We start from the raw sequence: 144179 nt of genomic DNA, 5'->3' as shown, positions 1-144179 counted from the left end.
GCCCATTGCAACCAATCAGCTCGCTTCTTTCAATTTTAACAAGGCCTCTGCAAAATGAAAAAAGCAATCTGATTGGTTGCTATGGGCAACTGGGCAACTTTTTCTTTGCACAGGTTTTGATAAATCTCCCCCCTTATGATTGTGTTACTCTCGGGCAGCAGTAATTGCCCAGGAGTTTTAAAGAGTAACTCCGGTCGAAAACAAATGTTTTCAAGTCAACTAGTGCCAGAAAGTATTCACAGTCTAACCACAGTGCTCTCTGCTGACACCTCTGTCCATGTCAGGAACTGTCCAGAGCTGGAGAGGTTTGCTATGGGGATTTGCTTCTACTCTGGACAGTTCCTGACACAGACAGAGGTGTCAGCAGAGAGCACAGTGGTCAGACTGGAAGGAACAATACAACTTCCTCTGGAGCATACAGCAGCTGATAAGTACTTGAAGGATTAAGATTATTAATTTACAAATCCGTATTACTTTCTGGCAACAGTTGATTTAAAAACATTTGTTTTCCACCGGAGTTCTTCTTTAAATATCTTGCTGACTGACGAATGTCATGGTAAAGTATGACTTAACTATTTAGGCTCTGCTGCAGAAATCTCCAAACTGTATTATTTGAAATATAAGAAAGATGTGTACCAGGTTTAATCTCCAAATATCTCCAGCTGTTGGAACGTTATGCAGGAACATACATATATATATATATATTTATATATATATACACACAGATACAAACAGTCCTGGTTGAGAACTGGCACTGTGCAAGGGCTAAACCCCATGCCTTATTCAAAACAAGTATCCATGGTAGAGAGTTGACACTCCAAAAGTGTAGTAAGTGACTTTATTCACATTGAACTCAAGAAAGGTCTCATTGAGAGACTGAAACATTGCATTTTGTAAACTGGATAGGAATATAAAGTCGCTTGCTACACTACTGGCGGGCTGCTTTCTACTTTGGATACTTATATACTCAGATATGTTACGTTTAATATATATATATATATATATATACCGTATTTATCGGGGTATACCACGCACCGGCCTATAACACGCACCCTCATTTTACCAAGGATATTTGGGTAAAAAAAGTTTTTTACCCAAATATCCATGATAAATTGAGGGTGCGTGTGTGCGCGTGTATACCCCGATATACCCCCAGGAAAGGCAGGGGGAGAGAGGCCGGCGCTGCCCGCTTCTCTCCCCCTGCCTTTCCTGGGGTCTAGAGCACTGCTGTCGGCCCTTTTCACCCCCTGGTTATCGGCGCCGCTGCCCGTTCTGTCCCCCTGACTATCGGTGCCGGCGCCGATAGCCAGGGGGAGAGAAGCGGCGCCGACAGCCAGGGGGAGAGAAGGGGCAGCGGCACCCATTGCCGGCGCCGCTGCCCCGTTGCCTCCCCCCATCCCCGGTGGCATAATTACCTGAGTCGGGTCTGCGCTGCTCCAGGCCTCCGTCGTGCGTCCCCAGCGCCGTTGCTAGGCCGTTCAGCGCATAGCAATGACGCCGGGGACGCACGACGGACGCACGACCAGGGGGTGAGAAGGGCCGACAGCAGCGCTCTAGACCCCAGGAAAGGCAGGGGGAGAGAAGCGGGCAGCGACGGCGTCTCTCCCCCTGCCTTTCCTGGGGGTGTATCGGCGTATAACACGCACACAGACTTTAGGCTAAAAATTTTAGCCTAAAAAGTGCGTGTTATACGCCGATAAATACGGTATATATATATATATATATATATATGCTAGCTGAGTACCTGACATTGCTTGGTCTTACTACCTAAACCTTGTGGGAAAGGAAGAGCAACAATGTCGCTCTTGTTATCATATCCCATCCTCATATCCCCTCCTTATATACCAACCTCATATGTCATACTCGTATCTCGTTTCCTGTTCTCAGGTGGGGCTGAGCTGGAATGAATAGATTTGTGGTTGAAGGACCTGAGGGGTATTGGGCGAAAATGGTGCTGTCTGCCTTGAGCTGACACAAAAAAGGACCAAAAATATAATAGTCTTGTCTTACAGGAGGGTGTGGCTTTCCAGATTGGTGTGGTTGCAAGCTGGACTGACACCCTTCCCTGGAGATGGAGAGCAGTGCTTGTGGAGTAAGGTACTGAACCGGATAGACTTGCATGGGACTTTAGACAAAAACCTGTAGATTAGGGTCAATTGAACTATCCTATATTTTAGCTGACATATAAGTAATATGTTTACAAAGTTTCTTTGAAATATTTCCAGCTGTTTGGAACTGATGATGGAACATATACACACACACATTCTAAAAACCTTTTTAGAAATAATTTGTATTATTTGTGGTGCCACATTTCAAAACTCATATCAGATTTGTTTCCATTTTATTTCTATTTTTCATTTCAGGGTACACACAATTTTTTTTACTACTTTTGATTCAGTCCTTTTGTTTATTGTACATATTGTGGTCTATATTGTGTGTGTTTAATCCTATGTATTGACCTCAGTCTGATGTCCTAACACTGCATTTGTGTGATCATTGTGTATTGTGCCATGGTTCCTGTACCTGCCCCAATTGCCAGCACCTATGTATGCTACTTTGCTGGCTGCCCATGATCCATGTCTGCCTTTTGGCCTGTCTTTGCTCGCTCCTTTGGTGCCATCCACTGGTGTCTGCTTACCCACACTTGGACTACACCTAAGAAACCACCTAAGTTCAGCTTTCCCATCCTGGCATGGGATAAAAGGTAAAAGCTTAGAGGGTACTTGACTCCACTCCTGAGTGTTGCCCAAAGCCAAGCCAGTTGCGTAGCACAAAGGGTCCACACCCATTGTCTTGCTACATAGATTTTACTGCAGATTTATAGCAGACCCTAAGATATGACAATATGCACCATAATATGCAATGATGGTGCAATATATAAGGATCATATATGCTATTCATATAAAGTTATTTTCTAATTACCAGTATATCGTGTGATAAATGAAGTATTTATTGTTCTATTGTATTTATTGCGTGTGTGTTGTATGTTCTCTAATAATCCAGGATGCAATGGGCAGATGAAGTTCAGTGACACAAATGAGCAGGTGGATTTGTGATTTGTGGTAGACTATATAGCCATGTGTATACCTACCCATAAAGTTCACACTGTGACCCCATATTTGTGGATGTGCACCGTAATGCCCTTTTCCCAAGACAGCTGTTGTAAACTAATAGTTCAATTTCTTCATCCATTTCTAAATTCTTGATAATTCTTCGGTTCTATCCACCAGACATGAAATGTGTAATAAATCTATTTCTATCATTCATATCTACTCCCAGTTATATGCAGCACATGTGTGACAGTAACTGAATAAGCTACCTGATACCCAGTACTGATATTTCGCTTACTGTCTCCCACTATACCTGAATCATTTTTCATATCATTTTCTCCACTTGTCTCTCTGGTATAACAGTATAAAAGTATAATAGCTACCACTGGTAAAGTACATAATCTTCCAATACATTACATGGGACAACAATATAATAAACAAAGACAAATAACATATTAACATATAACAAGTCACATTAAAACATTCGTAAAACAGTACTATGGATAAAAGTGTGCTTCAGGTGGAATAAATAAATAAAAAGTGTAACAACACTACCTCTCTAAGTGTTCAATAATCAAGAGGAGTACAAACAGGCTTTAACCACACAAACACCTACTTTATGTGCTCTTCTTGTGGGGTAAACACTAAGCAGAAACCGCATAGGTTTATGTGTACAAGCTCTTGGAAATTACAATGCAAATAAAAATAAAAGCAGGAAAGCAAAAGATTAAGCCTTGAGTGATACTATAATGGTATGCTATCATAAAGAAATATTATACACTAGGTACCTTCTACATCACCCATATTAATTTCCATGTTCTACGACTGTGGTACCCAAAACTTGACAATATCATTACCTAAGAAAAGCAAACCAAAGTTACCACAACGTTTCAGCACATTTTGTCAGGGGTATCAATAACTTTACATCTTTAAATATGTTGCATCTGAGGGACTCCTCAGTTAATTTTTATTTATGTATATTATGTGTGGCTTTGTACTTTGTATTGTATGTGTATATGTTCTGCTTTGGTGCAGGTGCTGCAGGATGATGGGCGGTAGTAGCCAGCTGATCACAATATGCAAACAAGGATGCAAGCCTCCTGGGCGGCCAACCATAGGGAAAAGAACAGGTATGGGAGTAGATGAAGGGGAAAAAAAATATTGGTAAGGCTAATGCACTGTGCCAAAAACTAAAAGGATGGAGCCTTCAGTAATGTTAAAAGGGCTTTTTATCATGAAGATAAATAGGTCTACAATGATGCAGTCCCAAGAGAGTCCCTGAAATACCCACAGGTGACATGATGCCTATTTCACAGCTACAGCGACACATTCCCCCAGCACTTTACCAGGAGGTCAAAGCCATATCAAAATGAATGTTAGGTGGACATGTGATACAACCAGCCTGTTATTATGTGTGAACTTGCTTGTACAAAGCGAAATGCCCTCTGCCCACCTGCACAAGAATGATTGTCCGAAGAAAAAAAAATTAAGCGCTACTATGGCTTCTGTGTCATGCCAACAGTAAAGCATCCTGAAATTGTTACGCCGAGCGCTCCGGGTCCCCGCTCCTCCCCGGAGCGCTCGCTTCACTCTCCCCGCTGCAGCGCTCCGGTCACGTCCTCTGACCCGGGGCGCTGCGATTCCGCTGCCAGCCGGGATGCGATTCGCGATGCGGGTAGCGCCCGCTCGCGATGCGCACCCCGGCTCCCCTACCTGACTCGCTCTCCGTCTGTTCTGTCCCGGCGCGCGCGGCCCCGCTCCCTAGGGCGCGCGCGCGCCGGGTCTCTGCGATTTAAAGGGCCACTGCGCCGCTGATTGGCGCAGTGGTTCCAATTAGTGTGTTCACCTGTGCACTTCCCTATATCACCTCACTTCCCCTGCACTCCCTTGCCGGATCTTGTTGCCTTAGTGCCAGTGAAAGCGTTCCTTGTGTGTTCCTTGCCTGTGTTTCCAGACCTTCTGCCGTTGCCCCTGACTACGATCCTTGCTGCCTGCCCCGACCTTCTGCTACGTCCGACCTTGCTTCTGCCTACTCCCTTGTACCGCGCCTATCTTCAGCAGCCAGAGAGGTGAGCCGTTGCTAGTGGATACGACCTGGTCACTACCGCCGCAGCAAGACCATCCCGCTTTGCGGCGGGCTCTGGTGAAAACCAGTAGTGGCTTAGAACCGGTCCACTAGCACGGTCCACGCCAATCCCTCTCTGGCACAGAGGATCCACTACCTGCCAGCCGGCATCGTGACAGTAGATCCGGCCATGGATCCCGCTGAAGTTCCTCTGCCAGTTGTCGCTGACCTCACCACGGTGGTCGCCCAGCAGTCACAACAGATAGCGCAACAAGGCCAACAGCTGTCTCAACTGACCGTTATGCTACAACAGTTACTACCACAGCTACAGCAGTCATCTCCTCCGCCAGCTCCTGCACCTCCTCCGCAGCGAGTGGCCGCTCCTGGGCTACGCCTATCCTTGCCGGATAAATTTGATGGGGACTCTAAGTTTTGCCGTGGCTTTCTTTCCCAATGTTCCCTGCATCTGGAGATGATGTCGGACCTGTTTCCCACTGAAAGGTCTAAGGTGGCTTTCGTAGTCAGCCTTCTGTCCGGAAAAGCCCTGTCTTGGGCCACACCGCTCTGGGACCGCAATGACCCCGTCACTGCCTCTGTACACTCCTTCTTCTCGGAAATTCGAAGTGTCTTTGAGGAACCTGCCCGAGCCTCTTCTGCTGAGACTGCCATGTTGAACCTGGTCCAGGGTAATTCTTCCGTTGGCGAGTATGCCGTACAATTCCGTACTCTTGCTTCAGAATTATCCTGGAATAATGAGGCCCTCTGCGCGACCTTTAAAAAAGGCCTATCCAGCAACATTAAAGATGTTCTGGCCGCACGAGAAATTCCTGCTAATCTACATGAACTTATTCACCTTGCCACTCGCATTGACATGCGTTTTTCCGAAAGGCGTCAGGAACTCCGCCAAGATATGGACTCTGTTCGCACGAGGCGTTTCTTCTCCTCGGCTCCTCTCTCCTCTGGTCCCCTGCAATCTGTTCCTGTGCCTTCCGCCGTGGAGGCTATGCAGGTCGACCGGTCTCGCCTGACACCTCAAGAGAGGACACGACGCCGTATGGAGAATCTCTGCCTGTACTGTGCTAGTACCGAACACTTCCTGAGGGATTGTCCTATCCGTCCTCCCCGCCTGGAAAAACGTACGCTGACTCCGCACAAAGGTGAGACTGTCCTTGATGTCTACTCTGCTTCTCCACGTCTTACAGTGCCTGTGCGGATGTCTGCCTCTGCCTTCTCCTTCCCTGCTGTGGCCTTCTTGGACTCTGGATCTGCAGGAAATTTTATTTTGGCCTCTCTAGTCAACAGGTTCAACATCCCAGTGACCAGTCTCGCCAGACCCCTCTACATCAATTGTGTAAATAATGAAAGATTGGACTGTACCATACGTTTCCGCACGGAGCCCCTTCTTATGAGCATCGGATCTCATCATGAGAGGATTGAACTTTTGGTCCTCCCCAATTGCACCTCGGAAATTCTCCTTGGACTTCCCTGGCTTCAACTTCATTCCCCAACCCTGGATTGGTCCACTGGGGAGATCAAGAGTTGGGGGTCCTCTTGTTCCAAGAACTGTCTAAAACCGGTTCCCAGTAACCCTTGCCGTAACTCTGTGGTTCCTCCAGTAACCGGTCTCCCTAAGGCCTATATGGACTTCGCGGATGTTTTCTGCAAAAAACAAGCTGAGACTCTACCTCCTCACAGGCCTTATGATTGCCCTATCGACCTCCTCCCGGGCACTACTCCACCCCGGGGCAGAATTTATCCTCTCTCTGCCCCAGAGACTCTTGCCATGTCCGAATACGTCCAGGAGAATCTAAAAAAGGGCTTTATCCGTAAATCCTCCTCTCCTGCCGGAGCCGGATTTTTCTTTGTGTCCAAAAAAGATGGCTCCCTACGTCCTTGCATTGACTACCGCGGTCTTAATAAAATCACGGTTAAGAACCGCTACCCCTTACCCCTCATCTCTGAACTCTTTGACCGCCTCCAAGGTGCCCACATCTTCACTAAATTGGACTTAAGAGGCGCCTATAACCTCATCCGCATCAGAGAGGGGGACGAGTGGAAAACGGCATTTAACACCAGAGATGGACACTTTGAGTATCTGGTCATGCCCTTTGGACTGTGCAACGCCCCTGCCGTCTTCCAAGACTTTGTCAATGAAATTTTTCGTGATCTGTTATACTCCTGTGTTGTTGTATATCTGGACGATATCCTAATTTTTTCTGCCAATCTAGAAGAACACCGCCAGCATGTCCGTATGGTTCTTCAGAGACTTCGTGACAACCAACTCTATGCCAAAATTGAGAAATGTCTGTTTGAATGCCAATCTCTTCCTTTTCTAGGATATTTGGTCTCTGGCCAGGGACTACAGATGGATCCAGACAAACTCTCTGCCGTCTTAGATTGGCCACGCCCCTCCGGACTCCGTGCTATCCAACGCTTTTTGGGGTTCGCCAATTATTACAGGCAATTTATTCCACATTTTTCTACCATTGTGGCTCCTATCGTGGCTTTAACCAAAAAAAATGCTGATCCCAAGTCCTGGCCTCCTCAAGCAGAAGACGCCTTTAAACGACTCAAGTCTGCCTTTTCTTCGGCTCCCGTCCTCTCCAGACCTGACCCTTCCAAACCCTTCCTATTGGAGGTTGATGCCTCCTCAGTGGGAGCTGGAGCTGTTCTTCTACAAAAAAATTCTTCCGGGCATGCTGTCACTTGTGGTTTTTTCTCTAGGACCTTCTCTCCAGCGGAGAGGAACTACTCCATCGGGGATCGAGAGCTTCTAGCCATTAAATTAGCACTTGAGGAATGGAGGCATCTGCTGGAGGGATCAAGTTCTCCTGTTATTATCTACACCGACCACAAGAACCTCTCCTACCTCCAGTCTGCCCAACGGCTGAATCCTCGCCAGGCCCGGTGGTCTCTGTTCTTTGCCCGATTTAATTTTGAGATTCACTTTCGTCCTGCCGATAAGAACATTAGGGCCGATGCTCTCTCTCGTTCCTCGGATGCCTCAGAAGTTGAACTCTCTCCGCAACACATCATTCCACCTGACTGCCTGATCTCCACTTCTCCTGCCTCCATCAGGCAGACTCCTCCAGGAAAGACCTTTGTTTCTCCTCGCCAACGCCTCGGAATCCTCAAATGGGGTCACTCCTCCCATCTCGCAGGTCATGCGGGTATCAAGAAATCTGTGCAACTCATCTCCCGCTTCTATTGGTGGCCGACTCTGGAGACGGATGTTGTGGACTTTGTGCGAGCCTGCACTATCTGTGCCCGGGATAAGACTCCTCGCCAGAAGCCCGCTGGTTTTCTTCATCCTCTGCCTGTCCCCGAACAGCCTTGGTCTCTGATTGGTATGGATTTTATTACTGATTTACCCCCTTCCCGTGGCAACACTGTTATTTGGGTGGTCGTTGATCGATTCTCCAAAATGGCACATTTCATACCTCTTCCTGGTCTTCCTTCTGCGCCTCAGTTGGCTAAACAATTTTTTGTACACATTTTTCGTCTTCACGGGTTGCCTACGCAGATTGTCTCGGATAGAGGCGTCCAGTTCGTGTCTAAATTCTGGAGGGCTCTCTGTAAACAACTCAAGATTAAATTAAATTTTTCTTCTGCATATCATCCCCAGTCCAATGGACAAGTAGAAAGAATTAACCAGATCTTGGGTGATTATTTGCGACATTTTGTTTCCTCCCGCCAGGATGACTGGGCAGATCTCCTCCCATGGGCCGAATTCTCGTATAACTTCAGGGTCTTTGAGTCTTCCTCCAAATCCCCATTTTTCGTGGTGTACGGCCGTCACCCTCTTCCCCCCCTCCCTACTCCCTTGCCCTCTGGTCTGCCCGCTGTGGATGAAATTTCTCGTGACCTTTCCATCATATGGAGAGAGACCCAAAATTCTCTCTTACAGGCTTCTTCACGCATGAAGAAGTTCGCGGATAAGAAAAGAAGAGCTCCCCCCGTTTTTTCCCCTGGAGACAAGGTATGGCTCTCCGCTAAATATGTCCGCTTCCGTGTCCCTAGCTACAAGTTGGGACCACGCTATCTTGGTCCTTTCAAAATTTTGTGTCAAATTAATCCTGTCTCTTATAAACTTCTTCTTCCTCCTTCTCTTCGTATCCCTAATGCCTTTCACGTCTCTCTTCTCAAACCACTCATCCTCAACCGTTTTTCTCCCAAATCTGTTCCTCCCACTCCTGTTTCCGGCTCCTCGGACATCTTCTCGGTCAAAGAAATTTTAGCTGCCAAAAAGGTCAGAGGGAAAAATTTTTTTTTAGTGGACTGGGAGGGTTGTGGTCCTGAAGAGAGATCCTGGGAACCTGAGGACAACATCCTAGACAAAAGTCTGCTCCTCAGGTTCTCAGGCTCTAAGAAGAGGGGGAGACCCAAGGGGGGGGGGTACTGTTACGCCGAGCGCTCCGGGTCCCCGCTCCTCCCCGGAGCGCTCGCTTCACTCTCCCCGCTGCAGCGCTCCGGTCACGTCCTCTGACCCGGGGCGCTGCGATTCCGCTGCCAGCCGGGATGCGATTCGCGATGCGGGTAGCGCCCGCTCGCGATGCGCACCCCGGCTCCCCTACCTGACTCGCTCTCCGTCTGTTCTGTCCCGGCGCGCGCGGCCCCGCTCCCTAGGGCGCGCGCGCGCCGGGTCTCTGCGATTTAAAGGGCCACTGCGCCGCTGATTGGCGCAGTGGTTCCAATTAGTGTGTTCACCTGTGCACTTCCCTATATCACCTCACTTCCCCTGCACTCCCTTGCCGGATCTTGTTGCCTTAGTGCCAGTGAAAGCGTTCCTTGTGTGTTCCTTGCCTGTGTTTCCAGACCTTCTGCCGTTGCCCCTGACTACGATCCTTGCTGCCTGCCCCGACCTTCTGCTACGTCCGACCTTGCTTCTGCCTACTCCCTTGTACCGCGCCTATCTTCAGCAGCCAGAGAGGTGAGCCGTTGCTAGTGGATACGACCTGGTCACTACCGCCGCAGCAAGACCATCCCGCTTTGCGGCGGGCTCTGGTGAAAACCAGTAGTGGCTTAGAACCGGTCCACTAGCACGGTCCACGCCAATCCCTCTCTGGCACAGAGGATCCACTACCTGCCAGCCGGCATCGTGACAGAAATCATTCATGTGTGGGGTTGAGTTTTATACAAATAAGTGGGCTCACTTATACGTTTTCCTAAGAACATGAATTAAGAATGGTATCTAAACATCCTCCAAGGGCTCCAACTTCTCTCAACAATTCAGGAGCAGTTTGGTAATGAAAGATGCTTTTCCCAGCATCATGGAGCACCATGTCACAGGGCAAAGTGTCTTGGTGAACAAAACTTAAAAATTTTGGATCCATGGCCAGGAGCATTCCTAGATATCACTCCAATTGAGAACCTGTGGTCAATCTTTACAGAGCGAGTGGCCAATAAAAAAAAAAGAAAAACAGAAAAAAAAAAAAAGAAATTGTGATAAACTCCAAGCACTGATCAGACTAAAAAGGGTTGCCATCAGTTAAGATTTGGCCCAGAAGCTGATATCCAGCATGCCAGGGTGAACTGAAGAAGGGTCAATACTGTCAATATTGAGTCTTTGCATATACTTAAACGGGCACTGACAAATTCAAAACCATTTTATATGTTGTACATCCTGGCAAAACATTAGCCTTTCAAATATACTTCATGAGAACATTTTATTTCCTTTTTATAGAAATCCTGGCTTATAAAACCATGGCTTTGTCCAAGCTGAAGCAAAGGCATGGACAAAGTCCAGTAAGTGAGTGTGGGCTACCACTCCTCTGTGCTCTCTCCTGTCTGATAGCATTCCTCTGTGCTCTTTCCTGTCCTATCAGACAGGAGAGAGCACAGAGGAGTGCTATCAGACAGGAAAGAGCACAGAGGAGTACTATCAGACAGGAGGGAACACAGAGGAGTCCTATCAGACAGGAAAGAGCACAGAGGAGTGCTATCAGACAGGAGGGAGCACAGAGGAATGCTATCAGACAGGAGGGGGCACAGAGGAATGCTATCAGACAGGGGAGAACACAGAGGAGTGCCATCAGACATGAGAGAGCACAGAGGAGTCCTATCAGACAGGAGAGAACACAGAGGAGTACTATCAGACAGGAGAGAGCACAGAGGAGTGCTATCAGACAAGAGAGAACACAGAGGAGTACTATCAGACAGGAGAGAGAGCACAGAGGAGTATTATCAGACAGGAGAGAGTACAGAGGAGTACTATGAGACAAGAGAGAGCATAGAGGAATCCTATCAGACAGGGGAGAGCACAGAGGAGTCCTATCAGACAGGAGAGAGCAAAGAGGAGTCCTATCAGACAGGGGAGAGCACAGAGGAGTCCTATCAGACAGGGGAGAGCACAGAGGAGTCCTATCAGACAGGAGAGAGCACAGAGGAGTCCTATCAGACAGGAGAGAGCACAGAGGAATCCTATCAGACAGGAGTGAGCACAGAGGAGAGAGAGCACAGAGGAGTCCTATCAGACAGGAGAGAACACAGAGGAGTATTATCAGACAGGAGAGAGCACAGAGGAATCCTATCAGACAGGAGAGAACACAAAGGAGTACTATCAGACAGGAGAGAGAGCACAGAGGAGTATTATCAGACAGGAGAGAGCACAGAGGAGTCCTATCAGACAGGAGAGAGCACAGAGGAATCCTATCAGACAGGAGAGAGCACAGAGGAGTCCTATCAGACAGGGGAGAGCACAGAGGAATCCTATCAGACAGGAGAGAGCACAGAGGAGTCCTATAAGACAGGAGAGAGCACAGAGGAATCCTATCAGACAGGAGTGAGCACAGAGGAGTGCTATCAGACAGGAGAGAGCACAGAGGAGTACTATCAGACAGGAGAAAGCACAGAGGAGTACTATCAGACCTCCACACAGAGGAGTACTATCAGACAGGAGAGAGAGCACAGAGGAGTCCTATCAGACAGGAGAGAGCACAGAGGAGTGCTATCAGACAGGAGAGAGCACAGAGGAGTCCTATCAGACGGGGGAGAGCACAGAGGAGTACTATCAGACAGGAGAGAGAGCACAGAGGAGTCCTATCAGACAGGAGAGAGCACAGAGGAGTCCTATCAGACAGGAGAGGGCACAGAGGAATCCTATCAGACAGGAGAGAACACAGAGGAGTGCAATCAGACAGGAGAGAGAACAGAGGAGTACTATCAGACAAGAGAGAGAACAGAGGAGTACTATCAGACAGGAGAGAGCACAGGAGTCCTATCAGATAGGAGAGAGCACAGAGGAGTACTATCAGACAGGAGAGAGCACAGAGGAGTCCTATCAGACAGGAGAGAGCACAGAGGAATCCTATCAGACAGCAGAGAACACAGAGGAGTACTATCAGACAGAAGAGAGCACAGAGGAGTCCTATCAGACAGGAGAGAGCACAGAGGAGTCCTATCAGACAGGAGAGAGCACAGAGGAGTACTAGTCCACCCACACTTACTGGACTTTGTCCATGTCTGTGTTTCAGCTTGGAGAAAGCCATGATTTTAAAAGCCATGATTTCTATACAAAGGACATTTTCTTATGAAGTTTATTAGAAAGGTTAATGTTTTTCCAAGATGTACAACATATAAAAAGTTTTTGTATCTGACAGTTTCCATTTAAAAACTTTGGAAATGTTGTTAATTGTACTTCAGTAACCATGGAAACATTCAACCAAGAGATCTAATAACGCTGAGGCAGCAAACTTTGTGAAAACCATAATTTGTCCCGGGCTCAAAACTTTGGCCATGGCTTGTATATGTTGTAACATTTATTGTTATTTATCATATAATGTCAATGGGAAATGTATCCTGTTGTATAGAATGTGTTTTAAATGATCTATATTAAACTTTTCGGGATCCCAGTTGTCCACTGGAGATTTTTAATACTGGGAAGGGGGATTAGATCTTGATTTAGAAGGTCCTAAGCTGGATTGGTCTGTCTCTGAATAAATTCCACTAAAAGTCTTTTTTTTTTTTTTTTTTCCAGCTCTTGAGAAATGATGTTAAATGTTCTGACATGGCATGTTAGGTAGCTGGGGGACAAGACAAAAAGGTGTGCTATTTTTGATTCGGTTAAACAAAATCTGCCAGGCATTATAGATTGAAGAAGGGATGGAATAGTAAGGAATATCACTCTTTGGGCTCCACTTATTTGGCTGGAGTGTCAGTATATATTCATAAAAACATTAATTTTGAGGTAAAGAAGAAGAAAATAGATCAGTATGGGAGGTTTGTTTTTCTCCTGGTCAATATGTATCAGTCCTGCATGGTCCTTGCCTTCCTATATATTCCACCACTATTTTTGGTGGAAGTGCTGAGAGAACTTTTAATCTTTTTGAGGGGAAATGAAAAATGCCCGCTATTTATTAGGAGAGACCTTAATTGTTTTATGGATGTAAAGGTAGATAGGTTAAGGGCCTCTACATTACAGGCATCAGAGAGCAGTAGCAAGGTTCAAACACCACTAGCAAAATTTATAAAAGAAGTTAGATGGGTGGATGTGTGGAGGAAGTTATACCCCAACGAAAATAAATATTCTTGCTTCAGTACATCATTTACTACGGCCTCTAGAATAGACTTGCTTTCATGCAATGGGATATGCAAATAGGGCTCTGTCCGATCATACCCCTGTAACATTTAGTATTAATATCCTGGGTAGATGAGTGCCAAAGCAATTTAAACTCAACCCGCACTGGCTCTCAGTATTCCAAGATATGCCCCAGATTGAAAGGGAATTGGCCTTTTTGTGGAATGAAAACTTAGGTTCCGTAGACCCTGCTATAGTCTGGGACATGGTGAAATCTTGCCTTAGAGGGATTTTCAGTAAAGAAATAGGTAAGAGCAAAAAGAAGTTTGGAAAGAAAGAAAACACACTTTTAATAGAAGTGGAGGAGGCAGAGATTAGATACATGTTAGATCCGTCAGAAAATACTTTGATATAATGAAGGGGAAGCAGGGTAGCCTTCAGGATTTCTAAATTGATAAAGCACAACAGCAAGTTTTCTTTCAGGGGCAGAAATACTTTTTAGAAAGTGGCAAACTTAATAAGTTACTGGCCAAAGTTATCAGAGAGCAGGGGGAGAGGGCTAATATAGCTGCACTAGAGAGGGAAGACAGAACGATTACTAACGACCCGGAGGAAATAAAATAGATAATTGGTACTTTTATGCTGAGCTATATAGATCTGAAGTTATCTCATCTACGGTAGAGAATAAACAGTTATTGGAAAGGTGTAACTTGCCTAGACTGTCGGAGGACCAGAGAAGGACGTTAGACAGACCAATTAGTGAGACAGAAATTAGGCAAGTCTATGCTACTGCCAAGAAGAGAGCGTCCCCAGGAACTGATGGATTGCCCGTAGAGGTTTTTCAAGAATTTCAGGTGACTCTAATCCCTAACTTACTATTTACATTTAATGAATCCTGTAAATCCCAAGTGTTGCCACGTTCAATGAGGGAAGCACTGATCATGCTCATTCCAAAGAAAAATGCCTCTGGCTATCGCCCTATCTGCGGATGTCAAAATATTGGCAAGGGTATTGGCAGCAAGGTTAGAGGAAGTTATAGGGAAAGTTATCCACCCAAATCAAACCGGGTTTATACCTAAAAGATTCATTTCTGAGACTATCGCTAGACTCCAGGCAAACCTTCAGTTGGCCCCTGGGGATCGCTGCTTCATCCTGCTCAAGCGTTCGACAGGGTGGAATAGTGGTTCCTTTGGGACACCATGGAAGTAATGGGCTTAGGGAAGAACTTTGTGAAGTTGACACAGCTTCTCTATGTGGGCTCGATGGCTAGAGGGGTGGTCAACGGGGATACTACAATGGATTTCCCCTTATCGAGTGGGACCAGGCAGGAATGCCCCCTGTCACCACTTCTCTTTGAGTGTATATGTAACCATTTTCACAGTTAATTAGGTTGAATGAAGATATCCTGGGTTTTGGTATGGCAGGGGTAGGGGACAAAATCCAACTTTATGCCGACGACATCTTGATTTTTTTTTTGTAAACACGGAAGAAGGTATGAAGAGAGTAATAAAAATTGTAGAGGTCTATGGGCGGCATTTTTCGCTTTAAATTAATTGGCTAAAATCTTCAATAGCGCAGTTGGAAGAAAGATAAGCGGTGCTCCCTGTTGAAATAAAAAAGATAGAAGGCAATGCAACCTTTTTGGGGATTCATATTGGTAGAGATATTAGGCAGCTTGCTTCGAATAACCTAAATCCGTATCTTGCTAAGCTAAAAAAGAAAATGAAGGTGTGAACTAGGTTACCCCTTAATATGGCAGATAGGATGAGCATCACAAAAAGATATTATACTTATTGTCGGCTTCGCCCATATGGATCCCCAATAAATTCTTTAAGATAGTTGAGGCTCAGTTGAATGAACTAATATGGGGCAGGAAAAAGGTGAGAATAAAATATGAGGCAATGACTGTGTCAGATAGGGAGGGAGGCTTTGGCCTTCCGGACATTAAACTCTATTAACTTGTGACAAAATTAAATAATATAAGGGCTTGGAAGGCAGACAGGATATTGCAATATATTTCGGGCAGGCAGGAATTTCACAGAGAGTTGTATGAATAGTTAGAATCAGCACTCAGGGAGGTGAAATGGTTTTCCTACAGTGATTTATAGGAGAGTGTAGGCTTGTATGAAAGACATCTGTAAAATAGATAAAAGCTTACATTTTACCCCGCTATGGAATAATCGGAATATTAAACAATTTTGTAAAATTGAAGACAATAAAGGGTGGAAAGATAAAGGGGTGAGTGTCACGATTCGGCTTACAGGTTGTGGATCCTCTGTGTCAGCGAGGGATTGGCGTGGACCGTGCTGGTGGACCGGTTCTAAGAGGCTACTGGTGTTCACCAGAGCCCGCCGCAAAGCGGGATGGTCTTGCTGCGGCAGTAGCAACCAGGTCGTATCCACTAGCAACGGCTCAACCTCGCTGACTGCTGAGAAGGCGTGGGACAGAAGGACTAGGCAGAGGCAAGGTCAGACGTAGCAGAAGGTCGGGGCAGGCGGCAAGGTTCGTAGTCAAGATGGATAGCAGGAGTTCAGGTAACACAGGCTTTGGACAACACTAAACGCTTTGACTGGCACAAGGCAACAAGATCCGGCAAGGGAGTGCAGGGGAAGTGATGTGATATAGCCAGGGAGCAGGTGGAAGCCAATTAAGCTAATTGGGCCAGGCACCAATCATTGGTGCACTGGCCCTTTAAGTCTCAGAGAGCTGGCGCGCGCGCCCTAGAGAGCGGAGCCGCGCGCGCCAGCACATGACAGCAGGGGACCGGGACGGGTAAGTGACTTGGGATGCGATTCGCGAGCGGGCGCGTCCCGCTGTGCGAATCGCATCCCCGACGGCCATGTCAGTGCAGCGCTCCCGGTCAGCGGGACTGACCGGGGCGCTGCAGGGAGAGAGACGCCGTGAGCGCTCCGGGGAGGAGCAGGAACCCGGAGCGCTCGGCGTAACAGTACCCCCCCCCCCTTAGGTCTCCCCCTTTTTTTGTCCGACAACTGCTTTACCTGGGACGAGGACACCGGGAGTGACTGGAGGGTTTCCTCAAAGGCAGGCAGTACAGCAGGAGTGGGAATGGGGAGGGAGGGCAGAGGGTGAAGCTTGGCACGGGGCAGTGTGTCACCAGGACGGGGGCCATGAGGAGGCACTGAGGCTTGCCTGACGGGACTGGGAGGGGGAGAGACACTTTTCTTATGGCAAGCAGAGTCCCAGTTCTTGATCTCCCCGGTGGTCCAGTCAAGGGTGGGAGAATGAAGCCGGAGCCATGGCAGACCGAGGAGGACCTCAGAGGTACAGTTGGGAAGGACGAAGAATTCAATCATTTCGTGATGGGGTCCAATACACATTAAGAGGGGTTTTGTGCGGTAACGCACGGTGCAATCCAATCTGACTCCGTTGACCGCGGAAATGTAGAGCGCCTTGACGAGACGGGTCACCGGGATGCAGAATTTATTCACCAAAGACTCCAAAATAAAATTCCCAGAGGCACCAGAGTCCAAGCAGGCCATGGCTGAGAGGGAGGAGTTGGCAGAAGGAGAGATCCGCACGGGCACCGTGAGACGTGGAGAAGCAGATTTTGAACCAAGAGACGCCACACCCACGTGAGCTGGGTGCGTGCGTGCGTTTCCTAGACGTGGAGGACGAATAGGGCAATCCACCAAGAAATGCTTGGTACTGGCACAGTACAGACAAAGATTTTCTTCCCTACGGCGATTCCTCTCTTCCTGGGTCAGGCGAGACCGATCCACTTGCATGGCCTCCTCGGCGGGAGGCCCAGGCGTAGATTGCAAAGGATACTGTGGGAGAGGTGCCCAGAGATCTAAGTCTTTTTCCTGGCGGAGCTCCTGATGTCTCTCAGAAAAACGCATGTCAATGCGTGTGGCCAAATGGATAAGTTCTTGCAGGTTGGCAGGAATCTCTCGTGCGGCCAGCACATCCTTGATGCTACTGGATAGGCCTTTTTTAAAGGTCGCGCAGAGAGCCTCGTTATTCCATGATAATTCGGAAGCAAGAGTACGAAATTGGATGGCGTACTCGCCCACTGAAGAATTACCCTGGACCATGTTCAGCAGGGCAGTCTCGGCAGAAGAAGCTCGGGCTGGTTCCTCGAAGACACTACGGTCTTCAGCGAAGAAGGACTGGACTGTGGCTGTGGCAGGATCATTGCGGTCCCAGAGCGGTGTGGCCCAAGACAAGGCCTTTCCTGAAAGAAGGCTCACTACGAACGCCACCTTAGACCGTTCTGTAGGAAACAAGTCCGACAACATCTCCATATGCAGGGAACATTGAGACAAAAATCCACGGCAGAGTCTAGAGTCCCCATCAAATTTGTCCAGCAGGGACAAGCGGAGGCTAGGAGCGGCCACTCGCTGCGGAGGAGGTGCAGGAGCTGGCGGAGGAGATGGTTGCTGCTGTAGCAGAGGCAGAAATTGCTGTAACATGGTGGTCAACTGCGACAGCTGCTGTCCTTGTTGGGCAATCTGCTGCGATTGCTGAGCGACCACCGTGGGAAGGTCAGCGAGACTTGGCAGCGGCACCTCAGCGGGATCCATGGCCGGATCTACTGTCACGATTCGGCTTACAGGTTGTGGATCCTCTGTGTCAGCGAGGGATTGGCGTGGACCGTGCTGGTGGACCGGTTCTAAGAGGCTACTGGTGTTCACCAGAGCCCGCCGCAAAGCGGGATGGTCTTGCTGCGGCAGTAACAACCAGGTCGTATCCACTAGCAACGGCTCAACCTCGCTGACTGCTGAGAAGGTGTGGGACAGAAGGACTAGGCAGAGGCAAGGTCAGACGTAGCAGAAGGTCGGGGCAGGCGGCAAGGTTCGTAGTCAAGATGGATAGCAGGAGTTCAGGTAACACAGGCTTTGGACAACACTAAACGCTTTGACTGGCACAAGGCAACAAGATCCGGCAAGGGAGTGCAGGGGAAGTGATGTGATATAGCCAGGGAGCAGGTGGAAGCCAATTAAGCTAATTGGGCCAGGCACCAATCATTGGTGCACTGGCCCTTTAAGTCTCAGAGAGCTGGCGCGCGCGCTTTAGAGAGTGGAGCCGCGCGCGCCAGCACATGACAGCAGGGGACCGGGACGGGTAAGTGACTTGGGATGCGATTCGCGAGCGGGCGCGTCCCGCTGTGCGAATCGCATCCCCGACGGCCATGTCAGTGCAGCGCTCCCGGTCAGCGGGACTGACCGGGGCGCTGCAGGGAGAGAGACGCTGTGAGCGCTCCGGGGAGGAGCAGGGACCCGGAGCGCTCGGCGTAACAGTGAGGTTGGTTGATCACTTACTTAAGGATGGCTTATTGAAGAAATAAGAATCTTTGAGACAGGAATTTTCTCTAGGTATAGAGTATTGGTTACAGTATTTGCAACTGATTATTTGAGAGGGCACTATTTGAATAAAAAAGGGTTAGGGAAGATATATGAAAAGATATGAGAAATTAGAAACAGAGACATATTGGAGAAGATTAGGGATAAATGGGAATTGGAGTGTGGGGAATTCACTCGGGAAGCATGGGAAAATTGTTTAAGGAATACTGGTAAAGCTGCACTTAATGTAATGCACAGAACAATTCAGGTGAAACTATTATATAGATTATATTACACTCCCAAGAAAATAAATAAAATGAGTTTAAAGTCAAGATTTGCCTGTCCCAGATGCAAAGATGAAGAGGCGGAGATGGTCCATATGATCTGGGCCTGCCCTGGACTATTACAATTTTGGTCTAAAGTCAGTGAATTAGTGAGCAAGGCAGTAGGGAAGGGTCAATTTAAAATTGACTGGAAGATGATCTTGGGGGATATAGAGGAATCAGTAGTGGGAAAGCAACTGATCACTAGGTTGATCGCCTATGCAAAAGTTGTGATAGTGAGAAATTGGTATGGGGCAAGCTCTCCGTCAGTCCAAGAATGGCAAGTGTTAGTGGAAAAAGTTAAGAGGTACGAGAGGTCAATAGCAGGATCATCGATAAAGGCAACAAAAAGATTTTTGGAAGTTTGAGGTTCATGGGAAGACAAGGTTTTTCTCTTTTTACTCTCTCATTTCCGGAAGGGTGTGGGTTCTATTTTTTTGATAGATGTTTAGATGTTCCTTTTATATAATATGTTATTTATTGTAGATGATGTTTGAGGAAAGGGGGAAAGGAGAGAGAAAAGGGGAGTCTACAAGTGGATGTAATAATGAGGTAATGGAAAAGGAGATGTAATTGGAGGGAATATATGGGGGAAGACCTAGATAGTATAGGGTTTGGCTCATGTTTTTCGGTGGACCCTCTCCCGGCTACTCTTCCCCTTTTCTCTATGGGGGGGGGGGAGTGGGGGGAGTGGGGGGACTGGGGTGGGAGGGAGGTGATAAAAATGTGCTAAATTATTTTTTAATTATGTATCGAGAATTTTATAAGTTGGTTATAAATAAATAAAAGAAAATAAAAAAAAGTCTAAATCAATAACTCTTTGGGCAGAATTGTGTGATGAGATGATTTTTCCTCTACTCTTTTGTGTAGCTCTATCTACTTGACTTGCCTCCCTAGAGTTGGCCTGAAAATGTAGTTACCCACAATGGGTATTCCACTCCACATCTCGAACCAGTGAGCTCTTCTTGCTAAATTAGCACCTTTTACTTACACTCTGGATTCTGCAGAGGAGCCAGTAATAAATCCAATTGCCAGTTTTAAAAAATGAGTAAAAGCCAGAATTTGTTCTCTATACATCTTCCCTCTCAAATGATTTTTTCACTGATCAATTCATATGCACAAAGATCTGGCCACACAGTTGGTAGCAATATTAGTCTCTAGTAGTTAGGAAGATGTCTCCCAAGATCTTTTAAAGTAGTATCACTCATGCACGGCCCTTGACTCATAAGTATACCTTCAGAGATAAAAGAGGCGGGCACTATATCACGATCATTGCATGCAACCCCTTTATGGAAGCTTTTCATCTTTGTGTTCATGGGATCTTTTAGTTATGAGGAATACTTACATGGTAGCATGGTCTTTGCAGCTTTAATTCCCTTAGAACCAATCTTTGCACTGTCTTGCAAATTGAATGTGTCTTTTTCATTAAAGGGGAAAACATCTTCTAAATTCCCCAGGAAATAAGAGCTTTCTTTTGGCCTACTCCCATTCTTCTTCGAGTTTGGATATTCTAGTGACTGGGGGGAAAAAGAAAAGTCTTTTACATTTTAGACCTGCAACATTTCACCCTTGCTACTACTTTGTTCACAGGTTTCCTCAAGAACAGTGTATGTATTATAAGAGAAGTAGTACTTTTTATCTGTCTAAATTAGCCCTGACATAGGATCATCGGAGCTAATTCAGAATCATCTGGTAAAAGATTTGTGCTTCTTGTTATTTTGAGCAGAAGGGGGGGGGGGGGCAAGCAGATAATGCATGAGAAAGTCTTGACATCCTTATGTCTTGCAAAAGAGAGGACTATTCTCCTTAGGAATCGCATCAGGTATGACTGACCACGATTTCTTAAAAATAGTCACTATTATTGTTTTTTTTCCTGCAAGTGACACATTTTAAGCTTTGGATTTGTTCTTTTTGAATGGTACCTTTATCTTCCTGGGACAGAAAAAAAATCTACCGTATTTTTTGCCGCATAAGACACACTTTTTCTTCCCCAAAACTGGGGTGGAAAAGTTGGTGCGTCTTATACGGCGAATACACACCTATCGCGGCGGTCCCTGCGGCCATCAACCAGCGGAACTTGCGGGTAATACAGGACAACACTGATCGCAGTGATGCCCTGTATTAACCCTTCAGACGCGGCGATCAAAGCTGACCCCCGCGTCTGAAGGGAAAGTGACACTAACCCGGCTGCACCGGGAGGGACCTTACCTGCCTCCTCGGTGTCTGCTCCGTGCCGGGATCCTCTGTATGGCCGGCACTCTCCTTCGTCATCATCACATCGTCGCTCATGCTGCTTCGTCATCCAATAGGAGCGGCGTGCGTAGCGGCGTGATGGCGGCGACCGAGAGCGAGGATACCATGCAGCAGAGATGTTCCGGAGCGTCGGAGACACCCCGGGGACGCAGCGACAGCGATGGAGGGCGACATTCAGGGCAGCGGTGACGAGCGGTGACAGGTTCGGAGCGGCGGGGACACGTGAGTATTGCCTCCTATACAAGTGGTCTTCAACCTGCGTACCTCCAGATGTTGCAAAACTACAACTCCTGGCATGCCTGGACAGCCAACGGCTGTCCGGTCATGCAGGGTGTTGTAGTTTTGCAACATCTGGAGGTCCGCTGGTTGAAGATCACTGTGACCTATACTTTACATTGTCTTCTAGATTTTCCTCATTTAAAATTGGGTGCGTCTTATATGCTGGCGCGTCCTATAGGGCAAAAAATACGGTATCATCTATTAGTAATTGAGCATCAAACCAAAATTGCGTCAAATGCCACCAGAAGTGGGACATATGTGGTGACCTGTCAGCACCCTAGCAGATCCTCTTCCTCTAGGCACAATCTAGAGGAAGAGGATCTGCTCACTAGTGATGGTGGCATGGAGAGGGCTTTTAGTCTCTTGTGTACTTTTCCAAGCCAATGGGCTTAGGCTGGGTTCACACTACGGTTTGTAATTACGGTTCCCGTATACGGCTGGGAGGAGGGGTGGGCGGGGCTTAATCGCGGCACCCGCACTCAGCCGTATTCGGGAACCGTAGTTAATGCATGTCTATGAGCCGACTGGAGTGAACCGCAGCCTCCGGTCGGCTGCTTTTTCGGCCGTATGCGGTTTCCCGACCACGTTTTTGCCTGCGGTCGGGAAACCGCATACGGCCGAAAACGCAGCCGACCGGAGGCTGTGGTTCACTCCGGTTGGCTCATAGACATACATTAACTAATGTTCCCGAATACGGCTGAGTGCGGGCGCCGCGATTAAGCCCCGCCCACCCCTCCTCCCAGCCATATACGGGAACCGTAGTTACAAACCGTAGTGTGAACCCAGCCTAAGCCAGGTTCACACTACTGAATCTCAGGACAGATTTTCTGTGGGAGATTAGAAATACATTGCCGTCTATGGGAATGGCAATGCAGTCTGAGCAGTCCTAACGCTGCCTGCGGGATCTCCGGTGGAAATTCAGTCCATGGCTCCCCCCAATGCCATAAAAAAATGATGTCAATCCTATAAATATATTCAAAAATAGATTGTTGAAGGGGGAATTTGTTAAGATAACAATGCCTATGAGAATTAACCCTACCTTGTTCAATGCTTTTTTTTTTAGTTTGGTTGCTAGGAGACTTATACCGTGTTAGGTCATCTCCTTCGATATTCTTAGATCTAGAACTCCAGCTAAATATCTAATAACTTTAACAGTGGATGACACATGTATTCATAAATGCATAAACAAGTGCACTGAAACTCAATAGCCCACACTTATGTAATAGAGAAAGATTATTCTAAAGTGAGTACACTTCCATTTAATAGACAGTGAGATCACTATCCATAGCTGTGAAACTGTGACCTCTCTACAACACCTGTTCCAGTATATAAAGAGAATTGAAAGAACAGGGTGTAATTCTTGTTACCATGCTCACAGAAAGGTCTATAAACAAGCAGGCAAGTGACTACCCCATGAACAACCTGATCCCCCGAAGTCCGGCCATACAATATATCATCTTCAAGGATTAATATGAGCTACTCATTTCCCATGAATGCTTTCAAGATAAATAAAGATCAAGCGAAGAGAGATGCAATTAGTTCACAAACAGTTCAGAATTTGTTAGGCCAAGGAAGGGTGGAAGGACAAAAAAGTCACCGGGAAAAATAATCCGCATAAGATCTATTTTAGGATGCCAATTTTATTAATGAAAATATTATCATTTTTATATCTACTTTGTTGTTTATACAAATAGTTTCCATGTACTATTTGGCCGGCAAGTACATTTATACTAACATCTGTAACTATAAAACAATTCCGTATTACTTGACCTAAAAATTCCAAAGCAGCAAAATAAATAGTTGTTTTCCATTTTCCATTAGCTGTAAACAATAATATAAATATAAAATTGTCCACTGGGGTCCTTACATTAGCTACTATAAGTAGAAACAGTGATTACAGACAATAAACCCTTTAAAGGGGTTGTCCAGGATTAGAAAAACTGTGTTTCCTTTTTGTATAAACAGCACCATGTCTGTCCACAGGTTGTGTGTAGTACTGTGGCTCAGTCCCATTTACTTCAATAGTGCTAAGCTTCAATACCAGAGACACCCTGTGGACAGTAGTGGTGCTGTCTCTGCAACAACAAAAAAGCAAAATATTTCTAATACTGGACAAGGGATACTCCGGTGGAAAACTATATATATATTTTTTTTTTTTCCTGAACTGGTGTCAGAAAGTTAAACAGAATTTTAAAAATCTTAATCCATCCAGTACTTATCAGCTGCTGTATACTCCAGAGGAAGTTATTTTCTTTTTGAATTTCTTTTTCTGTCTGACCTCAGTGCTCTCTGCTGATACCTCTGTCCATATCAGGAACTGTCCAGAGTAGAAGAAAATGCCTATAGCAAACCTCTCCTGCTCCGGAGAGTTCTTGACATAGATACAGGTGTAAGCAGAGAGCACTGTGGTCAGACAGAAAAAAAATTCAAAAAGAAAAGAACTTCCTGTGGAGCATACAGCAGCTGATAAGTACTGGATGAATTAAGATTTTTTCAATATAAGTAATTTACAAATCTGTTTAATTTTCTGGCACCAGCTGATTTAAAAAAAAAATATCACTGCACTTACAGTAAATAATCCCTGTCTGTAGCCATAGTCATGGTTTCAGGCCTAGGTATAAAAATATCCCTAGCAAGATATAAGATCAAAATATATGTCAATTGATATATTTTTACTTTGTAATCACATCTATTTTTCAAGCTAGATAACCCCAAGCTTCATTACCGGTCTTGGTATGCTAAGCCACCTATGCCATTATTACCTTGGTCGCCCTCCTCCTTTTTGGTAGTTTTACCCAGTGTATTATTTAGCACATAATTGTAAAAAAAATGGTTGATTGTTTTATCATTTTATAATTTAGGGTGCGCTGATCACACTTCTCTTACAGTTTCTTCACAGTTCAGGGAATCAGTCAGATAGGCGTGAACTTAATTTTAATAATGGTAGTGAATATCAGGTGATGTGTGGGATTATACAGTAAGGGACTAACTGCTCAAAAAAATAAAGGGAACACTAAAATAACACATCCTAGATCTGAATGAATGAATTAATCGTATGAAATACTTTCATCTGGATATGGAGTCACACTCAAAATCAAAATGGAAAACCACACTACAGGCTGATCCAACTTTGATGTAATGTCCTTAAAACAAGTCAAAATGAGACTCAGTAGTGTGTGTGGCCTCCATGTGCCCGTATGACCTCCCTACAATGTCTGGGCATGCTCCTGATGAGGTGGCGGATGGTCTCCTGAGGGATGTCCTCCCAGATCTGGACTAAAGCATCCGCCAACTCCTGGACAGTCTGGTGCAACGTGGCATTGGTGGATGGAGCGAGACTTGATGTCCCAGATGTGCTCAATCGTATTCAGGTCTGGGGAATGAGCGGGTCAGTTCATAGCATCAATGCCTTCCTCTTACAGAAACTGCTGACACGCTCCAGCCACATGAGGTCTAGCATTGTCTTGCATTAGGAGGAACCCAGGGCCAACCACACCAGCATATGGTCTAACAAAGCGTCTGAGGATCTCATCTCGGTACCTAATGGCAGTCAGGCTACCTCTGGCAAGCACATGGAGGGCTGTGGGTCCCCCAAAGAAATGCCACCCCACACCATTACTGACCCACCACCAAACTGGTCATGCTGGAGGATGTTGCAGGCAGAATGTTCTGCTCGGCGTCTCCAGACTCTGTCACATCTGTAACAAGTGCTCAGTATGAACCTGCTTTCAGGGCCAGTTTTAGGGGGGGGGGGCACCTGGGCAATTGCCCAGGGCCCCCATGTCCAAAAGGGCCCCCTGAACTCTAGAGGCACATTACTGCATTTTGCCACAGTTTGCGAAAAATTGCAGTAAAATTGCGGCAAAAATACAGTGATTTTATGGAAATTGTGGCAGACTACAGTAATGTGAGAGTGACCCTGTGAGAGCCCGGGCTTCAGAGAGCCCACAGAGCAGAATGGACACTCACATTGTATGGTAAAGGACCTTCCTGATGATCTCATCGCAGGTCCTTTACCATACAGTGTACAAAGAGGAGGAGGAGGAGGTAATAGGGAAAAGCATGGGGGGAGGGGGCTGTGAGGAAGCTGGGGAGACCAGTACATGTGATGAGGGGCATATAAACTGTATATAGTGGGTAAAGTTAGCAATATATGGGGGTATAGGTAGCAGTATATGGGGAGCATAGGAAGCAGTGTATAATGGGAGAAGGGGGCCGTAGGGAGCAGTATATGTGATAGGGGGGTCATAGAGAGCAGTATATATGTGATAGGAGGTCATAGGGAGCAGTATATATGATAGGGGGTCATGGGGAGCAGTATATATATTTGATAGGGTGTCATAAGGAGCAGTATATATGTGTTAGAAGGTCATAGAGAGCAGTATATACTGTATATGAAATACAGGGTCATACAGAACAGTATATGTGAGATAGGGGGACATTTAGAGCAGTATATATGTGATAGGAGGTCATAGGGAGCAGTATATATGTGAAATACGGGGTCATACAGAACAGTATATGTGAGATAGGGGACATACAGAGCAGTATATGGGGTCATACAGAAACATATCGGTGTCATACAGAAAAGTATATATGAGAGAGGGCCTTGGGGAGGGGGGAGGGTCTTTTGGTCCAGTCTGGGGTCTGTACATCAAAGGTCATCACCAATACACAGAATATCTGATCGGTGAGACCTGACCCCTGGGGCCACCACCGATCATAAGAAGAAAGATAACTTGTCCCCCAAATGAATGGAGCAGCAGCACATGATCACCTGCAGTTCCATTTGTTCTCTATGGGACTTATAAACATTGCTGATCGCTGCACTCACATGCATGGAGACCCCATAGAGTATGAATTGAGTGACATGGGTTCATGTGCTGTTGCTCCAATCACCCAGGGGTTCCAGTGGTTGGATCCTTCCAATTAGATTTTTACACTGTCCCCTAGGTATGCTGTAGACATGGTAATGGGGCAGCAGCAAGCACAGCATTAGAGAAGCAGGATGGCAGAGTAAAGGATGGGTTTTGTGTTACTATAGAGTTTTGGGTAGACCGCAGAAGGGGCCACAGATGTCTTGGTATAGTCTTCAGTCATCAGGAGACATCATCATATTTGCCTGGGATGGATAGAGAAGAGAACATATAAAATCAGAGAAGACGCCCCCTGTGGTCACTAGATTTAATAGTCCTGTATGCTGTGACTGCTTCTGATCAGGTGAGAGCTGCTCTAACATGGTCACAATACAGGAGTGTTTTAAGGTCTGATTTATTTTAATGGTTAAAGCGCAACTGTCGCATACAAATAAGTCAATAACCATCAGCACAGCCTACGAGCTGATCACTGGTATACTGCAGCCTACTAGCTGATCACTGGTATACTGCGGCCTACGAGCTGATCACTGGTATACTGCGGCCTACGAGCTGATCACTTGTATACTGCGGCCTACGAGCTGATCACTGGTATACTGCGGCCTACGAGCTAATCACTGGTATACTGCGGCCTACGAGCTAATCACTGGTATACTGCGGCCTACGAGCTGATCACTGGTATACTGCGGCCTACGAGCTGATCACTGGTATACTGCGGCCTACGAGCTAATCACTGGTATACTGCGGCCTACGAGCTGATCACTTGTATACTGCGGCCCACGAGCTGATCACTGGTATACTGCGGCCTACGAGCTGATCACTGGTATACTGCAGCCTACGAGCTGATCACTTGTATACTGCGGCCTACAAGCTGATCACTGGTATACTGCGGCCTACGAGCTGATCACTGGTATACTGCAGCCTACGAGCTAATCACTGGTATACTGCAGCCTACGAGATGATCACTGGTATACTGCAGCCTATGAGCTGATCACTTGTATACTGCGGCCTACGAGATGATCACTGTATACTGCTGCCTACGATATGATCACTGGTATACTGCGGCCTATGAGCTGATCACTTGTATACTGCGGCCTACGAGCTGATCACTTGTATACTGCAGCCTACGAGATGATCACTGGTATACTGCGGCCTACGAGCTGATCACTGGTATACTGCGGCCTACGAGCTGATCACTGGTATACTGCGGCCTACGAGATGATCACTGGTATACTGCAGCCTACAAGCTGATCACTGGTATACTGCGGCCTACAAGCTGATCACTGGTATACTGCGGCCTACAAGCTGATCACTGGTATACTGCAGCCTACGAGCTGATCACTGGTATACTGCAGGCATTTCTCTGTTTTGGCACTTTGTGTCTTCTATGCTGTAAAAATTACTTTTACCCACAGTTGTCAAAAGTCAGAGAGGAGTGGCCAGGGATCTACAATGCCCCGGGGCTGCCAAGCCTCTCTTCTCTGGCATCACAGCGCTGCCCCCAGTCTGACTAGAACGCAGCTCTATTTCTTTCTCAGTCAATGAGCGGTGCCGGGGCGGTGCTGTGATGTCGGAAAAAGAGATTGCAGATCCCTGACTACGCCTCTCTGACTTTTGGCAACTGTAGATAAAAGTCATTTTTACAGCATAGAAGACAGGGAGTGCCAAAACAAATGTATGGCTGCAGTATACCAGTGATCGGCTTGTGCTGTGCAGACAGGTTATTAATCTATTTTTATGTGACAGTTGCGCTTTAAACAAAAAGTATTCACTATGGGGGAGATTTATGAAAGCATATGTAGAGTATGCTATTCTCATTTTTAAAAAGGCATCTGATTGGTTGCTATGGGCAACTCCACCACTAATCCTCTGCACAGGTTTTCATAAATTTCACCCTATATAGCTTAGATTTGGACCCTATAGTGCATTTGTGTTATGGCCTTCAGTTGAGATGCAGCACGATTCAACATGGTGATCTTTGGTCATGTGATCCATGAGCCCCATTTTTGCCCAGGGCCACACAGTCTAAAACCGGCCCTGCCTGCTTTCATCTCTGAAGAGCACAGGGCGCCAGTGGCAAATTTGCCAATCTTGGTGTTCTCTGGCAAATGCCAAATATCCTGCATGATGTTGGGCTGTAAGCGCAACCCCCACATGTGGACGTCAGGCCCTCATAGAGTCTGTTTCTGACCGTTTGAGTGGACACATGCACATTCGTGGCCTGCCCGAGGTGATTTTGCAGGGCTCTGGCCTCCTGCTCCTCCTTGCACAAAAGCAGAGGTAGTGGTCCTGCTGCTGGGTTGTTGCCCTCCTATGGCCTCCTCCACGTCTCCTGATGTACTGGCCTGTCTCCTGGTAGCACCTCCATGCTCTTGACACTATGCTGACAGACACCGCAAACCTTCTTGCCACAGCTCGCATTGATGTGCCATCCTGGATGAGCTGCACTACCTGAGCCACTTGTGTGGGTTGTAGACTCACACCATTACTGACCCACCACCAAACTGGTCATGCTGGAGGATGTTGCAGGCAGAATGTTCTGCTCGGCGTCTCCAGACTCTGTCACATCTGTAACAAGTGCTCAGTATGAACCTGCTTTCAGGGCCAGTTTTAGGGGGGGGGGCACCTGGGCAATTGCCCAGGGCCCCCATGTCCAAAAGGGCCCCCTGAACTCTAGAGGCACATTACTGCATTTTGCCACAGTTTGCGAAAAATTGCAGTAAAATTGCGGCAAAAATACAGTGATTTTATGGAAATTGTGGCAGACTACAGTAATGTGAGAGTGACCCTGTGAGAGCCCGGGCTTCAGAGAGCCCACAGAGCAGAATGGACACTCACATTGTATGGTAAAGGACCTTCCTGATGATCTCATCGCAGGTCCTTTACCATACAGTGTACAAAGAGGAGGAGGAGGAGGTAATAGGGAAAAGCATGGGGGGAGGGGGCTGTGAGGAAGCTGGGGAGACCAGTACATGTGATGAGGGGCATATAAACTGTATATAGTGGGTAAAGTTAGCAATATATGGGGGTATAGGTAGCAGTATATGGGGAGCATAGGAAGCAGTGTATAATGGGAGAAGGGGGCCGTAGGGAGCAGTATATGTGATAGGGGGGTCATAGAGAGCAGTATATATGTGATAGGAGGTCATAGGGAGCAGTATATATGATAGGGGGTCATGGGGAGCAGTATATATATTTGATAGGGTGTCATAAGGAGCAGTATATATGTGTTAGAAGGTCATAGAGAGCAGTATATACTGTATATGAAATACAGGGTCATACAGAACAGTATATGTGAGATAGGGGGACATTTAGAGCAGTATATATGTGATAGGAGGTCATAGGGAGCAGTATATATGTGAAATACGGGGTCATACAGAACAGTATATGTGAGATAGGGGACATACAGAGCAGTATATGGGGTCATACAGAAACATATCGGTGTCATACAGAAAAGTATATATGAGAGAGGGCCTTGGGGAGGGGGGAGGGTCTTTTGGTCCAGTCTGGGGTCTGTACATCAAAGGTCATCACCAATACACAGAATATCTGATCGGTGAGACCTGACCCCTGGGGCCACCACCGATCATAAGAAGAAAGATAACTTGTCCCCCAAATGAATGGAGCAGCAGCACATGATCACCTGCAGTTCCATTTGTTCTCTATGGGACTTATAAACATTGCTGATCGCTGCACTCACATGCATGGAGACCCCATAGAGTATGAATTGAGTGACATGGGTTCATGTGCTGTTGCTCCAATCACCCAGGGGTTCCAGTGGTTGGATCCTTCCAATTAGATTTTTACACTGTCCCCTAGGTATGCTGTAGACATGGTAATGGGGCAGCAGCAAGCACAGCATTAGAGAAGCAGGATGGCAGAGTAAAGGATGGGTTTTGTGTTACTATAGAGTTTTGGGTAGACCGCAGAAGGGGCCACAGATGTCTTGGTATAGTCTTCAGTCATCAGGAGACATCATCATATTTGCCTGGGATGGATAGAGAAGAGAACATATAAAATCAGAGAAGACGCCCCCTGTGGTCACTAGATTTAATAGTCCTGTATGCTGTGACTGCTTCTGATCAGGTGAGAGCTGCTCTAACATGGTCACAATACAGGAGTGTTTTAAGGTCTGATTTATTTTAATGGTTAAAGCGCAACTGTCGCATACAAATAAGTCAATAACCATCAGCACAGCCTACGAGCTGATCACTGGTATACTGCAGCCTACTAGCTGATCACTGGTATACTGCGGCCTACGAGCTGATCACTGGTATACTGCGGCCTACGAGCTGATCACTTGTATACTGCGGCCTACGAGCTGATCACTGGTATACTGCGGCCTACGAGCTAATCACTGGTATACTGCGGCCTACGAGCTAATCACTGGTATACTGCGGCCTACGAGCTGATCACTGGTATACTGCGGCCTACGAGCTGATCACTGGTATACTGCGGCCTACGAGCTAATCACTGGTATACTGCGGCCTACGAGCTGATCACTTGTATACTGCGGCCCACGAGCTGATCACTGGTATACTGCGGCCTACGAGCTGATCACTGGTATACTGCAGCCTACGAGCTGATCACTTGTATACTGCGGCCTACAAGCTGATCACTGGTATACTGCGGCCTACGAGCTGATCACTGGTATACTGCAGCCTACGAGCTAATCACTGGTATACTGCAGCCTACGAGATGATCACTGGTATACTGCAGCCTATGAGCTGATCACTTGTATACTGCGGCCTACGAGATGATCACTGTATACTGCTGCCTACGATATGATCACTGGTATACTGCGGCCTATGAGCTGATCACTTGTATACTGCGGCCTACGAGCTGATCACTTGTATACTGCAGCCTACGAGATGATCACTGGTATACTGCGGCCTACGAGCTGATCACTGGTATACTGCGGCCTACGAGCTGATCACTGGTATACTGCGGCCTACGAGATGATCACTGGTATACTGCAGCCTACAAGCTGATCACTGGTATACTGCGGCCTACAAGCTGATCACTGGTATACTGCGGCCTACAAGCTGATCACTGGTATACTGCAGCCTACGAGCTGATCACTGGTATACTGCAGGCATTTCTCTGTTTTGGCACTTTGTGTCTTCTATGCTGTAAAAATTACTTTTACCCACAGTTGTCAAAAGTCAGAGAGGAGTGGCCAGGGATCTACAATGCCCCGGGGCTGCCAAGCCTCTCTTCTCTGGCATCACAGCGCTGCCCCCAGTCTGACTAGAACGCAGCTCTATTTCTTTCTCAGTCAATGAGCGGTGCCGGGGCGGTGCTGTGATGTCGGAAAAAGAGATTGCAGATCCCTGACTACGCCTCTCTGACTTTTGGCAACTGTAGATAAAAGTCATTTTTACAGCATAGAAGACAGGGAGTGCCAAAACAAATGTATGGCTGCAGTATACCAGTGATCGGCTTGTGCTGTGCAGACAGGTTATTAATCTATTTTTATGTGACAGTTGCGCTTTAAACAAAAAGTATTCACTATGGGGGAGATTTATGAAAGCATATGTAGAGTATGCTATTCTCATTTTTAAAAAGGCATCTGATTGGTTGCTATGGGCAACTCCACCACTAATCCTCTGCACAGGTTTTCATAAATTTCACCCTATATAGCTTAGATTTGGACCCTATAGTGCATTTGTGTTATGGCCTTCAGTTGAGATGCAGCACGATTCAACATGGTGATCTTTGGTCATGTGATCCATGAGCCCCATTTTTGCCCAGGGCCACACAGTCTAAAACCGGCCCTGCCTGCTTTCATCTCTGAAGAGCACAGGGCGCCAGTGGCAAATTTGCCAATCTTGGTGTTCTCTGGCAAATGCCAAATATCCTGCATGATGTTGGGCTGTAAGCGCAACCCCCACATGTGGACGTCAGGCCCTCATAGAGTCTGTTTCTGACCGTTTGAGTGGACACATGCACATTCGTGGCCTGCCCGAGGTGATTTTGCAGGGCTCTGGCCTCCTGCTCCTCCTTGCACAAAAGCAGAGGTAGTGGTCCTGCTGCTGGGTTGTTGCCCTCCTATGGCCTCCTCCACGTCTCCTGATGTACTGGCCTGTCTCCTGGTAGCACCTCCATGCTCTTGACACTATGCTGACAGACACCGCAAACCTTCTTGCCACAGCTCGCATTGATGTGCCATCCTGGATGAGCTGCACTACCTGAGCCACTTGTGTGGGTTGTAGACTCCATCTCATGCTACCACTAGAGTGAAAGCACCGCCAGCATTCAAAAGTGACCAATACATCAGCCAGGAAGCATAGGAACTGAGAAGTGGTCTGTGGTCACCACCTGCAGACCCACTCCTTTATTGGGGGTCTCTTGCTAATTGCCTATAATTTCAACCTGTTGTCTGTCCCATTTGCACAACAGCATGTGAAATTGATTGTCAATCAGTGTTGCTTCTTGAGTGGACAGTGTGATTTCACAGAAGTGTGATTGACTTGGAGTTACATTGTGTTGTTTAAGTGTTCCCTTTATTTTTTTGAGCAGTGTACATGTTCCTCAGTGTAAAATATTCACAGCCCCTGATTGTATAATCCTGCCCATCACTCTCATTTTAAAACTAAGTTCACATCCATCTGACCCTATGGGCTTTTCTTAAAATTTGTGAACATATTAATTAAATGGGCACTCTCCTTAAAACATTTTTGCTATTGCACTCCTTATGGTAAATAAAAAAATCTTTCTAATGTACTTTAAAAAAAAAAAAATTGTTTTCTAGGTTTTATTTGTGTTTAAAAAAGCTGCCACTAGGTGTCTCCCTATTTGTCCAGAGTACATTTCTTCCAATCTCTTGCACATACTTTGGACTCCTGCTGGCCTGGCAGAAGTCCAAAATCGGGAAATGCAGTCTGGAGTGTTGAGGGGTTGTGTGCAGCTGTCGCCAATCAGAGCTCATCTCACACACTGAACTGCTCTGGGCTGTGTGTAGCAGAGTAAGGCTGGGTTGACACTACGTTTTGTCCCATACGGGAGCGCATACGGCAGGGGGGAGCTAAAAGCTCGCGCTCCCGTATGTGACCGTATGCGCTCCCGTATGTCATTCATTTCAATGAGCCGACCGGAGTGAAACGTTCGGTCCGGTCGGCTCATTTTTGCGCCGTATGCGCTTTTACAACTGGACCTAAAACCGTGGTTGACCACAGTTTTAGGTCCGGTTGTAAAAGCGCATACGGCGCAAAAATGAGCCGACCGGACCGAACGTTTCACTCCGGTCGGCTCATTGAAATGAATGACATACGGGAGCGCATACGGTCACATACGGGAGCGCAAGCTTTTAGCTCCCCCCTGCCGTATGCGCTCCCGTATGGGACAAAACGTAGTGTGAACCCAGCCTAAGGCTGGAATTCCAATTCTGCTGCCAAAAACCGCTGCGGCCAGATGTTAGCTGTAAATCAATGAGAAATCGCAAAATTATTTTTCCACTTTGCATTTTTCAGTTTCACTTTTTAATCCTTTTGGTGTTCTTTCACTCTTTTCAGCTCCTTGGCGGTTTTGCAAAGTCGGAGCATGTTGAGCCTATGGCGTTTTTCTCCCATAGAAGTCTATGGGGGTAAAAAAAAATGGGTGGGTTTTAACTTTGGCATTTTTTGCAGGCGGTTTTTACTTTTTTTTTTTTTTTTTTGTACTTTAGCGATCCAAAAAAGTGATGGAGATACCCTTTTTAATAAAATTTCATTGGGTACCGTTAAAAAACAAATTATAATAAAAAAGATACAGTAGTGATGGAAAAAATTTAATTTTATGAAATTTATCTTTTTTTTATAACAAATTTATTGATTTTTAAACAGGGATCAATTGATGTGGGCGGGCAGGGCACTAAAAATGTAGCAGACAATAATAAAAATGTAGTGTGTGTTTTTTTCACTTTTATTTTTTAGGTAGTACTACTACTCCCAGCATGGAACACACTGTTACTTGATGGGAGTAGTAGTACCTGTACTAATTGCCAGATCGCCACGGGTCCGTTGAAATCCTTCTGTATAATGTATGGATGCAGGCGGCCGCTCTTGTCCGTATATATACCTATTCATATTTCCCGCAGAGTTGTGATTGGCCAGATGGTTTTAGCCAATCACAACTCTCTGCGGGAAGTATGAATAGGTGTATATATACACGTCAGTGCAGGGGACCATAGAAGAGCGGCCAGCCGGATCTATACATTATACAGGAGGATCACAGCAGGTGTCAGGAGTGACATCAGCTGTGATCTTTCCTTAACTGCAGGTACTACTACTCCCAACATAGAGCACACTTTTAGGTCCGGTTGTAAAAGCGCATACGGCGCAAAAATGAGCCGACCGGACCGAACGTTTCACTCCGGTCGGCTCATTGAAATGAATGACATACGGGAGCGCATACGGTCACATACGGGAGCGCAAGCTTTTAGCTCCCCCCTGCCGTATGCGCTCCCGTATGGGACAAAACGTAGTGTGAACCCAGCCTAAGGCTGGAATTCCAATTCTGCTGCCAAAAACCGCTGCGGCCAGATGTTAGCTGTAAATCAATGAGAAATCGCAAAATTATTTTTCCACTTTGCATTTTTCAGTTTCACTTTTTAATCCTTTTGGTGTTCTTTCACTCTTTTCAGCTCCTTGGCGGTTTTGCAAAGTCGGAGCATGTTGAGCCTATGGCGTTTTTCTCCCATAGAAGTCTATGGGGGTAAAAAAAAATGGGTGGGTTTTAACTTTGGCATTTTTTGCAGGCGGTTTTTACTTTTTTTTTTTTTTTTTTGTACTTTAGCGATCCAAAAAAGTGATGGAGATACCCTTTTTAATAAAATTTCATTGGGTACCGTTAAAAAACAAATTATAATAAAAAAGATACAGTAGTGATGGAAAAAATTTAATTTTATGAAATTTATCTTTTTTTTATAACAAATTTATTGATTTTTAAACAGGGATCAATTGATGTGGGCGGGCAGGGCACTAAAAATGTAGCAGACAATAATAAAAATGTAGTGTGTGTTTTTTTCACTTTTATTTTTTAGGTAGTACTACTACTCCCAGCATGGAACACACTGTTACTTGATGGGAGTAGTAGTACCTGTACTAATTGCCAGATCGCCACGGGTCCGTTGAAATCCTTCTGTATAATGTATGGATGCAGGCGGCCGCTCTTGTCCGTATATATACCTATTCATATTTCCCGCAGAGTTGTGATTGGCCAGATGGTTTTAGCCAATCACAACTCTCTGCGGGAAGTATGAATAGGTGTATATATACACGTCAGTGCAGGGGACCATAGAAGAGCGGCCAGCCGGATCTATACATTATACAGGAGGATCACAGCAGGTGTCAGGAGTGACATCAGCTGTGATCTTTCCTTAACTGCAGGTACTACTACTCCCAACATAGAGCACACTCTTATCCATGCTGGAAGCTGTAGTACCTGCATTAAAAAACAGATCGCAACAGGTGTCAGAAGTTACACTCACTGTGATCTGTCTATTAATGCAGGTACTACAGCTCCCAGCATGGAGCAGAGCATGCTCTATGTTGGGAGTAGTAGTACCTGCAGTTAAGGACAGATGACAGCAGGTGTTACTCCTGACACCCGATGCGATCGTCCTATCTATTGCAGAGATGCGGAGCGGCTTTCTCCTGTGCTCCGCATCTCTGCACTATACTCCAGCCAGTGATATGAATAGAACATTACTTATTCATTTTTCCCTCTGAGAGCGGGGACTGGCTGCAACCATCCAGCCAATCCCCACTTTGGGCACAAAATATGAATGAGTGATGTGAATTCCTATTCACATCACTGGCCGGCCCGGAGTATAGTGCATAGACGGAGTGCTGTATAGAGCCACTCCACATCTCTGCTATATTATGGCTGATCGCATCGGATGTCAGGATTGACACCCAGGGCGATATATCTATTAGTACAGGTACTACTACTCCCATCAAGGAACAGTCTGTCCCATGCTCGGAGTAGTAGTACTACCTAAAAAAATGTAAAAAAAAATATAGAAAAAAAAGTGAAAAACACACACTTTACTAAAAATTTAATTAAAATTTTGTTATAAAAAATTAACAATTTCATTAAATAAATTTTTTCCCATCCCTACTGCATCCTTTTTTTTTGGGGGGGTACCCAACAAATTTTGAAAAAAACGGGCAAAAATGCAATTTCCACTCAAATGCAAAAAAAAAATTTCAGAAGCAGGAAATTGTACTGTCGCTTTTTTCTGGCATTTTTTTATGTGAAAAAAATGCAGGAAAAAAAAAATAATAATAAAAGTGGAATCCTAGCCTGAGGGAGGAAGTTCTCCCCTGTATGGTTTCAGAAGATGTCACGCCATGCTGGGTAACACCCCTTCCCAGTCTGAGACTGAGCAGAAAATACAGAGCAATATCAAGGTAGAAAACTAAAAAAAATAATAAAAATAAAGGCAGGGGGTGGTTTATCATGATTGGGACAGTGAATTTGTAGGATTATAAAATTTGACAAGATCATGAGAGGTACTCTTTAAAATCTATTGGATAAAAAAAAATGTAAGTACAAAAATGTCAAATAAATATCAGAATTGGTGCCATCAAAACACAGATTATGGCACAAAAATATTTGCCCTCATACAGCCCCATATATGGAAAAATCAAAATGTTATAGGGGGTCGGAATAGGGCTTTTAAAAAATACACTAATAAATAAAAGCTGTATATATAAGGGAATAATTTTAATTGTATTAACCACATAATAATGATAACATCTCGGTTATACTGTAAAGTGCACTGAGCAAAAACTAAACCCTAAGGCTGTTTCCACTTGCTTTTTTTCTGGCAGTTTTTGGATATCTGCCACTGCAGTTTTTGAGCCAAAGTCAGAAGTGGATCCATAAGTAAGGAGAAGTGTAAGTCCTTCCTTTATATTTTCCTTTTGAATACATTTCTGGCTTTGGCTCAAAAACTGCCAGAGAAAAAAAACAAGTGGAAACTTAGCCTAAGGGGGAAATTTATCAAAGCCTGTCCAGAGGAAAAGTTGCCATAGCAACCAATCAGATTGCTTCTTTCATTTTTAAAAAGGCACTGCTATGCTATGGGCAACTCGGCAACTTTTCTTCTGGACAGGTTTTGATAAATCTCCCTCTAAGTTTTTTTTCTCCAATTTCCCCCAAATATCTTTTTGTTTTGTTGTACATTTTACGGTACATTTTATGATAAAATGAAACTTGTCATTGCAAAGCACAATTGCTCCCACAAAAAACAAGCACTTAAAGGGAACCAATCATCAGATTTTACCCTATATAATGCTTGGCAAAGCGTTATATAGGGTAAATTTGTTGTCCTCACCATCCCCGGGGGACACTCCTGCCCCCAGGGATGGTGAAGATATGAAGTTATAAACTAGTCACCGCTGCCGCCGTAAGAAGTCACCTGGGCGGGGAGCTCTTCTCACCTACTCCCGTTCTTTGGCCGGGAGCGACACCCCCTCCGCTTGATTGATGGGCAGCGTCATTGTTCCGCTCACTGAACAGACGGAGCAGAGCGATAACGCTGCCCGTCAATCAAGCGGAGTGGGCGTCGCTGCCGGCCGAAGAACGGGAGTAGTTGAGAAGAGCTCCCCGCCCATGTGACCACTTACGGCGGCGGCGGTGACTAGTTTATAACTTCATATCTTCACCATCCCTGGGGGTAGGAGCATCCCCCGGGAATGGTGAAAATAAAGATTTTACCCTATATAACGCTTTGCCAAGCGTTATATAGGGTAAAATCTGATGATTGGTTCCCTTTAAAAAAAACGAAAATGCTAAAATTAGCTGTGTCCTCAAGGCCAAAATGGCCTGTGTCCTTAAGGGGTTAAACCAGCAAAGTCGACTTCAAAGTCGACTCACACACATATTTAGGCCTCTGGAAATTGTGGAGCTTTTCATTAGTCCTGTATAGTGATCCATAACTACTGAAATTTAGGGTGCTTGTCACTACTTCCCAATGCTCTCAGGTAGGTAAGCAAAACACCCAAAAAAATAAATAAAAAAAGACACAATATATGTAGTATTGTTTTTTTTTTATCCTGTTGGATCTTTTGAAGGAATAACAAAATTTTCTTTAATTTGGACATTTATTTCATACATATCTTTTGTAAATTAAAGCAGTTACCCATCTCTTAGAGATATTTAAATGGTATATGATGCTTGGTAAAGTCAAGCACATACTCTCCATCTGTAGTAATGTGTGGTCGATAGGTGATAAGCATTATATATTGAAAGAAATTATATACACTGCTCAAAAAAGGGAACACTAAGATAACACATCCTAGATCTGTATGAATGAATGAACTAATCATATTAAATACTTTTGTCTTTACATAGTTGAATGTACTGACAACAAAATCACACAAAAATGATCAATGGAAATCAAATTTATCAACCCATGGAGGTCTGGATATGGAGTCACACTCAAAATCAAAGTGGAAAACCACACTACAGGCTGATCAAACTTTGGTGTAATGTCCTTAAAACAAGTCAAAATGAGACTCAGTGGTGTGTGTGGCCTCCACATGCCCGTATGACCTCCCTACAATGCCTGGGCATGCTCCTGATGAGGTGGTTGATGGTCTCCTAAGGGATGTCCTCCCAGACCTGGACTGAAGCATCCGCCAACTGCTGGACAGTTTGTGGTGCAACGTGGCGTTGGTGGATGGAGCGAGACATGATGTCCCAGATGTGTTCAATCGGATTCAGGTCTGGGGAATGGGCAGGCCAGTCTATAGCATCAATGCCTTCTTCTTGCAGGAACTGCTGACACTCTCCAGCCACATAAGGTCTAGCATTGTATTGCATTAGGAGGAACCCAGGACCAACCGCACCAGCATATGGTCTCATAAGGGGTCTGAGGATCTCATCTCTGTACCTAATGGCAGTCAGGCTACCTCTGGCAAGCACATGGAGCACTGTGCAACCCCCTCAAAGAAATGCCACGCCACACCATTACTGACCCACCGCCAAACCGGTCATGCTGGAGGATGTTGCAGGCAGCAGAATGTTCTCCACGGCGTCTCCAGACTCTGTCACATGTGCTCAATGTGAATCTGCTTTCATCTGTGAAAAGCACAGGGCGCCAGTGGCGAATTTGCAAATCTTGGTGTTCTCTGGCAAATGCCAAACGTCCTGCACGGTGTTGGGCTGTAAGCACAACCCCCACCTGTGGACTTCGGGCCCTCATAACACCCTCATGGAGTCTGCTTCTGACCGTTTGAGTGGACACATGCACATTTGTGGCCTGCTGGAGGTCATTTTGCAGGGCTCTGGCAGTGATCCTCGTTGCACAAAGGCAGAGGTAGCGACCCTGCTGCTCGGTGGTTGCCCTCCTACAGCCTCCTCCACGTCTTCTGATGTCCTGGCCAGTCTCCTAGTAGTGCCTCTATGCGCTGGACACTACGCTGGCAGACACAGCAAACCTTCTTGCCACAGCTCGCATTGATGTGCCATCCTGGATGAGCTGCATTACCTGAGCCACTTGTGTGGATTGTAGACTCCATCTCATGCTACCACTACAGTGAAAGCACCGCCAGCATTCAAAAGTGACCAAAACATCAGCCAGGATGCATAGGAACTGAGAAGTGGTCTGTGATCATCACCTGCAGAACTGCTCCTTTATTGGGAGTGTCTTGGTAACTGCCTATAATTTACACCTGTTGTCTGTTCCATTTGCACAACAGCATGTGAAATTTGATTGTCAATCAGTGTTGCTTCCTGAGTGGACAGTGTGATTTCACAGAAGTGTGATCGACTTGGAGTTACTTTGTGTTTTTTTTAAGTGTTTCCTTTATTTTTTTCAGCAGTGTAGAATTAAATAGTAAAAACATAACTTTGAGTAGAGTTGGTAGGAATTTTCAACAGTAAGTACGCTGAGGTACGAAGGATTACTAAAGACTGCTTTCCGGTAGCTCCTTCCAAACCCACCAGTACCAGCATGTGGTTCTCCAATACTATATGGAGTAGAAAGGGTTTAACAACCTCAACAGCTTTTGCAAAACTTCCAGCATGCTGCTGTGCTTGTTCCCACATAGTTGAGAAATATGCTAGAGATATTGTTTTGTAATAGTTTGAGTTGGACACTTCTGTATAGTATTTCACCTGCTGTCAGAATACTGTATAGGCCGATTTCCAGGATATTTCTAGTAGAATGCAGAATTTTGTTTGTGATGTTACAAACAATTGGTTAATGTGCTTTGCAGATTTAAAGAGGAACTCCAGCCTTAAACATCTTATCCCCTATACTTTAGATAGGGGATAAGATGTCTAATCGCAGGGGTCCCGCCGCTGGAACCCCTGTGATCTAGGTGCAGCCCCCGGAATTCTGCGCCGGGTGCTGCTTCCAAGACCAAGACGTGACGACCACGCCCCCTTGTGATGTCACCCGCCATCACGTTTCAAGAGCAGCACCCAGCACAGAATAAGATAGGGGATAAGATGTCTAAGGCTCCTTTCACACTAGTGATTTCTCCGTTATTGAAGTTCCGTCGCATGTTCCGTCACGATTTTCGGCGAAAACCGTCCGTTACAAAACCCCTGCCGGCCGAGACTAAATCGCATTGCAGCCTATTTGCACCCATATATGCCCGTAATTCATTACGGATGTTATACAGTGACTTAGTAAAAACAAAAGGAAAAAGGGGACACATTTTGGGGGCACATTTTGATCAAAAAGGGCACTAAGAGCCTCCATTTTTTCACCAAGAGTGCTGTTGCAACTTTCTTTTTTGTACATGTTATACAGTGACGGGACATCGTGGCGGAAAAATTACTGCATGCAGTAATTTTTCCGCCACAATGTCCCGTCACTGTATAACGTCCGTAATGAATTACGGACATATACGGGTGCAAAGGGGCAGTTACAAAATCCCATAGGCTGCAAAGCGATTTAGTCTCGGCCGTCAGGGGTTTTGTAACGGCCAGTTTTCGCCGAAAATCGTGACGGAACATGCGACGGAACTTCAATAACGGAGAAATCACTAGTGTGAAAGGAGCCAAATACTGTAATAGCCCTTTAAGGGTGACTTCTAATGCAGCAGATTTGTTGCAGAAATTTTAACAGTCTCATTCATCTCACTAGTGCTTGCAGAAATCCATGCTTGAGCTATAGAAACAAATCCATTCAAATGTACAGAACAAATTTTCAGTTGCAGAAATTTCTGCAATAAGTCTGCTGCGTGTGAATACCCAGATTATGTTTCCTGGAACATAAATAAATCCACACAGGGTACAGTTTTGTCAATGTTCTGCTCAATTACAGTTAGATTTTCCCATTATAGCGTTCACTTCTTTATATCTTTTACTTGCTATATTCAAAAAGTGTTTATTGGAGCTTAGCAGAAATAAAGCTTTTGGATATAAAAATGAATGGATGTCTGGTTACTCTTCTGATGCGGAGGTCTTTCTGGGTCGGAGAACAAGATCTTTGATTCCGGCAGACAGCTCTTGAAGTTCTTTTCTAATGCTATCTGAAGCTTTTCCAGATTCATCTGCTAGATCTCCAGTCGTGTCCACATCATCATCATCCTTCTGCTTTGTCTGACCTATTAACTGCCTTACCACAAGGCTTTGGTAGTTAGCCAACAAGCTGTGCTGTTCCTAAGTAAAAGAAGAAAACAACAAGCTTACATTAGTTTAAACAGCAGAAAAAAATCTATCCATCCACACACTGCTCTCAGATGCTCTGGTAATAGTTCTGTTTGGTTAACTTGCGGCAACAAATTATATAGTACAGTGGTCCCTCAACATACGATGGTAATCCGTTCCAAATGGACCATCGTATATTGAGGGATCCGTGCAATGTAAAGTATAGGACAGTGGACTACAACCTGCGGACCTCCAGATGTTGCAAAACTACAACACCCAGCATGCCCGGACAGCCAACCGCTGTCCGGGCATGCTGGGAGTTGTAGTTTTGCAACATCTGGAGGTCCACAGGTTGAAGACCACTGGTATAGGAAGTTGTACTCTCCTGTCCCCGCCGCTTCGGACCGTCACCGCTTGTCACCGCTGCCCTGGATGTCGCTGTCCATCGCTGTCGCCGCGTCCCCAGGGTGTCCCCGACGCTCCGGCAAGGCCTCTGCTTCCCCGGCATCTTCGCTTTCCGTCACCGCCATTACGTCGTTATGCCCGCCGCTCCTATTGGATGACGGGACGGCGTGTGCAGCGATGTGATGATGACGATGGAGAGCGCTGATCATGCAGGGGATCCCGAAGAGGACGCGCCGAAACCCCAAGGACAGGTAAGCGATCGTCAGCGGACCACACGGGGCACCGTAAACGGCTATCCGGCGGCAGCTGAAGCAGTCTGCGCTGCCGGATAGCCGTTTATGCGATGGCCCCGACATACAAAAAGGAGATTTTTTAGACTTACCGTAAAATCTCTTTCTTGAAGGATCCATTGGGGGACACAGGCTCTGGGTATATGCTGCTGTCTCTAGGAGGTTGACACTATGGTAACCAAAAAGTCGGCTCCTCCCAGAAGGATATACCCGCCTCCAGGCCACTGAGCAATTCAGTTTCGTCTCAGAGCAATAGGAGGAGACCGACAGGTCAAAGGAAAAAAAACATGAACTGTCCGAGAACCCCAAGAAAACATAACTAAACACTCCCTCGGATAGATAACGAAAAGGAACCCCAGAAAAAAGGGACAGGAGCTGTGTCCCCCAATGGATCCTTCGAAAAAGAGATTTTACGGTAAGTCTAAAAAATCTCCTTTTCTTTATCGGCTCCATTGGGGGACACAGACTCTGGGACATACCAAAGCCGTCCCTTGGGTGGGCAGAGAAGAAAAAAAGGTCAGGCAGTCGGCTGTACCACCGCCGCCTGCAACACTTTACGGCCCAGATTAGCATCAGTCGATGCGAAGGTATGAACCTGATGAATGAATTTTGAAAAAGTGTGTAAAGACGACCAAGTGGCCGCTTTACAAATCTGCGAGGCCGAGGCCTTGTTCCGGAGAGCCCAGGATGCTCCCACAGAGCGGGTGGAATGAGTATGAACCCTGAAAGGTGGGGTCCTCCCCTTGCAGCGATAAGCTTCCGAAATAGCGCGTCAATCCACCGAGAAATGGTGGCCTTAGAAGCAGGCTGTCCCTTCCGACGGCCTTCCGTAAGAACGAAAAAAGAATCGCACTGACGAAAGGAAGAGGTGACGGAAAGATAAGTCCGAACCGCTCGAACCACATCCAAATTGTGAAGCAGACGCTCCCTGGGATGAGAAGGAGTGGGGCAAAAGGACGGAAGGACGATCTGGTCGGAAAACAACCTTGTCCTGATGAATTATCAGGAAAGGGGAACGGCAGGAGAGAGCTGCCAGTTCAGAAACTCTCCTAATGGAGGTAATAGCTATAAGAAAAGCCACTATCCAGGAAAGGAGGCGAAGGGGAACCTCCCTAAGAGGCTCAGAGGGTGCACCCTGGAGAGCGCCTAGAACCAAGTTCAAGTCCCAGGGGGGAGAAGGGGACCGGTAAGGAGGGGCCGCATGTGCCACTCCTTGGAGGAAGGTCCGGACATGAGAACTCCCGGAATGTGAATCGCCTAAATGGCTGGAACCACTCGTTCCGCCCAGAGGAGAATCTTTGACACCTCGGACATGGCCGCTTAGCTGCGAGTGCCGCCCTGCCGATTGATGTATGCCACGGCTGTGGCATTGTCCGACTGGACACGGACAGGTGACCCAGAAGCAGGGACTCCCAATGCTTCAGACACAGATAAATCGCCCTCAGTTCCAGAATGTTTATGGAAAGAAGGACTACTTGGGGGGGAGGGGGGGGGGCAGAGGCCCTGAACTGTCTGATTCCTGAAAACACCCCCCCCCCCCCAGCCCGACAGGCTGGCGTCAGTCGTGACCACCTGCCAGTGGAGGGGGAGGAACGAACGCCCCTGAAGAGGGGAGCGGAGCCACCAGCGCAGAGACCGCCGAGTCCGGAGCGGAAGAAGAATCTTGCAATCGAGAGAGGGGACCTGTCCCATCGTGCAAGAATCACCAGTTGAAGAGGAGGGTAATGAAACTGGGCAAAGGGCACGGCCTCCATGGCTGCCACCATCCGACCCAGGACTTCCATGCAAGTACGGATGGAGACCGGGGATGGTGTCCGGAGGGAGCGGACTCCTGACAAGAGGGCCAGACGCTTGTCCGGCGGAAGGCGAATCCGAGCCGAGGCAGAGAAGAACTGAAGCCCCAAGAAGACCAGAGACTGGGTGGGGGAGAGAACCGACTTGTCTCGGTTGACCATCCACCCGAAGCGACATAAGGTCTGAAGAGTGAGGCTCAAATTCTCCAAAGCCTGGGCTCTGGTGGGGGCTTTGATGAGAAGGTCGTCCAAGTAGGGTATCACTGAGACCCCTCTTGACCGTAACAGAGCTACCACAGGAGCCAGAATCTTGGTAAAGACTCGTGGCGCTGTGGCCAGACCAAAGGGGATCCCTCGGAAGGGAGACAAATTCTATCCAGTATCCGTTGGATACCACGTACCTGACCCAGGAGTCCTGAATGTGCGTGGTCCAAACGTCTTGAAAAAGCAAGAGGCAACCTCCCACCCAAGAAAAAGCAGCGGGCAACCGCAATCGGTTCCCAACTGCTTTTTCTCGGGTGGGGGAGTCCCTTCATGCAGAAGTGGGTTTGCGGTTGCCCGATTTGTCCGCAAAACGGTCGGGATGGTTGGTGTCTGACTTCCACGAGGGATGCGCCTTGAAAATGGGGACCTTCTTGTCCCGTGGAGGCGCTTGGCTGGAACCTTTAGAAGGGCCAGATGTCCAAAAGGACTGAAAGGAAGAAGACTTCCTACAGAAGGAAGCGCTAGGCTTGTTTTGAGATAATAAAGTGCTCTTGCCCCCTTTCGCCTCAGAGATAATCTCATCCAGGCGCTTGCCGAAAAGTCGGGAGCCAGTAAAAGGAATCTCGTTTAGAGACTTCTTAGATGCAGCGTCCGCGTTCCAAGTTTTAAGCCAAATGGAACGACGGAGGGCCACCAGATTACCGGTGGCAAAGGCAACGCAGTGAGCTGAGTGCAAGGAAGCAGAACACAGGAAATCTCCAGCTTTGGAACATTGGAGGGCCAGAGCAGACAGTTCCTCCGGGGGAGAACCTGAAAGAATGCCCTGACGGAGTTGGGAATGCCAAACCGAGAGGGCCTTTGACACCCAGGTGGAGGCGAAGGCAGGAAGCAGGGAAGAACCCGCTGCTTTAAAGGCATACTTAGCTAACAACTCAACCTTTTTGTCTGCAGGATCCTTGAAGGCAGCTGCATTCGCCAGCGGCAAGGTAGTAGCCTTACAGAGGTGGCAAACCGGAGGATCCAGCGACGGAGAGGAAGTCACTTTGGAGACAAGGTCCTTGGCGAAAGGATATCGCGCTTGGACCTTCTTCAGTCCCTGAAACTTCTTCTCAGGGTGCTTCCAGGCGGATTCTAGAATGACCTCAAATTCAGCGTGAGAGCTGAAAACCTTGGGTGCCGGTCGGGCACGATGAAAGGATACTTCTGGAGCTGCGTCCGAAGTTCCTGGGTCTGCTAGGTTAAAGGTGTCTCTAATGGCCATAACCAATGAGTTCACCTTGTCCACTGAGTCCGAACGGTCCTCCGAATTGGATGCCGAATTGGAACCCTCGGCCGCTAGCTCTCTAGGAGAGTGCGAACGAGTGGAGGCGGCCCTGGAAGAGGGAGACTCCGACCTGGTATGTGGCTCAGGAGAGCCAGAACGGCGACCACGGGAACGTCCTCTGGAGGAGTGACGTCTGTGGCCTGAAGAAGTGGTCGGGCGAGACCTGCAAGAGGAACGCGCGTGTCTACCAGAAGACTCGTGGGACGAGTCAGAGGAGACACCCCTATTACGCTTATGCGAAGCGTAGGGAGAAGGGGAACGGGAACTTCTAGAGGGCCGGTGAAGGGTAGACCCCTCCAAGGCAGTCACCACAGAACGAGAGACCTGTGCCAAGTTGGATATAGACTGGGAGAAGGAGGAAACCCAGGCTGGAGGGGCGGCCGAACCCACCGGGTCTGAGGAGGCACCTGGGTTAGAGATAGCAGGGGGGTCTCGGGGAGCAGTGGAGCAGGCAGAACAAGTGGGTTCAGCAGAACCTGGCATTTTTGCAGAGCAGTTTTTACAAGCATAATGGGTAACTAATATTCCCAATATCTGCTTAGAGGGAGGAACAGTTCTGGGCACGGACATGACAAAAAACTGAACAGTCTCACCCAAGTCTGTGTCCCAGGGCAGCTGCTGTGTGGAGAACTCTGCACCATGCTGAGGGAAGAGACGCCAGCCAGAAGGAGGAAGAGACCGGGTCAGAGCAAGTAGCTCTGTGATTGGCCCCTACACGGCCCCAGCGCGCACACCGCGCTGATTGGTGGCCATTTCGTGCTACCGAGGCGCTTATGCGGCCAGGTGGGCGGAGCTAACGTCCGCCGGGCCGCCGAGGATACCGCGGGACTCACTGTGTAATGGCGCCCGCTCCGAACCCCGAGCGCCCACGCCGCCTGCAGTGAGTTCTGTGCGCCCGGGGACGGAGCGGGCGAAGTGCCGTCGGCAGCCGCCGGTGCCGAAAATGAAAGTAAAAAGTGCCCCCGCCCGCATTGAGAAGCCTGCGGTGCGTGTGCTATAAAAACACATACACACACTCAAAGTGCCCCCTTACAACACACACTTAATAAAGTGGCCCCTTACTACACACACTCTTAATAAAGTGCCCCCTTATTACATGCCTGTCCTGTAGCCACTGCTCCCCCAATAATAGGCCAGCCCCAGCTCTACAGGAAAAACAGAGGGTCTCCAGCTGTTGCAAGACCTAGGGAGAAAGATACTCACCTCACACTGAAGAACTTACCTAAAGAAGTCTTCAGACTGTAGTCTTCAGTCAGCCTTTTCACCTGCGGCAAGCCAAGCTCATAGCGAGTTGAACAGGGAGGTAGGGGGACCCGGACCCATGAGGTACAACCCTAAGTGCTGACCGTTGGCGAGAGGGGCTTAACCGTAAATCCAAGATTTCTGCCACCACTCGCAATGGGGAAACAGTGAACATTGCATTCCTAAGTCCCCACCTGAAAACAGAAATAAAAAGGAATAAAGAACTAACACATTCCCTAAACCTAACAAAATAAAAAATAAAAATATGAGACTTGGTCTGGAGAAAACCAGACCATGTCCACCTCCTTAAGACACTAAGCAAAAACTGAATTGCTCAGTGGCCTGGAGGCGGGTATATCCTGCTGGGAGGAGCCGACTTTTTGGTTACCATAGTGTCAACCTCCTAGAGACAGCAGCATAAACCCAGAGTCTGTGTCCCCCAATGGAGCCGATAGAGAAAGCATCGTATGTTGATGCTGCCTTCAACATGCGATGGCCTCTGAGAGGCCATCGTATGTTGAAATGATTGTATGTCGTGGCCATCGTAGGTCGGGGGGGTCACTGTACTGTCACAAAGTTTATTCACATCAATTTCTCTGTGGAGATTCTTCTTTCTATACCACACGTTTCACAAACAGATGTAATGAATCCATAAGGTGTTAACTAATAATTTTCTGGCAGACTTGTTTGAATTTAAGAATACCAGCACTTCACTAAAATGCCAATGCTGTATCTAGAAGGCTGACCAATGCATGCATTGTTACATGATGGCAGAAAAGATCAGTGCATTTTTCTTTGCCACTGAACCTTGTGTACAGTATATATGCAGCTTGGTCTTGGTCTCATGGCCTATTGTGATACTGCCTGATAAAAACATAGTGGGAGATTTATCAAATCCTGTCCAGAGGAAAATATGAATAGTTGCCCATAGCAACCCATCAGATTGCTTCTTTCACATGAAAGAAGCAATCTGATTGCAACTTTTCCTCTTGACAGGTTTTGATAAATCTCCCCCCATAGTGTTTCGTGTATATAAAACATACCTCAGGGATCTTTGTGTGCAGGAATGAAATTATCTGTGGGACACATCTTCCTGGTGCGTGAAGCATACAATGTGTAGTAAACTGAAACAACAAGACGGACGTCAGATGTAATATGAGGGCTGCATCTTCTGTGACTTTAAGTTGTTCCACAAGGGCTTGTCTATGCTGGAACAAGACTTGCCTGAAAAGAAAGAACACAGAGGTGTAATGCAAATGCAAGGTTGAGATATTTATATTGAAATATATACACACAGACATAGATAGATATATACATAAAGAGACATCTATATAATTATATATATTTTGCACACATAAACAGGGTATATAGATATACATATCCACAGAGGCGTAACTTGTAGCTCCTGGGCCCCGATGCAAAATCTTCAACTGGGCCCCATGTGCCAATTATAATACTAGTACCATATTTTCCGGCGTATAAGACAACTTTTTAACCCGGTAACATTTTCTCAAAAGTCGGGGGTCATCTTATACGCAGGGTGCTGCAGTTGGCCGGGACGCCCGGGGTATGGATTATCCATATCCTGGACCCTTCGGCCAAGATTAATTTCCCCCGTCACATTAGGGACATCCTTGTGTCCAAAAAGATCTGTTCGGGACACAAGGATATCCTGGTTACCTTTCTGCAGCCCTGCATTCACTTTAAAAACGCAGGGCCCGCCGGGAGGTAGTGCTCGCAGGGACGTCACTGATGTCCGTGATTGCGCCCATAGAAACGGCAGAGCGGAGCAGCGAGGACACGCGCGCATAGTAAGTTACCAGCGGCATGTCATCTTCGGTGCTCCGACGACCGATCCTCTGGTCCCGGGACCTACTGTTATGGCCTATAGGAGGAACTGTGGTCGGAGCACTGAAGTGGGGCAGTAGACAGGCATACAGCCTCCATCCATACACTGTACATGGGGTCCACTGCCTACCAAATGTGGGGGGGGGGGGGGGACTATACTGCCAGTCTAATGTGGGGGGAACTATACTGCCAGTCTAATGTGGGGAAAATTATACTGCCAGTCTAATGTGGGGGGGAACTATACTGCCAATCTAATGTGGGGGGAACTATACTGCCAACCTAATGTGGGGGGGGGGGGAACTATACTGCCAACCTAATGTGGGGGAACTACAACCTAATGTGGGGGAATTATACTGCCAGCCTAATGTGGGGGAACTACAAACTAATGTGGGGGTATACTGCCAGCCTAATGTGGGGGGGAACTATACTGCCAACCTATTGTGGGGGAAAAAAGGAGATTTTTTAACACTTACCGTAAAATCTCTTTCTCGAAGGATCCATTGGGGGATACTGACCGTGGTTGTATGCTGCTGTCTCAAGGAGGTATGACACTATGGCAACAAAAGAAGTCGGCTCCTCCCAGCAGGATATAACCGCCTCCAGGCCCTGAGGTAATCAGTTTTAGTACCAAAGCAATAGGAGAGGACCGACAGGTCAAGGAAAAAACACGCACTGTCCGAGAACCAGATGAAAATATATAACTGAACATACCCTCGGACAGAGAACCAAAGAGAAACCCAAAAGGGCGGGAGCTGTGTCCCCAATGGATACTTCGAGAAAGAGATTTTACGTTAAGTGTTAAAAAATCTCCTTTTCTCTATCGGCTCCATTGGGGGACACAGACCGTGGGACGTACCAAAGCCGTCCCTTGGGTGGGCAGATAATAAGACAGGCAGACGGCTGTTCCACTGCCGCCTGCAGCAGTCTACGGCCCAGACTATCATCAGCCGATGCGAAGGTATGAACCCGGTAGAACCTCGAGAAAGTGTACAAAGACGACCAAGTAGCCGCCTTGTAAATCTGCGAGGCCGTGGCTTTGTTCTGGAGAGCCAAGGATGCCCCAACAGAAATGGGTAGAATGAACCACAACCCTGAAGGGAGGAATCTTCCCCCTACAGCGATAGGCTTCCGAAATGGCAGACCGGATCCACCGAGAAGTGGTAGCCTTGGAAGCAGGTTGTCCCTTACGACGACCTTCCGTAAGAACGAAAAAGGAATCGCACTGACGAAACGAAGAAGAGATAGAGAGGTAATACCTAAAAGCCCAAACCACATCCAGTTTGTGGAGTAAATGCTCCCTAGAATGAGAAGGAGCGGGATAAAAGGATGAAAGAACAATGTCCTCATTGAGATGAAAGGCCGAAACAACCTTAGGCAAAAAGGAAGGATCTAGCTGGAAGACAACCTTGTCCTGGTGAAGCACCAGAAATGGAGAACGGCAGGAGAGAGCTGCCAATTCAGACACTCTCCGAATGGAGGAGATAACAACAAGAAAATGCCACTTTCCAAGAAAAGAGGCGCAGGGACACTTCCCCAAGGGGTTCAAAAGGTTCACCTTGGAGTACCCCCAGAACCAGATTCAAGCCCCAAGGGGGAGACGGTGACCGATAAGGAGGGGCAGCATGCGCCACTCCTTGAAGGAAGGTCCGGACATGAGAATTAGAAGCCAGAGGACACTGGAAAAGAAAGGGCCGAAACCTCACCCTTAAGGGAACTGAGAGACAGACCCAGTTCCAATCCCGACTGCAAGAGAAGACAGGAAACCGAAAAGGTAACAGGACACAAGACCTGAGCTTCACACCAACTAAAATAAGACGGTAAATTTTTGCTGAGGAGGACTTATGAGCCTTGAGCATGGCGCAAATGACTTGGGACCGCCACGCCGTAAAAGCAGGGACGGTAATAGGGGTGGCACAGGAGACCTGAGATAAGAGGTCTGGACGATGGGGAAGGCGCAACGTTAAGTCGATCAGGATCCTGACCATGACGACGTACCACGCCCGCCGCCCCCAGGCTGGACCACTAGAATGGCGGAAACGTCCCACTGAGAGTTTCCTCAAGACCCCGAAAAGAGAAGAAAGGAGGAAACAAATAAGGTAGGGCAAAGCCCGACCACCAAATAGACAAGGTAGGGCAAGGCTCGACCAAGAGAGAGGAACACTTCGGTTGTGGCGGGACCAGCAGAGGTCCACGCCTGGAGCGCCCCAGGGGTTGCAGATCACAGCAAACACCCCTGGATGTAGGGACCAGTGCCTTGGACGACTGAGGACCGGCCGAGAAGGTCACATCCCAGGGACGGCCAGACTGAAGATGACTGACCAGGAGGGAAATTCCCAAGAAGAAAGCAAACAAAGAATTGTCCTAGGCCCCAAAATGTTGAAGGGGAAAAAGTTTCACGGGGGGCCAAGGCCCCAGACCGGGTGGTCCCTGAAAACACCTCCCCAGTCTGACAGACTGGCAAGGATGGAGAGGAAGGAACACCCCTGAAAAAAATGAGGGGGAAAACGAAGCCACCATAGAAGGGACCAACAAGACTGACGAGAGAGCACGATCTTGCGGCCGAGAGACAATGGAGACCTGTCACACCGGAAGAAAATCACCAGTTGAAGAGGTCGGTGATGAAACTGGGCAAATGGCACGGCCTCCACGGCCGCCGCCAATCGACCCAGGACATCCATGCAAAAGCGAATGGAAACTGGAGCAGGGAGCGTCAGACTCCTGAATCAGACTCCTGAAAGGCATCAGACTCCTGAAAAGAGTTGGCGGAGTCGAAAGCGGGCAGAGGCCTCATCGAACTGGAGCCCCAGGAGAGCGGTTGGGCTTGTCCCAAATGACCATCCAACCGAAGTGAAACAAGGTCTGGAGGTTGATCTGGGTCCTGGCTGGAGCTCAAATCAGGAGGTAGTCCAAATAAGGAATCACGGAAACAAACTGTTGTCCGTAAAAAAGGCTATCACAGGCCCCAGGACTTTGTTAAAACTCCACGGAGAAGTGGACCGAAATGGATAGCCACAATGGAAAATAACCATCCGGAACTGCAGAGCGGAGGAACCGCTGATGACTGGGAAACAATGAGAAGTGGAGGCAGGCATCCTTGATGTCCACCGAGGAACGAAACTCCCCTTGAACCATGGACGCCAGCACCGAACGGAGAGACTCCATTCGGGATGGAAACGCAAGATGCTGGCTGAGATACTCGAGAACCAAGACTGGGCAAACAGAAACGCCTTTCTTGGAGACCACAGAGAGGTTGGAATAAACCTCAAAAATGTTCCCCTGAAGTTGCATGTCCAGGCATCCCGGAGGGTAAAAGGCGACCAACCACCCAAGAGAGGTCAGCGGTGGGGGCGACCCTTCAGGCCTGATGGGGCCGCCAAACGGCCGGAACGGATAGCAGACCTCTGGGAGGAATGGGATCGGAAAGAGGAGCCCTCTTCCCATGAAGGTGCCTGGCTGGACCCTTGTTGGTACCCTTTGTTGGTACCAAAGGTCCGCAGAACCGGAAGGTGAACTTACGACAGGAAGCGGTTCTGTGAATCTTACCAGAGGTAATAAAGAACTCTTTTTCCGCCCGTCACCTCACTTCCTGAAGGTGGTGTCCGCATTCCAGGCTTAAAGCCACATGAAGGGATGGTGGCTACCAGGTAGCTTGTGGTAAAGGCAGCACAGTGGCTGCACATGGAAGCGGAACACATTAAAAAATCTCCGGCTGCAGAGCATCGGAGAGCTAGATTAAATAAATCCTCCGGAGGGATCACGTAAAATTCAGCGTGAGAGCTGAAAGTCTTGAGTGCCGGTCGGGCACAGAGAAGGAGACTTCTGGAGCCACGTCCGAAGTTCCTGGGTCCTTTAGATGAAAGGTGTCTCTTATGGCCACAACCACTGAGTACACCACATCAGGCACATCCGTGCGGTCCTCTGAGTCGGAGGCCGAAGCAGAAACCTCATCCACAAGTTCTCCAAGTGAATGGGAACGAGGTGAGGCAGCCCTGGAAGAAGTCGGGCACGATGAAAGGAAACTTCTGGACCACGTCCGAAGTTCCTGGGTCCTTTAGCTGGAAGGTGTCTCTTATGGCCGCAACTAATGAGTACACCACATAAGGAACATCTGTGCGGTCCTATGAGTCGGAGGCCAAATCCGAAACATCTTCCACAAGTTCTCCAGGTGAATGGGAACGTGTGAGGCGGCCCTGGAAGAGAGGGAGCCTGACCTGGTACCTGGGTCTGGAGAGCCAGAGCGGCGACCCTGGGAGCATTCTCTAGAGGAGCAACGCTTGCTACAGGTCGGAATAACAGGGCGATGCCTGCGAGGGGAGCGCCTGTGCCTGCCAGAAGACTCGGGGGATGAGTCAGATGACACACCCCTATGATGCTGCGAGAGTGTCAGAATAGGGGGAGAGCGGGACCCTCCGGAGGGCCGGTGTAGGGAGGGCCTCTCCAAGGCAGTCACCACATAACGGGAGACCTGAGCCAAGTCGAATATAGACTGGGAGAGGGAGGGAACCCAGGCTGCAGGGGCGGCCGAACCCACCGGGTCGGGAAGAACAACCGGGGTAGGGTAGCAGGGGGGTCTGGGAGAGCAGTGGAGCAGGCAGAACAAGTGGTTCAGCAGAACCAGACAGTTTAAAGTTACAGTATTGACAGAGTAAAGAAGTGGCTAACACTCCAGTTAACTGTTTAGAGGGAGGCCGTTCTGGGCCTCTCTCACTCAAGACTGTGTTCCATTCCACTGCTCATACAGTCTGCTTATCTTACTGTTTAACATGCCTTGAGATGCCCATAGACCACAATGGGCCTATTAAAAAAATTACCCGTGGTGGTCTGCGTGCGGTCAAAGAGGAGAAATGCCGGCCAATAGCAAGTGAGGGGCGTGTTAGGAGCAGGGGGCACCGCTGATTGGCCCATGCCACCAATCGCGCGCACAGCGCTGAATGGTGTACAGTTCGCGCCCAGAGAAGCCTCGGCGGCCCTGGGTGGGCGGAGCTAAAGCGAAACCGGGCCGCCGAAGCAAACAAGAAGTCTGTAATGACGCCCGCTCCTTGCCCTGAGCGCACATGCAAATGCATGTGCGCTCGGGGGGAACTGAGTGGACTAGACGCCACCGGAAGCAGCTGCTGACGAAGAGAAAGTAAACCGGCGCTCAGAGCGCCTGCATAGAGAACGCCGCGGCTGTCAGCCGCTTCAAAGTAAAAAACACACACACAGATGTTCCACACTCACACACACAGTATATATGAATAAAGTGTAGAGAGTGTGTTGCGCCCCATCCAAACTGCCACTGCTCCCCTCAGTAATAAAGGACCCCCTGTCCAGGCCAGCCCCATTAGACCCATGAGAAAAGTGGGCCAAAAACTGAGGGTCTCCAGCTGTTGCAAATCTGTACCTAAGGAGATAGGGAAATATACTCACCTCAGTCAGAAGTACTTACCTCATGAAGTCTTCCCATGAAGTCTTGAGCCAGCTTTATCACCTGCATCATGCCGGGCTACCATGTGCGAGCGAGGCGAGCAAGGAGATAGGGTGACCCGGACCCATGAGGTACAACCCCAGGCGCTGACCGTTGGAGAGGGGGTGAACAGCGCATATACGCAATGTCTGTGCCCCCTTACTCGCAATGGGGAAACAGTGAGCCGCAGTTCCTGAGTCCCCACCTGAAAACATGAAAGAAAAAGGAATAAAAAACTAACACATTCCCTAACTAGGAAAATAATAAAACATAAGACCTGGTCTGGAGAAATCCAGACCATGTCCACCTCCTTCAGACACTAAGCTTAAACTGATTACCTCAGGGCCTGAAGGCGGGTATATCCTGCTGGGAGGAGCAGACTTCTCTTGTTGCCATAGTGTCATACCTCCTAGAGACAGCAGCATACACCCACGGTCTGTGTCCCCCAATGCAGCCGATAGAGAAATACTGCCAACCTAATGTGGGGGAACTACAACCTAATGTGGGGAAACTATGCTGACAAACTAATGTAGGGGGAACTATGCTGACAAACTAATGTAGGGGGAACTATGCTGACAACCTAATGTGGGGGAACTATGCTGACAACCTAATGTGGGGGGGGGAACTATGCTGACAACCTAATGTGGGGGGAAGGGGAACTATGCTGACAACCAAATGTGGGGGGAACTATGCTGACAATCTAATGTGGGGGGAACTATGCTGCCTACCTAATGTGGGGGGAACTATGCTGCCAACCTAATGTGGGGGAACTATGCTGACAACCTAATGTGGGGGGAACTATGCTGACAACCTAATGTGGGGGGAACTATGCTGCCTACCTAGTGTGGGGGAACTATGCTGATAACCTAGTGTTGGGGAACAATGGTAGGGGTACCGTACATCGCAGGGTGGTCTTATACGGCGAGTATGTTCCAAACTCTATATTTTAACTTTAAATGTCGTCTTATATGACCAGTCGTCTTACACGCCGGAAAATATGGTATCTTATGGGGCAGATGTGCTTTGGGGCCCCTTAGGCACCAGGGTCCCCGATGCAACTGTTATTTCTGCACTCCCTATTGCTACGCCCCTGCATATCCATGGTGGTAAACATGGGTGCTAATCCCTTAATACACTGTACAAACATGGTTGGTGCAGGCTGCTATGAGAAGCTGAAACCCTCTATCAGTAGCCAGAATTGGAGATAACTCTGATCCTGGCTGTTTACTACCTAGATGACATGTTTAGTTGGTGTGGGCTGGACACTTAAATACTATAGTGTACTATACGAATGATAATGATGGCATCATTTTTTTTAATATTAAAATATTTAAAGAGTACCTGTCATCAAACCATATTTTCTAATCTAACTCAGATTATATTCCCTAACTACTCCTAACACACCTTCTGCACTTAATTTTTTTTTGCTCTGTATCATACCTTTCCCCTTGCTCACATTGTGTCGGCTCCCGGCAGGAGAAAGTGAGTGTTCCCCAGCAGGGGCGATGTCACTGAAGCCTGCAAGAGCTGTACCTCACCATGCCCCACACGTACTTCCCGAGTTTGGTCTCCTGCAAGGTCGGGAGGAGACCAAACTAACTGTTTGACTTGTGGCAAAGAACAGAACAGAGCCAACTAGTGGGCGTTTTTTCAACCACATTAAAAACATATAAAAGGTTGAGAATTTTAACAGAAAGTAAATAAAGTGTCTTATAATTACATAAGGAATAATATATTAAAAGTTTAGTTTGGTGACATGTACTCTTTAATATCTAAAATTCACCCCCTTTAGATTTTTTTTCTAATAAAAAATCTATACTACTACAAAAAGATTCCTATTGTACACTTTGTAATTTTTTAGTAGTCCTGTGCAAATGGTCACACCATTACCTTTGTAATTACAGTGTGGGATCTAATATTTTTGTTTACACCACTGCTACTAATTTTTCTCATTATCATATTATTATGATGCCTGGGATTGCTATGCGAACATCTCGGTTGCTTTTTTTTTGTCTTTTTTTTTTATGAAGTAGGGTTTTAATTATTTTGGTAAATTAAGTATATATATTTTTAGACATTATGGGCCTGATTTACTATTGTAAACCAACATGTTTTGTTGGGTTGTGCGCCAGCTTCTAGTAATAACGCCATAGATCCAGAATTGGACAGAATTGTATTCAGAATGAATGGTGCACATTTCATGGCCAGTGCTGTAGTCATCCTCTATAAGGAGGCTTAACATTGGCAAGCACTGAACTTGCCAATGTTTGGTGGCTTTATAGAGAATGGAGTGCTGGCAACGTATGTGTAGTACAAACCATTCAGTCCGAGGACCTACTCAGAGTCTTTTAAACTCTTTAGAAAGCACAGCATTTCACACAGCACAGCATTTCCATTCCCAACCTAGTTTTTACTCTTTAGGTGATGTTGGTCGAAGGTTTACAAAAGGGATCAACAGATTTTATTTCCCTTGATAAATACAGCTTTAAGGACCAGCCCAAATAAACCTGTACACCCCGGAAAGACCAGGCCTGTTTTTTCAAATCGGGGATGTCTGTCTTTATTAGAGAATAACTCAGGTAACGTTTTGCCAATCACAATAATTCTGACATTGTTTTTTGTCACAAGTTGTCCTTCATGTACATAGTAAAATTAAGCCAATATCATTTGTAGTTTTTTTTTTTTTTACAATGCAAAAAATCATGAAATTTTTTTAAAATTAACACTAATAGGTTGGATATATTTATACATACTGACCAAATAGTTTATGAAACTTATACTTTCAGATGTCTACTTTATTTTGACGTCATTTTTTGTTTTTAATTAACATTTTAAATTAATTAGAAGCCTAACAATTTAACTATAAATTTTTTACATTTGAAAAGTACATCTTTTTTTTATGTGCTATGCAAGGTTTGCAGAAGTTTGAAGGTAGTAGAACATAGGAACAACCCCCCCCCCCCCAAATGACCCCATTTTAAAAATACCCCTCAAGGTATTCGCTAGGGGGTACAGTGAGTATTTTAACACCATAGTTTTTTGGCAGGAATTATTACAAAGTCAATGTTACAAATTCGAAATTTGCATTTTTTTCACAAATGCATCATTTGTGGGGCATATTTTTTGTACATCACTTCTGATATTGCAAGAAATGCACCCTATATTTTATTAAGCTGCTCGGCCCGTGTTTGGAAATACCCCAGCTTAGGCCATACTTTGTTCCTTGGTGGCGTGGTAGGACCCAGAAGGAGAGGAGCCCCCTTTGGCTTTCAGGGCATCATTATATGAATAGTCCCCATTCATACTGTATTTCTGCAGTATAGGTGTCCGTTGTCATGTCAAAAAAGAGATCCAATGTATATTGTAGCAGTCTCATTGATAAATAAATGGAGCTGCTACAGTATACGTCAGCATCACTCTTTTTGACATGATGCTGACGGATACCTCTAACAGTGCGGAAACGCAGTATGAACGGGATGCAGTGTAGGGTCACATAGAGCGCATCCGCAGCATATTTCACACTGCAGATGCCCCCCGGCAGTCAAAAGGGCGAGATCACTGCTGTGGCTGGGTAGCTCAGTGTGTCCGCTCATGACTTCCGGCGGGAAATCCGCCGCTATTAGTGGACACACAAAGCTACCAAGCCGCAGCAGGGAGCTCATTATTGTGACTGTTGGTGGGCATCCGCAGCATGTAATATGCTGCGGATGTGCGCCGTGTGAAACTACACATTATACATATATATTTTTTTTTTTATTAAATGTACTGTATTTTTCGCCATATAAGACGCTCCGGCATATAAGACACACCCAATTTTAAAGGAGGAAAATCTAGAAAAAAAAGATTCTGAACCAAATACTGTAGTAAAATATTTTATATCAGTATAGTTCCCCCACAATAGTTGGCAGTATAGTTCCCCCACAATGGTAGGCAGCTCCTGCCCCCTCCCCCCCACAATAGTTGGCAGTATAGTTCCCCACAATGGTAGGCAGCTCCTCCCCCCCCACAATGGTTGGCAGTATAGTTCCCCCACAATAGTTGGCAGTATAGTTCCCCCACAATGGTTGGCACTGGCAGCTCCCCCCCACAATAGTTGGCAGTATAGTTCCCCCACAATGGTAGGCAGCTCCCCCCCTCAGCAATGGTTGGCAGTATAGTTCCCCCACAATGGTTGGCAGTATAGTTCCCCCACAATAGTTGGCAGTATAGTTCCCCCACAATGGTTGGCAGTATAGTTCCCCCACAATGGTTGGCAGTATAGTTCCCCCACAATGGTTGGCAGTATAGTTCCCCCACAATAGTAGGCAGCTCCCCCCCACAGACATACAGCTTCCAGCCATATACAGTGTACGGCTGGAGGCTGTATGTCTGTACTGCTGCCCCCACAGTGTTCCGGTCACCGCTCCTCTGGCCCAGTGTCACATCTACTGCTATGGCCTATGGACCATAGCAGTAGGTGCCGGGACCGGAGGAGCGGTGACCGGAACGCTGAAGATTACACAACGCCGGTCACTCACCAGGCCCCGGTCGGCGCGCGTCTTCCTCCGGTCCTCCGGCGCCTCTATGGTTGTACGCACGGGACGTCACTGAGGTCCCGTGCGTACAACCATAGAGAGGTGGAGGATCGCAGGAAGACCGGAGGAGAGCGCGCATCGGCCGGGGAATGGTTAGTGACCCGCGGACATCCTTATATCCCGAAAAGTTTTTTCGGGACATAGGGATGTCCAGCATAGGAAAACCTATGATTTTATCTGCCCGGGCCGGCTCCTGTGTGCGGCTGCAGGCGGGGGCCGGCCAGAGCAGGTAAAAACTAATACTGTATATTAAAAACCAGGGGGCCTCCAGCTGTTGTGAAACTACAACTACCAGCATGCCCAGACAGCCTTTGCCGGTCCGGGCATGCTGGTAGTTGTAGTTTCAGAACAGCTGGAGGCACCCTGGTTTTTAGTATACAGTTATTAGTAATTCACCTGCCCGGCGCCCGGAACTGTATGTTCCAGGCGTAGGGCAATAAACATAGCCGGTGTGAGGGGAAAAATTAATGACCGCCTGCTGCGGGTGGGGAGCGGGTAGTCAGCGCTGTACCGCACCGCCGCAGCCTCTGTACTTACCGCTGACTTCCCGCTCTCGCCCGCAGCAGCCTCGGGCGTATATTCGCCGTATAAGACGCACCAACTTTCCCCCCCACGTTTTGGGGAAGAAAAAGTGCGTCTTATACGGCAAAAAATACGGTATTTAATAAATGTGTTTTTATTAATTTTTTACACTTTTTTTTTATACTTATTGTTTTTATACACTTTTATCTATTTTATATTTTTTTCACTTTTTTTTTATGCTTTGGAATACTTAGTATTCCAAAGCATTGCAGATATATGCTGCCTGTTAGTTTTACACTAGCAGGCAGCATATCAGGACATGCCTCTGGCACGTCCTGGCAGGCAATATCCAGGGCAGACTTGGGGGTCCTTGTAAAGACTCCCGGCTGCCCAGGTAAGCAGCAGCACCCCGCGATCGTTGCGGGGTGTTACAGGAGAGAGACAGAGGGAGCCCCCTCCCTCTGTCAAAACTCCTTACAGCTCGCGGTCGCTTCCGACCGCAGCTGTAAGGGTTAAACTGCCGGGACCAAAGTTTTCTTCGGTCCCGGCAGTGCGGCAGGTGTCGCCCGCCGGGGATTACACACAGCACCCCGCGATCGCGCTGCGGGGTGCTGCAGGGGAGACAGAGGGAGCTCCCTCCCTCTGTCATAACACTTACAGTCCGTGGTCACTTCCGACCGCGGCTGTAAGGGTTAAACTGCCGGGACCGAAGTTTTCTTCGGTCCCGGCAGTGCGGCAGGGTCCCAGCTGTGTGTTACAGCCAAGTCCCCGCCGCGATCTTGTGGGTGCACTGGGCAGCACCCACGAGAACCATGGACGAGTATACACGTCCTGGTGTGGGAACGTTCATCCTGCTTGGACGTGTATACACGTCCATGGTCCTTAAGGGGTTAATATACTTCACAATATTCATCAGAACAGTAAACCAAGGAACAATTCAGACGCTCTAAAGCTGATTTAAAAACTTCTATTGTACCACAAAAAAAAAAAAAAGAATACCTCTCTTTCTTCTTATCGCCTTTTTTCACTAGGATGCCACATGAATCAGCTGCTGCATCCAGGCAAGACAGAAATTCTTCTATACTCTGTAATGGTAAATTGACAAACTTGTTAAAAATAGCATTCTGTCATCTATTACATAATGTTTTACACAAGGAAAGCATATGTGACACACCATTGCTATAGAAAGTGGTATACATGTACTCTTCTCTAACAGAGATGCTGACCAGACTGTTGTTAAACAGCTGCTTAGTCAGTAGGTCACAGCCCAGCAAGGTAGTAGAGTCTGAAGTACATCTTTCTGGCAGTCTGTAGACAGTTCGTGGGGTCTAGACTGCACACTGCTAGACATCAGGTCTGTGGTTAGAGGGAGAACGTAACCTTGCCTTGGTGCCAGCTCCAAGTAAAAGGAGGAATCTCATTAACCCTGTATCAGAATATAGATGTTCAATGAAGAGATTGAGAACTAGACTGCAGTACATGTGTTATGTGTGTGTTATGATGTAATAAAGGTTAATTTTGTGTAACAAAGGATAATAATGTTTGTAAAATCATCGATGAAACCCATCTATTTAAAAATAAATGCCAAAAGTAGACATAAATTATGTCAGATAAAGAGAAATTTCTGTATTTACCTTCCCAGCTAGTGAACTATTCAGCTTGGTCAATGGGCCTTTTGTTTCTTCCTGGAATTTATTCAACATTTTTTTCCTAACCTGAAAAATAAAAACATATAAAAGGGGAGTTAAATAAAAAATGTTTGTGAGCATTTGGATTTGATAAGGTAACAAATGTAATCTTCATTTCTAGACTGCCGTATATATCTGATTGTTCCGTCCATCACTGATAACAGTCTTTGGGGTTTGTATTTACATGGCAGAAAGCGGATGTTTTTTTTTTTAATCTATGAAGTTAACTTGCCCCTATATGATTTTAAAGGAGTATTCCACAGTTTTTTGAAAAGTAATATGCTGCTGGGGCAGGAAAAAAAAAAGAAAAAAAAAAAAGGCATACTTACCAACCCACAGTCCCCCACAGCTTCTGTTCGGCTCCAAACCTGTCCTCGGATCTTGTCTTCTTCCTGCTTCCAAGACAAGCCCTTGGTACAGGAACTCCCAGCTCAGCCAATCACTGGCAAAAATGGACTAAGCCAACAAGTCCTGCACATGGGGCTCGTCTCGGAAGTAGGAAGAAGACAGAAGATTGGAGGACTAGATGGAGGCAAACGGGAGCAACGGGGGACTTTGCGGTAGGTAAATATGGTTTGTTTTCCTATTTTCCCCCATCCTAACAACAGGAATACCCCTTAAAAAAATGTGGTAGAGAAAACATTAGAAAATCTCATGCATTCGTTCACTAGTGCTAAATAAGCCTAAATGCAGCCCATGCACTTTATAACTAAACCATACACATTACTGACCTACTTCTACATGTAACTGCCTTTACCTGGGGAACAAGAAGGGGCTTCTGGTCTCTTTTCTACCATCATGTACCCACCCTGAATAATGAATTTTACAACACATATTTTGGATTCACATAGTATTACCTGGATCACGCCACTATTTCACAAACTTTGTTTTTAATTTATTTATTTTTCCACAAAACAGCTAATGAGATAAGAGGAAATAAGTATGGAAGTTGGTCTTGTACAAAAGAAAAAGAGCCAGCTCTCTAGTGCCACCTACTGGAGGTAGCATTTGCTGTAAGTGAATGCTTCTCCCACTAATGAGCATTGAAACATGACCAGGGATTATTAATCAATAGCCGAATCAGTGACAGATGTTTGCTCTGGCTTATATTCCTAGACATCCAAATTTAAGGCGCTTTAAGGAGGATAGGCACTAACTTATGGTGCATTCACATCGTGTCTCAACTCTCTGGATCCAGCATACCCCATTCATTTCAATGAGTCGAATAGAGTCAACTAGTGACTCCGGTTGGCTCCTTTTCTGACCATATCTGGCTTCTGAACTGGAGTCAAAACTGCACCATGGTTTTTAGTCTGGGTCAAAAGCCAGATACAGTAAGCAAATGAGCCGACCGGAGTCACTAGATGAAATTAATTGGATACTGCAGCAAGCGTTTTTGAAATTCTTCTGCCAGATATGACTGCCAGAGAGTGGGAAAATGATGTGGATGCACCCTTACAGGAAGCTTCCTCCAACAGGTAGCATTAGAGAGAGTGGTCTCTTCTTTCTGAAAACAACGTTGCATATACTTTCTCCCATTGCTTGGCTTGGAAGGCATGAGCCAGCTTGGCAGTCTCTCCATGGAGACACATTACCTCCTAAGAGGAAATAAGGGAACAAGTAACACTAAGACAGACACAGTACCTCACTAGTAATTGTTGAATAGTCTTCCACAGCCATCATTATATCGCCGGCCAAGAAATTGAAGATAAGATTGGTAATATCTGTACACACAGTCTTCAGCAAATGCTTAGCAAGATTACTTTGTGTTTCATCTGCACAATTGAAAAATCCAATTTATAGGATTAGCAATTTGAGTTTATAAGAGAGATTTATACAAAACATTGTTTACCACTAGACACCTGAATATATTTTTGCTGTGGTATGCAGGCTGCATCAATATCATTACACTCTTTAGACTACTTTCTTTACGGGTTTCTGTTGGTTGCAGTGCTGCCAGTATTTAAGAGGCTGTGGACACCTCTGCCACAGAAAAATTATTTTTACACATTTTAGTGCTTGCTGTGAGCTTGAGTCTGTAATCTTCATTTCTAAATTCATTTTAAGCCCCCTGATATTCACTTTGCTTCTAGGTTTAAATTATATTCATGGGGTGTGTGCTCATTGTAATACTATACATGCTGACTGTGCGGTTTGCTGTACCTGCTTTGTCTCTACACGTATACAGCTCATGTCATTCTTCCCCTGTAAACTATGTTGCGTGTGCTTCTGTCCCTAGCTACAGCCTGAACCATCTGCCCCATATACATACTCCACCAACTCTCCACGGTGTACAATTGGTAATTTTGGCCGACCATTTTCTTATGTGAACAGGATTGGGCAGCTCAACCAAGGCACAAGGAAAAACACAATCGGGGACATTTATCATTGATGCTTTGGTAAGAGAGTTCTGTAGGCATTTTTTTTTTTTTGCCTTTGGTTTTGCTTATGTATGACATATCTATTATACTATCACAGGGGGTTGATACATTTGGCTCACATAAGCAAAAAACAATAAATCACTTTTGAATACCATTTTTTAGCACACATAAGCAAAAATAAGCAAAAAAAATAAACTACTTCAGAACACCAATTTGTCACTCCACCTCAAGTCGCAGCTGTGAAAAAAATGTGCGATATATATATGTTCATAAAATTTTTTTTTTACAACTTTTTCCCCCTGTATGTACTAACCCCTTTTTTGATTGTTTTTTCTTCTTCTCATTACAGATCTGTGTATCCTGTGGATTTCTTCAGATTTGGTGGAAAATACATTACCGTATATACTCGAGTATAAGCCGACCCGAGTATAAGCCGAGACCCCTAATTTCAACCCAAAATCCCAGGAAAAGTTATTGACTCGAGTATAAGCCTAGGGTGGGAAATACCTCATCCCCCCCTGTCATCATCCAGACCCGTCATTAACATCCTCATCATCATCCCCTTGTCATCATCCCACACATCCCCCCTTCATCATCCCCTTATCATCCCACATATCCCCCCTTCATCATCCCCTTATCATCCCACACATCCCCCCTTCATCATCCCCTTGTCATCATCCCACACATCCCCCCTTCATCATCCCCTTATCATCCCGCACATCCCCCCTTCATCATCCCCTTATCATCCCACACATCCCCCCTTCATCATCCCGTCATCATCCCCACCCCCCTTCATCATCCCCACACCCCCCCTTCATCATCCTCTTCTCATCATTCGCCCTCAGTGGTCTTCAACCTGCGGACCTCCAGAGGTTTCAAAACTACAACTCCCAGCAAGCCCGGGCAGCCATCGGCTGTCCGGGCTTGCTGGGAGTTGTAGTTTTGAAACCTCCGGAGGTCCGCAGGTTGAAGACCACTGCGGCCTTCAACATCATCCAGCCCCCTCTCACCCCCTTTAGTTCTGAGTACTCACCTCCGCTCGGCACTGGTCCGGTCCTGCAGGGCTGTCCGGTGAGGAGGTGGTCCGGTGGGATAGTGGTTCCGGGCTGCTATCTTCACCGGGGGCGCCTCTTCTCCGCGCTTCCGGCCCGGAATAGAGGCGTTGCCTTGACAACGACGCAGAAGTACGTTGGCAATGAACGCACCTCTGCGTCGTTGTCAAGGCAACGTGACTATTCTGAGGCCGGGCCCGAAGCGCTTAGAAGAGGCCTCCCCGGTGAAGATAGCAGCCCGGAACCACTATCCCACCGGACGACCTCCTCACCGGACAGCCCTGCAGGACCGGACCAGCGCCGAGCGGAGGTGAGTACTCAGAACTAAAGGGGGTGAGAGGGGGCTGGATGATGTTGAAGGCCGCAGTGGTCTTCAACCTGCGGACCTCCGGAGGTTTCAAAACTACAACTCCCAGCAAGCCCGGACAGCCAATGGCTGCCCTGGCTTGCTGGGAGTTGTAGTTTTGAAACCTCTGGAAGTCCGCAGGTTGAAGACCACTGCGGGTGGGGGAGTTCAGTCGAGTATAAGCCGAGGGGGGTGTTTTCAGCACGAAAAATCGTGCTGAAAAACTCGGCTTATACTCGAGTATATACGGTATTTAAAAAAAAATAAAAATAACTCATAGGGTTCCCTGTATTTTCAGTATCAGCCAGATACCAACCAAGAAGCAACAGCCTGACGTTACCAGGGTGGACGAGGACCATTGTAACTGGCCCTCCCCAGCCTAAATAACGCCAGCCTGTTACCGCCTAGGCCCAGGAGCGCCATTTTTGATGCTCCAGGCCTGTTGGTACTGGCTCTTCCTGGCACCCCTGTGGCGGTGGGTACCAGGGTAATAATTGGGGGTTAGAGCTAGCTGTTTTGGGGGCTAACACACCAGGTCATCTACTCTCCTCACCCTCCAGCTCATCAGCTGTGATTGGCTGAGACCGACCAGCCAATCACAGCTCAGACTGGGAAGTATGAGATTACACTGTAGTTTCATGTTTTGGGGAGCCGGCCATGCTGGGAGTTGTAGTCCTGTAACAGCAAGCAGTGGGGTGGGAACAGCAAGCAGCGGGGTGGGAGATGTTCAGGTGGCAAGATGAAGCTGACCAGCGGCGGAGGAAAGATAAGTGGCGGAAGAAAGATAGGCGGTGGAGGAAAGATAAGCGGAGGGTTGTGGGAGATTACCGGGCAGGGGGGAGACAAGCTGGGGGGGGGGGGGGGATCGGCGGCAGAGGAAAGATAAGTGAGTATGGGGGTGGTGGGGAGATAACCAGGGGGAGATGAGGGGTGGGGGAGTCGGCGGGAGATGACCGTGGGGTGGGGGGTAAAATGGAGCCCCGGCGGCTGCACAGTGATGTCAGCCTGGGTTCCTTTGTACAGAAGTGATTTAATATTTCCCGCTGGAGCTGTGGTCTCGGCTCCCAGCGGGAAATAAATCACTTCTGTACAAAGGAGCCCGGGCTGGCATCACTGTGCAGCCGCCGGGGCTCCGTTTTACCCCCCACCCCACGGTCATCTCCCGCCGACTCCCCACCCCTCATCTCCCCCTGGTTATCGCTCCCCCCACCCCCGCTCTCCTAAGCAAGTTTTGTTAAACCAGGTCCGGGCTGGCTTACATTTACTCTGCTTTTGAGGCGGTTGTGACTTTTTGTGCGACTTTTGCACTTCATAAATCCCTGACTACTGCAAAGTGAAAACTGAAATTTGCTTTGGTAAGCTCTTTTGTTCATTTTTTCTCACAGCCAAAAGACACACAAAAATTTGCTTAGGCGCACGTGCGACTTTTTGTGCGACTTTTGTAAGCAAAAAAAAACTGCTCTAAATCCCTTGATAAATCTCCCCCAATATATATATTGCCAGACGAGTACTGGTGTGGTAAGGTTATGTATTCTATATAACCTGAATCAAATAAAATGTGTACAAGGGGACACTGTCCTCAAGTCTGGTTTTAGGTATTTCTATATATGAATACGCATATATAATCTCTGTCAGAATAATAGTGAAAAATATATTACATTTATTTATAATCAATATACATGTATGTAGTAGGCACAGTCTGCAGGGGTGTTGCAGACGTGCTGAGGAGATGATACATTTATAGTACATACAGCATTAAAGAGTATTTATAAAACTTATAAAATATATTAAAGGGTACCTCTCATGAAAAAAACTTTTGATATATTATAGATTAATGTATACAGAATAACTTTACAATTGCATGTTATTAAAAAATATGCTTCTTTCTATTTAATTTTCCACTTTGAAGAAATGACCACTAGGGGTCTCCCTACCAGTCCTGGCAGCAAGCATTTCAGACTCATGCTGGAGTCCTAAACACTACGAGCTGCCAGTCTGCTTTGTTCACAAAGGAGAACACTCAGAGCTGCCAGCCTGCTTTGTTCACAGCCAGTTTGGCTGTGAACAAAGCAGGCTGGCAGCTCTGAGTGTTTAGGACTCCAGCATGAGTCAGAAATGCTTGCTGACAGGACTGATTGGGAAAAATATAATAGAAAGAAGCATACTTTTCATTAACATGCTATTGGAAAGTTATTCAACATTCATTAATCTAAAATATATCAAAAGTTTATTTGATGAGAGGTACCCTTTAAAAATGAATATAAAAAGGTGAATATAAAAGAACATATACAGCTTATAATATGCAATGTTAAACTGGCCAATATATATTTTGTTTTCATAGATTTAGCATAGTAGGGGGGATAGTCAGCAATAGTTTTAAAATGTCCCAAGTATTTTCCATAGTATAGTTGTATTATACAATTCTGGTAAGTGCTATGCACTAATGTCTTAGATTCCTGTGGTTAAATGGTTTAGATACTATGTATCATGAACATCTTCCTTTTAGGTATCACCTGTGTTTCTCACCGTTCCGGACAGGGTCCCACGGCGCTCTCGCACTTACCTGCTGCGGCTTTCCGTTTGGACGCCTGGTCGCTGCTGCTTCTACGGGTCGCTGCTGCTTCTACATCTTGTATGCCTGGGGAGGGAGCGGTCTGGTGGCAGCCGTGAGATGGATCTTGCGGAGAGGCAGTGGCATGCTGCAAGGGAAACAGCGGCGTCTCCCACGTGTGGTGAACATGCTGAGACTTGTGGTTGCTGAAGTTGTAAATCAACTTAGATATATGGCAGTATAACAATCAATGGTATGCCTATATATTGCTGTATATTGTAGGCTAGACGCGTTTCAAGATTTTACTCACTCTTTTTCAATAGCATTTAAAAACTATTGCTGACTATCCCCCCTAACACTAACTATGCTAAATCTATGAAAACAAAAGATTTATTGGCCAGTTTAACATTGCATATTATAAGATATATATGTTCTTTTATATTTACCTTTTTATATTCATTTTTAATATATTTTATAATTTTATAAATACGGTACTCTTTAATGCTGTATGTACTATATAATTATCATCTCCTCAGCACGTCTGCAAGACCACTGCAGACTGTGCCTACTACATACATGTATATTGATTATAAATAAATGTAATATATTTTTCACTATTATTCTGACAGAGATTATATATGCATATTCATATATAGAAATACCTAAGACCAGACTTGAGGACAGTGTCCTCCTTGTACACATTTTCTTATGTGTATGGCCAGTTTAAGGCTAGATTTACATCTGCGTTGCATTTTACTTTGTTCCTCGTTGCATTTTACATTGTTATTGGAGCAAAACAACAAAAATAAAAGCAGGCAGATTTGTTACACGCAGAACATGATTGGCAACTGACAGGCTCCATTGACTCATCTGTTCTGGCATGATGTCTAGCACTTTAACCCCTTAAGGACTCAGCCCATTTTGGCCTTAAGGACTCAGACAATTTAATTTTTACGTTTTCATTTTTTCCTCCTCGCCTTCTAAAAATCATAACTTTTATATTTTCATCCACAGACTAGTATGAGGGCTTGTTTTTTGCGCGACCAGTTGTCCTTTGTAATGACATCACTCATTATATCATAAAATGTATGGCGCAACCAAAAAACACTATTTTTGTGGGGAAATTAAAACGAAAAACGCAATTTTGCTAATTTTGGAAGGTTTCGTTTTCACGCCGTATAATTTATGGTAAAAATGACGTGTGTTCTTTATTCTGAGGGTCAATACGATTAAAATGATACCCATTATTATATATTTTTATATTATTGTTGCGCTTAAAAAAAATCACAAACTTTTTAACCTAATTAGTACGTTTATAATCCCTTTATTTTGATGACCTAACTTTTTTATTTTTCCGTATAAGCGGCGGTATGGGGGCTCATTTTTTGCGCCATGATCTGTACTTTTTTTTGATACCTCATTTGCATATAAAAAAACTTTTAATTAATTTTTAATAATTTTCTTTTAATAAAATGTATTAAAAAAGTAGGAATTTTGGACTTTTTTTTTTTCGTTCACGCCGTTCACCGTACGGGATCATTAACATTTTATTTTAATAGTTCGGACATTTACGCACGCGGCGATACCAAATATGTCTATAAAAAAAAATGTTTACGCTTTTTGGGGGTAAAATAGGAAAAAACGCACGTTTTACTTTTTTATTGGGGGAGGGGATTTTTCACTTTTTTTTACTGTTACTTTTACATTTTTTTTACACTTGAATAGTCCCCATAGGGGACTATTCATAGCAATACCATGATTGCTAATACTGATCTGTTCTATGTGTAGGACATAGAACAGATCAGCGTTATCGGTCATCTTCTGCTCTGGTCTGCTCGATCACAGACCAGAGCAGGAGACGCCGGGAGCCGGACGGAGGAAGGAGAGGGGACCTCCGTGCGGCGTTCTGAATGATCGGATCCCCGCAGCAGCGCTGCGGGCGATCCGATCATTCATTCAAATCGCGCACTGCCGCAGATGCCGGGATCTGTATTGATCCCGGCACCTGAGGGGTTAATGGCGGACGCCCGCGAGATCGCGAGCGTCGGCCATTGCCAGCGGGTCCCTGGCTGCGATCAGCAGCCGGGATCAGCCGCGCATGACACGGGCATCGCTCCGATGCCCGCGGTTATGCGCAGGACGTAAATGTACGTCCTGGTGCGTTAAGTACCACCTCACCAGGACGTACATTTACGTCCTGCGTCCTTAAGGGGTTAAAGGGGTTCTCCGGTCGAAAACTTTTTTTTTTCATATCAACTGGTACCAGAAAGTTTAACAGATTTGTAAATTACTTCCATTAAAAAAATCTTAATCCTTCCAGTACTTATCAGCTGCTGTATACTACAGAGGAAGTTCTTTTATTTTCAAATTTCTTTTCTGTCTGACCACAGTGCTCTCTGCTGACACCTCTGTCCAGGTCAGGAACTGTCCAGAGCAGTAACATATCCCCATAGCAAACCTATCCTGCTGGACAGTTCCTGACCTGGAGAGAGGTGTCAGCAGAGAGCACTGTGGTTAGACAGAAAAGAACAACTCAACTTCCTCTGTACTATACAGTAGCTGATAATTACTGGAAGGATTAAGGTTTTTTAATAGAAGTAATGTTCAAATCTGTTTAACTTTATGAAGCCAGTTGATATGAAAATAATTGTTTTCCACCAGAGTACCCCTTTAACAGAGAAAATAGTTGATGAAACCAGCATCAGAGGCACCCAATGGAGCCTCCAATGAGCTATACACTGAGAAAACACAGAGGTGGACCAGAAAGCCATGAGAAGGTGAAACAGTTCTGCGACTCCTTTTTTTCTCACATTCAAGAGGATAGCCAGGAAAAAGCAAAAAAGCAGGACATTTTTAATGAAGTTAAGAAAGTTGGTTCTTTTTGCATTTAAGGGACAAAGAAACAAAATATCAGATAAAAATCTTCCATAATATTTTTCTACATATAAATTGGCAAATGTGAGGTGCAGCTACAGTTTGTAAAGTAAATACTTTTTAACTCAGTGTAACTCTGATTATGGCGCGGCGGCAGGATACCTGTTTAAATCTCCCTGCAACTTTGTACACAAGACTACAGCGATCAGCATATGGATTTGCTGAAAATCCCATAGACATGCATGGAACTTCTGTGAAATCTGTATACTGACAGCTGTAGTCTAGGGCTACACAGTTGCCAGATGATTTACACAGGTATCCTGCCACCAGACCATCATTAAAGCTATGCTTTAACTTAAAGAGATTGACATTTGTCAATATAACTGACCTTCCTTTTGTCAGACAAAAGTGAACAGAAAAAGTGTCAGTATTTTTTTAAGACTTTTGCTGCATAGAGTGGAAATATTCTTTAAAGGTCTATTCACACGTACAGTATTCTGCGCAGATTTGATGCACAGGATTTTCTGCTGCAGATTTCAATGTAAACTGAATGACTGAACACCTTTAAAAGGGGTTATCCAGCTATTTTAACTTATCCCCTATCCACAGGATAAGGGGTAAGTGTCTGATCGCTGGGGAAGGTGGGTGGGTTCAGCCACTGTGACCCCACCCCCAATGGTTTTTAAAGCAATGGAAATATTTCAATGACAAAGATAAAATTAAATAAAAAGAAATGACAGACCTGTAAAAAGTTTTATCCCCTTTTCAAACAGACGAATATTGTTGTAAAGAGAGGACACTTCTTCTTGAAAGTCTTTCATAGTTTGTTTCCTGCTGGCTCCTGATGAGGAGGATGTAGATGACATGAAGACAGAACGCACCACTTCTTGGTAACTTTTAGTAAGGGGTCTGCAAAACATTATATTACAAATCTAAGCTTTTAACATGACATACTAAGCCACATGTCTTTTCAAAAGACTTTCCATGAGAAAAGTTATAATTAAAAAAAAAAACACACATGTTCTCTGCTGTCAGAAGAGGTTGTCTGGTGTTTCAATTAACCCCTTAACGACGCAGGACGTAAATGTACGGCCTGGTGCGGTGGTACTTAACGCACCAGGACGTACATTTACGTCCTATACATGACCGTGAGCATCGAAGCGATGCTCGGATCATGCGCGGCAGGTCCTGATAGCAGACAGGGACCCGCCAGTAATTTCCAACATCTGCGATTGCACGGATGTCTGCCATTAACCCCTCAGATGCCGGGATCAATACAGATCATGGCATCTGCAGCACTGCAATCACTAAAATGGACGATCGGATCGACCGCAGCGCTGCCGTAGAGATCCGATCATCCAGAACAGCAGACAGAGGTCCCTTCACCTGCCTCCACTGCCTTTCACGGGTCTTCTGCTCTGGTCTGAGATCGAGCAGACCAGAGCAGAAGATGATCAATAACACTGATCCGTACTATGCCCTATGCATAGCACTGAACAGTATTTGCAATCGAATGATTGCTATAAATAGTCCTCTATGGGGACTATTAAAGTGTAAAATTAAAAGTTAAAAAAAGTTTTAAAAAAATGTTGTGTCCCCCAATAAAAATGTAATTTTTCCATTTTCCCCATTTCACCCCAAAAAGTGATCGATTGGTATCGACGCGTGGGTAAATATCCAAACTATTAAAATATAATGTAATGATACCGTACGGTTGAACGGCGTGAACGTTAAAAAAAAAAAAAAAACTGCTGCTTTTTTTTTTGTAACATTTTATTCCCCCCAAAAATTGATAAAAAAATGTATTAAAAGTTTTATATATGCGAATATGGTATCAATAAAAAGTAAAGATCACGGCGCAAAAAATCAGCCCTCATACCGCCGCTTATATGGAAAAATGAAAAAGTTATAGGTCTTCAAAATAGGGGGATTCTAACGTACTAATTTGGTTAAAAAGTTTGCGATTATTTTTTTTAAGCACAACAGTAATAGAAAAGTATGTTATCATGGTATCATTTTAATCGTATTGACCCAAAGAATAAAAAACACATGTCATTTTTACCGTAAATTGTACGGCATGAAACTGAAACCTTCCAAAATTAGCAAAATTGCGGTTTTCTTTTTAATTTCCCCACACAAATAGTATTTTTTTGGTTGCACCATACATTTTATAGTAAAGTGAGTGATGGCATTACAACGGACAACTGGTCACGCAAAAAACAAGCCCTCATACTAGTCTGTGGATGAAAATATAAAAAAGAGTTATGATTTTTTGAAGGAGAGGAGAAAAAAAACCGAAAAGGTAAAAATAAAATTGTCTGATCGCGGGGGTGCCACCGCTGGGGACACCCCGGATCTCGGCTGCGGTACCCCACTATCATTACTGCATAGTGCAAACTCGCTCTGTGAGTAACGATGGGCAATACAGGGGCCCCTTGTGACGACACAGTCCGCCCCCCTCAATACAAGTCTATGGGAGGGGACATGGCGGCTGTCGTGCCCCCTCCCATAGACTTGAATTGTATTGTCCGTCATTACGCACAGAGTGAGTTTGCTCTGTGCGTTTATGACAGCGGGGTGCCACAGCCGGGATCCCTTTGGATAGGGGATAAGATGTCTAGGGGCAGATTACACCTTTAAGGCCAAAGAGTCCTTAAGTGTTCTTAAGGGGTTAAGGGAGAAACAAATAAAAACAAAAACATACTAATCTCACTGATCCCCCCCCCCCCCCCCACACCGTTTCGACTCATCCTAGTCCCATGCCGGTCCAACTTCCTGGTCCCTCTTGGGACATGGGACTGTTACAGCCAAGCACTATCTAAAGCAGGTCACCGCTGTGACCACTGATATACTGCTGCAGTATGTCTCCATTTCTGAATTCTCAAACTTTTTAAAAACTTTTCCATTGTTTTTTAAAGTTATTAAAGTTATCTGTTTGCCATTAACTAGAAGTGTTTAACTGTACAAGACCTTGGCTTCATGTTAACTATTCACAATGTCTACACTAAATGTACAGATGTTTACACCATGTTTTAGAAAATGGGGCAAAAATGCAACATTTTTCTAAATTATTATTGAGGGTTCAGACAATTTCCACTAGACAAATGCTAAACAAAGCACAAACCATGGGGAAAAGTTGCTCAAAATGTAGCCCTGTCAGCAGAAAGAAAGTGGGGGTTGTTATAGGGCACTATTAAAAGGGGTACTCCAGAAAGGGGAGTGCCAGAAATACAGGACTCGTACAGGACTCGTATCTCTGACGCTCCAATAGTGCACAGAGTGATTGCCGACCCCACCACTCCATGCACAGGGAGAGCCAATGCCCTGTTCTGGAGATCACTGGGGGTCTCAGCAGTTAGAGGTTCAGCAATCAGACACTGATGCCCGATGCGAAAAGTTTTATAGTACCCCTTTAATTCTAGATGTACACTGAACAAAGAAAATAACAAAAAACACTATTATCCATCATACCCATTATGGATAGTGTTACATTGTGCATCTCCCAAATATAGAGACAAATGATCCGAACCAAATGAAATGCCTGACCTTACTAAGTTGTCAGAGAGCTCAATGACCAGCTCATCTGGAGCATCTGGAACATGTTTTCTTAACACGTCTTGAATTTCTTCCAGGGACATAAATGGGACCTCTCGTTCCTTTGGTTTATCTGATGTAAATCAGCAATGAACAGACAAATACATCATTAAGGTGTCACATCTCCCTAAACCAGGATTTATCAGTTTTATTCATCTCAAAAGTAGGCACTGCCTATAAAAGGCTCCTCAGAAAGAAAAAGTAATGTGTATCTTGCTCGTAAGGGTATGTACACTGTCAAAATAAGGTTTAGAATGTGAGTAACCTCATTTGGAATCTTAAATGTATGCACAAATTTGAGGTTCATCTGGGACCAAATCTAGCAAAGCGTATTTTACAGGAAAATTCTACAGTCCCCATCCCCAGTGAATAAACACCATGAACCATACTTCTGCTGGTAGTTTGTGACTCTTCATCACTGTCTTCATCTTTCCTTGATTTTTTCTTAGTCTTTCTTATCTTTATCTCTCTGGCATTACTACCACCGCCTCCTCTGGTGCTTCCACTGCCCTCTGGAGGACAAAGGATGTAAAAGCAAGTTAGTATGGAATCGTTCACAGAGTTGTTACTGGGCACAGTCTACAGTGGAATCTCCTTTACAGGTTAACATTATTAACTATTATTATCATGTATTATTACTATAACCCCAAAAACCCAATATACACAGATGGCTTATAAGAAGTGAGGGAAAGTCCTATAATGTGGAAACCTGAAATCTTGCTTTTAGGTTCTGTGAAAGAAACCAGTGCTGTCACATTTCATCTTACTGTGCTGGCCCCCATAATAGGGACCAATAGGAGACCAAGCAGGGCACATAGATATGAGCAGCCTGCATCATGGACCATAGCAGCTCTGTGCTGTCATTCAGACAACACAAGTCATATGGGAAAACAGTTATTGTGCACACATCTAGACTAGAACTGTTTCTCTATATAATTCCATCTTCAATTTTTTATTAACATTTTCAGGACGCTTATGATTTTACTTCAATCTTTACAATTCTTTCATACTGTAGCATTTAAAGGGGTACTCCACCCCTAGACATCTTATCCCCTATCCAAAGGATAGGAGGTAAGATGGTAAGATGTCTGATCGCGGGGGTCCCCATAATATAGCATGCGACACCCACCTGTTTCTGGTCCGGAAGCGCTGAAGGGTCTGGGTATTTACGACCGGAACGGAAGTCAGTGATGTCACGACTGCGCCCCCGTGTGACGTCACGCCCCGTCCCCTCAATGCAAGTCTATGGGAGGGGGCGTGACAGACGTCACGCCCCCTCCCATAGACTTGCATTGAGGGGACGGGGCACGAAGTCACACGGGTCGGAGTCGTGACGTCACGGACTTCCGTTCCGGTGGTCGGGACCCAGACCCTCCAGTGCTTCCGGACCAGAAACAGGTGGGTGCCGCATGCTATATTATGGGGACCCCTGCGATCAGACATCTTATCCCCTATCCTTTGGATAGGGGATAAGATGTCTAGGGGTGGAGTACCCCTTTAACTCTACTTTTGAAGCATATGGCTCTCCTACTTGAGGATTGGGACCAATAGTAGGAGATGTAGGTGAGGGACGATTACACAGGCAAGCAACGGACATTGAAATCTAACCTCCAAAGCTTCTGTGGAGTGCCAGTATTACACAATTCAGAACACACCTTATAGATATAACTGCTACACATCAGTTCTTTTATCTATGGAAATAAAGATTTACTGCATTCATCTATAACTAGATGCTCCAAACTAAAATACATTTCTTAACCTGCAGCTCTAACACTTTATAGCAAATTGATCACACGCTTGGAGAACATCCTTTCCAATCTGTTTGATTGTAACCGCGAATGGGCTTAAATTCAACGAAATCTAAAATGTCCTATTTTCAGTCTATCCATTAAAAGTAAAAGCTTGGCAGTGGCGACGGATTCCATATCAGAAGCACTTATTTTAATTGCAGTCCTGATTGAACCAGCCTCATGCAGAAATTATTCCAACCTCCTGGAGATACATTTTCCTGTTTCTACTGGACTAGATGATAATAAGGGTTCTACATTTGCATCCAAATTGGTTAGTTTATCTTTGGCCTCTAATTTCTAGCAGGTCAACACACAGCCTACACCTCCAAAAAGAAAAATAAGGCCGTTATGTACTTCTAGGTGGAGCTCCAAGTATCAGCCCGCAGTCTGAGTACACTCTATCCGACTAGATCAGGTTTAATCACACCAAGTTGCAAACAGATTTAAAGGGCCACTGTCATTGGATTAAGTTTTAGACAACACATATGTCAAAAGTTTAGCTTGCACTCCTGAGACCCGCTGCAGTGGCGAGTTACAAGTCGAGGAAGTGTGTGGCAGTGCTCTCCACTCTTTACTGAGACAGGTCAAGAGAGACCACAAATCCACTTTAAGTTGAACATACATGCCATATAGCACATGCTAAACTGCCAACCATCTCTCCCAATCTTCATGTGCACATTCCTGCTCTCTGAGGAATAGGGGAAAAGGCCACTGCCACACAACACACCCCAGGAGTCTCCATGAGGACAAAAGGATCAGTCAGTTGAAATGTAACATGCCTGATTGTTCAACAACCCCCCCCCCCCCCCCTGATACTGGTGATGAGTTAGGAGGCCACTATACACATAAGAAGGTCAGCCGTACCAGACGTAGGATAAGCTTACTTTAAAGAGAACCTGTGGTGATTTCTAAAAAAAACAACTTACTGATAAGTATAGATTTCTTAGGGGGCTGATCCCATACCTATTTATGGTTAGATGATCTGATCCTATTCCAGAGTTATAGGGTGTTTTATTTCCATCTGAAGGATTCCTGAATCTGTTAAACAGGTACCGTGGGCTTATCTGGGCTGGGGGCTTAGATAACTTACATCTGTGTGGTACACACTCCCATTGAGTCCTTCTACTGTAGTCAGCAGGATTGTTGCAGGTAACAAATTTCAATACATTTAAAATCACAAAATTTAAAAATACTGTAATAAGTAATCAAAAAAAAAAAATGTAGGCAGCACAGCGAGAACTGGGAAAAAAAGGGATATGGAGTAAGAGACAAGGTATTAAAGTATTGACAGTACATAAAGATAAAGGTCACTTAGGTAGGCACTTAGCCTGAGATACATATTTATATTTTTTCAATGTTTGTGTCTTTTATGTATGCATTTAAATACGCCTTTTTTCTGTGTGTTCATATTTGTGAACAGGACCTGTAACAGACAAATCTCAGGAGATCCTGCTGACTACGTCAGAAGGAAGTGATGGGAGCGCGTACTACGCTGATGTAAGTTATTCGCACCCTCGACCCAGTTAAGCCAACCCCCACCTCATAATTAGATGCACATCTATCAGATGGATAAAGGAATCTGTCAGATAAAAAATAAACACCCCATAACTCTGGAAAGAGGAGGATGGTTGCGGTTCGACAAGCAGTAAAATAAATAATGTGATCAGCCCTCCCCAAGGAATCTATATAGACCAGTAAATTGCATTTTTAGAGATGACACGTCCCCTTTAATGGCCAGTTTTACATTTCAGAAATTAAATAGTAACCTGTGGCTTTTTTCCGCCTGTCATCCTTTTTCTCTTTCCTGCCTATTGCATTCTCCAACACAGCAGCTTGCTTGAGATCCTCTTCTGTTACCAGAAATACAGGGTTGTGCTTCATTTCCTGGAATATAAAACATCAGGGTCAGTACAAGCTATTTCTATGATATCAGGTTGGTGAATTTCTGAACATTAATATGCTAATCCAGACCCAGCTGCAAGATTTTCAAATCTATTACTCTACATTAGTGTGTCTGCAGCTGTTGCAAAACTACAACTCCCAGCATGCCCGGACAGCCTTTGGCTGTCCGGGCATGCTGGGAGTTGTAGTTTTGCAACAGCTGGGGGCACCATGTTTGGAAAATATTGTTTTACATCCTCTAAACTGAGATAGATCTTGCCGTAAAAAAAAAACACCAATTTCAAATCAGGGGGGGACTTTAAAGTGAAGGTTTCTTCAGAAAATAACCTATTGTTTACACCAAGTTGTTCTGTATATTTCTTTAAAAAAGTGAAATTTTATCATAAATTACAGTAAGAAAATAAAAAACTATTTGAAACCAATTAACAGATTTTAGCATACATTCTTTTCTGAACTGGCACTAAAAGTTTTTATACAATAAACCTTGAGGAGCTGAGAAGCAAACTATGTAACTAAACGCAGAACTCTTCGTCCCACAATAAAGACATTTTCTTATATTTATTTCACAATAAAGACTCCTTAAAAGGTGGAAAACTTTTTTTTTTATTCAACTGGTGCCAGAAAGTTAAACAGATTTGTAAATTATGTCTATTAAAAAAAATCTTAATCCTTCCAGTACTTACTAGCTGCTGACTACTACAGAGGAAATTATTTTCTTTTCGGAACACAGTGCTCTCTGCTGACATCACAAGCACAGTGCTCTCTGCTGACATCTCTGTCCATTTTAGGAACTGTCCAGAGAAGCATATGTTTGCTATGGGGATTTTCTCCTACTCTGGACAGTTCTTAAAATGGACAGAGGTGTCAGCAGAGAGCACTGTGGTCATGATGTCAGCAGAGAGCTCTATGTTCCAAAAAGAAAAGAATTTCCTCTGTAGTATTCAGCAGCTAATAAGTACAGTGACCCCCCCCCCCCCCCGACCTACGATATCCCCGACATACGATAATTTCAACATACGATGCTTTTGTATGTCGGGGCCATCGAATAAACAGCTGCCACCAGGTAGCCGTTTACGGGGCCCCGTGTGCTCCGGTGATGGTCTTTTACCTGTCCTCGGGGCTCCAGAGCGTCCTGTTCAGGATCCCCTGCATCGCCGGCGCTCTCCTCCGTCGTCATCACGTCGCCACGCATGCCGTCCCGTTATCCAATAGGAGCGGCGTGCGTAGTGACGTGATGGCGGCGATGATCCTCAGGAAGCAGAGACGTCCGGAGCGGCAGGGACACCCTGGGGACGCGGCAACAGCGATGGAGGGCGACATCCAGGGCAGCGGTGATGGGTCCGGAGCGGCGGGGACAGGTGAGTGTTACGTCCTATACTTTACATTGCACGGATCTCTCAACATACGATGGTTTCAACAAACGATGGTTCGTTTGGAACGGATTACCATCGTATGTTGAGGGACCACTGTACTGGAAGGATTAAGATTTTTTAATAGAAGTAATTTACAAATCTGTTTAACTTTCTGGCACCAGTTGATTTAAAATAAATTAATAAATATTTTCCACCGGAGTACCCCTTTAAGTCATATGTTGATAAACTTACATATGGAAAACATATCTGTCACTGAAATCACTCCTACCTTCTCAGCTTTATGTTGCATGAGATCATTAAAAATCCGGCTGCATTCACTTATAAACTTCTCGCTCACGACAAGGCTGTCTCCAAAGATTCGAGCAGATGAGTTTTTATTTAACGTTCTCATGACTTGCTGAAGTAAGATTGAGGAATCTTCCACAGATAAACAGCTTGGTAACAAAGGCTAGGATTGAACAAATCAAGAATAAGACAACCATGCACTTGAATGATCCTTTACCTTAGGCCAAGCTAAGGCATCTTTCTAGCAAGCCAGTATCTTGTGCTGTACTACAGATGGGCAATCCTAGATTGGCTCTTTAATGACAGATTTCTTCTTTGGCGGAGAGACCATTTGCATACGTGTCTCATAGGGCACTGTCTAATAATAAGACTGAATTTTGGGTGCATCCCTTTAGCCAACCAGTAATCTGCGCTATGCGGATAAAGATTATCATGCTTTTGTTTGCTGGAGACCAATGCACTCCAACCCTCCTCCCCAAGTCCATAAAGGGGTACTCTGCTCCTAGACAGCTTATCCCCTATCCACAGGACCCCCCGATCTCCAGCTGGCACCCTGGTAATCCGCATGCACGGAGCAATCTCCGCTGCTAGACGGATTACTGGCAACCACAGCCCGGAGCTATGGTTGACACGCCCCGTCCATATACGTCTATGGGAGATACGCGAATGCTGTATCTCAGCCTGTCCCATAGACATAAATGGAGGTGGCATGTCGGCCACAGCTGCCCAAAGCCTAGCACAGCCAGCATTCTCAGCATAAATGTTGAGAATGTCAGGGTGCCAGGCCTGAGGTTGCGGGATATGGGATAAGATGTCTAGGACCGGAGTACCCCTTTAAATACTTCTTTTTTTATGATTCTGGACTTAATGTTGCTAAGTCCACACTGCTCAAGAGACACTGAAATAAATACATACCTCAATATCTAGCCATGATCCCGAGCTTATGGCTTCTTCCACTGAAGCTTCCACCTGATCCACTATACTTTGTCCAACACATACTGACTTCAAATAAATTAAGGAGGCAGACTTGTATCTTTTTCTAATATACCCAACTGGGTCTGGGATCCCGAGCCTAGATAAGGAATCATATTCTAAGAAAATACAAGAAAAAATGGACATGGATAAATAAGAGCAGTCAAAGTCCACATCCTCACAAGCACATCAGCATCTATAAAATATCGAAGCCGCGGTAGTCCAAACCAGCACAATATCAGACTAATGATAAATAAAAAAGAACTCCTAAGAGTACGTTCACACTTACAGGATCCTACATAGATTTGATGCACAGGATTTGTAACTGCCGATTAGAAGCCGTGCTCAGTCATTTAGTTTACAGTGAAATCTGCAGCAGAAAATCCTGTGCATCAAATCTGCGGACATGTGAATGTACCCTAAAAAGGAACCAAACAACTACCAATATTCAATACTCTGTTAACAAAATTACTAAGTCCAGACTAGAGTGAACTAAACTCACAATAAACTGAAAATCATCTTGGCTAACTATGTAACATTATCCTCAAACTACATCTGCAATCCAAGCTTTTTCCCACTAAACAATGGAATCTGATAAGCGCACTAAGGCATTTCACGCTGCTGTGTTAATGTAGTAATGTGGCTCCTATTAGCTATCCTCAGAAGTGTGGTGCATTTGGTTATATTGTATCAAGGTGAGAAGCAGTATATTGATACAAGAAGAATATACTGTTTCTGGGCGATTTCAACAATTGCCTGCTTGTATCATGTGTGATAGAACTAGCCATTCATAGTAAAGTGTACAGAATCTGCTGAACTTAAATATGGGGTCATGGTCATGAAAAAAAAAAAAAAAAAAACTTGGGATATTTCAGAGACACATCAACCATTTTGATCAGTCCGAGTCTGGGTGTTCAGACCCTGACCACTCAGAAAAAGGAGTAAAGCTGCTGTAGCGAGTGATTTGCAGAGCGGTGCTACAGCTTCGCTTAAGCAGACTGTCTGCGAAGACCAATCCGGAGGTGGGGTGCCCCAAAACTGGAGTTACAAGGAGCGACGGGAGGCAAGGTAAAGTGTTTATATTAGTAGGCAGCCTGGGGACAAAAGTAAATTAACATTTTCCACTGGACTACCCTTAATGCGTTGCTGTCATTCTGTCACACATACATGTCAAAAGTTTAGATTGGTTGGGGACACAGTGCTGAGACCTCCTTCAATTGTTAAGTATAACTGGGTGAAGCGTAGGGCTGTACTGCCCAGCTCAGTGCTCCATCAGTCTGACAGACTATAATGGAACCAGACTTCTGCAATAAGATATACTGTACAGCGAGCTGGGGAGTGAAGCACATGGCAATATCTAATAACTAGAGGGCACCTCAGGGAAGGTCCATGCACAAGTCCTGTTCATCAAACAAGGGCTCGTGTGCAGATCCCAATCGAGCAAAGCACGGTTGCTGAGGTAACTGCACTGCCCAGCGGTGCCTGCGTCTCCCCACAGTGGGGCTAAAAATTATCAGGGTTTAGGTTTTGAGATGTGTAAAGTTTTTGGAATCTCCTTTCCAAACTACTGTAGGTATCTGCAATGTGGTCCACTTGTAAATGACAGACCCACTGGCTGCAATTTCCTATTTTAAAAAATATATATTTCAGGTTGTGCGCCCCAATTATGGCGCACACTGCTTGCACCAAAAATAAACAAACAGACTTTCACACCAAAATCACTAGAAAACCTGAAAAAGGGGGTTTATGATTTTAGACCAACCAAACTTATTTACTAAGAAATTTACCCCAAATTATGTGAATATATGGCTGGAAATTCTCACCAAGAAAAAGTTGGTCAGAGCTTTCTCTTTTTTCCCCAACCTTGTGTGTCCCAGTAGTAAATAGAGTGAAAGCGTGCAAGTCTGAAGCAACATTCCACACAAAAAAGACAAACCAAAACACTCTTAGTAATTGTCCTTTTTTGTCTAATAACTCCCTTCTTATTTCTGTCAAAACAAAGAGGCCATAATACATGAGAATGTCGCATTATGATGAAAATAAAGGATTAGGCTTGCAGGTTTTAGTGAAGAAAGTAAAAAGCCAGCTATTTCATGCCAGAATCTGAATTCTCTAAATCACCTTCATGTAGCTGAAAACAAGATTCACAAAGACCTCCTTGTTTCGTGAACATAGAAGAGAAGTGTGTTACCTAGGTAACCGTTTTGCGTGAAAAAGGCGTCTATCCAATTGCTCTGTGTTCTGGCATAGATGTCAGGAATAAACACAGCCTTATCCTGTCTTCCACCAACCACTGTGCCCTTTAAACGTCCGCAGTTAACAAGTTCCTCCAACAGAGCTGAAAAAAAGGAAAGCATTTCTTTAAAGAACGTTTAAATGGCACTTCGTAATTGTCAATGCAGCCTGAAAGACACTGCATACAAATGTAACGTGTATAGGGGAAATAGACCACAAGATCGCTCTCTAATTCCACACCTTATGGGCAACTCATGTGCATATGCTCTACTATATGGATACAGAGGGGTCCCCAGGTAGAACTTACACCCTATTAGACAATGTAGACACAGCAATATATGTCATAAACTTACTTTAATGAGGCCGTGCAATACTTTAATGCATTTCACTCTCAGGGAGCTAAACAAAAAAATTGTATATCTACACAGATATATGCATATGGCAGTGTCCTTGGTGGCTTGGTTGTCCAGATAATAAACATTATCTCAAAAAACATAATCTTATATAAGATCTGTGAAAATAAATCAATCATACTCTGCCATGAATAGAGGGAATGATGGCAATGTCCAACAAAAATCTAATGTTATCATTCAGAAGGAACGCGTTCGGAAATGTTACAACATATCTGTTCACAGATAGGGAAGCTTTTTGGCTTGGCATAAATACACAGCCACGTTCTAAGACCATTATTCGTAGTGAAATGTTGATTTGAGTGGAAATGCTACTTTGCATATTCTTTCTTCCCAGAGGAGCATAAATGGCCTATACGTCTCCACATGTCTTTATGACACTCTCCTCAAGAAGAAACATTACCCCTTTGGTCACACAACATAGACACATAGCCATCTACAGTGGGGATCAAAAGTTTGGGCACCCCAGATACAAATTTGTATTAATGTGCATAAAGAAGCCAAGGAAAGATGTAAACATCTCCAAAAGGCATCAAATTACAGATTAGACATTCTTATAATATGTCAACAAAAGTTAGATTTTATTTCCATCGTTTACACTTTCAAGATAACCGAAAACAAAAAAATGGCATCTGCAAAAGTTTGGGCACCCTGCAGAATTTATAGCATGCACTGCCCCCTTTGCAAAGCTGAGACCTGCCAGTGTCATGGATTGTTCTCAATCATCATCTGGGAAGACCAGGTGATGTCAGTCTCAAAGGTTTTAAATGCCCAGACTCATCTGACCTTGCCCCAACAATCAGCACCATGGGTTCTTCTAAGCAGTTGTCTAGAAATCTGAAACTGAAAATAGTTAACGCTCACAAAGCTGGAGAAGGCTATAAGAAGAAAGCAAAACATTTTCAGATGTCAATATCCTCTGTTCGGAATGTAATTAAGAAATGGCAGTCATCAGGAACAGTGGAAGTTAAAGCAAGATCTGGAAGACCAAGAAAAATATCAGACAGAACAGCTCGAAGGATTGTGAGAAAAACTATTCAAAACCCACGTTTGACTGAACAATCCCTCCAGAAAGATCTGTCAGACACTGGAGTTGTGGTACACTATTCCACAATAAAGAGATACTTGTACAAATATGGTCTTCATGGAAGAGTCATCAGAAGAATTGAACTTTGCAAATGAACCTATAGACTAGCCTGATGCATTTTGGAAACAATTTCTGTGGACAGATGAGGTTAAAATTGAACTTTTTGGCCGGAATGAGCAAAGGTACGTTTGGAGAAGAAGGGGAATAGAATTTAATGAAAAGAACCTCTGTCGAACTGTTAAGCATGGGGGTGGATCAATCATGCTTTAGGGTTGTATTGCAGCCAGTGGCAAAGGGAACATCTCACGGGTAGAAGGAAAAATGGATTCAGTAAAATTTCAGCAAATTTTGGATGCTAACTTGATGCCATCTGTGAAAAAGCTGAAGCTAAAGAAAGGATGGCTTCTACAAATGGATAATGATCCTAAACTGAAGGTTTTGCCATGGCCTTCACAATCTCCTGACCTCAACATAATTGAAAATCTATGGATAGACCTTAAAAGAGCAGTGTTTGACAGACAGCCCAGAAATCTCAAAGAACTGGAAGACTTTTGTAAGGAAGAATGGGCAAAGATACCTCAAACAAGAATTGAAAGACTCTTGGCTGGCTACAAAAAGCGTTTACAAGCTGTGATACTTGCCAAAGGGGGCAGTACAAGATATTAACTCTGCAGGGTGCCCAAACTTTTGCAGATGCCAATTTTTTTTGTTTTCTGTTATTTTGAAAGTGTAAATGATGGAAATAACATCTAACTTTTGTTGACATATTATAAGAATGTCTAATCTGTAATTTGATGCCTTTTAGAGATTTTTCCATCTTTCCTTGACTTCTTTATGCACATTAATACAAATTTTTACTTGTGGTGCCCAAACTTTTGATCCCCACTGTATATTCATTCCAAATACTCTTCACTACAAATGAAAGGAGGCTATTCATTTTTAAATATTTCTTAGAATGCTATTAATTGAAAATAACAAGTAACAGTATCAGCAGACTGTACGTAAATATTATGGCCTCAACATTATAGAAAAATTAAATGTGTATTGAATAATTACCAGGCACATCTTCATACATTTCATAGCACCTGTAAAAAATCTAAGAACTAAGTTGCACTCACCAGTCCAGTTCTTTATTGAGGAAACATCAGCAGGTATGCAGGTCAATAGTGCGGGGGCGCCTCCATGGGACAAACGCTATCTGTTTCGTGTGCTGTGCACACTCCGTCTGCCGACACTGAGCCTACTGAGCGCTCACATGACCAACGCTTATGAATATTTAAATCCAGCCATCGGGCCCGCCTCCAGAGCACAAGTCAGTGCTAAAAGAGGTAGACCAGACTGCAGGTAGGTATGGCAGTCCAAGACCCCGCATCAGTCTCCTGTTCACCCGCACTATAACCCGGTGTATCGGGTTATAGTGCGGGTGAACGGGTGACCATTTTCCTTTAACAGGGTAACCTGGAGTCCGAGTGTAAAGCTAAAGGGTACTCCAACCGCTATTCTCTGGGAAGCTCCAGTGATAACTATACACAGATTGACAATTACGTCACTAAAACTTCCAGATGCAAATATTTCACAATAGACTGACAGATGTCATACAGTGGCATTTATCACCTACAGGGTCAGACCGTACACGATAAGTTTATCATAATACCGGATTTTGTATATAACTTTTTCTTTTTTTTGTAGTATACCAATGCATTCCGGTCAGATGGGGATCATTGTCTTGGGTTCCTTTAAAGCTATACAACCCTATGGGTATGCTGTACATACATTATGTGTACATACATAGCAAACATGGTGTGAACAGGCCCTAAAATAACACAAATAGATAACTTGTGCTGAAACACTTACAGTACAGAAGATGCTCTGGAAAACCATATTGAGAGATCAAACTGATGACTGGCGTGGGTCTATAAAAAAATAAATAAATAAAGATACTGATCACTTAGTCGTACATGTTATACGATTAAGATTGGCATGTCCAACCGAAACGAGTCACATCTATCTGGTGTTTTGTGTCTGTGAGCCGAAATAAAGAAGTTAAGCATTCATCCGAGCTGACTTCGCTGGACATTCCTTTCTTTATTGCCCAGTTTCCACGGTGTTGGTCCCACCGATCCATGCGTTGGGTCAGGCAGTGTGTGGTGAGCTGACAATTGCTTGTGATTTCCAAAGAGAATAATATATATATATATATATATATATATATATATATATATATATATATATACACATACACACACACAAGCACATATAAACTATGTTCAAAACAAAGCAGCCTTGTCCAGTCTTCTACTCACCCCTTCATAAAACAAAGTAACAGCACCTTACTAAACAAAATAAAGCACCTTGCTAATAAAAAGGTTATTAGCCATAGTGCACAGTAGATCTGCTCACTAGATTTTAAAGGCAGCAGGAAGTGTTTGAAACAAGAGCAAGTGAGAAAGTTTCCATCTACAGCTGTGGTGTTCAAAATACACACTGTAATTAATCCATGCTATGATAGATAAAAAGACACAGTGGCAATCACAAGCCTTTAATTCTAATTCTCCATGAAACTGTTTACAAGTTCATAGCATAGTGGCCATACATCATTAAGATGTTAGTTCACACAAACAGGCAATGGCCGTTTCACTAAGTGCTATACTATGGACTTGTGAACTGCTTCACACGGAACCGGGAATTCTGTTTGGATACAGTCCCATTGACTTCAATGGGGTTTCCGCTGTTGTGTGCAGACGCAGATCTAATTTCTGCCAGAAGATTAAACATGTCCTGGTTGAACTTGATGGACATATGTCTTTTTTCGACCGTACTAACTATGTAACTATGTCCGAGAGAAATCCAGTTTGCTAATAGGCATGCTAGCAATTGGCAACTGCTTCTTTATCATCACAGACAAATAAGAAGCCCTGCTCAGGCTTGTAATGGATAGAAAGTTTGACATTACTGACAGTTTCCTCTTGACGATTTTGTGATTCAGATTTTCCCTATACAGCAATATATATATATATTCTAAATGCCACAATGGACCTGTACAACATATGGTGACTGGTTCTTTCAAAATGCTGCTTACTATTATACTACAATTTAATTATTGTGCTTTTGCACCACAGGAGCAGGTTACTAGGTACAAATTATATGTATCCCCTACCTGTAAGTCGGTGTTCATTTATTATAAGATGACGTAGGTGTGTTGCAGGCTCTTACCTCGTAATGGCAGTGAAAAGCCCTCGGATGCGTGCCCTATGGCGGCCTACAAATGCCTCCGTATAAATGACACCCTTGTTGTTTTCATCAATCTTCCCTTGAATAATACTTCCAAGTCTTAGTGCTAATGACTGCAAGAATTAAAAAATACCATAGATAAACAAAAGTGAGTGGCTATTGACTTTTAAATGTTGGACTCTACTATCGCTGACTGAGCAAGTTCCACATATCGTACTGAATCTATGATAAGCATCAAAGGGGGGGCGGGGGGGGTTATGTACTTGAAACAGAAACTTTCACATTTCATATCAGGTCATAAAGTGTAAAATAAAGAATTTTTTTATTCAGAATCCTTTAATAAATCAGACCTCTGAAGGACCCAACATACCTCACCTTCATTTAAATGTCCCATTTATTTTAATGGGTGCTAAGCAATGCTTCATATCCACTACAGTGGGTGATATAGTCATATAGAATTCTTGGCAAATAGCAGCACACCCAGACGGTATATAGTGCAAAAAACAGAGCTCTATTAGCCCATGTCAGGCTAATAAAGCTCTGTTTTTTGCACTATATACCATCTGGGTGTGCTGCTATTTGCCAAGAATTTCATCGTTAGAAGCGGTCTGCGACTGGGACCTCATTTCTAGCCTCCACCCCGGTTTACTCCATGCTAATCGATGAGGTTGTGGTGCCTACCCCGTGTGCTTTGGTCATATAGAATTCATTACAGCACTTTCAAACTAGGGTTTGTCCTATGAATATTATTATAGTTAAATGCTAAACATTTTTTGAATTTACACTAATAAAAAAAAAAAAAAAAATGGTAGATAACCAGATATTCCACAAATAATGTTAGTACAGAACCACCTGCTGATTCTTTCCAACAGCTTTACTGTGTCCCCTCAGTAAGTGTTTACGTGGACATGCCTCCTTAAATTTACTTCTCGCTCTTCTTCACCGGGTATGTGGTGGGATGCCTCAGCTTCAGGGGCATCCTGTATGTGGGCACCAGGTATGTTTTGGGATGCCTCAGCTTCAAGGGCATCCTGTATGTGGGCACCGGGTATGTGGTGGGATGCCTCAGCTTCAGGGGCATCCTGTATGTGGGCACCAGGTATGTTTTGGGATGCCTCAGCTTCAAGGGCATCCTGTATGTGGGCACCGGGTATGTGGTGGGATGCCTCAGCTTCAGGGGCACCCTGTATGTGGGCACCAGGTATGTTTTGGGATGCCTCAGCTTCAGGGGCATCCTGTATGTGGGCACCGGATATGTGGTTGGATGCCTCAGCTTCAGGGGCATCTTGTATGTGGGCACCGGGTATGTGGTGGGATGCCTCAGCTTCAGGGGCATCCTGTATGTGGGCACCAGGTATGTTTTCGGATGCCTCAGCTTCAGGGGCATCCTGTATGTGGGCACCGGGTATGTGGTGGGATGCCTCAGCTTCAGGGGCATCCTGTATGTGGGCACCGGGTATGTGTTGGGATGCCTCAGCTTCAGGGGCATCCTGTATGTGGGCACCGGGTATGTGGTGGGATGCCTCAGCTTCAGGGGCATCCTGTATGTGGGCACCAGGTATGTGGTGGGATGCCTCAGCTTCAGGGGCATCCTGTATGTGGGCACCAGGTATGTGTTGGGATGCCTCAGCTTCAGGGGCATCCTGTATGTGGGCACCGGGTATGTGGTGGGATGCCTCAGCTTCAGGGGCATCCTGTATGTGGGCACCGGGTATGTGGTACGATGCCTCAGCTTCAGGGGCATCCTGTATGTGGGCACCGGGTATGTGGTACGATGCCTCAGCTTCAGGGGCATCCTGTATGTGGGCACCGGGTATGTGTTGGGATGCCTCAGCTTCAGGGGCATCCTGTATGTGGGCACCGGGTATGTGTTGGGATGCCTCAGCTTCAGGGGCATCCTGTATGTGGGCACCGGGTATGTGTTGGGATGCCTCAGCTTCAGGGGTGTCCTGTATGTGGGCACCGGGTATGTGGTACGATGCCTCAGCTTCAGGGGCATCCTGTATGTGGGCACCGGGTATGTGTTGGGATGCCTCAGCTTCAGGGGTGTCCTGTTCACCACAGCGGTGAACAGGATGCCACTGAAGCTGCAGTGTCTTCTATGCTTGGCAGGGGATGAGACTGCAGTTGAGCTGGCTTAGAATTTACAGAAACATTTACTGAGATGGACACAGTAACGATAGGATTCTTTAAGTGTTTTAGTCTTCAAGGAAGTGATAAAAATGTATATGTAAATGTAAACACTGACTTATAGTGTAATGCAAAAAGACAAATTGTTTTTGTTTGTCTATGTTTTTCTTTTTGTTGCTTAGTATATATTGAGTAGTAGACTGTGCTATTGTGTACACACAAAAACATACCTAAAGAAATGTGTACACAATACAATCCATTAAGATTTATAATCTAAGTCAACGCACAATGTATGGCATTCAGTAGCATCTGTTTCACAATGTTTTACATCCTGCTCAAGAGCATAAAATGTACACGCTAAATGTTAACACAAATGCAGTGTGACTCCAAACTAAGGCCATGTGCACACACACAGTATTTGGTCCTCATTTTGGTCAGTATTTTTAACAAGACTAGGAGTGGAACCAAATTTGCTACCTACTTATGGTTTTGGTAAAAATATTGTGTGTGTGTGGACATATAGCCTAAAGCTACAGCAGGTGGTGAGATACTGATATTATTCCTAGAATATCTGGTCTTATTAATATTTTTTTTTATAGGCAAAAATGCTGAAAATCTGGGTCTGGATTAAAAACTGCTTTTTGTGGGACAGACTCTTTAAGAGTAAGATCCAATAACATTTAATTGCCTTTGTCTAATTGAATCACAGTTACAGATCAATTTGTAGAGCTGGTCAAATATTAGGTAGATTTATATACTGATGCCTTAGATCAGTGTTTCCTAACCAGTGTGCCTCCAGCTGTTGCAAAACTACTAGAGATGAGCAAATTTACAGTAATTCGATTTGTCACAAACTTCTCTGCTGACTTTATCCTGCATAAATAAGTTCAGCTTTCAGGTGCTCCGGTGGGCTGGAAAAGGTGGATACAGTCCTAGGAGAGAGTCTCCAGCCCACCGGAGCACCTGAAAGCTGAACTCATTTGTGCAGGCTAAAGTCAACAACTGCAGAGCCGAGAAGTTTGTGATGAATCGAATCACTGTTCGCTCATCTCTAAAAACTACAACTCCCAACAAGCCTGAATATCTGAAAATTACCATGCTATTCCAGACCCTTGGTGACCCAGCTGCAAGATTTTCAAATAGATTAGTCTACTTCAGTGTTTCCCAACCAGTGTGCCTGCAGCTGTTGAAAAACTACAACTCCCAGCATGCCTGGACAGCCTTCGGCTGTCCAGGCATGCTGGGAGTTGTAGTTTTGCAGCAGCTGTAGGCACCCTGGTTGAGAAACACTGCCTTAGATGTAAAAGATGACCGATATTGAAGAGGTTAAATGCCAACTTATGTTTACCCTGAAAACTATATTCCAGTAAGTGTCAACAGTGAGAAGTATCAGATTTATGCTCTAATGCAGTAGTAATAATAAAAGAAATACAGAGCTACTGAAATATGGCTTTGGCGCAGTTCTTTATCACCTCTGTCAGGAAGTCTCCAGGAAGGTCGTATGTCTTGCACAGTTCTGATATAGTCACTTGGCCGGCTTCCTGCAATTTGTCATTAACTTCTTCAGCTATCTGGTCCAGATAGTTGCTAATAAAAATAAGAAATATAGATTGATGTATGTCAATCTTATAAAGAGACATTTGTTATGGCCCTTTGGGCTTATTTATAAGTAGAAATGCAAACTTATAATCTATTCTAGACAAGTAGCTCTAAAAGTGTCACGATTCCCTTTATTACAAAAAAACACCATCTATTATTATTACTACAGGTGTCGTCTGAATAGACACTTGGAGATTCATCAAAACCTGTGCCGAGGAAAAGTTGACCAGTTGCCCATAGCAACCAATCAGATTGCTTCTTTCATTTCTTAAAAAAGAAGCAATCTGATTGGTTGCTATGGGCAACTGGTCAACTTTTCCTTCCCACAGGTTTTGATAAATCTCCCAAAGTGCTTCCTCTGCTGCCTTATAAAAAGGCTCTCAGAGGTAACTTTTGGGTAGTGTACCTCTTGGTGAGAGATTGTTTACTACTAGACATCCCTCTACAACGAACTCAAAGACATTTTGCCCAGCTAAGAAAATTTCAGACTGGGGTACATTATTGGACAGAGTAAGGTAAGATGGCCATTTAAGTAATTTTTCAGGCTATCAAGGCTATTTTGACCAAGGTGTTGGTGTTGGAAGCAGTGGTTACATGAGGGCGCACAGAGTAGACAAGCTCCAGATGGCCAGACAGATCACTAATAGAGAGGATATGTTTGATATGCGGACAAGCACAAGCAGCTCACACAGTTTCCTTGTCCACATCCAGTCACAGGTGACACCTGCATTACACCCCTGTCCTCCTGCCATGGCCATTTCATGGCACTTAATGCATCATTTGTTGTCACATGTCCTGCTAATGACAACCTGCCACCGTCTCCTTTGTTCGCAGTGGTGTCATGAATGAGAAACCTGGAAGGCTATGGACTGGAACTGTATTGTTTTTAGTGACTATTCATTCAGGTTCTGCCAGGGATCAGATGACAGTCAGGTCCTAGTATTGAGGCCTCAGGGAAAGCATTGCCTTTGCTGTAAAGCGTCACACTGTCCCAACTGCTGGTGTGATGATCTGGGGAGCCATTACATATGGACGGCCACCCCTAGTAGTGATGTGAGGGACACGAACAGCTCAGACTTATATGAAGGCCATCCTGCGACCACATGTGCAGCCTCTCATGGCAGGGCTTCTAACTGGCATGTTCCAGCAGGATAATGCTCAATTACACACAGTAAGGGTTTCCCAGGAACATCTCCACTAGTCTGCAACACTTCCATAGCCTGTCTGGTCACCAGATTTAGCACCAATTAGACATTTATCATGAGTGTACAAGATCTACAGGCCCAGTGTAACATTTGTTGGCAAATGTGCCACAGGATGCCATATGGAACCTATATACCTCAATGGCCAATCATATCTCGCCTTGTATCCAGGCTAGAAGAAGCCAAACAGAGTACTAGAGTCTACTTTCAGTTTTTACCAATAATCTTATACTTTTGCCCTAATATTGTAATAACATATATCATTAATAAGGTTTCACCATATTACAACTGATAAATAAAGGTAAGTTACGGAAAGTTTAGTTTAACCCCTTAAGTACGCAGCCCATTTGGGCCTTAAGGACGCAGACAATTTTATTTTTACGTTTTCGATTTTTCCTCCTCGCCTTCAAAAAATCATAACTCTTTTATATTTTCATCCACAGACTAGTATGAGGGCTTGTTTTTTGCGCAACCAGTTGTCCGTTGTAATGCCATCACTCACTTTACCATAAAATGTATGGCGCAACCAAAAAAATACTATTTGTGTCGGGAAATTAAAAAGAAAACCACAATTTTGCTTATTTTGGAAGGTTTCGTTTTCACGCCGTATAGTTTATGGTAAAAATGACATGTCTTAATTATTCTTTGGGTCAATATGATTAAAACGATACCCATGATAACATACTTTTCTATAACTGTTGCGCTTAAAAAAAATTACAAACTTTTTAACCAAATTAGTACGTTTAAAATCCCCCCATTTTGAAGACCCATAACTTTTTCATTTTTCTGTATAAGCGGCGGTATGAGGGCTCATTTTTTGCGCCGTGATCTGTACTTTTTATTGATACCATATTTGCTTATATAAAACTTTTCATACATTTTTTTATACATTTTTTGGGGGAATAAAATGTTATTTTAAAAAAACAGCTATTTTGGACTTTTTTTTTTTACGTTCACGCCGTTCACCGTACGGTATCATTAACATTTTATTTTAAGAGTTCAGATATTTACGCACGCGGGGATACCAAATTTTTTGGGGGTGAAATAGGGAAAATGGGACAATTTACGTTTTTATTGGGGGAGGGGGTTTTTCAAATTTTTTTTACTTTATATTTTTTTACACTTTAATAGTCCCCATAGGGGACTATTTCTAGCAATCACTCGATTGCTAATCCTGTTCAGTGCTATGTATAGGACATAACACTGATCAGGGTTATCGGTCATCTTCTGCTCTGGTCTGCGGGAAGGCAAATCAGAGCAGAAGACTCCCGGAAGGCAGCGGAGGCAGGTGAGGGGACCTCCGTCTGCCGTGCTGGATGATCGGATCACCGCGGCAGCGATGCGATCATCTATTTAAGTGACCGCGATGCTGCAGATGCCGTGATCTGTATTGTATTGAGGGGTTAATGGCGGACATCCGCGGGATCGCGGGTGTCCGCCATTACCGGCGGGTCCCTGGCTGCGATCAACAGCCGGAACCTGCCGCGCATAATCCAGGCATAGCCCAGATGCCTGCGGTTATGCTTAGGACGTAAATGTACGTCCTGGTGCGTTAAGAACCAACTCACCAGGACGTACATTTAAGTCCTCCGTCGTTAAGGGGTTAAAGGAGATATCCAGCCAAAAGTAGTAAAAATAAAAAAGTTAAATACGATTATATATATATCTATGCATATATATATACAGTGGGGAAAAAAGCATTTAGTCAGCCACCAACATGTTCTCCCACTTAAAAAGATGAGATAGGCCTGTAATTTTCATCATAGGTATACCTCAACTATGAGAGACATAATGAGAAAAAAAAATCCATAAAATCACATTGTCTGATTTTTTAAGAATTTATTAGCAAATTATGGTGGAAAATAAGTATTTGGTCAATAACAAAAGTTCATCTCAATACTTTGTTATATACCCTTTGTTGGCAATGACAGAGGTCAAACGTTTTCTGGAAGTCTTCACAAGGTTTTCACTGTTGCTGGTATTTTTGCCCATTCCTCCATGCTGCTCTCCTATAAAGCAGTGATGTTTTGGGGCTGTCACCGGGCAACACAGACTTTCAACTCCTTCCAATGGTTTTCTATGGGGTTTTAGATCTGGAGACTGGCTAGGCCACTCCAGGACCTTGAAATGCTTCTTATGAAGCCACTCCTCCATTGCCCAGGCAGTGTGTTTAGAATCATTGTCATGCTGAAAGACCCAGCCACATTTCATCTTCAATGCCCTTGCTGATGGAAGGAGGTTTTCACTCAAAATCTCACGATACATGGCCCCATTCATTCTTTCCTCTACAAAGATCAGTGGTCCTGGTCCCTTAAGAGAAAAACAGCCCCAAAGCATGATGTTTCAACCCTCATGCTTCACAGTAGGTATGGTGTTCTTTGGATGCAACTCAGCATTCTTTCTCCTCCAAACACAACGAGTTGAGTTTTTACCAAAAAGTTCTACTTTGGTTTAAACTGACCATATGACATTCTCCCAATACTATTCTGGATCATCCAAATACTCTCTAGCAAACTTCAGATGGGCCCAGATATGTACTGGCTTAAGCAGGGGAACACGTCTGGCACTACATGATTTGTGTCCCTGGTGGAGTAGTGTGTTACTGATGGTAGCCTTTGTTACTTTGGTCCCAGCTCTCTGCAGGTCATTCACTAGGTCCCCCTGTGTGGTTCTGGGATTTTTGCTCACTGTTCTTGTGATCATTTTTACACCACGGGGTGAGATCTTGCGTGGGGCCCCAGATCAAAGGAGATTATTAGTGGTCTTGAACGTCTTCCATTTTCTAATAATTGCTCCCACAGTAGATTTACTCACACCAAGCTGCTTGCCTATTGCAGATTCAGTCTTCCCAGCCTGGTGCAGGTCTACAATTTTGTTTCTGGTGTCCTTCGACAGCTCTTTGGTCTTGGCCATAGTGGAGTTTGGAGTGTGACTGTTTGAGGTTGTGGACAGGTGTCTTTTATACTGATAACAAGTTCAAACAGGTGCCATTAATACAGGTAACGAGTAGAGGACAGCGGAGACTCTTAAAGAAGAAGTTACGGGTCTGTGAGAGCAAGAAATCTTGCTTGTTTGTAGGTGACCAAATACTTATTTTCCACCATATTTAGGAAATTAATTCTTCAAAAATCAGACAATGGGATTTTATGGATTTGTTTTCTCATTATGTCTCTCATAGTTAGGTATACCTATGATGAAAATTACAGGCCTCTCTCATCTTTTTAAGTGGGAGAACTTGCACAATTGGTAGCTGACCAAATACTTTTTTGCCCCACTGTATGTATGTATGTATATATGCAGCGGAGCATGAAGAGGAGGGTCCGGAGCAGCGGGGACAGATGTGTGACACTCACAGGGGCACATTAAATGGCAGCTGAAGCAATCTGTGCTGCCGGATAGCCGTTTATGCCATGGCCCTGACATACAAATGCATTGTATGTTGATGCTCTGAGAGGCCATCAAATGTTGAAATGATCGTATGTCGGGGCCACCGTAATTCAGGGGGGGGGGGGGGGCACTATATATATATATATATATATATATATATATATATATATATTTATGTTCATCATGACTTCTAAAGGCATCTCAGCTAATTTGTTACAAAATGGGACCCCCATAGCCCCCATAATCAGCCTTTGAAAATCCAGCTAAGTGCTGCAAACGACTACACAAACCATGAGCCCCTGCAATTGTTTCCTGTGTGAGCTGCAGGGCGGAGCGGCCTTCAGGGAGCTGAGCAGGTCACATGGGTAGAGAAGCAGTGAACATAGATGAGGGCGGTGCGTGCCTAATCCAATAAGGGACAATCACACACTTTAGCGCTGGCTCTCTGAAATGTGGAGAAGGGAGTGTGAAGCTACAAAGTGATATGTGATATCTACTGGACTTCCTATCTGGAGGGAAAGCTAAGAGAAACAGGGTATGTGCTCAGCACAGATTACACTTGTATATACCTAATGTGGAAGTACATGTAATATCTCACAATTACATTTTCTGTGCATGGTGTGTCAAAATTTGCAGCTATTTTTGTAGTAAATAAATGTATTGCTTGGCGACATTAGATTTGGAGGGTTATTCAAATGTTTTCATGACTGAAATCTTTTTTTTATAGCTTCAGCTCCAGGCACCTGGCTTGGAGCATGGGTGGAGCTTAGTGACGTCACCGCTGCTGCTCTCTGCTGGGTCCTGCTGCTAGCAAACAGCAGCAGTGACGTCACTAAGCTCCGCCCGTGCACCAAGCCAGGCCTGGAGCTGAAGCTAACAGAGAAGATTACTGGAGATCCCCTGCACGGAACGGGACAAGGTAAGTACCGTTATCATCAGTGTCACCTGCACTACCTGTCGGTACTAACAGGTTAGTGCAGGTGACAGATTTCCTTTAAAGAAACTCCACCAACCCCAAGAACTCCCCCTAAGCTACAATGAGTATGCTGTATGCTGATAAATAGAGAGTACTACTAGGCAATATAATGGAGAGGACTACTTAGTCTCCACCGCTTGTGCGCTTATAGCTGTGGAATGCAAGAAAGTAAATACGACGCAAATTATAAATTCAGAATCAGTGTCCTATGAACTATTTATGCATTACTGTTGGTTAGAGGAGGTTTTAAAGGTGATAGAGACATTTTGTTGAAATTGCAACATAAGATATTTTTTTCCAATATTTTCATAGATGTGTTTTGTCTTCTTAGCGTAATACGGACACATTTTTGCATTTATATTACAGCCATAAGTCCTGTCCAAAATGCAGGTCTGATAACCTGAACTAACAGCTGTCAGGTCATCAGACCTGTGGTCAGAACAAGACTTGCAAAAATACATCCATATTAGGCCAGTTTGGACCCAAACTTGTAGTGAAGTTAAATGCTTACGGGTTTATAAAACTATTTCTGAAGTTCTTTCAAACACACATAAAAAGTGACAAACATTTCATTTAATTCTTATCACATTATAAGGATATGTTCACACACATAATTTGCTTGCAGATTTGCTGCAGACCCATTAAAGTCAATGGCCCTGATTTACTATTGTAAACCCGATATGTTTTGTAGGGTTGTGCCCCAACATTTTGGGACGTGGCCCCAACATTTTCACAAAAACCCAACATATTTACTAAGGTTTCCACATAAAATGTGGTGGATTTGAGCTGAGGAAAACCCAACTGATCAGAGCATGTGTAAAGAAAAAGCCAAAATGAAGGAAAAGTGCAAAATGTAGGGAAACCTTAGTAAATACAGTGGGTAAAGCCCACAAAGTAAACTACACTCCACTCTTAGTAAATCAGGGCCAATACCCTTATATAGCATTACGTAGCAGGAATGTGTTTACTTACTTATCCACAAGCTGTCCAAGCACCAACTGTACATTGTTATCTACTCTCACAAGCTCATTGGCTCTACTTTCAATGTGAGTCAGGTCGACGTTGATAACCTGTTAATAAGAAGGCATTGAATATCATACACGATATATAAAGGGGGGGCCTACAATGACCCAACTGTATGACATCTGCCCACAGACCACCAGCACACATAAAGGTAAATCCTTAAGTGCAGAAAAAAGAAAAGTTCCAAAAGGCCCAAAATGTGTTAAAATAAACTCTTATTTAGCTTCTCACTCGTTCCTGTGCCGATCCCCTGTTCTGCCTGTTTGGAGCTCCAATATTACTTCAGGAGCAGATGTCATGTGACCTCTGCAGCGAACCAGCAGCCTTGGCTGTCACACTCCGTGCTCATTGCATTATAGCAGCTTTATGCCAGGGCTGTTGAGGTCTGCTCCTGAAGTAACACAACGGCACTCAACAAAGGTAAAATGGGGGGGGGGGGGGGAAATCAGCACAGGAACTAAAGGGGAGGTAAGTAACAGTTTGTTATTTTAATGCATTTGGGGCCTTTGGAATTTTTCTCTTACAAACATCGATAACCGCTTTAAAGAGGCGATTACCTGTCTGACTCTTAGAAAAATACTGGCCGGCATTTATCATTGTAGGTGTAAGTGAAGCATTTATCATTGTAGGTGTAAGTGAAGCACTTATCATTGTAGGTGTAAGTGAAGCACTTATCATTGTAGGTGTAAGTGAAGCATTTATCATTGTAGGTGTAAGTGAAGCATTTTTCTACACCTTTTTTTTTTTTTTGTATGCTGGTAATGTGTAGGAGCACCAGATTTATTAAATGGTCGCAGAGCATTTGATACATTTTGTGCAGGTCACATTTTCTAAAATTTCACTCTTCACATACATCAGAAAGCTAAGCTAAGTCTGGGCTGGTGTAGGTTTAGAGACTTTTTGGTGGTCTTGCGCCTTTTTTTGCGCCTTTTCACAAAAAGGCGCAGTTGATAAAACCCATCCATATCATGTGTATTGCCAAAATCTGTGGATTGCAACTCAAAATCAGCAGAAATGTGTAAAACCAAAAGGCGCAAAAAAGGTGCAAATAAACCCTGCTTGTGCCTTTAACATGTTTTTTGCTAAAGCACTGCATTGAGTATATTGTATTACTTACTGATACATAGAGCCTTCTCTGAGGCCTTTGTTCTCTCTCATCACTTAGCTCTGCCCCCACTTGGTTCCCCATCCCTGTATGCAGCCATTACACTCATTTGTCCATACATGGCTGCTTGTGGAGGAGCATGTGACAATACATGTCCTGTACCTCCTCCACTGCGCCTGTGCTCCTCTCCTGAGTGCAGTGTACTGCAATGGCCATAGGCAGCCATGTATGGACGAATGAGCCATTCAGCTATATACAGGGACACGGGAAAGTATGGAAGACAAGTGCTTAATATTAAGGGCAGGCAGCATGGGAATCGAGGAGGAGGACTCTGCCAAAGAAGGCCTGTAACTCTATTTAACCTTATATTTCAGACATTGGAGTTAAAATGCAGGTTCTTTTAAGAACAGACAGAACATATATTTCTCTATAATACATTACTTACCTGTTGAAGCTCAACTATGTTCACTCTGCCTAAAAAAACAAAAAAAACACAGATGCATTTTCTTTACTTGGTGTTATTAGAAAGTAATGTTGTGTAAAGTGAAGCAATCTAGTGCACTCACCACCTCGAACCTGAAGTTCATCTATGATCTCCTTAGAGATTTGGGATGGTGTAATGTATTCTTTCCCATCAAGGGTGTGCACTACATCCAAGTGTTTCTCAGCAATAAGCTTGGAAACAATCTCAATGCAGTTGCGCTCAGATAGCCTAAAAAAAAAAAAAAAAAAAAATGATAAGCAATAAAGAATACGTATGCATATATCCTTCCAATTATGTTGGTTATCTGCAATATAAATCCTAAGTTTCGTAAGACCAAAATATGGCTGCAAAACCTGGCCTATGGGGATTCGTGATGGTCTTGGAATGAAATACACAGTAAGGGCACAGCAATATCTACCCCTATTAAATGAACTGTATGATCGCATCCTACCTTTCATTTTACCATAAAATGTATGATGAAACCCCCCATAATTATTTGTGGCAGGAAATTAAAAAGAACTGCAATTTTGCAACTTCTGGAGGGTTTCATTTTTACACAGCGCAGGTTCTTTTGATTCTTTGGGTCAACACAATTAAAATGATACCCATAGTTACATGATTTTCTATTATTGTACTGCTTTTATTAAAAAAAAAAAATACATAAATATTTAACTAAATAAGTGTGTTTAATCTTTCCCTATTCTGACCCCCTATAATTTATTTTTCTGTACATGCATCTTTATGAGGGCTTATTGTTTGTACCATGATCTATTATTTTTATTGGTATCACTTGATCGTGATCAAAAGTCCACAATTTTAGCCTTTTTTTTATGTTGACGGCGCTCATCATACAGGATCATTATTATATTTTTATAGTCACATGCAGCAATACCAAATATGTTTATAAATTTTTTCTTCACATATTTTTATTGATAAAATGAGAAAGGGGGATATTTTAAACTTATTGGGGGATGGGGCTTATTCACTTTTGTCTTATTTTAAACCCCCCACAGGGGACAATTTATAGCAATCCAAAGATCTTTACTTCTGTTCAGTATGCAAAGGGTTCAGTGCTCTGCATAGTAGGGCTGCAGCTAACGATTATTTTAATAATTGATTAGTCGTCGATTATTTTATCAATCGGAAAAAAAATTCAAATTGCCAAAATAAGGGGTCCAGCTGATTCTACTTGAAGAATGATGTACAATGGCCATATTAAAAGTATTCTAGCATGTGATGAGACCAAACTGCAATTTTTTTATTTATTTTTCTCTAAGTTTACGCCGGTTGCTATACAGGGTCATTATTAATGATCCTGTACAGAAACCAGTGTAAATTTGATACTGCCGCATGGGTAACTGTCTGAACTATTAAAATAAAATGTTAATGATTCACTAACTTTTCATTTTAATAGTCCAGACAATTAGCCATGCAGCAGTATTAGATTTTTTTTTTTTATGATTTTTGTACAGCAATAGGAAAAGGTGGAGCAAATTTTTATTGGGGGCGGTTTATTTACATTTAATTTGTTTTTTACTTTACACTTTTTCTATAGCACTCCTATAAACATGGGGGTATTTGCAGACTGCAGAGCATTGCACCCAACCCATGTCTGTAGTACAGACACTAGGATGCAATGCTCTGCACATACTACCATGTGTATAGCAGTGTGCATGTAGTACACACTTACACTACTATACACATTGGGGTATGTGCAGAGCATTGCATCCTAGTGTCTGTAGATGACACTAGGGTGCAATGCTCTGCAGATACCCCTATGTGTGTGTCAATAAGCAGTGCGGCAGTAACAGGGGCAGGGCGAATTAAACTGCAGGAAACAGTGTATCGCGGAGGGTGGGGCAGGGACTAGACACAGAGGCTGGGGCGTTTGGCCGCGCGCCCGCAGCAGTGTTATCACAGCCGGAAACCGGACAACGAATCGTCCGATTATTTGATAAAGGGATTCGTCGACAACAAATCCTGTTATCGAATTTTATCGATAATGTCGATTAATCATTGCAGCTAGAGATGAGTGAACTTACAGTAAATTCGATTCGTCACAAACTTCTCGTCTCGGCAGTTGATGACTTATCCTGCGTAAATTAGTTCAGCCTTCAGGTGCTCCGGTGGGCTGGAGAAGGTGGATACATTCCTAGGAAAGAGTCTCCTAGGACTGTATCCACCTTTTCCAGCCCACCTGAGCACCTGAAAGCTGAACTAATTTATGCAGGAAAAGTCATCAACTGCCGAGCCGAGAAGTTTGTGACGAATCGAATTTACTGTAAGTTCGCTCATCTCTAATTGCAGCCCTAATGCACAGGCATAGCACTGATCCATGATATCTGCGATCCACTGGTATAGTCTGCCAAAAGGCAGTGGAGCCGGTAAGGAGACCTCCAGCTGCCATCAAACCCATGTTGCAGTTGGTCAAATAAGGCCCCCCTAATGCTTTAGATGCCATGGTCAGTATCGTTCACGGGATCAAAAGGGTTAATGAAAGGCATCAGCGTGCCATTCTAGCTAGGGCCCGCAGTCTATGAAGTCAGCACAGCCCCTGCACTTGCTTCATACATTGTACATACATGAAGGTAAACTAGAGCAATTGCTACTGATAAAAAATATACTTTTATTAATCACTGTATTAAAAACAAGTACATGTACATACAAAAATTATTCTGTTTATACAATATGAGGTAGGTAATTAGACTAATGAATCCATTAAGAAGATGGGACAGGTCATGCTTAAAGCGCAGCGGTCATGAAATCTGGGTGCAATAATCTGCGCACAGCCTTTGTACTGTGTGCAGGTAGTGGGTATAGCAATGTTTTTACCTAATATTTGCAGGCTTTCATGACCCCAAAAAATGCTTTAGACCAAAGCCACTGACAGTCAGATAGGCGTGGAGCGGGGTACGCGATGCTCCGCCACCGACACGCCCAATGCCTTTCTGTCACTGCTGGGACCGCTGTGTGATTGACACAAAGGACCCAGCACATGCCCCTTCAGCTAATCTAACGTGCGTGCTGCTGACTGTATAATACTAATGCATTGTTTCCCAACCAGGGTGCCTCCAGTTATTGCAAAACTACAACTCCCAGCATGCCCAGACAGCCTTCGGCTGTCTGGGCATGCTGGGAGTTATAGTTTTGCAACAGCTGGAGGCACCCTGGTTGGGAAACACTGTACTAATGTATATTACACTATAATATGGAGTACATCTAGGCCAGTGTTTCCCAATGTGCCTCCAGCTGTTGCAAAGGCTGTCTGGACATGCCGGGAGTTGTAGTTTTGCAACAGCTGGAGGCACCCTGGTTGGAAAACACTGTACTAATGTATATTACGCTATAATATGGAGTACATCTAGGCCAGTGTTTCCCAATGTGCCTCCAGCTGTTGCAAAGGCTGTCTGGACATGCCAGGAATTGTAGTTTTGCAACAGCTGGAGGCACCCTGGTTGGAAAACACTGTACTAATGTATTTTACACTATAATATGGAATACATCTAGGCCAGTGTTTCCCAACCAATGTGCCTCCAGCTGTTGCAAAGGCTGTCTGGACATGCCAGGAGTTGTAGTTTTGCAACAGCTGGAGGCACCCTGGTTGGGAAACACTGTACTAATGTATATTACGCTATAATATGGAGTACATCTAGGCCAGTGTTTCCCAAACAATGTGCCTCCAGCTGTTGCAAAGGCTGTCTGGACATGCCAGGAGTTGTAGTTTTGCAACAGCTGGAGGCACCCTGGTTGGAAAACACTGTACTAATGCATATTACGCTATAATATGGAGTACATCTAGGCCAGTGTTTCCCAAACAATGTGCCTCCAGCTGTTGCAAAGGCTGTCTGGACATGCCAGGAGTTGTAGTTTTGCAACAGCTGGAGGCACCCTGGTTGGAAAACACTGTACTAATGTATATTACGCTATAATATGGAGTACATCTAGGCCAGTGTATCCCAACCAATGTGCCTCCAGCTGTTGCAAAGGCTGTCTGGACATGCCAGGAGTTGTAGTTTTGCAACAGCTGGAGGCACCCTGGTTGGGAAACACTGTACTAATGTATATTACGCTATAATATGGAGTACATCTAGGCCAGTGTTTCCCAAACAATGTGCCTCCAGCTGTTGCAAAGGCTGTCTGGACATGCCAGGAGTTGTAGTTTTGCAACAGCTGGAGGCACCCTGGTTGGAAAACACTGTACTAATGTATATTACGCTATAATATGGAGTACATCTAGGCCAGTGTTTCCCAAACAATGTGCCTCCAGCTGTTGCAAAGGCTGTCTGGACATGCCGGGAGTTGTAGTTTTGCAACAGCTGGAGGCACACTGGTTGGGAAACATTGACCTAGTCTCTGCTGTAGCACTGTGCAGTCTCTCCCACAAGGAACCAGCACAGCTGCTTTTTGTCACTTTGTACGTAAGAGCAGCTGCCGCTACAACCTTGGTCCCCGTACACACGGCCGCCTACCTCTGTACGGTATCGCTAAGCTGGGCTCTCTGGAAGTCGGCCGCAAGCCGGCGAATCTCTTCCCAGTCGGCAGACATGTCTAAGGTGCACAACTGACATACACGTCACGCTACGGCATGCGGGAGAGGCCAAGAGACCTCAGCCAGTAACTTCGCGAACAGCTCCTTCTGTCGGTACTGCAGAGGGGAAAACATGCTGCGAAATATAGGAAACCCCTACTGACTTCTATGTCCCTTAAAATGTACGTCAGAATGTCATTACTAAATATTGGCACTGCTCTTTCCAACTAAGGCTACGTTTCCACACAACTTTATTTTTGGTGTTTTTATGACCTGGAAAAAACGGCACTAAACAAACTGACCCCCTCATTGTGCTCTTTCAAGATGCAGTTTTTGTGGTTTAAAAAAAATTGTGTTTTTTGTGTTTTTTTCTTTTCTTTTTGCATTTTATCAATACATGTCATGTGATTAACTCATCACTTGACTTAGGCTGGGTTCACACCATGTTTTTGCAATAAAGTTCCCTTATCAGGTTTTTGATTAAAAAAAGGGATTCCTCAAAACCTGACTCCGGGTGCGTTCACACGGAGTAAATGAAGAGTAATTCATGCCGAAAAATTTACGGGCTGAAAAAATAATTTTATTTTTGCACGAAAATTGCGGGAAATTCGTGCGGAATTGCGCACGGAAATGGGGGAGAAAGAAGTAAAGAGTTTTTCAGCCATTTCCATGCGAATCACGTGCAAATTGTGCGCAAAAACGATGTCGGGCGGAATTTTCTTTTACCATTGACTTCAATTGATTTCTGATAGCGGATTCCGCTTGAACATGTCCTTTCTTCAAGTGGAACGGAATTCAGCGTCGGAATTCCTCTAGCAGAATTTCCGCAGTGTGAACAGGACAGCAGAAATAACATTGAAGTCAATGGGCAGAAGAGATGTGCATTCATTTAGAGCGGAGAATTCAAGAGGAATTACTCGAGTAAATTCCTCTTGAATTACTCTTTGTGAACGCACCCTTAGGCTGCATTCACACCATGTTTTGTACATACGGGTGTCGGATCCGGCTGGGGGAGGGGCAAACCGGGCGCTCCCGTACCCCAGCCGATTCAGCCCGTGACTCCATTTACTTTATTGAGCCGATTGGAGTCAAATGGTGACCATTTGACTCCAATCGGCTCAATAAAGTAAATGGAGTCACGGGCTGATTCGGCTGGGGTACGGGAGCGCCCGGTTTGCCCCTGCCGGATCCGGCACCCGTATGTACAAAACGTGGTGTGAATGCAGCCTAAGGCTGGGTTCACATCACGTTTTCTCCCATACGGGAGCACATACGGCAGGGGGGAGCTAAAACCTCGCGCACTCGTATGCCTTTCTATGCGCTCCCATATGTCATTCATTTCAATGAGCCGGCTGGAGTGAAACGTTCGGTCCGGTCGGCTCATTTTTGCGCTGTATTCGCTTTTTCCCCGGACCTAAAACTGTGGTCAACCACGGTTTTAGGACCGGTTGTAAAAGCACATACAGCGCAAAAATGAGCCGACCGGACCGAACGTTTCACTCCAGCCGGCTCATTGAAATGAATGACATATGGGAGCGCATAGAAAGGCATACGAGTGCGCGAGGTTTTAGCTCCCCCCTGCCGTATGCATTCACACCTCGTTTTCAGCCTACGGTTGCCGGATACAGCTGGGGGAGGCGCTCCCGTACCCCAGCCGGACTGGCGCTGAAATCCATTTACTTTAATAATAAGGCTCATTTTTGACCCGTATGTGGTTTCCTGACCGGACCTTAAACCGTTGTATACTACGGTTTAAGGTCCGGTTACAAAACCGGATACGGGTCAAAAATGAGCCGACCAGAATCACCCTTTGACTCCGGTCGGCTCATTAAAGTAAATGGATTTCAGCGCCAGTCCGGCTGGGGTACGGGAGAGCCCTGTTTTCCCCTCCCACAGCCGGATCAGGCACCCGTAATGTAAAAACGAAGTGTGAATGCAGCCTTAACTGTATCAAAACATGTACAAATTTTAATCCGTATACGGTTTGAATGATAATGTCTGGTTGCATCCGTTTTTAAGAAAAAAAAAGTATACGTTTTTAACTTTTCATTCCATTATAAATAAAGTTACACTTGTTTGATTGAAATTCCAAGAAAAAAAACGTACGGTGAATACCGGATGGAACCGTATGCACATACGGTTCTGTATGGTTCCCATTGACACCCATGTTAAAAAAAAAACATATACATTTCAATACGGTTTTTCACCCGGACCAAAAACCGTGGTAGGCTACAGTTTTGAGTACGGGAAAAAAAAACTGACAAAACCGTACAGGATGCAAAACGGACACAACCTGATGCATCTTTTGGCATACAGTTTTCAATGGAGAGTCAATGCATACGGTTTTCAATACGGCTCCATACGGTTTTCACATTGAAAATGTATACGGGAAATGTATTACAAAAACGTGGTGTGAATCCAGCCTTAGACTTCTGTTTAACCCATTTTTTGTACTCCAATTGTTCTTTGCAATGATACTTTTGTATTTAACCATAAAACCCCCAAAATATTTTTTAGGGTGGGAAATTGATAAGAAACCCGCAATTTTGAAAATGTTGAGTTTTTTTTTTTTTTTTACGCAGTGCACTTTATGGTAAAAATGACGTTCTATTTATTCTGCTGCAGGCAGTCAGATAAGCCACCTCAACCGCTGCATTGCCACAGATGCCGTGATCAGTATTGATCATGGCATCTAATGGGTTAACGGTGGACATCAGTGCCATTGATGATATCCGCCATTACTGGTGGGTCCCTGGCTGCTGATGCTCATGGACTCGCTTGATAGCTACGGCGGGACTCAGGACGTACAGGTATGTCCTGGTGCGTCCTCTAGGGGTTAAAAGGTGTGGAAACAAAATTCCAATATTAACCCCTTAAGGACGCAGCCTGTTATGGCCCTAAGGACATAGCCACATGTTTCAAATTTGACCTGTGTTACTTCATACATTAACAACTCTTGAGATGCTTTTACCTATCGTGCTGACTCTGCGTTTGTTTTTCGTGATATATTCTACTTTATGATAATGGTAAATTTTCATTGATACCTGCAAATCCTAAATTTCATGAAAAATTGAATAAATTAGCACTAAATTTTAAATTCTCTGCTTGTAAGGGAAACAGTCATGCCAAATACATGACACATTAACTCACATATACAATAATCTGTCTACTTTCTGTTGGTATCATAAAGTGGATGTTTATGAGGATATTAGAGGGCTTCAAAGTTTAGCATCTATTTTCCACATTTTCAGGATAGACTCTTTTTAGAGACCAGTTTAGTTTGATTTTAGAAATGCACCATAAATTACCTTAGTATAAAAACTGCACCTCATAAAGTATTTAAAGGTGTACTGCAGTCTTATACACTTATCGCCTATCCGCAGGTACCACTTTTGTTTATATGTAACTTTTCTCTCTCTCTCTTTTTATTACGGTATTATTTTTTGGAATCTGACAAAAAAATAGCAATTTTGGATAATTTTTTTTTTTTTACCTTTACACCATTCACCATACGGGATAATTAGCATTGTACACTGCTCAAAAAAATAAAGGGAACACTTAAACAAAACAATGTAACTCCAAGTCAATCACACTTCTGTGAAATCACACTGTCCACTCAGGAAGCAACACTGATTGACAATCAATTTCACATGCTGTTGTGCAAATGGAACAGACAACAGGTGGAAATAATATGCAATTAGCTGAGTACCCGGCGTTGCCCGGTTTTCCTTCCTAATCCTGGTTGGGCAGGAAAATAAACAAAGGAGGAAGCTTTTTACTTCATATCACGTCCGCATATATTGTTGTCATATCCCAACCCCATATCCTGTCCTCATATCCCGATCTCCTATCCCGTCCTCCTATCCCGTCCTCCTATATGGACCGCCTATCCCGACCTCCTATCCCATCCTCCTATCCCGTCCTCCTATCCCGTCCTATCTCGTCCTCCTATCCCGACCTCCTATCCTGTCCTCCTATCCCGTTCTCCTATCTCGACCTCCTATCTCGACCTCCTATCCCGAACTCCTATCCCGACCTCCTATCCCGTCCTCCTATCCCGTCCTCCTTTCCCGTCCTCCTATTTTGACCTCCTATTTCAACCTCCTATCCCATCCTCCTATCTCGACCTCCTTTCCCGTCCTCCAATTTCGACCTCCTATCTCAACCTCCTATCCCGACCTCCTATCCCGTCCTCCTATCCCGACCTCCTATCTCGACCTCCTATCCCGACCTCCTATCCCGTCCTCCTTTCCCGTCCTCCGATTTCGACCTCCTATGTTGACATCCTATCCTGCCCTCCTATCACATCCTCCTATCCCGTCCTTCTATCCCGACCTCCTATCTTGACCTCTTATCTCGACCGCCTATCTCGACCTCCTATCCCGACCTCCTATCCCGACCTATCCCGTCCTCCTTTCCTGTCCTCATATCTCGACATCCTATCTCAACCTCCTATCCTGACCTCCTATCTTGTCCTCCTATCCCGACCTCTTATCCCTACCTCATATCCCGTCCTCCTATCTCGACCTCCTATCCCGTCCTCATATCCCATCCTCATATCCTGACCTCCTATCTCGACCTCCTATCCCGACCTTCTATCCCGACCTCCTATCCCGTCCTCCTTTCCCGTCCTCCTATTTCGACCTCCTATCCCGTCCTCCTAACCCGACCTCCTATCTTGACCTCCTATCCCAACCTCCTATCCTGACCTTCTATCCCGACCTCCTATCCCGTCCTCCTTTCCCGTCCTCATATCTTGACCTCCTATCTGGACCTCCTATCCCGACCTCCTATCCCATCCTCCTTTCTCATCCTCATATCTCGACCTCCTATCTCGACCTCCTGTCCCGACCTCCTATTCCGACCTCCTATCCCGACCTCATATCCTGTCCTCCTATCTCGACCTCCTATCTCGACCTCCTATCTCGACCTCCTATCCCGACTTCCTATTCCGACCTCCTATCCCGACCTCATATCCTGTCCTCCTATCTCGACCTCCTATCTCGACCTCCTATCCCAACCTCCTATCCCGACCTTCTATCCCGTCCTCCAATCCCGTCCTCCTATCCCATCCTCATATCCCGACCTCCTATCTCGACCTCCTATCTTGACCTCCTATCTCGACCTCCTATCGCGACCTCCTATCCCGACCTCCTATCCCGTCCTCCTATCCTGTCCTCATATCTCATCCTCATATCTTGACCTCCTATCTCGACCTCCTATCCCGACCTCCTATCCCAACCTCCTATCCCGACCTCCTATCCCAACCTCCTATCCCGACCCGTAATATGTGTACCAGGTATTGATATATCTCCAGCCGTATTGGAAGTTATGTGGGAACATACATTTCCCATTGATTTGCATGGGACTTTAAACAAAAACCCGACCCTTACAAATGGGGGTAGATAAGGGTTAAATTAACTATCCCATATTTTAAGTGGACATATAAGTAACATGTGACCAAGTATTATCGAAATATCTCCAGCCATTTGGAAGTTATGCAGTAACATATATTTCCCTTAGACTTGTATGGGACTTTAAGCAAAAACCCCAACCCTGACAAATGGAGGTGAGTAAGGGTTAAATCACCTATCCTATGTTTGATGTTGACATATAAGTAACAAGTGTGCCAAGTTTCATGTTAATATCTTTAGCCGTTTGGACGTGATGCTGGAACATACACACACATACAGACATACACACACACAAACACATTAGCCCTCATTTACTAATGTCAACCCGACTCTTTTTGTCGGGTTGTGCAACCAAATTTGTGTCGCATAGCCCGACAAAATATATCATCACCCCGAGTGTTTTTTAAACCCGTCAAAATGGGTGTGGTTATCCCAAAAAGGGGCGTGTTCCCCACAATATAGAAAAAACACTCGGAGTATGATGAAAAACTTACAGGAAAACCTGTGAATTTTTCTTCACCAAAACCCGATAGCTCTGAGCTGTCGGGAACTGACTCAAAACTGACTAAATCCTACCCCTATCATGGAACAGGGTCTGTTCCATGTTAGGGTAGTAGTACAGGGGCAAAGGGGTTGATCGCATCGGGTCTCACTTCTGAGACCCGATCTGATCAAAAGTTATTAAGCAGGGGAACGGGCAGCATGCTCCGCTCCCCAGCGATGTACGATGTGTTTTACTTTCATTTTCAAATTCCCCGCCGGGATCCCTGAATGGCCCGTACTGAGGAGCCATTCAGGGATCCCTGCGGGGTTTTCAAATAGAAGAGCTGCGGTGGGGAGAGATATATAGAATCGCTGGGGGGAATGTATATGTCCCAACAGCTTCTATATGTCTTGTCCCCCGTCACATACCCACCGCAGCGCATGTATATATATATATATATATATATGCCCCCTGCACAGTGTAATCATATGTCCCCCGCACAGCGCATGTTATATATGCCCCCCGCACAGCGCATGTTATATATGCCCCCGCACAGCGCATGTTATATATGCCCCCCGCACAGCGCATGCTATATATGCCCCCCGCACAGCGCATGTTATATATGTCACCCGCACAGCGCATGTTATATATGCCCCCTGCACAGCGCATGTTATATATGCTCCCCACACAGCACATGTATATATGTCCCCCGCATAGCGCATGTATATATGTCCCCCGCACAGCGCATGTTATATATGCCCCCCGCACAGCGCATGTTATATATGTCCCCGCACAGTGCATGTTATATATGTCCCCCGCACAGCGCATGTTATATATGTCCCGCGCACAGCGCATGTTATATATGCCCCCGGCACAGCGCATGTTATATATGCCCCCCGCACAGTGCATGTTATTTATGCCCCCCGCACAGCGCATGTTATATATGCCCCCGGCAAAGTGCATGTTATATATGCCCCCGCACAGTGCATGTTATTTATGTCCCCCGCACAGCGCATGTTATATATGCCCCGCACAGCGCATGTTATATATGTCCCCCGAACAGCGCATGTTATATATGCCCAGCGCATGTTATATATGCCCCCCGCACAGTGCATGTTATATATGTTCCCCGCACAGGACATGTTATATATGCCCCCGCACAGCGCAATCATAAGCTCCCGGTAGGGCTATCATTGCATTTTATTAGCAGAGCATCTCTCCGGGAAGCCGCTGACTGATGCTCTGCTAATGCTCTGCTTGTCAGTGATAGCGCTTCAGAGGCATATGTGTATAGAAGCGAAGTGGGGACCAGATATATAGCGTTATCTGGTCCCCACTTCGCTTCTATTCACAGTCCTCCTGAGTACAAACACCACAGCTGTCCCATCGCCTCCCCCATCCCCGGTGTTATAATTACCTGTTCCCGAGGTCCGCGATCTTTCTGGCTCCGGCGCTGTCACTGTGCGCTGCGCAATAAGGAGTGACGTCCCCAATGCGACGTCACCGTCAGTGCGCACAGTGACAGCGCCAGAGCCAGAAGGATCACGGACCTCAGGAACAGGTAATTATAACACCGGGGATGGGGGAGGCGATGGGACAGCTGTGGTGTTTGTACTCAGGAGGACTGTGTATAGAAGCGAAGTGGGGACCAGATAACGCTATATATCTGGTCCCCACTTCGCTTCTATACACATATGCCTCTGAAGCGCTATCACTGACAAGCGGAGCATTAGCAGAGCATCAGTCAGCGGCTTCCCGGAGAGATGCTCTGCTAACAAAATGCAATGATAGCGCAGCGCTACCGGGAGCTTATGATTGCGCTGTGCGGGGGGCATATATAACATGCGCTGTGCGGGGGACATATATCACATGCGCTGTGCGGGGCATATGATTGCACTGTGCGGAGGGCATATATAACATGCGCTGTGCGGGGGACATATATAACATGCACTGTGCGGGGCATATATAACATGTGCTGTGCGGGGGCATATATAACATGCGCTGTGCGGGGGACAAGATATATAACATGCGCTGTGCGGGGGGGGGGGCATATATAACATGCGCTGCGGTGGGTATATGATTGTGCTATGCGGGGGACATATATACAATTTACCGTGCGACACAATTTCCAACCCATGAGACACATTTTTTTTCCCCCATGCGACACATTAGTATATCAGGGAGAAAAATACACAGAGTAAATGAAGAAACACTCAGAGATAAACCCGACACTCTTAGTAAATGAGGGCCATTGAGTTTTATATATATCTCTCCACATTTTTCATGGACAGACGAGTTCTCCTTGGGGTTACTTTGGCCCCCGCCGCACTAAACACTCGCACACTACTGGCCAGGCAGGACAGCTTTTCCAGGGCAAACTCTGCTAGTTGCAGCCACAAATCAAGTTTGGTTGCCCAGAAGTCCAGCGGTTCTTCAAGGTGTGTTGGCATGGGCATGTCAAGGTATGCCACCACCTGCTGGTTCAGGTCCTGCTCCAGGTCTACCTGCTGCTGATGAGTTGCTTCACTATACGAGTGAAGAAAGCTACTCATCAGCAACTGTAGACAGCGATGGAGCTGGTACTGCTCCTGCCACCCCACCCCCTCCCCAGCAGCCATGGCAGTGGAAGGTGAGCATAGACGCCCCCCCCCCCGTTTCAGACCTGCGAGAGGATGGACGATGGTGCCGATAGGCATCAGCCAACTGACTACATAGGATGTCTCTGTAGTAGGTCAGTTTGTTCTCCCTCTCAGTGGGTGTAAAAAAGATCCCCATTTTGTGCCGGCAGCGAGGGTCCCATAAGGTGGAGAGTCAGAAGTCATCCCGCTGCCGAATGGTGACAATTCGGCAGTCACTACACAAGCAAGTGAGCATGCATCGTGCCATTTGAGCAAGTGACTGGGAGGGACTCCCTGCCTCCATCTCCACTGCATACTGCCATGGTGTGTCTGGGTCTTCTGTCTCGCCTTCCTCATAACCCCCTAGCTCCTCTAGCTGCTCCAGATCCTCCTCTCCTGTCAGATGACTAGAAAAACCCCAAACGCCCATCTCGCGAAACCTAAACTGTGCTCCACTGTGCCCCTCCTCCTCCAGTTCAGCCTCTACAGGGCTCATGTGGCCATGAGATGTAGGCGCCACGTCTCCAGTGCCCTGACCAGCCATCCTTTTCAACATGTGTTGTAGTTTATGAAGCAGTGGAATGACGTAGTTCATCCCGTAATCCTGGCGACTGACTAACAATGTGGCTTCCTCAAAGGGCCTGAGCAAATGGCAGGTGTCATGTATGAGCTGCCACTTGTTGACATTGAAGTTACACAGGGGAGTCCCCCTATCCGCTTGGATTATCAAGAAATCAGCGATGGCTTTTCTCTGTTCGTATAGTCGGTCCAACATGGAGGGTGGAATTCCAACTTGTGGAAATGTTGCAAATCAAACTGTGTTGGGGGATGCCGTTCTGACGCTGAAGCTCAAGGAGGGTGTTCTTTGTGGTGTTCGAGTGGCTGAAGTGCATGCAAAGTTTCCTTCCCATTGTTAGGATGTCTTGCAGATGGGGGAACACTTCAGGAACCACTTGGCAACCAGATTGAACACGTGTGCCATGCAGGGTGCATGTCTCAGGCTTCCTTGTCGCAGCGCAGACAAGATGTTCTTCCCGTTGTTGGTCACCATGATTCCCATTTCCAGTTTTTGTGGAGTAAGCCATGATTTGATTTCTTCATGAATGACATTTAGCAGTTCCTCCCCTGTGTTCGCCAAGGTAAACCATGTGAAGAACATCGTGACACTGCCGTGCACTGCACACATGGTATACTGGAGGGTCACTGAGACTTGTCCGTGAATTGGAGGCTGAGGACACAGTGAAGGATGAGGAGGCGGAGTTGCACACTGTCACAGGACCAACGGCCTGAGATCGGCTGTGCAGGAACCACATTCACCAAGTGGGCCGTAAAGGACATGTATTGTCCCTAAACGTAGTTACAGCTCCACACGTTGGCGCTGCTATGAACTTTGGTACACACCAACAGGCTCAAGGACTGGCCCACCTTCTGTTCCACAAAATTGTGCAGGCTGGTAGTGCCTTTTTCACAAAGAAATGAAGGCTTGGGACTCTCCACCTCGGCTCGGCACAAGCCATCTGTTCTCTGAAAGGTGCAGAGTCCACCACTTGAAAAGGGAGGGACTGCATCACCAGCAACTTGGACAGGAGTACATTCAGCTTCTGCATCATTGGATGAGTGGGCGCATACTGTTGTCTCGTGGACATGGCTTCACCAATGGATTGCTGGTGGAATTACTAACTCAAAGTTGGAGAAGCAGGAGCATCTGGAGAGATAGAAGATGGGTTTGACACACAGCTCCCTTTGGCTGAGGTGGTGGAGCCTTGGCTAGCTGAAACAGGGAGCGGCATGCCACTGGGTAATGCAGCAGGCTGGACCACCACATCGGAGCCACATTTCTCCCAGGCCGTTTTATGGTGACGCTGCATATGTTGAAGCAGGGCCGTTGTGCCAACATTGGGTCCCTGGCCACGCTTCACCTTCTGCTTCACCTTCTTGTATGTGGCCATGTTAACCTTCTCCGGATGCTTGATAAAAAACTGCCACACCGCCGAGTAGCTGATTTTCCCACCAACAGTCCGCAATGATTGACTGCTACTGCTGCCAACTGCAGGAACCCCTGTTTCACTACCTCCCGGAAAGGTAGGCTGCCGCAAAGCAGGTGGTCTACCCGGGGCACGTTTAGCTCCAGACTTTCCACTTCTTCCACCATGCTGACTGCCAACCATGCTACCACCTTGCTGGCTCAGATGCTGCCTCACGGGCAACCTGCAACCCTCTTATCCTGATGATGATGCACCCGGCTCTCAAGTGCGATCGGCTTCATCATCATCAAGTTATGTCTGCATGTCACTGATGTACTCCTCAGGTTCCTCAACAGTGTCTGCCTCAGGAGCCTGAATGCTCGCAACATCACCTACCACGCCACTCTCCTCATCACTACTTGCCTGCCTAGCAGAGGAAGCGGTGGATGTTTCCTCCACTTCTTGGCTGGGCAGCAGCTGCTGACTGTCCTCTAGATCATCCTCACTAAATAGTGGAGCTGATCCCTCAACATAAGATACTTCTGTGGGGGAGGGAACAGAATAGGACAGAGGCAATGGGAAGACAAGGACTGCTCTCGGGCCATGCCAACTGAGGGTTGTGTCGGAGTAACCCACCGACTGTTGACTGGGAGTATCAGATGTCACTTGTGATGAAGTAGATGACCGTGTTAACCAATCGATGACAACAGATGGGTTGCTGGTCGAGACACAACCGCTAGCTGACATCGGGAGCTCAGGCCTCTCGCTGGGACTCCTGCTGCCACTCTCCCCTAGTCTGCGGCAAACTCTGCCTGATGAATTTAGGCCTCTGCCACTCCTCTGTGCACGTCCTGGCACTTCTCTGCCTGACTTACTTAGTGCCTATATGAAGGGAGTACAATACACTCCACTACGCTTAAAACAGTATTTGTGTACAACACCAGCCGGTGTGTACTTTTGGCTGGCCTTTCACAGTATTTAGGCCCTTGAGACTTTAACAGGAACAAAATAGTACACCACTTAGATGTACGTATTTGGTATGTACTTATGAGGGGAGGACAATGCGCTCCTGTACGCTTAAAGCAGTATTCGTGTACAACACCAGCCGGTGTGTACTTTTGGCTTGCCAATCACAGTATCTAGGCCCTTAAGAGCTTAACAGGAACAAAATAGTACACCACTTATATGTTCGTATGTGGTATGCACTTATGAGGGGAGGACATTGCGCTCCAGTACACTTACAACAGTATTCGTGTACAACACCAGCCGGTGTGTACTTTTGGCTGGCCTTTCACAGTATCTAGGCCCTTCAGTCTTTAACAGGAACAAAATAGTACAACACTTATATGTTCGTATGTGGTATGCACTTATAAGTGGAGGACACTGCACTCCTGTACGTTTAAAACAGTATTTGTGTACAACACCAGCTGGTGTGTACTTTTGGCTGGCCTTTCACAGTATCTAGGCCCTTCAGTCTTGAGGGGAGGACAATGCGCTCCAGGACGCTTAACAAAGTATTTGTGTACAACACCAGCAGTACACACCAGCAGTGGCGTTGCGCCCGGGGTGCGGGGGGTGCGGCCCGCACCGGGTGACACCATCCTGATGGGGTGACACCAGGTACGCCCCCGGTCCTCTCTTGCGCTGTCTCTGTACTAGCAGCCCCCCGTCATCATTGCGCTGTCTCTGTACTAGCAGCCCCCCCCCTCACTTGCGCTGTCTCCGTACTAGTAGCACCATCCCCCCCCCCCCGTCACCTGCACAGTGAACCGGCCTGCGCCCCCACATCTTCTGTTGCGCCGGCCCGACGCCCCTCCGCAGGGCCGCTCAGGAGGACGTGACGTCACTCGCAGGGCGCCCGGAGAGTAGGAGCGCTGCGCTGGATGGGTGAGTGAGTGTGTGTCTGTCTCACTCTCTCTGTTTGTGTGTCTCTGTCTGTGTGTGTGTGACTGTGAGTGACTCTGTGTGTGTGACTGTGAGTGACTCTGTGTGTTTGTGTGACTTTGTGTGACTCTCTGTGTGTGTGTGTGACTCTGTGTGTGTGTCTGTGTGTGACTGTGTGTGTGTGACTGTGTGTGTGACTCTGCGTGTGTGTGACTGTGTGTGACTGTGTGTGTGTGACTCTGTGTGTGTGTGTGTGACTGTGTGTGACTGTGTGTGTGTGTGACTGTGTGTGATGTGTGTGTGACTGTGTTTGTGTGACTCTGTGTGTGTGTGTGACTGTCTGTGTGTGTGACTGTATGTGACTCTGTGTGTGTGTGACTCTCTGTCTGTGTGTGTGTCTCTGTGTGTGTGTCTTTGTGTGTGTGTCTGTCTGTCGCTATCTCTGTCTGTGTGTGGCTCTCTGTCTGTGTGTGACTCTGTCTGTGTGTGACTGTGTGTGACTCTGTGTGTGTGTGACTGCGTGTGACTGTGTGTGTGTGACTGTGTGTGACTCTGTGTGTCTCTGTTTGTGAGTGTGTGTCTCTCTGACTGTGTGTGTGTCTCTCTCTCTATCTGTGTGTGTGTGTGTCTCTTTGTTGTGTGTGTGTGTTTTTTTGTGTGGGGGGAGGGGGGGTTTGTTTGAACCAGCGATCTAATGTGGGGAGACTTTGAAGTATTGTGGGGAACATGCAAGGGAACCTGCGGCCTAATGGGGGGAAACTACTACCAAATGTGGGGAATCTATGCTACCTAATGTGGGGAAACTGCTACCTAATGTTGGAAAACTGCTACCTAATGTGCGAAAGCTGCTACATAATGTGGGAAAACTGCTACCTAATGTGGGGAATCTGTGCTACCTAATGTGGGGAAACTGCTACCTAATGTGTGGAATCTGTGCTACCTAATGTGTGTAATCTGTGCTACCTAATGTGGGGAATCTGTGCTACCTAATGTGGGGAAATTACTACCTAATGTGGGGTAACTGCTACCTACCTAATGTAGGGGAACTGCTACCTACCTTAAGTGGGGGATCTGCTGCCTACCTAATGCTCCCCCTGGCAGTAGCACCCTCATCACCCACCAGCAAACCCCCCCAGCAGCAGCACCTCCATCAGCAGATCCTGATGGTGGATGATGGGGGTGCTCCTGCCAGGAGGATGATCCTGCCGATGGATGATAGGGGTGATACTGCCAGGGGGGATGGCCAGTAGCACCCCCATCATCCACTAGCAACACCACCAGATTTATATTCAGAGGGTACAGTATGTGGCAGATTTATATTCAGAGGGTACAGTATGTGGCAGATTTATATTCAGAGGGTACAGTATGTGTTGGTATTATATTCAGAATGTACAGTGTGTGGTAGTATTATATTCAGTGGGTACGGTGTATGGAAGGTTTATAATCAAAGAGTATAGTGTATAGTAGTGTTATATTTAGAGGATACAGTGTCTGGCAGGTTTATAATGATACTTGTTTTCATATAGAGGATGAGAATGTGCTGACATAGTGAGGAGTCATCTGGGCGTCACATTCTGCAGACAGAAGTTTTAGCTGGAACAAATTCCTAGCGGTATGTACCATCTGAAATAGGTAAGGGAAGACTATAGAGAAGACGTCACCTGTAGTCACTGACATCATTGTACATTCTCCTCACTATGTCCTATCAGAGCTGTAGTCGCTTGTCAGTTCTACAGTTATGCTGAGTGAAACTACAACTCCCAGCATAACCTCACCACTGCTCAAAAGGGTACTCTACTGGAAAACATTTATTTTAATCAACTAGTGCTACAAAGTTAAACAGATTTATAAATTACTTCTACTTAAAAATCTTAATCCTTCCAGTACTTATTAGCTGCTGTATAAGTGATTCACAGGAAGTTCTTTTCTTTTTTAATTTATTTTCTGTCTGACCACAGTGCTCTGTACTGACACCTCTGTCCATGTCAAGAACTGTCCATAGTATGAGCAAATCCCCATTGCAAACCTATCCTGCTCTGGACAGTTCCTAACATGGACAGACAGAGCACTGTGGACAGACTGGAAAGAACTACACAACTTCCTGTGGAGAATACAACAGCTTATAAGTACTGTATTAAGGATTAAGATTTTAAATAGAAGTAATTTAAAAATCTGTTTAACTTTCTGGCACCAGTTGATATAAAAGTAAATGTTTTCCAGTGGAGTACCCCTTTAAGTAATTCTGGGAGCTGTATATTTAAATGGTGAAAACTTCTTTAACACTTTCCTATTCTGTGGCAACTGATATATCTGATTATTATACTGGAATTTCTCACAATGCGCTACACCAGTGGTGTCTGTCACAACAGGCTAAAAACTTACTGAGCGGGGGGGGGGGGGGAGTAAGGTGTGGGGTGACACCATTTTCTACCGCATCGGGTGACACCAACCCTAGCAACACCACTGCACACCAGTGCTGCAGCACACAGTCGCTGTGTACTGCACCAAAAATTGCACTCAATCTCTCTATCTCACTCCATTTCCTATCAGTGCTTCTAGGCAGGATTTGGGCTTGAGGTGAATCGCTGCTGTTCTGTGCAACACACTGCTCTCTGTCCCTCGCTGTAATAGAACACTGTAGTGACTGGGAGGTGAATCGCTGCTGGAAAAATGCTTTTCTGTGCAACACACTGCTCTCTGTCCCTCGCTGTAATAGAACACTGTAGTGACTGGGAGGTGAATCGCTGCTGGAAAAATGCTTTTCTGTGCAACACACACTGCTGTCTGTTCCTCTCTATCTCTCTGCAATAAAAGGCTGAAGTGACTGGCCGCAAGATGGCTGCCGAGTATATAGGGCTGTGACATCACAGGGGTGACTGGCTGCTGATAGGCTGCATGTGATTCGGGGTCATCCTGCCTACCCTTGATCCCGCCTTCCCAGGATTCCTTGCCCCATGTCCTCACATGTGGATCCACCATTTTAGATGCCCTGGAACCTGGACCGCACTAAATGGAGTTTAATTAAGCGATTTGCGCGATCAAATCGCAGTGATATTCGCATTTGTTGCAAATCAAATTTTTCCTGAAATTCGTAACGAATTCAGATTTGTCAGATTTGATTCGCTCATCCAAATTGGTATGCTTTACTGAGGTTGGAAAGATGGTACAATCCGTTACATCTCAGATTTGGGTGAAGGAGATGCAGGGTGAACTTAGGGAAGCTTATCGGTTTGCTGGGACTTGTAGTTGATTGTGCTGTATATGAATGACTTGACTTGTATGCAGCCCACGCAATACTGGAGTTACTTTGGACTTGCCTAACTTGAATATATCCCAGGACTGAAAGGCTTACCGCAAGGCTTTGACTTTCACCTGGGTAGTGGGGTTAACTGGTAGCAGATGCGTGGTTTCGGGAGTAGGTCTCAGGCCTCCTTGAGGGTCACCTCACAGACTTCACACTTCACCAAACTGTGCCTCAGAACTGCGCTAAGAGCAGTAGAGCAAGGGACTGAACTGAACTCTGACCTCACTGTATATGGGAGGAATTTAGAGAGTTCCCATTGGCCGAATAAGTCACCTGGTTCACCTTTGGATACTCCCCTAATAACAAGGTCCATAACAATAGGATCTTTAAAGTAACAGCGCATATAAAATACCAATACATTAACCATTGCATAGCTTTGTACAATACTGTGCATTATAAGGAGTCCTGAGGAGAGTGGGCCTAAGACGGACACTGAAGCAGTATCTGCCTCACAGGATGGGCAGGAGTACAGAAGAACACGTGATTCTGTACTGTGTCACTACAGAAGAAGATCCCGGGATGACGGGCAGAGCATGTTAGGGGCCCTCGTGCCACGGGCGATCTGATCATCCATCCATTCAAATGCCCGCACTGCCGCAGATGCCGTGATCTGTATTGATCACGGCATCTGAAGGGGGTAATGGCAGACATCAGCGCGACCGCTCCGGTGCTCACATCATGTACAGGACGTAAATGTACGTCCTGGTCCGATAAGTGCCAGGACACCAGGATGTACATTTACATCCTGTGCCCTTAAGTGGTTGAAGGGGTAGTGCAGCAAAAAGTTACTTATCCCCTATCCACAGGATACGGGAAAAGTGTCAGATCGTGGGGGATCTGACCCCTGGAACCCCCAGCAATCTCCTGAACGGGCCCTGGCTCTCTGAGAGGAGCGCGTGCTGGGATCGGAACATGCTCCATTCATTTCTATGGGAGTGCCGGAGATGCCCGAGTACAGAGAACGAATAGAGCATGTGCCAACCCCAGCACGCACTCCTCTCAAAGAGCCAGGGCCGTTCAGGAGATTGCTGGGGGATCTTCTGAGCGATTGGACCCCTGCGATCTGGTGGATAGGGGATAATTAACTTTTCACTGCAGTACCTCTTTAAAATGACATTTAGAAAGTTTGTTAACCCATTAGGTGTTTCACAGGAATAGCAGCAAAGTGGAGAAGAAAAGTCTCCATTTTCTTTGTAGATATTCCAGTTTTATCCAATTTTCTCTGTAACACAGCAGATGTTAACACAAAAATGCAACTCAATATTTATTGTCCTAGTTATGCAGTTTTTAGAAATAACACATATATGGCCCTAGTGTGCTCCATAAGTCAACCATAGGCCTCAGACATAAAGAAGCACCTAGAGGATTTTGTTGCCTCTTTTTGATTTTGGTATTTTTCCAGTACCATGTGTTTCCCGGTACCGTATTGTATACCGTACCTTGTGGGGTGGTCCCCAAAGTAAGAGTTACTTCGTTCCAGTAGCATCCTCCTGGTGGGATAGCCCCTAGTCGCATCAATTCTGTGATGTTTACATGTATAAATAATTGTATATTTAATTAGCTATATACTGTCGCAGGACCTTAGGTCACATGACTCATGTTAATTCTAGTAAGATGTGTTGAAGGACCTTTGGAGGTCTCATGTGGGGTCACATGGTTAGACCATAATTCCTTGTAAAGTGAATGACAGATGGTATGGACCAGTGAGCTTAAAGGGGTATTCCAGACCAAAACTTTTTTTTATATATCAACTGGCTCCGGAAAGTTAAACAGATTTGTAAATTACTTCTATTAAAAAATCTTAATCCTTCCAATAGTTATTAGCTTCTGAAGTTGAGTTGTTGTTTTCTGTCTAACTGCTCTCTGATGACTCACGTCCCGGGAGCTGTGCAGTTCCTATGGGGATATTCTCCCATCATGCACAGCTCCCGGGACGTGACATCATCATTGAGCAGTTAGACAGAAAACTTCAGAATCTAATAACTATTGGAAGGATTAAGATTTTTTAATAGAAGTAATTTACAAATCTGTTTAACTTTCCGGAGCCAGTTGATATATATAAAAAAAGGGTTTTGCCTGGAATACCCCTTTAACCCCTTAAGGACTCAGCCCATTTTGGCCTTAAGGACTCAGACAATTTAATTTTTACGTTTTCATTTTTTCCTCCTCGCCTTCTAAAAATCATAACTCTTTTATATTTTCATCCACAGACTATTATGAGGGCTTATTTTTTGCGTGACCAGTTGTCCTTTGTAATGACATCACTCATTATATCATAAAATGTATGGCGCAACCAAAAAACACTATTTTTGTGGGGAAATTAAAACGAAAAACGCAATTTTGCTAATTTTGGAAGGTTTTGTTTTCACGCCGTACAATTTCTGGTAAAAATGACATGTGTTCTTTATTCTGAGGGTCAATACGATTAAAATGATACCCATTATTATATACTTTTATATTATTGTTGCGCTTAAAAAAAATCACAAACTTTTTAACCAAATTAGTACGTTTATAATCCCTTTATTTTGATGACCTATAACTTTTTTATTTTTCAGTATAAGCGGCGGTATGGGGGCTCATTTTATGCGCCATGATCTGTACTTTTTTTTGATACCACATTTGTATATAAAAAACTTTTAATACATTTTTTATAATTTTTTTTTTAATAAAATGTATTAAAAAAGTAGGAATTTTGGTCTTTTTAAAAAATTTTTCGTTCACGCCGTTCACCGTACGGGATCATTAACATTTTATTTTAATAGTTCGGACATTTACGCACGCGGCGATACCAAATATGTCTATAAAAAATGTTTTTTACGCTTTTTGGGGGTAAAATAGGAAAAAACGGACGTTTTACTTTTTTATTGGGGGAGGGGATTTTTCACTTTTTTTTTACTTTTACTTTTACATTTTTTTACATTTTTTTTTACACTTGAATAGTCCCCATAGGGGACTATTCATAGCAATACCATGATTGCTAATACTGATCTGTTCTATGTATAGGACATAGAACAGATCAGTATTATCGGTCATCTCCTGCTCTGGTCTGCTCGATCACAGACCAGAGCAGGAGACGCCGGGAGCCGCACGGAGGAAGGTGAGGGGACCTCCGTGCGGCGTTATGAATGATCGGATCCCCGCAGCAGCGCTGCGGGCGATCCGATCGTTCATTTTAATCGCGAACTCCCGCAGATGCCGGGATCTGTATTGATCCCGGCACCTGAGGGGTTAATGGCGGACGCCCGCGAGATCACGGGCGTCGGCCATTGCCGGCGGGTCCCTGGCTGCGATTAGCAGCCGGGATCAGCCGCGCATGACACGGGCATCGCTCCGATGCCCGCGGTTATGCTTAGGACGTAAATGTACGTCCTGGTGCGTTAAGTACCACCTCACCAGGACGTACATTTACGTCCTGCGTCCTTAAGGGGTTAAGGCCAGCCCTTGCCCATATAAGGGAGCTGCCAGCCAATCCTCGCTCTCTTGCGCTCTTGTTCCTGTACTGTAAAGCAAGCAGCATTATCTCTTGAGTGCCAGACTAGTGGAGAGAGAGAAGTGATCCATGCAACTTACAAAGACAAGCTTAGGCCTGAAGCCTGCCAGCCTCAGCCTGAATCTAATTGTGAGTTACGATATCAAAGCTAAAGCTAGGGTGACTGCTGGACCTAAACTCAATGCCCTAAATCCAACGGAACAGCACTTATTCCTTTTCTAATCTCAGAACTCACGAGGTCCCAACCAACTGTCAGGATCGTAATAGACTCTTGTACAAAGACTGTTCCTGTTTAATGTTGCATAAAAGCTGCAGTAAAGGTTCCGACAGTTTTATGAAAACCTCCGGTTGTGGACAATCATTTATTATACCTCCCTATCGTTCTTGGGACGGGTGGCGATAGGACAAGCATATACAGAGGAGCCCTCACCCTGGTGTCACGAGTGATAAGGGTTAAACAAGTACCCTTTAGTTACCGCATAGCTACACCCCATATACCCTACAACCCCAGGCTACCAATTAGCTTTTTGGCATCACGAACAGGATACGGGTGTGTGCCTACAGCTGTTGCCACTTTTAACAGAGTACTCCCCCCATATAAAGAACTGTTTTCATGTACTGTGAATCACATTCAAAAGTACGGGACTGTGCTTATGGTACTGTGTGCAAAAAGTGCACACGAAAAGTAAGGGGGGAGGCAAAAAGTACAGTTGTGATTCACATCAGAAGGGGTTAAAACTAACGCAGGGCCTTCTGCACGTGCGATCCTGAAACTCCGCCCACCGAGATCTCCTGGGCCGGGGCGGCCTCAAATAGAAGACCTGCAGAAAAGCGCAGTCAGAACAGCAAAGAAACACAGAGTGTTGCAGAGAACTGAAAGCCTTAAAGAGCCAGCACTGTATAGAACCCTGAAGTACCAGATCGCTAAGCTAAGATCCTGTCTGGACTCACTCCAACTCCCGATCGTAGCACTCAAGTTCCAGCTCAATGCACTCAATTTCTAGATCAGCGCTCTCCAGTTCGAGATCTACGCTCTCAAGTTCCAGATTAAAGAACAGCTGAGGGACTTCAAAGAGAAGATACAAAGTATTTTAGTTTTTTACTCTTTTCCCCCTAACCAGCAGGTGCAGTTACTCACAGGACAGCTACAGGGGCCTGCCCTGGAGGAGGTCCGCACCTGGCCGGCAGTCGACAAGGCTACAGTGGAGAAAATCTTTGAGGGGCTTTACGAAGTGTTCGAGTCTCACTCCCCCTCTGAGGTACATCTAAGACTATATGAGCGACGTCAGAAGCCAGGTGAGACTCTTCGGGCATATGCTGTGGCATTACAGAATGCTAAAAGTTGGATGGCATTACGCCCGAGCAGGGTAACAAAGTACTGATGGACTGGTTCATAGATGGGGCACAGAATAAATGGGATAAGGCCCAACTTAGGATGCTGGCGATGCAGAATCCTGATATGCCTTTCCCAGCCTTTAAAAGACTAGCTATCAAGGTTATTGAGTCAGGGCCTGACGTAGAGGAAGTTAGTGCCCCTTCTGCTGAGGCCCCGGGAGCCTTGGTGCAACCAGTACCCCCTTCACCACCTATTCCTGCACCTACCCCCACTAGTTCCTTGACTGCTGACCTACAGAATGTACGACAGGACATAGAGCATTTGACTAAAGCTTTTATAGAGATGGTGGGCAGGTCTGAGTCTTCCAGGCCAGATATGCCTACACCTAAAAGGCCTGCTCCTCGTCCTGTTCCTCCGCCCAATGCTCCCCCTGTAAGATCACCTGAGACTCAGCGACCTATTTGTAGTTTTTGCAATAAAACGGGAGACTGGAAGAGTCAATGCTGGGCTTTAAACGGGCATCCCCTGGGGTCGAGGACCGCACCTCAGGAGTAACTATTGAAGGTCCAGAATAAACCAGCACCAAGACAGGTTTCTCGATGTATGTTGCCCCTTGCCCTTATGTGAGAATTGTAGTAGAGGGGGTCCAGCTAGAGGCCTTGATAGATACCGGGTCCCAAGTGTCTACAATTCCTCAAGGGGTGTTTCATAAATATTGGGGGCCTGAAAGGTTATGTGAACCAGATGATGTAGATTTTAGGGTGATCGCGGGGAATGGGAAACCAGTACCCAGACATGGTTACTGGGAGCCCACGGTGCAGGTCGGGAGGCATGTTCTTCAAGGACAGGGTGTTATTGTTTCTAATGTTAGCGATCAGCATGCAGCCAAATTTATTTTAGGAATGAACATCATGAGACACTGTTTTGAGGAGGTTGTCCGTTCATTGCATGCATCTCTCCCTCACATGTCACCCTCAGGCCGGCGAGTCGCGCAACACCATCTAAGAACCCTTCAAGCGGAGCAGAAGTTCATCAACCGCCAAGGGGAGATCTGTCGTGTGAGAATACAGGATATACGGGCTGTAACCCTGCAACCGCAGACAGAGACTATTATTTGGTGTCGTGCCCGACCAGGGGTGAAGAACCAAGATTATCAGTCATTATTGGAACCCATCCAACTGGAAGACTACCCTCTAGTACGTTCAGCCAGGAGTCTTGTGACAGTAAATAATGGAAGAGTACCGGTTTGAGTGGTTAACCTATAAGATGTCGCTACCAGGCTACCAAAGTATACTCCTGTGGCTCAGCTATATCACCTGGACTCCAAAGATGTGGTATCAAGGCCGAAAGTAGCTCGACAGGGGACCGCTCAGACTGCCCAGGGGGCCGAAAAGGGCAATCCAGAACCCTGGTGGACTCAGTTGCAGATTGGAGATGAAGATACTCCCAGAGACCAGGTCAGTGGGGTCATCCAAGTGGCCAAGCAATACCAAGAGGCCTTTAGTAAACATCCCACTGATTTTGGCCGGACCACGATGATCCAGCATCGGATTCTGACTGGCGATAGCCCCCCAATAAAAGAAAGACATCGCCCCGTGGCTCCGGGAATGTATCAGATGGTAAAGAAGATGTTACTGGAAATGAAGGAGGCTGATGTCATTCAGGAGAGCCAGAGTCCCTGGGCTGCTCCTTTGGTCCTCGTCAAGAAGAAAGATGGGACCATTTGCTTCTGTGCGGATTATAGAAAATTTAATGATGTCACCCACAAAGATGCATACCCTCTCCCCAGGATAGAAGAATCGTTGACTGCATTGGGCTCAGCTGCCTACTTTTCCACCCTAGACCTGACCAGTGGGTACTGGCAGGTGCCGATGGCGAAGGAGGACCGTGAGAAGACGGCGTTTGTGACCCCAATGGGGCTCTTTGAATTTAAGAGCATGCCCTTTGGACTGTGCAACGCACCTGCCACCTTGGAATGATGCCTTGGGCCCCTTAACTTCCAGAGTGTACTTCTGTATCTAGAAGATGTCATTGTCTATTCCAGGACTTACCAAGAGCATTTGGACAATTTGAAGGAAGTCTTCCAAGTTCTCATACGGCATGGACTAAAGGTCAAGCCTTCTAAGTGCCACCTGCTGAAACCACAAGTTCACTATCTGGGACACATTGTCAGTGCCGAGGGTGTGCAGCCTGACCCTGAAAAAGTGAGGGTTGTGAAGAATTGGCCCACACCTCGCACGGTGCGAGATATTAGAAGTTTCCTGGAATTTGCCGGCTACTACAGGCGTTTCATCACTCATTTCTCCGAGATCACAGGACCCCTTACTGCCCTTCTGCAGGGTACAGCGAAGGAGAATTAGAATGGAAGACTCCTGATACAATGGGCAAAAGACCAAGAGACAGCTTTCTGCACTCTGAAGTGTCTTCTCATTGAACCTCCCATCCTGGCATATCCTGACTATGGTCAGCCCTTCAGGCTGTACGCCTATGCCAGCTTTGAAGGCCTGGGAGCAATCCTATCCCAGGTGCAAGAGGGTAAAGAGAGAGTGATCGCCTATGCAAGCAGACACCAGCAAGGAGCCGAGAAGAATGATGCCAACTACAGTTCTTTAAAGTTAGAGCTCCTTGCCTTGGTCTGGGCGGTCACTGAGAAGTTCAAGGACTATCTGGTAGACACTTCCTTTACAGTCTACACCGACAACAATCCGTTGGCACAGCTGAATACTGCAAAATTGGGAGCCATTGAACAGCGTTGAGCTTCCCGACTGGCTCACTATGACTTCCGTATCAAGTATAGGAGTGGTAAAAGCAACATCAACGCTGATGTACTATCCCGTATGGTTCCTGGCGAAGAACCGCCCATAGAAGACATGTGGAAAGATGTAGAGATGCCGCCCTTCTATCAAAGGTTTGTGAGTCAAAATACTCCGGCTACCCAGGAGGGAGAAGAGCCTGGACCTCCCAAGATTCCGGAAGATCTGTATACTTGGAAGACTCTCCAGGATGAGAGCCGAACCATTGGGGATCTCCTAGACTACTTACTCCAGAAGAGGGTACCCACTCACCTGCGCAAGTCACAAGGAGACTTTGAATTGAAATGATTGTGGCGACAACGAAATCGCCTGTTCATTGACAAGGGATTACTGTACCGAAATTCCTTGGATCCAGTTTCAGGGGAGCGTCTGCATCAAATTCTAGTTCCACGAAGGGATGCAGTCATGGTCCTGAATGCATACCATGACCAATCAGGACATTTTGGAGTTTACAAGACTGAAGCCACCATCAGACAAAGGTTTTACTGGGTGGAGATATTGAAAAGTGGTGCGCCAAATGCACTGTCTGCAATGTTACTAAGAATCTTCGCAAGGATGCGAGGGCACCTCTACACCCCATCAACACTGAGAGACCTAATCAGTTGGGTGCCTTGGACCATGTGAAGCTGTCACCTACTCGATATGGCTATATATATGCCCTGACCATGGTGGACCATTACTCTAAGTGGGTGGTGGTCGTCCCTGTCAAAAACCTTACTGCCAGGACTGCTGCTCAAATGTTCTACAACCATTGGGTTCAGCCTCCTTTGGGATGTCCACAGTCAGTCATCCCAGATCGAGGGACTGCAAGCTGTTTAAAGAGGTCTGCCAGTTCCATGATTGCAAGAAACTCTGGACCACAGCCTATCATCCTCAGGGGAATGGATTGTGTGAAAGGATCAATCAGGTGTTCATTCATATGCTGAGAGCAGCGTCTCTAGACACGAAGAGTGGCCCAGACTCCTACCTGAGCTGCTGGAAATCTACAATAACACTATCCACTGCTGCACAGGGTACACTCAGTTTTTCAACATGATGGGACGACATGGTCAGCTGCCAAAGGATAAGACTTTTGGATTACAATCCCCTTTTAATAACTCCCCTCAGACTTCACAAGATTGGGTCACTGAGCACCAAAGGAAGATTGAAGAGGCTAAAGAGATTGTGGAAAAGAAGATGGGTGAAGCTCAGGACCGACAGCAAAGAGATTACAATCGGCATGCTTCAGCCAAACCATTGCAGCTTGGAGACAGAAGACAGAGTGTGGCTCAGAAAATCCCCAGGTCACATAAGCTGGATTCCCTCTGGGAGACAGAGCCCTACACTATTATTATAGTGGCGTATCCTGTTACGGATGTCTACGAGATCCAAAAGTAGGGATTTGAACCCCAGGTGGATTAAATTATGTCTAAAAGAAAAATTACCACAGCCACCTCCTCTTACTCCCCCAACTGCAAGGCCAGTGAGAGAATATGTTCCAGGAGAAGGAATTCATCCATCAATGGACATTCCAATGTTCTCCCCTCATCAGCCGGCAATGTTCTGTGGTGTACCGTGGCCAACCCCTGTCCAGCCATCTTTAGTCTCCTCGCCCAGCTTTAGTCCATCTCCACTGACAGCTCCAAGCAACTTAGAGCCGTCTATGCCTATTCCAATGGGTTCTCTCAGTCCAGAAAGGGATCTCACTCCTACTTCCAGCCCTCAAGCTGGTCCCTCAGGGACTGAAGTCGTCAGAGAGTTGCTGATCGATGAGGTTACGCATAGTCCAGAGATGGTGTTGTGATGTTCTCAAAGGTCTACTCAGGGTAACCTACCCTTAAGATACCAAGACTGACTCTTCACATAATTCACATAGTACATCAAATAATCACTCTAGTGTAACTACCTCACTATAACTTAATATACTAAACGAAAAAATATCTCACATTCTAAGTAACTAAAGAAACAAAACTTTAAGGGATTGTAGCCTATGTCATTATTCAATTCCTGCCACTGTTGTGTACACTAACTTTGTTCTCTTTACGTGTTCAGGATGCTCTTCCTGGCCAGAAGGCACTCCTGTAAGCCTAAGTATATACACATATTCTAAAGGAAACCTAGATAAGGTCTATCTGTTGAGTTCTAGGGATAAGTGCATGTAGCCAATGGACCTGTTACGCCGAGCGCTCCGGGTCCCCGCTCCTCCCCGGAGCGCTCACGGCGTTTCTCTCCCTGCAGCGCCCTGGTCAGACCCGCTGACCGGGAGCGCTGCACTGACATTGCCGGTGGGGATGTGATTTGCATAGCGGGACGCGCCCCCTCGCGAATCGCATCCCAAGTCACTTACCCGTCCCGGTCCCCGGCTGTCATGTGCTGACGCGCGCGGCTCCGCTCTCTAGGGCGCGCGCGCGCCAGCTCTCTGAGACTTAAAGGGCCAGTGCACCAATGATTGGTGCCTGGCCCAATTAGCCTGATTAGCTTCCACCTGCTCCCTGGCTATATTACCTCACTTCCCCTGCACTTCCTTGCCGGATCTTGTTGCCTTGTGCCAGTGAAAGCGTTTAGTGTTGTCCAAGCCTGTGTTACCTGATCTCCTGCTATCCATATTGACTACGAACCTTGCCGCCTGCCCCGACCTTCTGCTACGTCTGACCTTGCCTCTGCCTAGTCCTTCTGTCCCACGCCTTCTCAGCAGTCAGCGAGGTTGAGCCGTTGCTAGTGGATACGACCTGGTTGCTACCGCCGCAGCAAGACCATCCCGCTTTGCGGCGGGCTCTGGTGAACACCAGTAGCCACTTAGAACCGGTCCACCGGCACGGTCCACGCCAATCCCTCGCTGACACAATGGATCCACAACCTGTACGCCGAATCGTGACAGTAGATCCGGCCATGGATCCCGCTGAGGTGCCGCTGCCAAGTCTCGCTGACCTTACCACGGTGGTCGCTCAGCAATCGCAGCAAATTGCCCAACAAGGACAGCAGCTGTCGCAGCTGACCGCCACGTTACAGCAACTTCTGCCTCTGCTACAGCAGCAACCATCTCCTCCGCCAGCTCCTGCACCTCCTCCGCAGAGAGTAGCCGCTCCTAGCCTCCGCTTGTCCCTGCCGGACAAATTTGATGGGGACTCTAGACTCTGCAGTGGATTTTTGTCTCAATGTTCCCTGCATATGGAGATGTTGTCGGACCTGATTCCTACAGAACGGTCTAAGGTGGCGTTCGTAGTGAGCCTTCTTTCAGGAAAGGCCTTGTCTTGGGCCACACCGCTCTGGGACCGCAATGATCCTGCCACAGCCACAGTCCAGTCCTTCTTCGCTGAAGTCCGTAGTGTCTTCGAGGAACCAGCCCGAGCTTCTTCTGCCGAGACTGCCCTGCTGAACCTGGTCCAGGGTAATTCTTCAGTAGGCGAGTACGCCATCCAATTTCGTACTCTCGCTTCCGAATTATCTTGGAATAACGAGGCTCTCTGCGCGACCTTTAAAAAAGGCCTATCCAGTAACATCAAGGATGTGCTGGCCGCACGATAGATTCCTGCCAACCTGCAAGAACTTATCCATTTGGCCACCCGCATTGACATGCGTTTTTCTGAGAGACACCAGGAGCTCCGCCAGGAAAAAGACTTAGATCTCTGGGCACCTCTCCCACAGTATCTTTTGCAATCTACGCCTGGGCCTCCCGCCGAGGAGGCCATGCAAGTGGATCGATCTCGCCTGACCCAGGAAGAGAGGAATCACGGTAGAGAAGAAAATCTTTGTCTGTACTGTGCCAGTACCGAACATTTCTTGGTGGATTGCCCTATTCGTCCTCCACGTCTAGGAAACGCACGCACGCACCCAGCTCACGTGGGTGTGGCGTCTCTTGGTTCGAAGTCTGCTTCTCCACGTCTCACGGTGCCTGTGCGGATTTCTCCTTCTGCCAACTCCTCCCTCTCAGCCGTGGCCTGCTTGGACTCTGGTGCCTCTGGGAATTTTATTCTGGATTCTTTGGTGAATAAGTTCTGCATCCCGGTCACCCGTCTCGTCAAGCCGCTCTACATTTCCGTGGTCAACGGAGTTAGACTGGATTGCACCGTGTGTTACCGCACAAAACCCCTCTTAATGTGCATTGGACCCCATCACGAAATGATTGAATTTTTCGTCCTTCCCAACTGCACCTCTGAGGTCCTCCTCGGTCTGCCATGGCTCCAGCTTCATTCTCCCACCCTTGACTGGACCACCGGGGAGATCAAGAACTGGGACTCTGCTTGCCACAAGAAATGCCTCTCCCCCCCCTCCCAGTCCCGTCAGGCAAGCCTCAGTGCCTCCTCCTACACCTGGTCCCCCCAAGGCTTATCAGGACTGTGCCTTGCCTCCTCATGGGCCCCGTGCCAAGCTTCACCCTCTGCCCTCCCTCCCCATTCCCACTCCTGCTGTACTGCCTGCCTTTGAGGAAACCCTACAGTCACTCCCGGTGTCCTCGTCCCGTGTGAAGCAGTTGCCGGACAAAGAAAGGGGGAGACCTAAGGGGGGGGGGTACTGTTACGCCGAGCGCTCCGGGTCCCCGCTCCTCCCCGGAGCGCTCACGGCGTTTCTCTCCCTGCAGCGCCCCGGTCAGACCCGCTGACCGGGAGCGCTGCACTGACATTGCCGGTGGGGATGCGGTTTGCATAGCGGGACGCGCCCGCTCGCGAATCGCATCCCAAGTCACTTACCCGTCCCGGTCCCCGGCTGTCATGTGCTGGAGCGCGCGGCTCCGCTCTCTAGGGCGCGCGCGTGCCAGCTCTCTGAGACTTAAAGGGCCAGTGCACCAATGATTGGTGCCTGGCCCAATTAGCCTGATTAGCTTCCACCTGCTCCCTGGCTATATTACCTCACTTCCCCTGCACTTCCTTGCCGGATCTTGTTGCCTTGTGCCAGTGAAAGCGTTTAGTGTTGTCCAAGCCTGTGTTACCTGATCTCCTGCTATCCATATTGACTACGAACCTTGCCGCCTGCCCCGACCTTCTGCTACGTCTGACCTTGCCTCTGCCTAGTCCTTCTGTCCCACGCCTTCTCAGCAGTCAGCGAGGTTGAGCCGTTGCTAGTGGATACGACCTGGTTGCTACCGCCGCAGCAAGACCATCCCGCTTTGCGGCGGGCTCTGGTGAACACCAGTAGCCACTTAGAACCGGTCCACCGGCACGGTCCACGCCAATCCCTCGCTGACACAGTGGATCCACAACCTGTAAGCCGAATCGTGACAGGACCCTAGTAGCTAGTTATTGGTAGACAGCCACAGGCAAGCCAATATAACTTCAGTGTACTAGACAGGTAACAAATATGGTAATAACAATGTCAAGTGAGATTTATAATATGTTATATAATGTTTCTAGTCATTCAATAGAAAATACAGCAAGTGAAAGTGTATCTAATGCTTATAATGTCATCCTGTTACTAAATTCATGAACAATGTAATCCTGTTTGTGAGTTTATCAGTACTCATGTATGTACATTGAAGTATATATAAAGTTTGTTTAGAAAAAAGAAAAAAAACTAATATATAGTAACTTACCAAAAATTTGTCAGATCTTGCAAGAACTCTCATTATATGCAAAGACTCTCTTGTTGTGTTCATACAGCCTGAATAATGGACATTTGAAAGACTATGCCCAGGACTGTAAAAAACAATGTTGCACTTCGTGCCTCTGCCTTAGGGGACAAACGTTGAGGCCGACTGATCTTAAGTAAGGGGGTTTGTGGTGTCCCGATACAGTATTGTATACTGCACCTTGTGTGGTGGTCCCCAAAGTCATAGTTACTTCGTTCCAGTAGCATCCTCCTGGTGGGATAGCCCCTAGTTGCCTCTTTCTTATGCAATTCTGTGATGTTTACATGTATAAATAATTGTATATTTAATTAGCTATATAGTGTCGCAGGACCTTAGGTCACATGACTCATGTTAATTCTAGTAAGATGTGTTGAAGGACCTTTGAAGGTCTCATGTGTGGTCACATGGTTAGACCATAATTCCTTGTTAAGTGAATGACAGATGATATGGACCAGTGAGCTTAAGGCCAGCCCTTGCCCATATAAGGGAGCTGCCAGCCAATCCTTGCTCTCTTGTGCTCTTGTTCCTGTACTGCAAAGCAAGAGGCATTATATCTTGGGTGCCGGACTAGTGGAGAGAGAGGAGTGATCCATGCAACTTACAAAGACAAGCTTAGGCCTGAAGCCTGCCAGCCTCAGCCTGAATCTAAACGTGAGTTACAATATCAATCCCCGCTAAAGCTAGTGTGACTGCTGGACCTAAACTCAATCCCCTAAATCCAGCGAAATAGCACTTATTCCTTTTCTAAGCTCAGAACTCACAAGGTCCCAACCAACTGTCAGGATGGTAATAGACTCCTGTACAAAGACTGTTCCTGTTTAATGTTGCATAAAAGCTGCAGTAAAGGTTCCGACAGTTTTATGAAAACCTCCGGTTGTGGACAATCATTTATTATACCTCCCTATCGTTCCTGGGACGGGTGGCGATAGGACAAGCATATACAGAGGAGCCCTCACCCTGTCGTCACGAGTGATAAGGGTTAAACAAGCACCCTTTAGTTACCGCACAGCAACACCCCATATACCCTACAACCCCAGGCTACCACACATGTTTGCAGAGGCTTTGGGGTGCTAAAACATTAGAAATCCCCCCGAATGTGACCCCATTTTTGAAACTACACCATCGAGGAATGTAATAAGGGGTGCAGTGAGCATTTGAACACCACAACTGTCCGGCAAATTTTTGGACCAGAGGGCCATAAAAATCAAAAATTTCATTTTTTACACTAAGATGTTGGTATAGCCTCAAACTTTTCATTTTTACAAGGGGTACAATGAGAAAAAGCACCCTAAAATTTTAAACACTATTTATCCTGAGTACGGAAATACCCCATATGTGGACATAAAGGGGGGAGATTTATCAAAACCTGTACAAAGGAAAATTTGCCCCGTTGCCCATCGCAACCAATCAGATAGCTTCTTTCATTTTGCAGAGGCCTTCTTAAAAATGAAAGAAGTGAGCTGATTGGTGGCAGGAGGACAATTTTTCCTCTGCACAGGTTTTGATAAATCTCTCCCACAGTGCTCTGTGGATGCACTCCACCAGAGCTCTATTATGCACCCGCAGAGCACTTTTTGACCAAATATTGGGTATTTCCGTACTTGGGAGCAATTGACTTGCAAGTTTTGGGGGTCTTTTTCTCCTTTTACCTGTTGTGAAAATGAACAATATGGGGCAACACCATCATGTTAGTGTGAAAAATGTAATTTTTCACAAGTTTTTATTTCAGAAGGGGTAAAAGGAGAAAAATCCCCCCAAATTTTGTAGCACAATTTTGTAGCACTATTCCATATGCGGCCCTACACTGTTGCCTTGAAATACGACAGGACCCAGGCGTGTGAGAGCTTCATATGCATTTGAGGCCTAAATTAGTGATTTGCACAAGGGTGGCTGACAGGTGCTGTGATGGCAGAGGCCACCCTCTTTGCAAACTGTTGGGCAAACAAGTTTGTTTGAGCCACCATCAAATTGACAAAGTCCTCACAGAAAAAAATGTACAAAAAAATCGATTTAACCACATAGGGACCCAGGGCGTACAGGTACGCCTTCGGTCCCTGGTACTTAAGGACCCAGGGCGTACCTGTACGCCCTTGGGAATTTCGGTCCCTGCCGATAGGAGTGAGTTGGCAGGGGTGGCACCCCTCCTATCCCTGCTATTGGTCATCATAAGCAACGACCAATAGCAGATCGGGGGCGGGGGGGGGGTTACTTTCGGTTTTCCCGTTCTGCCCACCCACAATAGGCGGGGCAGGACGGGGAAATGACAGAGGAGCGGGCGCCGAAGTCCACTTACTCATTGGCGACAGCTGCGGGCTGCGATCGGGACGGGGATCGACGGAAGAAGAGGACGGCGATGCGACTCCCTGGATCCTACGGAAGCCAGTGAGTTGCCTAGCAACATCTGGATCACTCTACAGTGGTCTCTATACTGTAGCCCTCCAGATATTGCAAAACTACAACTCCCAGCATGCCCAGACAGCTGTTTGGGCATGCTGGGATTTGTAGTTTTGCAACAGCTGGAGGGTCACAGTTTGGAAATTACTGTGCAGCGATCCAACTGTATCCCTCTAGATCTTGCAAAACTACAACTCCTAGCATGCCACACAGCAGTTTGCTGTGTGGGCATGCTGAGGTTTGTAGTTTTGCAACATCTGGAGGGCCACAGTTTAGAGATCACTGTTCGGTGGTCTCTAACAGTAGCCCTCCAGATGTTGCAAAACTGCAAATCCCAGCATGCCCAAACAGCAAACAGCTGTCTCGGTATGCTGTTAGTTGTAGTTGAGTACCTCTATCTGTTGCATAACTACATCTCCCAGCATGCCCTTCAGCGATCAGTACATGCTGGGAGTTGAAGTTTTGCAACAGATGGAGGCACACTAGTTGGAAAATACTGAGATAGATAACTGAAGGTTTTCCAACCAGTGTTCCTCCAGCTGTTGCAAAAGTACAACTCCCAGCATGCACGGTCTGTCAGTAATGCTGGGAGTTGTAGTTTTGAAACAGCTGGAGGTTTGTCCCCCCCATGTGAATGTACATAAAAACACTACACTACACTAGCACATAATACAGAGCCTCCAGCTGTTGCAAAACAACAACTCCCAGCATTTCCGGACAGCCACTGACTGTCCAGGCATGCTGGGTGTTTAGTAACAGCTGGAGGCACCCTGTTTGGGAATCACTGGTGTAACAGTTTAGGGCCACATATGGGGTATTTCTGTACTTGGGAGAAATTGCCCTTCAAATTTTGGGGGGCTTTTCTCCTTTTACCCCTTAAGAAAAGGAAAAGTTGGGGGCTACACCTGTTAGTGTAAATTTTTTTTTTTTTTTTTTTACACTAACATGCTGGTGTTTCCCCATACTTTTTATTTTTATAAAAAAATTGTGACGCAATTTCTCCTTAGTACGGAAATATGGGGATATGTGGGCGTAAAATGCTCTGCGGGCGCATAACAAGGCTCAGTAGTGAGAGCGCACTATGTACATTTGAGGCCTAAATTGGTAATTTGCACAGGGGTGGCTGATTTTACAGCAGTTCTGACATAAACGCAAAAAAATAAATACCCACATGTGACCCCATTTTGGAAACTACACCCCTCACGGAACGTAACAAGGGGTACAGTGAACTTTAACACCCCACAGGTGTTTGACGAATTTTCATTAAAGTTGGATGGCAAAATGAAAAAATGCTGGTGTTACCCTAAATTTTTCATTTTTACAAGAGAAAATAGGAAAAAAGCCCCCCAAAATGTGTGACCCCATTTCTTCTGAGTAAGATCATACCCCATATGTGGATGTAAAGTGCTCGGTGGGCGCACTACAATGCTCAGAAGAGAAGGAGCGCCATTGGGATTTTGAAGAGAAAATTTGTCCGGAATTGAAGGCCACGTGTGTTTACAAAGCCCCCATAGCGCTAGAACAATGGACCCCCCCCACATGTGACCCCATTTTGGAAACTACACCCCTCACCGAATGTAATATGGGGTACAGTGAGCATTTACGCCCCACAGGTGTCTGACAGATTTTTGGAACAGTGATCCATGAAAATGATAAATTTCATTTTTCATTTTCACAGTCCACTGTTCCAAAGGTCTGTCAAACGCCAGTGGGGTGTAAATACTCACTGCACCCCTTATTAAATTCTGTGAGGGGTGTAGTTTCCAAAATGGGGTCACAGGTGGGGGGGTCCACTGTTCTGGCACCACGGGGGGCTTTGTAAACGCACATGGCCCCTGACTTCCATTCCAAACAAATCCACTTTCAAAAAACTCAATGGCGCTCCTCCTCTTCTGAGCATTGTAGTGCACCAGTAGAGCACTTGACGTCCACACATGGGGTATTTCCATACTCAGAAGAAATGGGGTTACAAGTTTTGAGGGTCATTTTCTCCTATTACCCCTTGTAAAAATGTAAAATTTGGGGGGAAAACTGCATTTTAGTGAAAAAAAATCACGAGGGGCCGGGTGTGACGTCACGCCCGGGGCCGCGAACACGGAAGCCCGCACACAGCGTTAGGGGTAATGAACTTCCGGACGCTGTGAGCGGAGCTCTGAAAGTCAGGGCAGCGCACAACCCCTTTAAGCCTTCCAGTACTTCCAGTATAATACAGAGAAATTTGTGAAGTTCTTTCCAGTCTGACAACAGTGCTCTCTGCTGACACCCGTGTCAGGAACTGTCCAGATTAGAAGCATATCCCCATAGAAAACTTTTCCTTCTCTGAACAGTTCCTGACACGGGGGGTATATATGTATTGTGGTGATTGTTTACTTTTACTGTTATAAGGTAGGCGCTTTTTTTTGGTGCAGGTTTTTTCTTTTGCACATTTTTGGGGGGTGTTTGTGCCATTAGCGATTGTTCTGCGCTGTGTGGCTGGACTGTTCCCCGCATGCAGATTACCCTGATTGCTGATCAGTTAATTATTACTGGTCAGCACTTTTTTGGGGTGCAAGGGATTGTTTGCCCTTTTTTTGGAGGGCATTTACGACCTTCACCACAAGAAAAATTTAGGGGCAGACAGCAGCAATTACTGATGGGTCACTTATAACAGTAGTCTCCAAACTGGGGCCTTCAGATGCAAAACTACCCCTCCTAGCATGCACAGACAGCGGATGGCTGTTCCTCACCACTCTTCAATTATTAAAACAACGGCCCTGCCATGTCTTCCTTTTCTGTCTGCAATGAAGAGGGTGGGCAGAGAGGGGTAATGTAACCGCCCCCAACTGCAATTGGTCAGTTGGTCCCCACCGATCAATCACAGCGATCAAACAGGTGGTACCCCTGTCACCTCACTTCTACACTTCACAGTGATTGGTGCTGTCTCGGACACCACCAATCACCATGTTCTTCCGGGTCACCAATTGTACTTTGTAATGACATCAGTTATTTTACCACCAATTCTAAGGTGAAATTAAAAATTTGTATTTGTGGGTTAAAATTAATGTGAAAAAAAAATTATAACTGTTGGGTCTTCTGTTTCTATGCAGTGCACTTTTGGGTAAAAATTACACATTTAAAAAAAAAAATATAACTTTTTGTAAGAAAATAAGTATGTTTACAATTGTCCTTTTCTGACCCCAATAACTCTTTTATTTTTCCATATACAGGGCTGTGATTGAGCACTGATCTGTAGTTTTTATCAGTACCATTTTTGTTTTTATGAGACTTTTTGATCAGTTATTTTTTTTCTGGTGTGGGAAGTGACCAAAAATGATTACATTTTAATAATAAATCATGGACAGCCTATATTTATTACAGGCAAATTGTAAAACCTTAATGAAGTGTAGAGATTATAAGGTCCACATGCCTATAGTTCAATATACTGATATAAAATCATTACCAGCTTGGGAACTGTAAAATTTTGACAATTTCAATCACAAGGATCTGTTGAAGTATCAACACAGACACTGAAATAAAGTCCCTAAGAATTTTTAGACTGTTAGCAACCTAGTCTCCTTCTACGAAAAGTATTGGGGAAAAAAAAATCTAACATCAGTCACAGTGTCCCAACTAGTGCAAGTCGCTATTTCCTATTTTGTGTTAGTGCCAACCATTCGGTCTCAGAGAATTGTTCCATACTCCAGTTAAGTAAGAGGTTCTTGAGAGGAAGGTTCCACGTGACATAGTTGTTCAGATTCACAGTATTGAATAAACTGCTCAAAAAGAATTTTGAGAGTGTTGTGAATCTAAGTTCCTAAACTTAGTCCATCCATGCTGTCCCCATGTGGTGTGTGTGTGTGTGTGTGTGTGTGTGTGGGGGGGGGGGGGGGGGCTTGGGAGAACGCGAGTGTTTATTGCTTTATGCCTCCTGTGGCTGGTTGTGCACCTGAAGGAAAGAGGTGTAGCTGTGGAGCATAGGAGCCTAAGCACAGGGGGAGGAAATACTTTGTGTGAAGATTGAAGACAGACACCTGGTGCTTAGGAATGCCCCTCCCCGTGCACCAAGCTTCTCAATAGCATATCAAGAAAAAAAAAATATCACCAGAAGGGAGGCACAGATCAGGGATGGGTAAGTATAATTTCAAAGAGTACCTGTCACCAAATAAACAGTTCTAAACTAACTCAGACTATGTTCCCTAACTACACCCCTCCCACCCTTAAAAAAATGCAGCGCTTTGAAAAGCTCTGTATCTTACCATTCTCACATATTGCAATTTCCCACAAGGAGAAAGTGGGCTTTTCCAGCAGGCATGACATCACTGAAGCCTGCTGGGGGACCATCTCCACCCTCACATCATTGCAGTGAGGTGATGGAAGACCTCAGACACTGAGCTTTTTCCGCTCAGTGACTAAACTCCAAAGACGCTTTATTTGGGGGGAAAAAACACCCAGATTACGTATAGAGACCCCTCATAGGCCTAAAGTCTGGGAGGAGGGAGAGTGGGCCTTCCCGACCTCAGAGGCTACTATGTAGCATCTCATTTATCATGAGTACTGCAGTGGTGTAACACAGCTAATCCTAGAGTATGATCAGTAATGATCCCCCTAAATTCATACTGCACCCCAATTCTGGGTAATCCATCTTTCCCACTGGAGATGGATGATGAGATCTTTAAACGGTGGGTCGATATGGGGGTATTTAAAGTACATCATTTTAAGCAAGACGAACAGTGGCTCTCACTGAGAACACTGACGCAAACGTTGGACCCAACGTCTTTAGGTTGTCTGAGAGCCCTGCAGCTACACCACTACTTGCAAACTCTCCCTCGACTATCCTACTTTAGATGTAAAGTTACACCATTTGATTTATTATGCCAGTCTAGCGACCCCAAAGAACATTCTCTCTCTAAAGTGTACTTTAAGTGGAATACCCCTTGTCAGGCCCAAGGCCTGATTATGGAAACGTACATGTGTTTTATAATTGTATCTGTGTATAAACTAAGACCTGGGGGTGAGGGTCATTCAGACTATGTGTGTTTGTGTATTGCAGTCAATTGGTGCCTGTCTGCTGTGTGTGTCCTTTTTTGAAGTCAAAGACCCCTTTGAAGCAGCAGGATGTAAGGGGTCTCTGGTCCCATATATGAGATAAGAGTTGCCCCCACCTGGTGGGATCATTGGGGAGGGGGGGGGAGGATGAAGGCTTTCCCCTCCAGAAAGGCATTGTAAGAACTGAGATACTGGTCAGGGGATAAGCTGACAAGACCATTCTAAGAACAGCTGGAACCTCACTCTCATGGACTGCTATATCATCATGCTGTAAGAACTTCATCTTTTGTTTTCTGAACTCGCATTGCTAAACTCTTTCATATTTTTGTAACGGTATGTCATTTGTTTATTTTTATGCATAGCACTGTGATACCTTTTATCAGATTAAATGTTTAATTAATCAGCTCTGGTCTTTGATCTCTAAATATAGGAGCTCACCTTTCTGAAGGAAGCTCTGGTGAAATATGTTTATCAAAGGGTTAATTTGGTGACTTGCTGGGACTAGTAGTGGATACCCAGAGGTCTGGCGGCTTTAACCCTTGCACCATCACACTCTCTCTAGCGTCTTAGCTGGACCGATAGGGTGTGATTGTGACACCCCTAACGAAACCCTACCCAATTTCATGAAGAAATGGGAAAGTGATGTGGGACTATCATGTACCCCACAACAATGGCTAGAGATCTGTAATTTGACTCATTGGGCAGTACCGTGTGCAAAACTGCAAGAAGGGAGCTATAAACTTTTAACACGATGGTACAGGGTCCCATAAAAAATGCACAAGATCTGGTCAGATGAAAGTCCTCTATGCTGGAGAAGTGAGAATGTGGAGGGTACACTAATGCATATCTTTTGGTATTGTCCTAAACTGAAACCTTTTTGAGATGAGGTCAAGACACTGATTACTAGAATTACAAAGAAGAATATTGAACTAGATGGTGGGCTTCTTTTGCTCCAACATAGTAGGATTCCAAGTAAAGTATACAAACGATCTTTACTCTGCTTTCTGATGTCAGCAGCCCGTGCATGCATCCCTCTACACTTGAAAAAGAAGGAACCACCATCAATAGCGCTGTGGGCTGCAAAAGTGAATGACCTAATGCATTTGGAGGAAGTGATTTCCTGCAGCTATAGCTCCCTAGAAAGGGTTTTCAGCACTTGGTCACCATGGAGGGAATTTAGGAGAAGTGACAAATATAAAGAGATTATGGAAAGACCTTATGTTGAAAGAATGGATTAAGTCATAGGACAAAGATTATTAAGTATACACAAGTTAGACTAATGTAATGAAAGGCCTATTGTCAGTTAAGAAATATGTATATAAATAGGTATGGCCTGAGAATACTGAAAGCTTAAGGTTTAGACCTGAGGGGAACATAGGGTGAGAGGAGAGACAGGAAGTAGAATTGGGGAGCACAGGGGGTGGAGAGGGTGCGTAGGTTGAGGGGGAATGGGAAGTGAGGGAGGAGGTCACATGGAGGTAATATGCATTGTGGTTCTCTTTAACCCCTTAACGACAATGGATGTAAATGTACGTCATGGTGCGGTGGTACTTAACACACCATGACGTACATTTACGCTCCACCATGACTGTGAACACCGAACCGGAGCTTGTGTCATGCGCGGCAGGTCCCGGCTGCTATCAGCAGCCAGGAACACGCCGGTAATGGCGGACATCCACAATCGTGGCATCTGCGGCAGTGCGGTACTTTAAATGGATGATCGGATCGCCCGCAGAGATCCGATCATCCATAATGGTGGACGGAGGTCCCCTCACCTGCCTCCCTCCGTCTCCAGGGGTCTTCTGCTCTGGTCCCTCTGTGGCAGGGAACAGAACAGAGCCACCTAGAGGCCTTTTTTTCTATTACATTTTTTCTATTACATATTTATGTTGATAATTTTAAAAGCAAGTGAATGGGACAGTGTCTGCTAATTACACAAGGAACAATATGTTAATTTTTTTTATTTTTGACAGGTACTGTCAGTTGATACTGATGACAGATTCCCTTTACAGATTAGGCAGACAATGCAATAGAGTAGGAGGAAATCAATGCTTAGGGCTATAGTGAGATAATAGCAGTAAGAAAAAAAGGAAATGCTCATGCCTCTGTGAGACATGAATTGCAGGATAAAAATAAAAAGATTGGATCTTAACATGTATAGCTTGGAAAAAAGACGAGACAGATGAGCTATGAGAAATGTTGTGGAGGAAACATGGCTGAGGTCCACTATTATTGGTTCCTATCCATGTGGAAGTTGCTCTTTTTGTCAGAGAGTCCCCAAAACAAAGGACTTTACGAATCCTATTGATGGACGAAGATATGTGATCAGGGAATTTATCAATTGTCAAACCTCCGGTATTGTCTATATAGCTCAATGTGGATGCCCTATGATTTACGTAGGAAAAACTACCCAACAGTTCAGAAGAAGGATTTCTCAGCATATAAGCACGATACGGACCAGAGCAGATACACCTTTAGCAAGACATTTTTGGTCTCACCATGGGGGCAACTGGTCCTGTTTGAGATTTTTTGGCTTGGCCAGACCACGCTTGGGACCAAGACGTGGCAATCTGGATAAAAAGCTTCTACAGGAAGAAGCTAAGTGGATTTACCGACTGAAATCTATGTCTCCTTTGGGCTTGAATGAAGGGTTCACCTTCAGCCCATTTATCTAACTAAGTTTACCTGCCTTAAATAAAACAAAACACTATTCATAACAACCTAAATTTATGGTATTTCATATACCTACTACGCGAGTGTCGCATTTAAGCCTTTTATTGGTGTCATAGTTATCACACTTTTTTTAGGACACAAATTTTCATCATCTATTCCTCCTCCCCCTTTATTAGCCTACTGACTTAATTCTTCAACATTGATTCAGTTATCTTAGGTTACCAGATTCTCATCATATTCACCTACATAAATGAGATCAGGAAAAACCTTTCCACTTTATTCTGTTTGCCAAACAAATCTATAATATGCATAATAACATATACATTATAATTCAGCCCATTGAGTCTGTTGAATTGAAACTCATACTTCAAGTCTATACCAATCAATAGACATGAGTTTTCACAAAATTTTCTATGTTTTCGCGCATCTCCCCCGCGCATATGAAGGATTTCTAAGTTCTCGCGCAGGTTGAGATGCGCAACCGGAAGTTTACTGTTAGCCGTCGGAGAACGGAGTATGCGCAGATGAGTCGAATCCGGCTCCTCCGTTCTATCACCTCGCGCATGTGATTTTAGCGCAGCACGTCATCGGCAACCTACCCTACGGGGATTCGCCGATATACGTGCCAGTCAAAGCTCCGGAATTGTGATTGGGCATAGGAAATCTAAACAGAGATTGGGTGATCAAATATAGAGACGTGGATTGGTCGATTTAAGTGTCACTCCTTAATGCATGAGAGGCATTGGTGGAGAATTGATGATGTGTGAATCCCGACATCCTGTGACATCATTAAGGGAGGTATTATAACCCCCTGCACGGCGTTTTTTAACTCAGTGCCCATCTACCTCTTGATAACGCTGCTGAGGCAGTGAAACATGTCGAGGGGGGCCATGTTAAGTTTTTAACTTTGAGCTCCATTGTCCTACAATAGCGCTGAATGTAGGTGGTCTGCAGGCACCTCTTCTCCGCTTCAGTGTGCATTCAATCCATAGACCAGTTGGTCCAATTTATATATATATATAGAATCAAACAAGTAGGACGATATGGTGCTCTACATGTTTTTAAAACACCATTAAGTGCGACCCGAATCCAATAAAGATTGCACTTTTAAATTCACATTTTCTTGATATAT

At 45.5% G+C, this 144179-nt stretch overlaps 1 protein-coding gene across 1 annotated transcript; it reads right to left on the bottom strand.

Annotated features, from left to right (window-relative positions):
* Window positions 1–41964: 41964 nt before the first annotated feature.
* UFL1 (UFM1 specific ligase 1) lies at window positions 41965–104198 on the bottom strand. The gene is made up of 19 exons (XM_056566146.1): window positions 104048–104198; window positions 99661–99806; window positions 99540–99568; window positions 97939–98036; window positions 91275–91389; window positions 87655–87785; window positions 86296–86354; window positions 82901–83047; window positions 80653–80828; window positions 79721–79900; window positions 77944–78061; window positions 74777–74899; window positions 74340–74460; window positions 71536–71702; window positions 63234–63364; window positions 61536–61616; window positions 60901–60986; window positions 48555–48735; window positions 41965–42265 (listed from the first exon to the last, which is right to left on the bottom strand). The coding sequence occupies exons 1-19, from the start codon at window positions 104122–104124 to the stop codon at window positions 42047–42049; spliced, it is 2385 nt and encodes a 794-aa protein (XP_056422121.1). The 5' UTR covers window positions 104125–104198; the 3' UTR covers window positions 41965–42046.
* Window positions 104199–144179: the final 39981 nt, after the last annotated feature.

This window comes from Hyla sarda, chromosome 3 (genome assembly GCF_029499605.1).
Source record: "Hyla sarda isolate aHylSar1 chromosome 3, aHylSar1.hap1, whole genome shotgun sequence".
Lineage (NCBI taxonomy): Eukaryota > Metazoa > Chordata > Amphibia > Anura > Hylidae > Hyla > Hyla sarda.
The sequence above is the reverse complement of the archived record's forward strand: the minus strand, read 5'-3'. Positions and strand labels throughout refer to the sequence as shown.

Coding starts and splice junctions, on each gene's coding strand:
- UFL1 (XM_056566146.1), bottom strand. CDS start 104,124: ATGTCTGCCGACTGGGAAGAGATTCGCCGGCTTGCGGCCGACTTCCAG. Junction 86,355..87,654: donor CTTTTCACTGCCATTACGAG/GTAAGAGCCTGC, acceptor ATTTTTTTATAG/ACCCACGCCAGTCATCAGTT. Junction 71,703..74,339: donor CTCTCTGACAACTTAGTAAG/GTCAGGCATTTC, acceptor AATGTTTTGCAG/ACCCCTTACTAAAAGTTACC.